At 36.8% G+C, this 144,179-nt stretch overlaps 1 protein-coding gene and 3 long non-coding RNA genes across 5 annotated transcripts; 2 read left to right on the forward strand and 2 right to left on the reverse strand.

Moving 5' to 3' along the window:
* The first annotated feature begins 484 nt into the window (after positions 1 to 484).
* LOC311069092 lies at positions 485 to 27,041 on the forward strand. The gene is made up of 3 exons (XR_014603475.1): positions 485 to 570; positions 12,422 to 12,508; positions 26,599 to 27,041. It is a non-coding gene; the product is annotated as an uncharacterized lncRNA (long non-coding RNA).
* Positions 8,701 to 27,162, reverse strand: LOC311069091. Its single transcript, XR_014603474.1, has 3 exons — positions 27,039 to 27,162; positions 13,648 to 13,938; positions 8,701 to 9,248 (listed from the first exon to the last, which is right to left on the reverse strand). It is a non-coding gene; the product is annotated as an uncharacterized lncRNA (long non-coding RNA).
* Positions 27,163 to 29,233: 2,071 nt separating this feature from the next.
* Positions 29,234 to 47,834, reverse strand: moxd1 (monooxygenase, DBH-like 1). Its single transcript, XM_084092023.1, has 12 exons — positions 47,330 to 47,834; positions 45,806 to 45,952; positions 45,336 to 45,503; positions 44,798 to 44,881; positions 40,041 to 40,220; positions 39,858 to 39,960; positions 39,260 to 39,426; positions 38,231 to 38,422; positions 37,591 to 37,650; positions 36,364 to 36,506; positions 30,979 to 31,147; positions 29,234 to 30,178 (listed from the first exon to the last, which is right to left on the reverse strand). Exons 1-12 carry the CDS (start codon positions 47,597 to 47,599, stop codon positions 30,017 to 30,019), a joined length of 1,845 nt encoding a protein of 614 aa, XP_083948149.1. The 5' UTR covers positions 47,600 to 47,834; the 3' UTR covers positions 29,234 to 30,016.
* Positions 31,671 to 84,779, forward strand: LOC311069090. 2 transcript variants are annotated; one of them, XR_014603472.1, is made up of 8 exons: positions 31,671 to 31,705; positions 38,187 to 38,362; positions 45,834 to 45,991; positions 46,406 to 46,473; positions 52,694 to 52,796; positions 53,633 to 53,717; positions 55,386 to 55,431; positions 83,541 to 84,779. It is a non-coding gene; the product is annotated as an uncharacterized lncRNA (long non-coding RNA). The 2 variants fall into 2 exon arrangements; XR_014603473.1 differs by having other exon boundaries at positions 84,620 to 84,779.
* Positions 84,780 to 144,179: the final 59,400 nt, after the last annotated feature.

Raw genomic sequence — 144,179 nt, forward strand, 5'->3', positions numbered from 1 at the left:
ATTTGCTTTTGCATATTTAGCCTTGAAAAGAAATTTGTAGTTTGCACTCATTATTATTTCCTTGTGTAAAAAAAGACAAAAATATGGCACCATCATGTATAAGAACACACAAATAAACAGCTCCCATACACAAGTGCTTAAATTTCATTTAACAGAAACAATTTGGTTATAGATGTCCTCGGGTTTGTGGCTTTGGAAGTTTTAGCAAGGATCAGTGAAAAAGGGCGTAATGCTGTTTTTTATGGGTAAACACTTGAAATGAAGCAGTTAGAAATCCTGTGTTATGGTTTTTTAAGTCACTTCCTGCTCAGGGTTTCCTCTGTCTGGCTGGTGAGGTGGTGGTTGTGGTAAAGGGATGCCCTCGTTTGCTTGGTTGTTGTGTAGCAGAGGTTTTTGCGGCCACATTCCTGTGGGATTCAGTGGAGCATTCCTCATGGGATTTGCCTGACGTTCCTTTCGCCCATGCATCTTTCACTTCTCCTCTAGTTACATCATCAGTTCCCCTCTCTGCCCATCCTATGTGTGATGACGCCATAGTTGATGCCTTGTGGTCAGTCAGCAAATATGATGGTAAGTTGAGTATTTTAAATGGTATTTAATGAGACTGAATGAAAAAATAGCTATTTTATATGTGATAGAAAAACATTTCTACAGAAGTGACTATTACAGGTTCAACAGGTTCACATGTGTTGAAGATTCAGGCCTCAGTGAGGTATGCTAACCTTATGTTGATAGAAACGCCAAAAATGATCCATATTTTTCCACCACAATGCTTCTGTGGAATTGACCATATGGAAGGCATAAAATCCACACTTAACACCTCTGCTGCACAAACATTTTCCAGTGTAACATTAATCATAATTCAGCACATTCAAGCACATTTTTGTCAACAGAGTGGGTGACTGTAACTGTAATGATTTGAATATTGCAAGCAGAAGACAATCAACTTAAGCATCATAAATCAGGATTATTGATTATTACAAGGTTATCGTCTCAATCCGCACATTTGATTACTCCTGCTTGATTACTGCTGAAAAAGTTTAATGTAAAGACATAAATTAGAGTGGCTGCATCATATATTTCAAAGTATAAAGCCTCATCATTAAAAGGCTCAAAAAGCTATAAGTACTGAACCATAAAATAAACTCTAAGAAAGATTGTTTAGCCCCCAATCTGCCGCCTCATCTAAAGCTGCTGCCTCTATAATTGGCTTCTGGCTGGCCGTTAAAAGAATGTTCCGCACTTTGAAACTTCAAACTGACCCTCCCTCAGCCTCAGTTTAAATACCACATGTGGCAGACACGGCAAACAGAGTTAATGGTGGTTACGGGCTGTAGTTTTGGCCCTTTGAAATGGTGCGGCTGGGTCAGACTGAACTGATTCAAAGTCCAGACTGGCCCGAGCCCACCGTACAACATCACGTCTCGAAATGAAAAACCACACCGCTCATTAGATCATTTAAGGTATTCTGAGAGCAAAAAATGTGGAAATTGGGTCCCTCAGAAAGGGCTGGTTGATTTATGAGACAAGTAAAGGGGCATGATGGGGTGGGTTGGCTTGTGCGAGTTTGTGAAAAAGGCTATCGAGTATTGAGTGTTGTTTTGTTTGAAATTTAAAGAATGGAATGTGGTGGGAAACAGTGGTTGATTTGTTGAAAGGTTTGATCTGAGAGAGGAAGCTGGGATATGCACAGACCAGTTAAGTTTCATCCGCGCCACAAGCCCATTTTTGAAGGCGTCTAATGTTACCAGCAACTAAATGAAAAATTAGGTCAAAACTTGAGAAAATCTGAGACCCCCCCCCCCTTTATAGCCCGTTTGACAGTAGCCAATACACTTAACAGTGCCAAATAAGTTTTGTTTCTGGAGGTTTTGGACTAAAGTAACCATGTCATGTTTGTATTTAGATCAGTTGTTACTGAGCAGTGTAGGGAATAACTCACTAAAAGTAGGGACACAAGAACTCTATGAACTACATTTGTCAGTATCATGAGTGGTTCCGCTGTTTTCAAAATGATGTAACTTTTCCAGTAACAAGCCATTTCGCAGTAAGTCAAAACTACATTGACTACACATGCAGCATTGGAAAGTCTAATTTATTCTAGTGAATTGATACATCCCAACGGCCCCCTTTGGAATAAGCGTTGGACTGTCCTATTCATTTTAGTCAATTGGTTCGTCCTAAACGGTTCTCTCTTATGTTGAGTTGGAAAGTCAGATTCATTCTAGTGATTCAGTTTGTTTGGATGATTCATTTTAAACAAAAAGTTTTAAAACTATTCACTGACCTCTGCATCATTTTATGTGTTTTTTTATAGTGGAATATTTAGTGTTTCTGTTCATTATTTTGATCATTATTTTGTTCAAAATAGGCTCTGATTAAATTAACTGGTATTTATGTTTAATAAGACAATAAACCCTTATATAGCTTCTGTGTATTTAGTTTGGCTCCTTTTTTCAAAGGGGTATTTCAAACTATCTTGGCAAACACTGATGTCAAAACACTTTAACTTTTTGTATGGTGAAAAAAATGTGAGTTCTTGGAAGAAATAACACGATGGTCAGTAAATATTTAAGGTATTCTTTAGACTAGAACAGAAAATCAAGGAAAGGGCTGTGGTCTTATGTGTCTCGTTGTACGATTTACAGCAGTGCTGTTCACCAATCAGTGATATGGCCGCCTGACTGACTTTACTCAGTTTATTGAGTCCTCTCTTCTCCTGGAATTCAGATCGTGGTTTGAACGCTGTCACGACAAAGAACAAAGATCCAAATATAGGCCCCTGAACAGCCCATTCCCCTAGACATACACCAACATTACTGCTTTACCAGACAACGCCAAGGTATGCATCTCCTCCTCCCCCCACAGAGCAGTTAACCTTCTATAGATGTGGCTCCATATTTTCAATCTCTCAGAGAGATCGGCTGTTTGCAGAAGCCTCGCCAAACCTCACACAAATAGGATAGCTTTGTTCCTATGTGGCGTCTGAAGCGGTGTGTATTTAGACACCCGTAATGAGACTAGAAAGGTCAAAACAGACTGAGATCTGTGAGTGACAGATGCTCTGACAACAAGAGAAATTTGTACCAGTAAACTCTGTACATTTATAGGCTGTTTCCCGGTCTTCGGTCTTCTAAATTGGACCAGAGTGCAAAGAGTGCAAAGTTTATGGAAAGTAAGACTTAAAGACTCACTGTATAAACAGGCGAAATAAACTTAAAATAATTAATTTGTATGTTTAACTGTTCTTGATTTAAATATAGTGGCCCTAAAAACGTGTAGCCACACTTGTGTATAAATTGTGTTGTGAAGTATTGTTACAATTTAAAATATCAGCTTTCTATTTATATATATATATATATATATATATATATATATATATATAAAGAAGTTATTTATTTCTGTGATGGCAAAGCTGAATTTTCAGCAGCCATTACTCCAGTCTTCAGGGTCACATGATTCTTCAGAAATCATTTAAATATGCGGATTTGGTGCTCAAGAAACATTTCTTATTATTATAAATGTTGAAAACAGTTGTGCTGCTTAATATTTTTGTGTAAAGCATGATACATTCACGTTTCTTTGATGAATAGAAAGTTCAAAAGAACAGCATTTAATTTTTTGTGCTGAATAAATGCTGAATTAAAGTATTAATTTCTTTAAAAAAATGCTTTCTGCTATTTTGATATTTTATATTTAGTGCAGTGATAGTGGTAAGTCATTTTGATTAAAGTACATACAGTATACAGCATCCATTTTTCTCTCTTAGCTGTTATATAATTGCTCTTTGTGGAGCTTCACTTAGATGTGTAACGTTGGCCTTGTAGAGTGCGTTCAGAGAGCGAAGGGTGGATGTCTGCGGCAGCGGCCATGAAAAGCTCTGATTCATGTGACCAGTACAGGACAGAGCTTCAGTGCCAACACAAGCAATACAGGAATGTTACCCCAAAACAGGGAGAAAATAGCAGACTGGTGACACACAACACACACAAAAACACATAGCCCTCAGCCACAAACTCAGGTCTGATGCATCCGTACCTGACATTTAAATCAACAAACAATGAAGGTCCAACACCGTATGGGACAACACCACATCAGCCAAAGAACATGCAAAACAGCTAAGTTAGCAACATATCACAACCTGTTGAACACAGCATATACAAACACACACATTTGTTGTCTTTTAAAGTCTCTTTGCCCAAAATGGAGATTAGCAAAACAGTACAGTCATACAGGTAACGGTAACATGGAGGATGAGAGGGGTTTTCCAGTACCTTTTTCCCACTCATCCACTAAAAAGATTGAATAACAGACATGGTATGAGTCAGAGCAGTGCAGAGATGAGGTGAAAGAGTGAAAGTGTCTGCTCATTCGGTGAGGAATCTATCACTGCTAGCTTACTGTCCGCTACTGTGCACTCGCCCACTAATCCTCACAAACATGACCGTTTAAATGCGCTACGCCCTGCCGTTCAACAACCGGGTCCTGTCTTCCACAGCATTTTGCTGATGATTCATGGCTCATCTGCATCATTCAGCTGTTTGTGTAAAGGAATGTTCCAGGTTCAGCACAGGTTAATGTCTATCCACACATGCTAAATGCTAATGCGCTTAATTATCACACACAATTTGTTAAGCCAAGTTCAAACAAGTTTTGCCTGATGTTGGTCATATTTTTTTATTTAAATGTGGTCCCAGAAAATAATGTTTTTTAGTAAAATTTAAATTATCCCATAATTTACTCACCATCAAGCCATCCTAGGTGTATATGACTTTCTTTCAGCCAAACACATCTGAGTTAGATCTGAGTTAGCCTATATTAAAAAATATCCTGGCTCTTCCAAGCTTTATAATGGGAGTGAATTCCATATTTATTATTTATTTATTTATTGATGGATATTTCTATGAATATTTATATAGTTATTTAAATATATCCATATTTATAACTTTATTAACTATAATGACTTGCTTCTGGTAACGGCCATTCGCGAGTCGAGTTATGGCCAAAGAGTGACCGCATGACGTATTGACGAATGCAGCGGATAGTGCAAAACAAAACACTGGTCACTAGGGGTGTGACGAGACTCTTATCTCACGAGACGAGACACGAGATTGGGTTCACGAGACGAGATTTTTGCGCAATATTTTCTAGAAATCCTCAATGGCAAACTTCATGACGGGAAAATAGTCTGCAGGTGCATTTTTAAATGTTTTAACTAATGGTCACAAATTATAAGTTTAAAACGAGAATTTTTAAAGAGAAATATCGGAGGAGCTTGAGTTTGTTGCCCGGCCGTGTTTGTTTTAAACTGGGAGAGGTGTCTACTCTCACCTAAGCTTACGCTTTTCCTACATCCTACGTCATACGTCAGGTCAGAGGTCATGCACTCTTCTGCCGGAACTCGACTCTCATACAGCCTTTACAGGAAGCCAGTGATTATAGTTTATAAAGTAATAAATATGGATATTTTTCTTACAAAAAAGCATCATTTCGCTTCAGAAGGTCTTCATTAACCTCATGGAGCCGTATGAATTACGTTTATGATGAATGGATTTTGGGCTCAGTTACTATACTACTCAGTTACTAACTCAGGCACTTATCTGAGGTGCCCTTAAAGGTGCTCTGTCTAAGGCTGCGTTCACACTGCAGGGCTTAATGCTCAATTCCAATTTTTTGAAAAAATTAGATTTTTTTGCAAGGCCGTTCACATTTCCAATTAAATGCGACCTTTTGTGATCTCCTGTGTGAACGTGAAATGACCCAGAAGTGACCCGCATGCGCAGAAGAGTACTCAACGGTCAACGACGTCACTTGTTGTTTGCGGAAGTAGCTAAACTTCAACTAACTGTGATTCTCACACACACACACACACACACACGAGTGCGCGCAGCGACCGTTACACAAGAGCCAGACAGCAGGCGCTGACCTATCTAATATCAGCACAAATAAGTTAACATAACGTTAGTCATATATAATGATGGTGGCCGTGGGCTTTTATTTATTTTTTTAATTAACAGGCTCGTCGAGGTCGACCCGTTCGGCAGATTTACCTCAGCTCGACGAATATGCAGTCCGTTTTCAAACCGACGACTACTTCAACGCAGAATTATGACGTTTTTCGCGTATCAATGACGTGCGGGTCGGATACATGCGACCTGGCCGTTCAGACTGAAGTCGCATTTCAAAAGATCGGATATGTATCGGATTTGGGACCACATACCCAAGTGGCCTGGGTCGCATTTGAAAAGATCGGATCTGTGTCGTTCAGACTGTCATGAAAAGATCAGATACAGGTCGCATAGGGGCAAAAAAATCGGAATTGGGTCGTTTTTAGCCTGCAGTGTGAACGTAGCCTAAGTGATGTTGGGTGATGTCACTTCTTGTTGACGTTCAAAGTATTGTCAAACAAAACGGAGGCTAGCTCGACCCTCCCCCCTCCTCATCCCAGGGGACAGATAGAGATGTTTGCTGTATGTGGCAAAAAATGCTTTGGCCTAAAAAATGTGTGACATCGCTTACAGAACCTTTAAGCATTTTATTTTAGCTGTAATGATGTTTAAATCATCTTTTTAGTGGTTGTACTGTACACATAATTCTTCTGGCTATATTTTCGAAACACTGTGTAAAGTAAATATACACAACATAATCTGTTCCACATAATTATTCACTTGGGCTTTACATGCTAGTGCACTTGCTTATTAATTTTTAGCCAGGTTTGCTCTGTCCTGTTTAATCGAGACAGACATAATAAAATGCCTAGAGGCTCAGTGGTTAACTTTATACACAATCAAACCAGACTTAGTGTGTTACAGAATGGGGTTGCTTTGAAATTCCAAGTTATGAAAATACAGGATATGCACAAAAAATCTTTGTCTTTATTTTAGCTGTATTGCTTGCTTGTGGTGAATCCCTCATTGGAAAGGCATCTTATTCAGCTCGGGCCGTCTTTGTGCTTAACTTTCCCTTAAAAGGCAATTCATGTGGGTTCATGGGCAGGATTCTTATGAAACATGCTCCCATGGCAAAGATCACTGTACTGTACAAAATAAGACACAGTATTATCTGCACATGAGATTATCAAACGAAAACAGGATGTAGGTGATGTCAGTAAACAACATGAGAACAAGTTCCTTGAGACTTCGATCATTATGCTTGCTGCTATAGCTTGCAAATCATGTTAGTGAATTTTTTTTAAAAGCAGGCCACAGAGGTGCCCAAAAAAGAGACGTTTTCCAGACAACTGTCGAGTCTTGACCTACTAACAACACGTCCAATCTAGCACGCCACCCTGCCAGATGTCGAGCCTACAGTCTCTGTTTTTCTTCTGTTTTCTTTCAATGTCTTCAGTCATCTATAACTATTCGCATGCCACCTTCAGACATTGAGTTGCAGAGTAGGTCACGATCACTCAGTCTTCTAGGCTCCAAAAAGTAACCCTTTTTCTCTCTCTCTTTTAAGTTCTCAAATTTGCCCAGGTGTTAAGTTCATTTGGCATTCAATAGACTGAAAAAAGAGAGACGGAAACTTGACTTCCTTTCATTTACCCAAACAGTCATTATCTGTCTTTAATAAGCCCGGCATTGGCTGTTTGCTTTCGGGTGATTTAACAGGAATACCATTTTCTCTCTCTTTCTCTTTGTAATTTGGCAGGCACTCCTAACTGGTTTCCTGAAAACGCTTTGAGTACTGTTTGTCAAATCTACCTTTTTTTATTTCATTATGTGCCAAGGTAAATGTTTCATTCATAGGGAGTGTGACTTAACTGTTTTTCTTTACCATTTTTTTTCCAAAACAGGTGTTTCATAGCGTGATACGCTGCTATCCTTCCCAATTTTACCGCGTATGATCCAGATATATCAAAGGAACCTGGTATGTTTTTTTTTTCCCCCAATGAATATTTAGTTCAAAACATTGCATTCACCCTGTAAATTCATGTGGCTTTGCCTTTCCTGAAGGAGCTGTCAGAGTCTGACAGCCTAAAAAGACCTACAGGTGTTACGGCCTATTTACTTAATGGTCACAGACAGAATCTGAATAACATTCACTTCTCACTTCAAATGTTTGCAGGTATTTGAATGGTAAAGGATTTATGTGTGTGTGTGTGTTTTAAACACATGATAATAATATTAATAATAATAATAATAATATAAATATCAATCTTATAAAATTTCATCATCATTATTTTTTATAAAAAAAATTTAATAATATAATAACAATAATAGTAAATACTATTCATAAATGGTATTCATTATTATTAATATTATTTTATTATTATTACTAACTCACTGAAAACTTAATGAGCTTATTCATTATTGAAATGTCATCTGACCATCAAATTATATATAATATATTATATAATAATATAATATAATATAATATAATATAATATAATATAATATAATATAATATAATATAATAGTATATTTGGAATATTATATAAAATATAAGTTTATTTTTCAAATGATATCTGTTTCAGAACAAAAAAATAAAATAGAAGAATTCAGAATCAACAGTCTTCATATGATAAGTGCTCTTTTTGGCTTAAAGGATGTGTGTGCCCATATCAGACAGCTACACTCTGTTATTGAAGCGTTGCCTTTTATTAGGAAGTGTAACTGTGTTGTAAAGATACTGACACTTATAGAGGATATAACGCAGTTAATGAGAGTGGCTGTGTAAACAACCCTTGATGTCGTTGTTCATAAAACATTATCATGTTTATTCAGTAATGGAAGAACTAGACCTTGTAAAACATTAAAATGTACTGTACAGAGTATAGCCATTGTGAGAAAAAGCACACATGATAAATTACACGTTACATCTACAGTACACAGAACCCTCGTTTTAGTGACATCATGCGATTGCAATGGCTTTCTGTTTACATCATGCATAATTATGACAATACATCAATAAATCTCAGTTATATTACACCATTAATGGTTTTAAACGATGACAACATGCTCTAAAATTGATGTCAGCATACATCCGAAACGTTGCACTCCCACACTCCCACACTCAGAGGAACCCTGGACACCTCCCGAATCTTTCTCAGACTGAAAATCACCAGAGCAAGAAAAACCGACACCTGTTTAGTCTACGCATGCAGCTGACCCAAATCTGATGCAGATGCTGGTTCAGATGAGGAACTTTATTAGCTGATGCTGCACATTTGGCCTGCTGAAGTCTAATCTGAGCTCCACCTCACTGCTGCTGAATCAGACGAGATGTGATAGGCCCAAATTCCAGTCCTGTAGAAAGAGAAGACAGGCTCAATTGTGTGTCTTAAGGGTGTAACCGGGTGAAAGTCTTAATGTAGTGTGGTCTCTCAGCCTTGACTGATCATGAGCATTTTAAAAAACAGTACAGCACATGTTCAGCAAAATAACAAACACCCAGAGATCGGCCCTGAACCTTGAGTTTTCTGAGTCATTTGTCCAAGTATGCTGGGAAAAGATTTTTCATAGTCTTTTTAATATTTTTGTTTGAAATGCCCCTCATTCCATCACCTCTCAGATCTTCCTGGCAACATCTGATCAACTCCATCTCATTCTTACCCTCAAACTTCTAAAGTCAAAACAGGAAAGATGAGTTATGAAAGAATCTGGGATCAAAACGATTTAGGTGCGGTCACATTAGAGAAATTTCAAAGGCAAAAAAGATAAATCTGCTGTCAGTATGTAGCAATGTATTAAGAACTGCTCACACAGAAGTCAATTTCAAACCAGGCAGGTCTCTGTAGGCCAGCGCTGCGAATTTGAAACTCGAAAAACAACGCAAAAATCTTAGTGGAGAAATGTTTAGACCTCATACAAAATTCCCAATCGATTTTTGCACATGTAAAATTTGCCAGACAAACAGTAATTGTGACTGCACCTCTTAAATTTACATTTACTGTGTGGTTTAGGCTAAGATGGCCACATGATAAGCTCTTGTTCTACTATGAACTTTGGGATTTGTACTTGTGTTTGTTGGCTATCAAATTAAGTGAAATGTGAGATGTCACCATATAGGGCTCTATAATTGAGTAATTAGATAATTATAGATGCTAATTCTAGAATGAACTCCCCCATCAGCTCTAAATGTGTGCCATAAATTATAGGTTTTTATGTCCTAATTTAGTTCTGGAGGATGTATTTTTGACTCTAAAATAGATGTGGACAATACATGTGTCACGGTCATGTTTAGTGTCATTGTCTTGTTCAGTTTCTAGTCTTGGATTTCATTGCCATTTGACTGTGTTCTAGTTCTTCATTAGTTTTCCACTGCTCTTTGTGATTTTTTTCTTCTTCCTGGAACAGAAAAGTTTTTAATAAATTGTGCCTCAAGGGAGTCAAACTTTCCACCTAATGAGTAATGAAGTGTCATCACATTCAGTGAGATGAGGAAGTAGAGAGATCTTGAACACATTGCATTTGACCCGGGGTTTTGGAGGGCAGTCATGTTTGGTGGTCACAGGTGTGTTTCCCGCTCACAGTCAAACAAAGCTGATAAATTCCACTGACACTCACATTGCTGTGAGTTTTGACCTAAACAAAACTCATCGATTCTCTCTCGTAAATGTTTGTTAAAAGCCCACAGAAGAGTCATGCTTATTTGATTTGATTTTTGCAATGTGAAAAAACATTGCTTGCCTTATTATTATGTAAAAAAGCGGTCACACTTTAGATTAGGGTCTAATTCTCACTATTAACTAACTATAAACTACTACTTTTGCCTCAATAAACTCCTAATTATGATTTATTTATAGTTAGTAAGGTCATTGTTAAGTTTAGGTATTGGGTAGGATTAGGAATGTAGAATATGGTCATGCAGATTAAGGCATTAATGTGTGCTTAATAAGTTCTAATAAACAGCCAATATCTTAGTAATATGCAAGCTAATAAGCAACTAGTTAATAGTGAGACTTGGACCCTAAACTAAAGTGTTACCAAAAAACTTTTTTATTGGGTGTCCTTAACTACTATGTACTTACATCAAAACATAGGTACATATTTACGTGGGATATGGGTAAGGTTAAGGGCAGGTTTAGTGGTATGTTTAGGTTTAAGGGTCAGTCAAAAAAAAAAATAATTTTTTTTTTATAAATCATCATCATTAGTAATAATTATAATTAAATGAAAATAAGCATTTTTTAATTATTTGTATTTATTGTCTACTGAGTCATAAGCGAATCTCATTTATACAGCTTGGGTATGATTACTTGCGTTTCTTTTCCAGCAAAACCCAGGGACAAAGGAAAGGATTATATAAATGGGGTGGATTACATGGCCTGTTTGGAATCTGGCCCTATCTGGCTGATGTGTCTGGCAGACACCCATTTGGACCCAGAGTCATATTGTCTGTGTCAGTGAAGGAGCCCCTGAGAGCAGCACTGTCTGTCTGGGCATGACTCATTCTAAACCATGTGCTTGAACCTTCACTAAACCCACGACATGGGAAAGTCACTGGTCTGCAATCATCACCCCCCTGAGTTCCCCCAACAGTCTCAACAAAATCTATCATTGTAGCTCCTCTTTTTCTCTCTGAGACTGTGGACGGAATCTCCAGTGAAGGTCTCGGAGAGAAAGTAATGTGAAAGTGGATGTCACAACACATCCTGCTGAGCTCTAGAGCTGTAGTATGATTTAAAAAACGTTTTTTTTTTCGTCTCAGGGCCCCACAATAGAGTTTTTGACCTATGGCACTTAGGTGAGAGTTACGTAAAATGTGCGTGTACTGAGAGCTTGTGAAAAGCAGGTCTGTTTCTAATTAGAATCGCCCATGGTTCAATCAAAATGTCTGTGTGCTTGCGTGCCTATATGTGTAATGCTGCTAAAAGCCGGATATTTATACTCTGGAAAAGCTCAAAATTACGTGAAGGTTTAGGGTTGGATTTGAAGGTTTAGGCCAGGGCACAGTTTGTCTTGTTCTTGATAGCTGGTGGCTGCTTGTTCAGCAGATTTGTCATTACTGGAGAATCATAATGAAAAAATCATTATGTGTTAAAAAACTGGTAGAAAATGAGAAATATATCAGTTATTGACCTCCAGTTTAATATCAGATCATTGATTTGTTCATTGCTTTGCTCCTTGTTCTGTTAGAGTAATTGTCTTTGTAAGCGAAACATTTAGTTCACGTGTTCATTTGTTTGTAACATAAGATTGGCAGTGTGTACAGATGAAGGGTTTACACATGGTTGACTGTGTGTTGCTGGGCATTGACTTGATTATGCGATTGTACAATGATGTACGGTGTCCTGTTGCTCCCGATTGGTTAGTATCCACACTGAGGGCCTATTCACTGGCCCCAGCCCCAGAATTCCCCTGTGTACAGGCATTCCAACACCTGTTGCTTTCAAACATTCTGGAAAGTTGATAAAACCTCTAGGCTAGTTTTTTAAAGGATGGAAAATAAGATGCTATGTTTTCCCTTGATCCTATAGGTCCGTTTGAGAGTGACGTTCCCATGTGATTGCTGGATATATCATCAAGGATGATCAGAACCTTTGAGACAAACGCCTAAGTGTAAGGTGAAGTAAAATTGATCAGTGCTGTAAATTAGTTGTATGCACAATAATGTATATGCACAAAATTCTGTTTAATTAATCAGATTAATCACAATTAATTGCATCAATACATCAGTAATTTTGGAAGATGAAGATAATTCATAGTAAAACTTTGAATAGACATTACAAAAAGCGGTTTTAGAAGTCAATCAGTGGTTACTGTTAACTTGTTTTTGTTAATTGAAATAAAGCTGAAATAAAATATAAATATTAGATGAAAAACTTAAACTAGAAAATGTCGCCTTGCAATCTAACTGAAATAAGTTTGTTGAAATGCTAAAATAACAAAAACTAACAGTAAAAAATAAAATACATTTTTATGTAAAAATAAAATCTTAAACTAAAATAACTGAAAATACAAAAATAAAAGAATAAATCCTATATGTAAATAACACAAATAATGGTTGCACTTTATTTTACAGTATGTGCACTTTACTACAATAAGCACATAGTATGTTCATGTGAAACAGGACTGTAAAATAAAGTATATATGACAAAACAAAATAACACTGATGTATAAATTAATTTTTATATTATTTTATTGTTGATGTTTTAATTATATATATATATATATATATATAATATATAATTATATATAAATAAAATGAATTGTAAATAATGCTTATTTGACATTTTACACTAACTTTCTCTATGAGCTCTACAGTAAAAAATGCACACATCTGTACCTGTAGGTCTCCAATTCCTAATTCAACATTTTATCAGAATATTTAGTCTTGACATTTTGGCGAGATGGGTTTTACTCTTTCTCATGTTTGGTCCTGATGACGTCTGAAGTGATGCTAGTACACTGCATGTATGTTTGCTCTACACACTCATTCTCACAGCTCCCTGTTGACTTCTCTCACCATAAACTCACACACTCATACAGCCCTCTATCCATAGGCCAGACTCAGAAAGAGAAAGAACGACAGAAAGAGAGAGAAGAGTGAGAAGGAAGAGCAATAAAAGACTTAAGCCGGATTTCATGCTCTTCTTTCATGATGCAAATCATGCTCTTTAGAACATTTTAACTTACATTGTATCCTACATTACTTAATGATGAAGCAGTACTTGTTTCTTAAGCCAGCATGTAGATCACTCACTATTGCAGGAGTTAGGACTCGATGCTGCACAATTTACATTTTGTTGTAATGGCGATCCACCTCGGCTTAGTTCCATACTGTAGCATCTCCTGATTTTTTAAGACACGTCTGGAATCCCTATATCCTTTCCGTCCTTTTCATATCTGGTACCTCAGGGTCTCTTATTCTGAGTAAGCACTGGGCCATGGTCCTCACTCCTGTCAGAGGGAAGCAGAGGAACCGTTCGGTGGGAGCTGGCAGCGTGTCAGGCGGCACTGTTTCCAGCTGCTGTTCCTGAAGAAAAACGAGACTCTGGAAATAAAACCAGACAGACCCAAGTGCCTTAATAACTCACAGCAGGGCCTACTGGGAAAAAAAATAACAGAAAAAAAAGATATAGAAGGGAGATGGAGACGGAGGCAAGGCCTATTATGTAAAGGAAAATAGCAAGCAGTGTTTATGTTTCAATATTTGAAAACACATTTTGCAGGATCTTGGTGTGTTATAGCCTTTTCATTTTACCAGCCAACAAATTCGTTTTAACATTTGACATGATGTAAAGACAATAATGTCATAGCTTGATTGAGTCAAGTTTAAATAAAAAGCTAAAGAAAGAGCCTTTGGCACGCCACTCTGCCAGTTGCTTCTAATTTGCACAGGTACTGTACCTTTTTTCCTATGTATGTCATTTCTTTAATTGCACATGCTAACAGAAGGACTTTAGCACACATGGGCAGCTATATTACTTGAATACTGTAGCAGATGAAGTTAAAGGGATAGTTCACCCAGAAATTTTATCATCATTTATTCACTCTCATGTTGTTGTAGTCCATGCTACTCGTACACTGTTACACTTCTGAAGTCCAACGATACTTTATGTGAGAAACAGACCAGATTCAGTCAGTGAGTCCAATCCAATATGTGTATGAATCATTCAGACTGGTTTTGTGAACTGAATCAACTGATTAATTGAAAAGATGTTTAGAAGTCTTTAGAAATCTGTTCTGGAATCAGATATCACTATTTCTCATATGAACTCACCAAGGAGAGCTAGATTTCATGAGACATGAAATACAGTGTAATGGTCATATTAACCACTGTTATGATAGTTTTATGGTTCTTTTTTAATTTTGGAACTTTAAACACTTTATTTTAAGGTGATGTAGTTACACATTACTACATGCTTACTATAGTAATAACAGTAAATTATGCATAATTACAAGTAACTAACCCTAAACCAAACCCTAACTCCATAACTTAAGTACATGTAGTTAATTAAGTCCACACAACTACCACTTTAACGCTTCAAAAAGTTCATAAAGAGATCGTGAAACTAATCCATATGAATTGAGCTGTTAAGTCCAAATTTTCTGATGAGACTTGATTGCTTTATATGATGAACAGATTGAATTTAAGCTTTTATTCACACATAAACATTGATATAAGCGAACATAAACAGAAGCTCAACCGAACCTGCTTTGACAAACCTCATTGGTTCTCGCATGTCAAGCGAACATGCTTGAATTTCCATTTCCCACAACTGATGTGTTTGTTGATGAATGTTTATATGTGAATAAAAGCCTAAATTCAATCTGTTCATCATATAAAGTGACTGTGTCTCTTTATAAAATTTGTACTAAACCTCTTAATTCATATGAATTAGTTTTACGAATCGTCAAAGTGGTAGTTGCATAGACTGTCAATGGAGAAACAGAAATGTTTGAATTTCATTAAAAATATCTTCGTTTGTGTTCCGAAACTGAACAAAAGCCTTACGGGTAATTAATGACAGAATTTAGATTTTTGGGTAAACTTACCCTTTATTTTTTGCAGAGAACCACTGCAAATAACATAGACTATAGCATTTACTTTTACAGTAAAGGTAAAAGTTTATTCTCTTACGACCCTAAAAATGATTGTGCGCGTTTACATGAGAAAAATGTGCAGGCATATCTTAGATCTAGTCTGTGTGGTTTGCATGACCTGTTTGGGTGTCAGTAGTAGAGTTTCGCTCGTGCTACGGCACGATATGTTTGTGCAGGTGTGGAACGGCCCATAGGAGGAATTTCCTGCCTTATGGGAAGCTTAGAGCTGTGTGCCGTATGGCTAGACTGCTTTAACGACCCAGCACTCCTCACACACCCCTCACTGAGCACCTCCACACCATTCACTCAACACTTTCTCACCTTCAACACAGGTTAAAGATCACCGATGAAACTTTTAGACTACCTCTGTGATCTGTAAACAGTGACTGTAAATCTGTCCTTACATTCAAATTCAAATTGTAATTCTGCACCCTGTTTGCTACCTCAGCAAAACGTTACCCTTTTTTAAATACAAAAATGCACAATTCTTTTTTTTTTTTTAAATGAATGCACAGAAGTGTTTTATCTTCAGGTTGACATCCATAGTCTTTAAAACAGATGAGAGCAAGAACGGAAGACAAGAGAGTGAACTCGGCAGGGGAGGTCGAAGCAGACTAATAAAAATAAAGAAGAGATTCCTCAGTCAGTCAGCTGAATCTAAACAGCTATTTTTAGAGTCCCAAGACCCAGAGGCATCAGCTGTCTATGAATGAACAGTTCTTGCTCACATCCGTTACATCACTAACCTGACCCGAAACCATCGGCCCACACAGGAGATGCACAACAGATGTCTGCTTCTGTCTGCTCCTGTTTCAGTAGCCTGCAGCAAAATCCCCATATAATGATTAATATATCTAGGTCGCGATTTTACACATGGCTTATAATAATAACAGGGAACTGTTGCTTTGGTTTTACCTTGAAACCACATTGGGTAAAAATCATACGTCCTAACATTGCTTGCGGAAGTACTAATGCATTTTGCGTATGTGCGATTGCGTCAGTTGGTCACCTAGCCTAGTAGCAGTATGTGTTTTAGTACGAATGTAAACCTGTGTGTGGTATGATGACGCAGAGGAAAGATCGAAAGTGAGCAGGAAGGCTACATGATGTGTGTGTGAGAATGTGCATATGTCTATGGTTTATCAATAGTGATGCCAACAAGAGAAACGTCAGACAGATTACAGTTACTTTATATAAAAGTAGGCCGAACCACTGTTGTTTTTACCACTGTACTGCACTTTTAGTTACTTATTTCCTCTAAGCAATTCACAAGTTACTAAGCAACAGTTCCAAGAACATGCTGGAGGTCTTGAGGCCTCTTCAGCCACACACGACGGCGGTGGGTGGCGGCCGGAAATAACCACCAAAGTAGTCGCCTCGCTCACACACTTGCAAATGCAAGGACACGGGCAGTCCGCAGTGCAGATGTTGGGTCTTCTTGAACTGTCTGTGTACCGATACATTTCCGCTGTGCTGTTATTAGCAACGCGGCCATTACAAAGACACGGTTTGTGTGGGTTGCGTCACGGTTATTCTGCTCTGTGTCAAGAGTTCACGCCAGGCGTTCAGCTCACTTTAAACACATTTAGATTCTCATGATGCAATGACACAAGTATTTTTGTGAGCTCAAGTAGGTCAGATTCAGAGGGTGACCAGATAGCACTCTGAACTTATGTCCCTTGCCGTTGTAATGTGATGATGTTATTCTATTGTATTGTGATGGTTGTCTTTGGTTTGGCACTTGCTATAATATTTATAAGTATGTAAGTATATAACTAGTGAGTATATATACAGTGGGGAGAACAAGTATTTGATACACTGCCGATTTTGCAGGTTTTCCCACTTACAAAGCATGTAGAAGTCTGTCATTTTTATCATAGGTACTCTTCAACTGTGAGAGACGGAATCTAAAACAAAAATCCAGAAAATCACATTGTATGATTTTTAAGTAATTAATTTGCATTTTATTGCATGACATATTTGATCACCTACCAACCAGTAAGAATTCCGGCTCTCACAGACCTGTTAGTTTTTGTGCATTATAAGGTGTGTACCGTCCCAGAGTCCAAACCCACCAGCCGTAATCTCTGTGGCTCACCCGTAATCTTCTGTAAAGCTGCAGACCTGAATTTTTTTGTTTTTCCACTGATTCTTTGTGTGTGACTGTATCTACCTCCATGTTGAAGTCATTGTTTCAAAGGTGCACACCTGGCGTAGAGGTCAGCAGAAAACTTGGGAAATACCCTCTCTGCGTCCTCTGAGGCTTGTGCATTTCAGATTTATATCTCAGTGCCAGGGGATCAAGATAAAAAGGCGGCTTGAAGTCAGGTCTGGGTCTCATTCGTTTCGAGTTTAATAACTGGAGCCCTGGGAAGTATGAAAACAGTTATGGCGTTAGTTCACTCATTCGCCCAGCCTATAGTCTGATCCCTGAGATCGTAAACCACAGCACATTACTGAAACACACAACTTTCATCGGGGAACTCCTGCAGCTCTCACCTCATTCAGCCATGTTACAGAATCTCTGTTTTCTCCAGTTTCAGACATGCTGTGAACATTTTTCAAAATCCACTTCAAAACAAATCCAAGATGCTTAAGTTTATAGTTTAGTGCCAAATCGCTCAGCTAACCATTAAAAAACTCCAAGGCCTGGCTAAGTCTGACAAACAACTTACAGACAAGGACAGAGTTGTTGCTGCCAGGTCAAATAACTTGCGTAGACTTGTTGTCATGTAAAGGCCTGTTCACACCAAATGCGAGACGAATCGCATATGGGAAAGTTGCATTGACACCAGGAATAAATATTCTTTTGGACCAAATTAAAAAGTATGTTTTCTATAATATGAATTTGATCCGGATATACTACATCCGCCATGTTGTCATGTGACCTTTAGCGTTAGTTATGTTCACTGTCATTCAACTCCTCCCATGGCCTCATGGAATGGTTAAGTGTCCATTGGATGCACACTTCAGAATCTCACTGGAAGTAGAAGGTCATTTGGGTACTTTAGGCCTAATGTTTTATGAATAATGTGAATTCAGATTCATATTACTCATATAACTATTACTTATTGAGATACTTTTGCTGTTTTTTATATTTTGAATGCATTTTCTATTTTTTATTTAGTATCTTAGTTAAAGATTTACTAATTTTGTTGAGTGTTTCTTAATTTTGAATTGTATTTACATTTTATTTTGTTACTTTAGTACATCAAGTTAAACTAAATTAAGATGACAAATGTTGCTTTGGCATCTAGCTGAAATAAAATGAAACTTTAGTTGTAGTTCACTATAATAACCTTGCTTTTTGCCTCTATATAGTAGGGAAGTATACATATGTAACAACAGTGATAGGATGCACATCAAGTAAGCTGATTTTGATTAAAAAGTATATTAAAAAGTAGAACTGAAATAAGGTGATATGTGTTTTAGGAAATGCACAGGGTGGAAAATGTTGGATAAACTCTCCCCCAGTCTGATAGCGCTGGAGGATGTTTTTGACATGATAAATTCCTTTTTTTGTGTGGCATTTTGGCAGAATAGGATAAAAATCCTCTCAGTAAATGGCAGGACTGTTTACGCTACAGCGGGTGCTGTTTGCCCTGAAAGCGGACATTCCGACTATGGGAGTGTGATTTACGGCCTCCCTGTATGGACACTGTACCTCTGCTCTCTCTGATAGGCAGAAAAGAGAAAAACAATCTTTTATGAACCATTTTAATCTCTTAAAAACATGTTTTCTCCCACACTTTCATTTCCAAAGATAAGCGTGAACTCAATAACTGTGCGACCTCTTGACCCCGAGTTTACCTGACTAAAACAGATGGGAGTACATTACATAGCCAGATGAAAAACAAGTAGCTTAGACATTTTTGTGAAGTTTTTCTTCATAAATCAAGGGGCTTAATTGATCATTCTCTTTGTGAAATGAAACCCAGCCGAGGCTCTCCCCTGATTAGTGTATACGTGCTGTTTCAAACGTCTTTGGCGCGGTGCTGAATGGAAAGCTTGGGAAATGGGATAATTCTTCGTAGCACACACAGTACCAGCAATGACAAAAAAAAGCCCTGCATTCTTTAATCATAGATCCTACATAGATGTAGTGTCCGTTCCAAGTATTAGCCCTACTTAATGCAGTTCAAATAAAGCAAACAGGCTGCTTCCAGAACGCACAGACACACACACCCTGCTATTATTGTGGCAGATCTCAAGAGGGGGTGAAGTCATTGTAATTGTTTAGGCTGCCAAAGATGAACTGAGGAAGAGAGGTATGTGACGTGAAGGCATATATCATGGGTGAAGTTTAAAACAGGCCTTGCATCAGAGCAACTCTGTTTAGATATCATTCAATAGCTATTCATTGCTCCAGACACCTTGAATAGCAACAGTTCCATCGCCAGATGACTGGGTTTATTTCAAAGGCGCAGAGAAGCAATACATCTTACATATGAATTGAAGTCATTTACAGAAAATAAACTAGGAAGTCATACTCTATAAGTAATCAGGATTAGGAAAGATTTAACATTCCAGAATAACATTCCAGAATTCCAGACACACACACACACACACACACACACGCACACGCACACGCACACACACACACGTCTGGTTCACTATCTTTGTGGGGACTCTCCATAGACTTAATGGTTTTTATACTGTACAAACTGTATATTCTATCCCCCTACACTAACCCTACCCCTAAACCTACCCATCACAGAAAACTTTCTGCATTTTTACATTTTCAAAAAAATATAATTTAGTATGTTTATTAACCCATTTCCCCACAATGGAGGTGATCTCAGGTTTTACTATCCTTGTGGGGACATTTGGTTCCCACAATGTAATATAAACCAAAGGCACACACACACACACACACACACACACACACACACACACACACACACACACACACACACACACACACACAAAACATGGTATTTTTATACCAGATTTACAAATGAGGACGTCCCCAAATGGATGTTTTTGGAGATTTTGTCAGGTTTTGGTCACTTCTGGATACAAATTTGTCCCCAAAATATAGTTAAGTAGGTACACACATGCACACACACACGCACACATAGACGTAATGATTTTTACACTGTACAAACTATATATTCTATTCCCTAACCCTAAACCTACCCATCACAGAAAACTTTCTGCATTTTTACATTTTAAAAAAACATCACTTAGTATGATTTATAAGCTCATGGGGATCAAAAAATATCCCCACAAGGATAAGGATTTCGGATATTGCACACAAGGACAAGCATATTACATTTTGTCCCGATAACATACACTATGGGTTTACCAGGACAAACACTTTTGCTTTTGCACTCGTTACTTGCCATTGATTTTTTTTTCTTAACAATTTATGGATTTTCAGAAATACAGGCTTAATAATCAAGCAGCAGCATGCCAGAAACACCCACAGATTAGCTGAATGTGTTTAATAGTGAAAGGGTGAGAGGCTAGCTGTTCAGAAAACCACACTTTTCTTAGAAATTATGCGTTTTTTATGCAGATTTTTTACGCCAAGATGTATGTGTGTATAAATGATATGTTCACCTTGGATAACTCTTGGTTTCTCTCCAGCATCCAGAGTCTATCCATCAGTGAATGACCTGCATTAGGGGCCCTCTAATCATTTTCTCGTGTCCAAGATTTAAAGGAGATTTTATTCAAAATATGAGGGCATTAAAGGTTAGAAAACACTGTTTCTGAGGACCTACTTTTTGCTTTAAAATGTTGACTAGTGTTATTTTTTACTCTCACTGCGTCATTGTTTCAGAGAAATGTAAAGTAATAATACCAAAATGTTACCCGTGCCGCGCACACAACATCCGTGAGAGCTCTGAAATGTGAAATTGGTCCCTTACCACACAGATTTCACCTTCAGAGCTGTTAAAAGCAAGCCGCCATATTCACTGAAGCTAAACTTGAACTTCTGAAATTAAAAGCAAACATTTTCCTAACTAACTTCAGAAACTCGCTAAAGTCTATTTCTAATTTTACTTCATAAGGTTCACAGGATTAACTGTGACAGCTAGACAAACTCCTATAGCACATACTGTATTGAAAAATGTCAAAGAAAATAAACAAGTCCTGCATGCTGCAGGACAAACAACCCCAGAATTCCAGAGCGATCTGGTGTACTGTGTGGTCAGTGAACGGTTACAAAGAGCCCCTGTGTCTGAGAGGGTGGTGAAACGGGGCCTTACGAACATTCCAGCGGACATAAGAAGGCTTCTCTCTCTACGGCCGTTCGAGCGGCTGTTTTCGTAAGCTACTTTAGAATGTTTGCGCAACTGCTGTTGACCACTTTATTAAAAATATCTTTTGATGCTGAAGCTATGTCCAGCAGTGGGGTCGGCTCAAACCGGTTTGCGAGGAGAAACAACGTTTTGTGGGCGAATGAACGAAGCGTCTGTCAATAGGCCCGGCTCGCGACTACGGTTTGAGCTCAGGGAGCATTTTTTTTGCAATCCGTCCCTGTTTGCCCAGGATGTAAGTGAGACGTACAGTGTTCGCACACACTCACCTGTCGAACTCAGGCTTTATGCCACCTCACTTCCTCAAACACGCATTTGTGATCTTTCTAGCCCACGTGTGTTTCTGTTAATCTGTCTGGACAGAGTTAAGACAGATGGGAAAAAAAAACACAAAACGGAAACGGAGTAGCCTGCGTGAGATCGGAGGCGTTACATGACGAAAGTAACAGTATGCTGAGAGTCAATAAATGCTGTGCTGTGGGGGAATCTGTGAGTGAGTGTGAGAGAGTTTGCCTATCTGGGAAATGTGAATATGTGTTATTAGAACAGGGCTCTTTAGAAAGCTCAGGGGTCACAAAGCAGCTTTATGGTCTGTTTTTATTGACTCATTTTATATATTAGTTGTAATTAAATAGGCCTACTATTGGAGTATGTTTTACAAGACAATCTCAGTTTTTATACTTAAAATTTTCACGTTTAATTCAATGTGTTACCTTGTGTTTCTTTGTAATTGTTTGTGATATCTATAAGTGAAAATAGTTTTGACACCAAATGTTTTGGTGTTTATATCATGCTAGCTATTTTTTTACACAAAAATCGTATATATAACATAAATTAAGTGCATTCCTGTTGCTCAAAGAGTAAAGTGTGGAGCTAGCAATGTCAGGGAATGCAAAAACTGAATATACCACTGTAACTGTATATACCTTGAATGCAGTGTAAGCCGCTTTGGATAAAAGCGTCTACTAAACATAAATGTAAGGGAATTAAAAACTTTTTTATGGGATTTTCTTTTTATTTGGAACTTGATGGATGCAAAACAAAACAGTATAAATGATGGTATGAGTATAATAGCTAAGGTATAGTATAATAGGTACAGCGGATGTTCTACCAGACGTGCCACAAAAAAATGACATACACTGAACAGTGCTGTATTCATGTCTTTTTGTTTGGAATTGGGTGTTGTGCTTGATAAAAGGTGACTGATACATGTGAGAGGGACAGAACAACTTCCTTCTGTCTGGCTTCAGTGTAGTCAGGTCTTTGACCCTTGACCTCTGATCCCTTAGTCTGTCCGTTGAACTACCTATAATCCATATTACTACCCTTACAGGCCTAGAAGACACAGGACATGATTAAAGGCATATAATAGAACAGAATAGACCTTATTCAGAGCATGACAGGTATGAAAGTTAGGCTGTGAGGAATAGATTGTTTTCATTGGCATCTGCTGGAAAAAGCTGTATAAAACTGCCAGACCACTTATCATTTTCTACAGCTCATGTTGCCTGGAGTTTTATGTCTACTGAAGTTTCTTGGAAAGATATTTTTGGAGTGTTTCCTCAGCAGAACAATCCAAAAACACAGTAAAATAACAGTACAACCCAAAGATGGCGCTGCTATGAATAAGGTCTATAGAATAGAATTAGAAAGGTAAAAAAGCTTTTACAAGACCCTGTTTGTGTCTAACTGTATGTACATGTCAAAAGACAAAGGATACACTGCATAAATGTGAACTACAGTACTTTTATGATGCTTTTATAATAGCCCTTTTTGGAGCCAATCCACTTTTATTATGGAAGAGAGCAGCAGACAGTTTACAGAACTTCTTCAGTTGTATTCCATGGATGAAATAAAGTATTTGGAACGACATCAGGGTGAATAAACGATGACGGCATTTTCATTTTTGGGTGAACTGTCTCTTTAAAGCGTATCCGTCACAGCGGTGCTGTGTCTGGGCTAATGTTGGTTAGTGGAAGCTCCAGATAGAGGCAGTTCTTACCATGATGGAGAACAGGAAAAGGAAAAGTGGTATTTGTTAATGTATTTGTAGGAGTTGAACTCAGGGCAGTTGAGTCCTGGGTCTGAAAGCGATATTGTCTGGAAGTGGAAAGAAAGCTGATTTTGACAACAGCTCAGCAGCGCTCTGTTTTGAGTTTCCACCATGCGATTTTAACAACAAACAGTGTCTGCTGACATGGTAACATGGGCCGTAATGGTTTACTCTGGCAAAGCTGATGTCACTCACTTGGCAGTGTGGATGCTATTTACATCACTCATTTCGATCCATTTTTCTGTTTGTTTTGACGCAATTTGCCATGATTTCTTGGCACCATGTGGCACCATCCAGCCAGTTGGACACGAAATACACAAGTCATTTGACTCCCTAATCCAAGAAAAATTTCAACGCCGAGTCCTCCAAACAAGATACAATAAAACGATGCCATCCAACGTGTTTTTTCTGGACAGGACTCCAGCCAGAAGGGAAAAGGACAGGTGGAAGGAAATGTTTGCCGTCAGTCGTGTGCGTCACTAGCATTGGCACCTCAAATGTTCCACATTCCTTGCAGACCTGAGAGGAATCCTGAACATCCCGAGGCCATGTTGCCAGACTCAAAAACACGGTGGAGTAGACTAACCCTCATCGTAAACTTAACTCAAAGCTCCAGTCCTTCATGCATCGGGACTTGAAGCAAGAAGTGAATTGTAGTTTACAGTGCTCAAATATGCTCTTTCGTGAGCAAACACACAACATCTGCACACACGGAGCTGCTACAACATGGACGACGCCATCGCTCCAAAGTAAAGTTTGCATTCCGCGGAGGTTTTGATGAATTTGACAGAATGTGTTGTGGAAGAGCCCCTTGAATCCGCCCGTAAGCAAATCCTAGCCTGGAACCGTTTTAATGGGCAGGGGAGGAATGTACATTTCTAACAAGAGTTGTAGCTTTTTGGTTTGCAGTTATTTCCTTTCCCTCCGGATAAAGATAAATACAGAAATGTATTTCCCGTGAGCTGGCACAGTGTCTAAAAATATTGCTGGCAGAACACTCTGGTACATTTTGCCCGGCTCTGAGCGGGATTTTGACAGGAATCGAAGACAAATGACACTGGATTCGAGTTCTACTCTGAAGTACACCGTGAAAAAAAACTATATTATTTATATTGTATATTAATTTTATTGTATTATTCAGTGCAAACCAGCTATCTAGCTTGTTATTTTTTTCAGCTGAGCCCTTTATCGGAAACAGTTTGGTTTTAGGCCTGTTGAAGGATATTTAGGTCATGGTCCCAGACTACAGTACTCTGGTTACATGAATGGTGACCTCAAACTCCTAATGAGGAAACTGAGATTGGGAGACAAACTGGGTTTCACCTCAGCGACAGCAGTTTGGAGCATGTGCTGTGCCTCAAAGCTCCTATTTCCGAAGTCATATAATATTTAGATAAATCTAATCATGTGTTCTGAGCTTTAGGATGTTGAATGGATGTGACATTTATTTAAAGCAAATAGTCTTAGTCAGTTGTCCTTCAGGGATGAATTCCAGTAATGCTTTGACTATTTTGTAACATACTGTAATTGAACCTTAAAGTGACATATGGAATATTTTTATCTGGTTATTCTGAGTTTCAGTGCCATTACGAATTACTGTCAGAATAAAAAAGTACATGAGCAAGGACAGAATGTACTTAAGGAGCAGATGGGTTTTGTCATTTACAAGCATACTTTAGCAAAGGGCTTTGAATGGAACAAAAAAAAAAAAAAAACTACTGAAATGGCACTTGAAAAACTAGCTAACTAATAAAAGGCAGACTTATTCAGTGTGTCTGTCACTTCAGAATCTGATATTTAAATCAACTCGCCAGTACTACCATGGGGGATTTATATGGACATTTGCCATGTAGGTAACATGGTTTTCGTATTCTTGTCAGTATCTTATAAATACCATGGCACATTCATTTCTGTACCATGGTATATGTCAGATTACCATGTTTTCCCATCTGATAGTACTGCCACAGCACTCTATTGTTAGCTAATAAAAAAGAATGGTATCATATTTATATACCATTGTATTCACATGTTAAAATAGATGTCCAAACTATGGTATCATGTCCAAAAAAACACTGTGGAACTTTTTTGTAAGTTTTATAATCAATTAAAATGTAGAATACTTTTACTATGATAAAATTCACTAAAAAATTCCAGGAAAAAAATGGAAAAATCAGGCAACTTTTTAATATTCTCCAAATCAGACCAAAATAAAAACATCTCTGTGTTTAAACATCCCTATGACAAAAATCGAACCATAAGTAATTTCCATCCCTGGCAAACACTGCACTCTGCTGGCTCTTATTGGTATTAACATTATCTGAAATATTGTGAAGCTACACAGAATGTCCACACAAGTCACCTCAGGTTTTCGTTCTCTTATATAATTTAAAAAATATGAATAATTTATCACTAATAACGTCAACAACATCAATATTACAAAACGTCTTCAGGCCAAACAGTTGGCAGAGATTTATATAAAGCCTAACAACTCTTGACTTAAGTCAAAATGGAAACAAAATCAACAGGAAGTTGCCTTGGCACGACAGGATGTGTTAGCTTTCTCATTACCCTGCCATATTCTCAACTCTCTGTGATGTTCCATTACAAGAATCTAAACCTCAGTTAAAGTTCAGTTCAGACTGGAAGACGACTACCAAACATGACTTTTTCAACTAAGTCTCTCTACTTTAAATAAACCAGTTCAACCCACAATATAAACAATAACTCAACCACAAATACATGTTTAAAAATCTGTCTTTTAATCCTTGTTTCTTTACAAAATTAGATTTTGGACACCATCTAAGCATCTGTGGTTCCTGTGATGTGGCTAAACGGATGAAGATCAGTCTTCCCACACCAAAGCCTGGAAAGTCTCAGTCACAAAACCTCTTTTCACGGCTCCAGTTGACAAGAAGAAGTGTAGCCCCAAACCAAAGGTTATTGTCCTTGTATTACATCAGTGACTTCCTCTCCTAAACTCAACTATGACCGCTACCTCCTAAAACGGCCCGTCAACTATTAAGACCCATAATGCCTGACTTCTGTTTTCCATATTATAATAGGAGTAAACATTCATAAAAGACATGAGTCTTTAGAAGAGAAAGAAAAGTAGTGAGATCATACTTCCTCTCCCTTTTCAGTCTTAGCTTGACAACTCAACTAGCACATCATTAGTGCCATTGGTCTAAGCGTCTTCTGAAACAGTAAACAAGTAACAAATCTTACCGCTCTTGAAGAACATCTTGGGAGTTAGGAATGAGAGACTGAGGGAAGGAAACCGTTCTGTGGCATTCTCGAGCACACATTGGCACATTTTTTGCCGTGTTGGTGTGTGTGAGAGAGCCCGAAGGCCTTAACAAGAGATGTTCCGTGCTGTACCAGGGACTCCCAGGCGCTAACAGTGGGCTTACAGTACCCTGCTGTAACAGAGGATAAATCTAGAACAATCACATCCCTTCAGCTTCAAATTTAAGGACTGTAAAATACATCCCGACTAGTTCCTGAAGAGTCCGTTTGAATCTAATCATTGCTAACTGACATTTCCTGATCTTGTACCATTCTGCTACATAAAAGTAACAATTGTGTCACTTTATTTCCTTACTGATAAATTAGGTTTTTTTTTGCGCTTAAGACTTAAATTTAGACCTGTGCAGCAAGCAAAGATATCGTTCGGAATGGGAAAACTTGCTTTTGTGTCCTTTTTAAAGGGATAGTTCATCCAAAAATGAAAATCATCTACTCGCCATTGTCATTCCAAACCCTACAGTCAATGTTCCACACCTGTTTGACTTTCTTTGATCTGCAGAAAAAAGATATTTTGAAAAATGTGGGGGTACAAACAACACTTAACCCTATTTAATTTCATTGTATGGACAAAAAACACTGAAACATTCCTCAAAATATATTTATGTCCCACAGAAGAAAGAGAGTCATACAGGTTTAGGATTGAGGGTGATTGAATGATGAATATATCAGTCATAGGTATACAGTATAACTGATTATATCTGGATTATGTAATCAGATTCCTAAATGTAATACATGTAATTGGACTATATTAGCAATCTGACAGTTACTTTTTATTGATTACATCATTACTTTATATTCACAAAATGGCAGTAAATTATTCATAATTCAATGATTTTCCCTAATTCCCCTAATTTTATCTTTTACAATTTTTTCTTTAAAAAAAAGGCCTATTATACAGTATGTTCGGAAAGTCTTCCAGTTTTGCGGAATTGAACACTCAAAAACAGCAGAGGTGGACAGTATAAAACAATCAAAGTATCAAACGATCACGGGACAAATCCCGGGACACATTATCCGTGTATTTTCCGGAATCTCTGTGTGAAAGGGGCTTCAGGCTAACATATTCATACTATAAGCCAAAAAACTTTAAATAGGGCACTATTTCAGGGAACAGACATTTGGGTGTCCGAAACCATTGTGGATGTTATAGAGTGCACTTATTCAATCTCACATTAAATCCACAATAAATTTGATATTGATATGAGGGTAGGTAGGCAGGCATAGATTCAGAGGCATACAGTAAGGTACTGTAAGTATTACATACAACAATGCAACAATAATAAAACAATGCATTGACATTTAGGCTACTTTTTACTTTTGATACTTAAGTACTTTTAAAAACAAGTACTTCTGTACTTTTACTTAAGTAAAAATCGGTCTTTACAACTTTTACTTGTAATGGAGTAATATTTGACCAGTATCTGTACTTTCACTGAAGTAAGGAAGTTGTGTAGACTACTTTGTTCACCTCTGAAAACAGCCACTAGTAAGGCAGCTACTGTATATTTACATGGAAAATTGAGAGGACACACATTATAAACAAATAAAATATTGTCTAGTAAGAGTTTTATTTAGATTTTTTATATTAAAATATTTTTCTTTATTTTAATTTTTTTTAAAGATGATTAGCTTTTCATCAGTTTATGAACCTCCTGCCATTCCTACACAAACCCCAGTTTGAGAAAGCCTGACATATTTAATGCACTTCACATTGTTGATAAAGAGTGGAATAACTTTTTCTCTTTGCATTTTTAAATGAATATGCTACAAGATTATTCTATTAAAATCAATTTGATAAATGAGTTGTCAAAAGTAATCAAAAAGTAATCAGATTAATTACCTAAAATATATAATGTAACAGATTACATATATATACATATATACATAAATATATATATATATATATAGGACATTCATTTCTCCTTTTGTTTTATACAGAGGAATACTTTTCATTTTCAGATGAACTAAACCTTAAAAGCAAACAAGCAAGCAAACTAAATTTAATAATGCAAATTTTTTTAAATAAATAAACATGTTAACCTAAAATACATTTGTAATATAAAATGGAGTGTCATTTCATTAAAAACTCCAGCTACAAATAAAGTCTCTAAATATTTACAAGAAATAAACATTTATTGCTTAAAAGACATAGACAGCATATAAAAATGTAATGGTTTTGAATATAATGCCAGTATTCATTTATGAAACACACATTTAGCTTATAATGAGAGGAACACAGTTCGCAGAGCTCTGGACTGAACGCTTTTACATGTGTTATTTTTTAGGCAGCTTTCACTTTTAATAAAACTACCAGTGTGAATGAGATGAATGTATTAAAAAATATACACCACTTCTGAAGAGTTCTGCATGACAAGTACTTTTAACTGCTTTCATTGCATACAATGAAAGTCAATGGGGTCCAAAACAATTTTAGACCTCACTGGCTTTTTATGGACCAAAAAAACTAAAAAATATTTTTTTTGTGTGTTCCCACAGAAGAATGTTAGTCATACAGAGTTGGAACAACATGAGAGTGAGTAAATGATATTTTAATTTTTGGGTGAACTATCCCTTTAACTCATAAGACACGGGATGTGGTGACATTTTGAAGATTTATGCAAGTCATTTGTTAGAAAGGCTTTCAAAACCGCAGTGTACTAACCAAAGGAGATTCCACGAGAAGGGTGAATGATGCCTACATGAATACAGCACAGTTGTGGTCAGTGTTAGTGATAAACTTGATTTAGGTTAAGTAAGAATGTATCACACAGTGCAATTACTCTATACTGTCTGCAAGGTGTAAATCTTGAGCTTCACTTTTGCTGGAAAACAGTAGGCCCAGTGGATACCAACAGTATGTGTGTTTATGAGTACATGGGATGAGATGACAGCAGACATTAGAGGTGAAAGCAGGTCTGCAGTATGAGCAAGAGACAAGCAGTGAGGAGCAGAGCGAGGGAACTTTCACAGTGAATTTCTGAGACGTTCCTACAGGTCACGACTGCAGCAGACGTCTGCTCTAACTTTAGCTCCGGAGGAGAGACGATCATCCCTTGAATCTGTTAGAGACAGAGAAAACATCTTGAATCAACCTCTTGAAAATACTGACCACTTGAAAAAACATTGATATGGACACTACTGTTCAGATTTTTGGGGTCTTTTATGCTCACCAAGGTTGCATAATATATCATTATGAAATTTAAAGTAACAGTTTTCTATTTTGATATATTTTAAAATGTAATTTATTCCTGTGATGGCAAAGCTGAATTTTCAGCATCATTACTCCAGTCTTCAGTATCACATGATCCTTCAGAAATCATTCTAATATGATGATTTGATGCTCAAGAAACATTTCTTATTATTATCACAGTTAAAAACAGTTGTGCTGCTTCATATTTTTGTGGAAAATTTGATATTTTTTCAGGATTGTTTGATAAAAGAAAGTTTAAATAACACCATTTATTTGAAATAGAAATATTTTGTAGCAATATAAGTCTTTACTGTCACTTTTGATCAATTTACTGTATCCTTGCTACTGAAAATATACTGAAGCCAAACTTTTCAATGGTATTACCACAATAAAAAGTTGTTCACATACAGTAAAGAAACAAATAGAACGTTTAAGATCACTTGACCAGCCAAATCATAGTATTATCTGAATATCCTCCCCTGTGAACAGCATATTTAATGTGCCTTCGGTATAAAAAAACCCTGCTTCTTTTGTATTATTCGGCATCCACATCACTAGGTGTCAGTATACGTCCAAGGCGCCTTACTAGTCACATATACAAAACAATTACTGAGGGCGACTTTAAAATGAAAGAATATAAAAGAATACCGCATAACCAAAATCACTTACCGACCACTCATCCTGGCCGATCTTGGAGCAGCGGACATTCATGGGAAGTTTCCGTACAATGTTGTTGAACGCTTTCCCTCTCTTCCTTGTCCACTTATATTTGTCCATGGCCTCCGTGAAGGAGAGGTTGCTGTATTTCTTAGGGCTCTTAATCACAAATGGCCAAGTTCTTCAAAAAAGCAAAAGAGATGGTTTTGGTGTAGTGCATTTACTTAATATCATAACCATACTTAATTCTATCCACATTTGATCCCCCAAGTCTTTCCAATACATTTTTCCATACAGTTACAACAAGGAACAGGAACTGGAGCTGTCATCCAAGAGGATGCCAAAGCACATAAAAAGTATCATAAAAAGGAGTCCATATGACACACTAAATGACACAATTTAGATTATATGAAGCATCTGCTATTTACTGAAGACATCCCTAGCTCTCTTAGTGATGAGAGAAGTAGTGGTCTGATCATTTTTTAAATGAATCTTTTAATGAATCGATTGCTCTTTTGCAAAACTGAATGATTTGTTCATAGTTTAGAGCACAACAACCTACATTTCCATCCTAAATAGTACACACCACTTTTATGATACTTTTCAGGTTGTGTACTAAATTCTTCAGTTTTCATTCAGTGTGGAGTAATTGCATGGAAACAGCAACCAGCACAATTCTTTTAAATTTGTCATTTGTGTTTCAGAGAAGAAAGTCATACAGGTTTGAAACTACTTGAGGGTAAGTAAATGATGGATTTTTTTTGCCTTCCATTTTTCAGGTCAACTACTCCTTTAATTTTTAAACACCTTATGCTTGGCTTATAAGTCTATACATATCAACGCAAATATCATAGTTTATATTCATTTAATTACCTATAATCCAACTCCTTTAGCATTACTGAATTTAAAAAGAAATATTGTTTTAGGGTAATATATAATGTTTCCAACTTATGTGCTACCTGAATAAGGACTGCATCTGTGAAATTGTACTGAATATATACAGATATGATTTTTAAACATATTAATTATGGTGCTGTTTACCGTATTCCCCATATAATATACACTCACCTAAAGGATTATTAGGAACACCATACTAATACTGTGTTTGACCCCCTTTCGCCTTCAGAACTGCCTTAATTCTACGTGGCATTGATTCAACAAGGTGCTGAAAGCATTCTTTAGAAATGTTGGCCCATATTGATAGGATAGCATCTTGCAGTTGATGGAGATTTGTGGGATGCACATCCAGGGTACGAAGCTCCCGTTCCACCACATCCCAAAGATGCTCTATTGGGTTGAGATCTGGTGACTGTGGGGGCCATTTTAGTACAGTGAACTCATTGTCATGTTCAAGAAACCAATTTGAAATGATTCAAGCTTTGTGACATGGTGCATTATCCTGCTGGAGTAGCCATCAGAGGATGGGTACATGGTGGTCATAAAGGGATGGACATGGTCAGAAACAATGCTCAGGTAGGCCGTGGCATTTAAACGATGCCCAATTGGCACTAAGGGGCCTAAAGTGTGCCAAGAAAACATCCCCCACACCATTACACCACCACCACCAGCCTGCACAGTGGTAACAAGGCATGATGGATCCATGTTCTCATTCTGTTTACGCCAAATTCTGACTCTACGATCTGAATGTCTCAACAGAAATCGAGACTCATCAGACCAGGCAACATTTTTCCAGTCTTCAACTGTCCAATTTTGGTGAGCTCGTGCAAATTGTAGCCTCTTTTTCCTATTTGTAGTGGAGATGAGTGGTGCCCGGTGGGGTCTTCTGCTGTTGTAGCCCATCCGCCTCAAGGTTGTGCGTGTTGTGGCTTCACAAATGCTTTGCTGCATACCTCGGTTGTAACGAGTGGTTATTTCAGTCAAAGTTGCTCTTCTATCAGCTTGAATCAGTCGGCCCATTCTCCTCTGACCTCTAGCATCAACAAGGCATTTTCGCCCACAGGACTGCCGCATACTGGATGTTTTTCCCTTTTCACACCATTCTTTGTAAACCCTAGAAATGGTTGTGCGTGAAAATCCCAGTAACTGAGCAGATTGTGAAATACTCAGACCGGCCCGTCTGGCACCAACAACCATGCCACGCTCAAAATTGCTTAAATCACCTTTCTTTCCCATTCTGACATTCAGTTTGGAGTTCAGGAGATTGTCTTGACCAGGACCACACCCCTAAATGCATTGAAGCAACTGCCATGTGATTGGTTGATTAGATAATTGCATTAATGAGAAATTGAACAGGTGTTCCTAATAATCCTTTAGGTGAGTGTATGATGGTTTGAGTGTCATAAATGCACTCACTGATCAGAGATACGCCAGAGGGTCCACATCCCCTCAGTGAGCTTTATAGGTGTGTGTGTGTGAGAGAGAGAGTGTGAGTAGTGACCGAAAGACAGAGGGCGCTTGGGGCAGAGCTTTTGAAACTAAATCTGTTTATAGTTGCCAGGTCCATTCCCTTAATCCCCCTAATTCCAGCATCTGAGCACAATACTGCTCTGAGCCTCAGGGGGTCGAATAAACACACTCCACCAGCAGGGCCCTTCAGATGTTCCTCATTTTAGACGTACACACACACACACCCACGTCCATCCAAAACACACATTCGCCTGCTCACACACAAAATCACAAACAAACATGTGCGGACATAACAAACCACACATCTCTCTCTCCCTATACAAACTAGTGAAAGGAATCTATACAAAACATCAGCAGCTCAGCAGACGCCCACAGAGTCGAAAACACGCAGCTGCTCTGAGATGTGGACCTCCCTTAAAACTCATATACTATGTTTTTAGATTTATACCATGGTTGCGATAACATCTCGAAGAGCTATAGTTCCACCTATACAATTAGCTAAGAACCACTTATCTTTCTAGATGACTGCTGGATAGCCGCCATGTTTGAATGTGTTCCTAAACTGATGGGTTACTCAACAGTGATGTTATGATGTCCACAGATGATGTGTTTAGCATAACTGAAATTTCAGAAACATGTAAAAGAGAAGTCTTGAAGATTGATTGATTATTTATTTTTATATCAGCAATGAAAATTGCAAACTGGGTTTCGCAAGAAGGGCAAACTAGATTTGATAACATCTGTCTTTTGGCTCTCTTAGAATGAGACAAACACTTTTTACAATGACCATTCCAGATGTTCCAGTTGGTCGGACAAACAATTTGCACTTTCTGATGGAAGCAAGATGGCACATCTTCTGGTTAAGCTCTTGTACTGACATGACAGCAAGAACATTTGGATGATAAGTGAAAACATTTATCCTCACTTGATCATTTAACTACCCGGCAGGCCATCAATCAACCGCTGTTAAGCTATTACGTGACACCAGTCTTATGTGAACCAAGTTGTCATTGGAAGGTCTACCATTTCAAAGAATTGTCTCAAGTTTGTTCCATTTAAATGAACATATTGTCCTTGAACTTTCTTTCCATTGTTTTTCACCCTGTTTCTCTCTGTTTTCTTATGTTTCATAACCTACTGTAGCTTACTGCTTAGTACTAATTTTGTCATTTTAAATTTAATTTTAAAGGAGCTGTAAATGTTAGCTGTTCTGGAACTTAAACCAGATTAAAAACCAAAAGTATCCACCTTATTTACGTAACACTGGGTCCAGCCATCTAAAAACTTGAAAGTACAAGACTTACGGTCCCATCCGCTTCCATTTATTTTAGCTGTACAGAACAGTCCGTTATCATGCTTGATATTGCAAACTGGTATTTGTCATCATATTATTTTAATTTCTTATTGTCATTACAGTTGCGCGTCATTTTAATGAGATGTCCCATTCGATCTCGCAATTAAATTTCGTTGTTATAGAACATATAACACAGTTGCGTAGGGGTGGGTATTTGGAGCGGAGACTTTTGCAGAGGGAATGTAAATGGATTTTAGACCTAAAATGTCTATATCCTTTGGGCATGAATGAGGAATATACTCTCAATTGTTTTCTATAAATGTTGTTTCATCATGCATTGCAATGTCTAATCGTGTGACGTGTAGGGATGATGAGAATAATCTTTTGTGATATTCAATAATGGGAATGAGTATATTTATGTTCCTATTGATGGTCAGATTTAAAAAAAAATGTTTTTTGAATAGAGGATTGTTGTGATATGTATATATAATCATGTAGACTATGTAAATATTTGTATATGGGATAAAATCAGATTACGGTATGTTACATGGATTACGGTAATAAGTGTTTAAATGACCGCAGGTGTACGCTTGGTAATACATGACACTGATGAAGGGTTGAACCCGAAAACGTTTTGCACTCTTTTTTCTTATTTTTGATTCCCTTTTGGATCTATGCACCGCAAGAAGATATCACTCATCAGTTTGGGACTAATGTTTGGCGCTACGCCTTTCCATCCTCTTCTTTATTATTGTCATCATAAACACACTGGTTTTTAATGCAAATTGTTTTACTGCACGTTGTTTTTCTTCTAGTTATTAGTGGCTAATGAATCTGAAGTCTCGCATATTCACAGAAAATAGTTTACTTCCGCGTTGTAAAATAAGGTGGATCCTCCTTACTCCGGACTGTAAAAGTATACATCAGTTTTGATGAGAACTCTTGGCCTTTCAAAGTATACTCTAAGTTGATAGCGTGCGCAAACACAGTTGTTCGACACTTGCGCTCTAGAAAGTTTCATTTTTGTCCATTTTCTGTGCTATTTCTCTCCAGAAGTTATGACTGATAACTTTGTACTTGTTTAAACTAGTTGCGAGTGTCTCTTAACTCTTGTTGTGCTTGTTAATTTTTTGTAGTTCCGTCTCATCCGTTTCTTTTTCAGAAGATACGCAACTCTAGTTAAACGATGTCTATCAAGCACACTATCAAATGGATTATACTTTGATAGGCTATGCATTCAGCTAAGTTAAGTATTCGTGTCAAAACTGAAGTATACTTTAGCCAATGAATTAGACTTTCCAAAACCCCTCCTTGAAAGATACATTGTACTTGGTGGCGAATGGAGCATGTTAGTAGTAGCATCTCTGTCCTGTCAAAGTTGTCAAAAATAACAGTAGTAAATAGCAGTAGCGCTTTTGAATATTAAAGTAACAATTGGCAATTGCTAAATAAGGCTGAATAGCTAAATGCAAAATGATTGACAGGCAGATAGCACCTTCAGTGTTCTGATTGGCTAAACACAAAAATCTAGAGTCTAGTCTCAGCCTGTCACAGGCACATGTGTGTTATTTCAGGATGCTTAATACAGTCATATCTCTCATGTAATTTGGATGTTTTTCTTGTGCAGCCTCATACTTCAGTGCCATTTACAATAAATGTTATTCATTATGAACTTAATATGTGTATATTAACCACTAACAAAGAAACCCTTTTCTAAGGTGGTTTTTCAGACTTACGTAACAGGCTCCTGAATCTCTTTGACCCCAATGAATTTGAGCTGGCCGGTGATTTCTGGTAAACTCTCACACCTGGCTAGGTTAACCCTGGGGTAGTACAGCAGATACGACAAACACATCTCATCGCGTGTACTAAGACCTCCCTGTAGAAAAAAAAGAAGACATTCCACATTACTAGGGTCAAGACCTTGAAATATTACACTGACATAATGCATCTGAATCATTGTAACAGCCAGAGGCCTGTGACAAATTATGCCCAGTACTGAGCAAAACTGAACTGACATGCACAGAGCAGCAAATATATCTTGATCTTTCTAATATGAGTCCAAAACACCAGTGATTTGGCCCTGATGTTTATGGATTGTGGACTGTCTACAGAGAAAAAGCAGCTCGGCTCAGCCTATCAGCTCACTGGCTTCATGTGTACGGGCAAACGTCAGCAGCTTGATCCATCTCCACAGACTTGCAGCTGTTTGCAGACACATTGTTTAGCCAAGAGCCTGCTGTTGAGATTCAAAGACGTGTTTCTAATAGAGCTGTTCAGTTTGTAGTCCTAAAGTCTATAGTTTTAATTTAGAGTTCTACAGTTTTTTTGTTGTTGAGTTTTACATTTTAAATCTCACACACACACACACACACACACACACACACACACACACACACACACACACACACACACACACACACACACACACACACACACACACACACACACACACACACACACACGTGTATATATGTGTGTGTGTGTCTGTGTAATTTAAGATGTAACATTAAAAAAAATATATATTTATATATATTAGGGTTCTTAAAGTTGCTTACAAGTTGATCAATTCGGACTACCGTAGTTGTGTACCTTACAACATGTAAAAGGTTGGAACAACATGAAGGTGAGTAAATTATGACAGAATTTTCATTTTTGGGTGTACTATCCCTTTAAGTTGGTGAACAAAATGATAAAGTTTCAAGTAATATTCCCCACAGACCTTTTTAAGTCATGCATCAAGAAATGCTATTTTAAAATCCCATTAGAAATTCCCAAAGGAAGCCATGGCAAATTACCGCTCGGGGTGGCCTACAAATCAGACATCTTGACTGAACAGCTCTATTACAGTATTATTAAGGTTTGCTATTATCCAGGATTAATATGATAAATAATTATGTATAAGACACACATTTATACAATTGTTAAAAAAGCAAACAAGACTTCACAAGCTTTAATCTTACCCAGGTCATGTTCATTCTGCCTTTAGTGTTGTATTTACACTCAGTGATTAGAGAATCTCCCTGGTGGCAGAAAAACAGTAAAGTTAATGCACGGTTAGTAAAAACATTTGCTTATCTGTTATGCTCACTGTTGGGTGTTAGCCAAACAGAATAGGCAATTAAAATTAAAATCTCGCTGATCACAGAACAGAACAGGTCACAACTCACATATGAATCACCTCTTGCCTGTAGGCCCTTTTAAATAGACACCAGTCTTACAGATGCACAATGTGCGCTGTTTACATGTTGAATTTATTACACCACTCTTAGGTAATACAAAGTGTTTGAAAATGGACACTGGAGCAAATAATGATAATCGCTCTATTCTTTTCTACTACAATACTACCAATCCCTCAGCTATAAACTCTAAATCCTGAGAACAGTGTAAAGAATTTAGTCGGAGTAAATGTCATATTTAATTTGACCCAGACGAGACTGTGGGAGATAAAAGCACAGTACCACAGAACCTATTTTTTTGGTTTTCCAAAAATGAGTAAAGCAAACTGTGAGGTTCACTGTATTTGGTGATTAATGCAACACATCAATTTCACCCTCAGATGGAGCAATGAGGATTATGAAACTGAAATGGATTATGACTGACAGGCAGGATGATCCTCTCCTGGCTGAGCGGCTGGAACTCCTGGAAGTTGAAATCAAACTGATCATCTGAGGCAAGTGGCTGGAGCTCGACCTGCTGGCGGAAGTGTCTGGTTCTGATAGCCCGTCCTGCCAGGTGAGCATGGAGCAGAACTGCAAACACATGAACTCCACTGGGCATCTCACTGTCTAATGACTTACAGGAAGAGAGACACGTTATACTTTTTTTTTTTTTTTGGGTCTGGGTTTTGAGAAACTTGCACTAACATTAAAAAAAGTTTGGAACTAATAAGACATTTTTTTGTTTGTTTTTAAAGAAAATGAAAGCTTCTGTTCAGCAATTGAATTGTTAAAAAAACAAACATTTGAAATAATTGTTTTCTGTTTTTATACACTACCTTCAAAAGTTAATTATTCAAGAAGGACGCATTAAATTGATCAAAAGTGACAGTAAAGATTTTCGTAATGATACAAACTATTACTATTTCAAATAAATTATGTTCTTAATCTAAACTTTTTGTTCATCAAAGAATCTTGAAAAATGTATCACAGTTTCTAAAAAAAGCTGTTTTCAACATTGATAATAATAAGAAATGTTACTTGAGCAGCAAATCAGAATATTAGATTGATTTCTGAAGGATCATGTGACACTGAAGACTGGAGTAATGATGCTGAAAATTCAGCTTTGCCATCACAGGAATAAATTATATTATATATTACAATGGAAAACAGTTATTTTAAATTGTAATAATATTTCACAATATTTCTATTTTTATTGTATTTTTGACCAAATAAATGCAGCCTTGGTAAAATACTTTTACAACAGCATTGATTTATATAAATAGTCATTTGTAATAATATAAGTCTTTACTGTAATTTAATGCATCCTGGTGAATAAGAATATTGATGTCTTTCAAAAACACTCTTTCATAGTGATTCCATATGTATGAATGGTAGTGTAGCTATCAAATATCATCTCACAGAGTGTAAATGGAGTGTAACCACTATAATTCCTGTGTTTTTGCGGTCTCACCTCCTGGAGACACTCCTGTGTGCAGTGTCCTTCTGTAATATAATCCTGCATACCTGGGGGCAGCATGTGGTAGAGACTGACCCACACTCCTGTCTCTATGACCCCAGCATCATAGCGCCTCAGGCTGGGGCTGTAGTACAGACGCAGGCCTGAACTGTCCACTATCCCTGTGGAGAGACCAAAACTCTGAGCTCTTTGCGGCTTAACCAACCTGATCTCATGGGAAAACATAACTATGCCTATGTTACGAGGCGGCGATTTCGTATGAATTGGTGTGACGAGAATCGTACAAAAACTTGATTGTTCGAAAAAAGAGTAAGCATGAAAGTATCCCCCCCCCTTAGCCACCAATCTCATTTCACGATGAGATTGTGTTGGCTCGACCCTTACAGAAAAGCTCATTATTGATTGGCTGAACATCATTCTAGTATACCATGGAGACTATATTGATTATTTCATCCACAAATACATCAAATATAATAACCGACACAAAATGTGACAGAAAATAACTGTAATGTTTAGTCATGTCATAGGTCTCTAATTGAGGCGGGTTTGGCCTTAAACTGTTAGGGTATTAAATAAAAATAACATATGGTACCTCTTTGTAAAGATGGGTTATCAAAGTGAATCTCCATCTGTACATAGACTGGGTCTATTGAGGTTCCTATAGACATTCCAACATGTGGAGGATAGGTGAAGCCCTGCAATATATACAATAATTTTCATTAAATATCTGAAACTCTCATTATTTCAAATGAATATGAACTTATGAAATGATCACCTCTCCGCCAATAGCCCAGGCGAACAGGACGGTTTCGCAGGTGAAGAAGGAGTCTGGCATATTTGGATGGTAGCATTCATGTCCTCTGTTGATCTCACTCTTGTTCAGATTGCTGTCGCACTGGTAGAGCAGAATGTGATGAACTAGATTCTCATGACCTTTCTGAATCAATGGCTCTATCTGAAAACACCAAACAAAGAGAGTGGAATATGAATAGCAGGGTTGTGCGCCACTCAGAATTGAATTGAGAATGCCTTTTGAATTTCATTTCTGTATTTTGAACTGAGGTAGCAAACAGGGTGCAGAATTGTTTGAATTTGAATTTAAGGAATTAAAATGGTATTAAATTCAAATAGCCCTCTCACTTAGCAGTACAGAAAAACCTTATTATTAAGGACTAATGGAGTATAAAATGTATTTATTTGTTTATTATTAGTGCATTTATATCATTATAGATTGAACCTGAAAATTATATTATAAATGTCAATATGTATGACATAATTAGCTCAAGTCAATATTTATATTTTGTTTCAACATTTTGTTTTCATTCAGTACATTTGACTTCCGATTACACCAATTCAAATTCCAGTTCAACAATCCTGTTAATGGGTGTGGCAATTTCAAACAGTTCCAAAGGGAACAAATTGTACATACATTTTGAAAATAACCCAATCCTTTAATATTTATTATTGTTCACAGGTTTGGGGTTTGTGAGATTTTCTTGTTTTGTTTTTAAAAGAACTCTCTCATGCTCACTCACACTGCATTTATTTGTTCAAAAATACAGCAAAAACCGTACTCTTGTGAAATATTATTACAATTTAAAATGACTGTTTATTTTAATATATTTTAAAACGTAATTAATTCCTGTGATGGTAAAGCTGAATTTATTTTCAGAACTTTGTAAATGTCACTTTTTATTTAATTTTTATTGTCCTTGTGAAAAAAATTTGTAAATCCTAAATAAGAACACTTTCCACTACACATGCTGTCCAGAGCTTTGATAAAGGGATCAGCCATAAAGATTTTTTAAAAGTAGGTTATCTTTTTAAAACACTCTATTTTTTGATCCTCTACAAGAAAACTGTGTGTGTGTGTGTGTGTGTGTACTGTATGTGTGTGTGTGTGTGTGTGTGTGTGTGTGTGTGTGGATTCTTGAGCTAAAACTAGCTCGGATATCTTTGGAATAGGAAGTGGGGGATTTTAGAATTATTTTTCTCCTCACAGTGGGCTTCTTCTGTCGGAACTGGAATTCTAAATAAAAGCATTTCCAACAGAGTGAACTGTGTCCTCTATCCCAGGGGCCTCTGCCTGAAGCAATGGGACCCAGGGCCAAACAGTGGCTGGATAAATATTCAAACATTCCTTTATTTCCCTTCCACCTCCTCTTTTTTACCCATGGGGAGCCTTTTTGTTTTTTGAGATCCCAAAATGAAATGAACATGTAACATTTTGTATAGTAGTATTACATTGTATCAAACTGATAACAGCATGTATCTAACTAATCCATCCAGTGTTGGGTGTAACTCATTACAAGTAACTTGAGTTAAGTAATCAGATTACTTTTTCAAGTAATTAGTAAAGTAATGCATTACTTTTTTAATTTACAACAAAATATCTAAGTTGCTTTTTTAAATAAGTAATGCTTACTTTTTCCACATGTATTGAAGTGAGGAGGTGTTGTGTGCACTCTGTAAACATGATGGTTATTTTAGTTCTAGACTAAATGTAAATATGCATTTACTCATCTCACTTGCACGAAAACATTCAGTATTCCTCAAAATGAATAAAAACAGTGAAATGCAATCTCAGAATTTTACGCAAAACTTTTATAATTAACTATATTAAATTACACAAATATACTTTATGTAATTAATCTCACTTTATTAACCAATGTCTTTGCTGCTGACCTTCAGTGATCTAATTCAACCATACTAATAAGCAAAAATGACTTTAGATTTAGAAATAAGAGTGTTGAACTCCCTTCTCCTGTCTTCAGATGAAAGGTTTGTTTTAAGTTGCTATGAAAGATGCATTTTTTTTGTATAGGTAACAAAACTGTGTTTTGTCATTAAGAACACACTAACATATGGTATATGTAACATACTAACATAACATAACTTCGCGTGCAATCATTAAAAAATGTTGCATCAGGGAATTCTGATAAAATGCTCATCACAGAGCCCAGAAAATGAGCTGGATGACAAACATTTGTGACAATTACTACAAGCACATATCTAATTTAAATATGGGTGGCCAGTTGTGATTTTATTATTAGTAAATTATCTGCAATATGCCTGCAAAGCGTGCATGCAATCTGTTAGACTACACAAGCAAATTAACTACCCTTTATTTGGGATCTTACTGTATAAAGTACACCCTCATCAGGCATCAAACAGCATGAGGCTTATGAATAAGGACAGTGACAATATAGCCTGAATATAGACAGTGAGAGCATAGAGTCTGGAAAATCTGCTCCTGTTTGACAGTTAAACATCTGCTCTTTGAAATTGAGCAGGAACAGAGCAAGAAACATTCAGACACTGCTGTGGTTATATGAGGCAGCTGGCATCAGACTAACACAGTCTGGAGCTTCACAAATACCAGACTAGTGTATGTAGAAAGGAGAGGATGAAGAGGGGTCTCAATAATTATTCACTTGTTGGTTTTAACTGATATGTGTTCAGTTGATGTTAATGAAAGGTTAATTTGAGGCTAAATGTAATATCATGGTCCATTTACAGTACATGTACCCAAGTAAAATGACAAACTTTATTTTACAGTACGCTCCAGAAGTATTTTAGTCATTTACAATTGCTTGATTTAGGCCACAACTAAAGTCTGCATGCCACTGACTAGTGAATGCAAGTGTGCATTTGTCTGTATGTTTCATCATCTTGTAAAACATGGACTACTCAAGTCTATTCACTGTATAGAGGCTTTGTATCCATCATGCTGAACATTGCAGAAAACTAAATGGCTTACATTCATACTGCGTGCTGCTCACATCTGCATGTGCGGCGCTTATGTTTTTGCTAAAAAACGTGGAGCTGTAGCCATAGTGATGAATTCATAGAGATGAATGCACGCCTGTCTTTCCACAGATGAATTTTACATAGGCACGAACTGGTGACTACAACAGTTAAATTAAATTAAAGGTTGGTGCATCTGAAAAATTAGCCTGAAAGGATGAAGCTTAATTTTAGTAGTTTATCATATGATTAAAGTACCTATTCTGCCTTTAATTAAGTAAAACTTGAAAAGCTTAGTTATGGGAAGACTCTTTCATCTGGGTCAGAGAGTATAATTTCAGTAACATGTCTGATCTACAAATAGCAGCTGCAAAAGACAATAATAAGCAGGTGAGACATAAAATAGAAGCGAGGGAGACAGAAAGAGATGGAAACCGATTGGATGGTGACAACATAGCAAAATAAACTGATGTAAAAACAACCAATATGAGGTAAAACATACCATGTTTTGAAACATGCATGTGGAATCTAATTTATGTACAAATGGTTAAGCTATTGAGTAGCATGACAGTGGTTGTCATGAGAAATCTGAGTGTTTGGTATTGTAATGGATATGACAATGTTGATATATTTGGTATTGGCGGAATAGATCTGCTACGCTGCTGCTATTGCTTCTCCAGAGCAAGTACGGGACCTGCTACTGCCAATACTTACACAGACACACTGCTGTGAGCAAGTTAGACATGTTGCTGCTGCACAATAGAGCATACATGAATTACCCGTAGCAGATCCATACAGATGGAGCTGGGGAAGGTGGAGGGTTTCTGAAAGTGCGCTGCAACTGCTACAGCAAACACTGACCAAGTATTTTAAAAGTTGAGTAGCGAGCTCATTGGCTGCTGATGCAAGAGGAACCAATCAGCGGTGCCCTATAGAGAATAATGTGATTCCTAGCAGATTGAGTTAAAGGAGCATTTCACCTGTGGGAACATTAATCTTTATTGAAAGTGGGTCACATATGTAGTCGAAATGTAAAATAAATTTCGAATTTGGTGCCTTCTTGACCGAGGAAAGACAGAAAGCAACTATTGCTAGATATTGCTTTTAGTTTCTACAAGTGAAGTCCCATCCACTGATCTGTAATAGGTCTGTAGCATGAGTGGGTCCCACCCCCTGGAAAAATGAGGAACGAGTGTTTGTAATCTCAACCCCTCTGCAAAGATATGGGACTTCCTGCTTAGAATGACGCAAAATTAAGATTTTTACATCATTATAAGCAGGAACTGCAACACTGAAATCCGTATTTCTCCCGTCTCAGGGGAAAATGAGGGAATAATGCACGACCATTCAAAAATATGACTGGGTTTCTAATGATACAAAGCTTAATGCAAATGGGTGAAGTGTTCCTTTAAGGATATCAGCTATTACTGTAAATCAGTAAAGATTGTCAAGTCTGATCCTCTCTGTCATACAGTATACTGTACAGCATTGGATCCGATTCAGTCTAGTGAATCAGTTCATCCTAAATGGTCCTCTCTTAAATGTTTCATGTTGTCATATTTAGTGTAAATTTACCTGTTGAAGTTTGATACTTTCAACGTAAAACTCCACATTATTATGATGCCAGTAAAATAAATGGCACTGATTAAATTGTAGAAATTGTACAAGGCTATAATTTAGCTAAACATGCATCTCTGGAATAGCTATCTCATCTCTGGATTAAAACATGACTTAAATTAATTCAAGTGTTTTAAACATGATTTCATTAAGATGGGCATTACTCACTCTGATTACATGATGTTTCTTCTTCAGCTCTGGAAATCTATAGATCTGACACCAGTATGTTGTATCCTTATGAGGCACATGAACCTGCAATATTGAAAAATGTTTACAAAATTCCCAAAACAGTTAAACATAGCCGTTAGATGGCAACAACCAGCAATATTCCATTGTGGACTGGAGAGTGTGGACTTCCAGCTTTTTATTAATCCCATTTCCTATTTCTTTTTTCCTATTCAATGCTGAGCATTTGTTATGAGGTTGTAAATATGTACACTCTTATAAAATCTGGCATTTGGCAGTATACCACAGGCATAAAAGGAGCCTTGTTTTCGTAGAAAATACCCAATCAGCAGGCAAAAGGGTCTGTATTTTAAAAGGATTCATATGTAACCACAAAACCTTGACATTTAGGACCTTGATTTTTAACTATGCACAAATAGACAAAACAGTTGGCATAATAACACTGCCTTAGGCTAAGCTGTTCTATGTCACTCTTAGCTCATCAAACGCTCCAGCAGTCTGCTGCACGCACTTTCCTCACCTTCTCGTTCTGAAGGTCAAAGAAAGCTGTTCCTGCTGGGATGCTGGAGCTGCTTCCAGGGTTGAGTAATCGCAGACTCTTTCTGCCTCTGTTCATCCCATGGTAGACTGGTCCTGACACTCCCACGTCCTCCTCATGGAACGCCCAGATCACTCTCACTGTACTGCCCTGCTCAGTGACAAATTATGGGTAATCGTAAGCTTACTGTAAGTGCAATAGGCTTTTTATATAAGTAATAATTTGACAACATTTTAGGGAATTGAGTTTATTGAACTCCTCAATAAAACACCATACTATTGTTTTCCCTTGAACAAAAGGCTATGTTCTGACATAATTACAAATGAGAGCGCAGTTACAAAGCTTTGGTTTGGTGCACGCTCCAAAAATTGGATAAAGAGACCCTGACACTGAAAGCTGTTTCTTTTTAGACTTATGGAGCCAAATGTAATGATGCATGTAGTCAAACCTACCGTAATGACTTTGTCATTGTCATCACAGGTCTGGAGGTTTCTGCTGAAAGCCAGGACAGTATGTGTGCCATTCTCTCTGCCGTACAGAAGCTGGTAGCTCTGCAGTGGATCTTTGTGGACCTTTCTGTTCGAGTCTGTAAAGTAGTCCTGAGCAGAGTGAGGAGAAACCAAGTTAGTCCATCTCAGGTTTGCATCTTTTAAGTCTGAACCTGTTTTGATGGAGTATTGGGATCATGTGAGTAAATCCTATTGGTTTTGTTCTGCATGCGTTCACATTTGATAACCTTTGATCAAAATGTTTGGTCAGCTGCACTCACAAATGCTCTATTTTTGTCCAATGCATTCAGACAGAACTACGGCTAAGTTTTGGAACAAAAACAGTCATGACTCATGCTTGCAAAACTAAAACTTCAATGTATTGGTATAAAAGAGTCTTCAATAAACAATGCTGATGAATGTGCTGAACACTAATCATAAACATCTTGGATTATTCTATACATCATACAGTTAGACACAGCTGGATGGGGATTATAATGTGCAGAATATGGACAGCTGGGGTGGATGCATTCAAATATTGCCCTGTTTTTTTTATTTGAAAAGGTACAGTGTCTGTGCAAGTACTGTCTGATTAAAATCCAGGTCACAACCGGACAGCTGATTATAGTCAGGTCAGTGGGTTACTGTCGATGATCTCATTGCAACAGATTTCAGAACAGAAACAAACTATTACTGCAGATTTAAATGTTCAGACAGTGGTCTTTAATGTTGCTCACACTCTTGAAAAGTATGTAATTTTATAAACTCTATGTTTAAGTGAAATGTAAATGTCACTGACAGAAACTATATAATATAGTTTTTGCGACCACTACCAATACAGATGATCTGACAATGACATGCAGAACAGATGATTATTTTTTGTTTTATTTCTGCTTTACAATACTAAACAATAAAAAAAAACTATATTAATTAATAATAATAATATGTATGCAACTGTATCTATGTAAAGTTGTTTTGTGATCCAAATCAGTGCAGATGAATTTTGATCTATGTTTTGGCGTATGTCTATTACTACTAAGTTTAAAATGCTCATAACAGGTGGCTTGTTTGAATTGATGTAAAAAGTATGCAAAAATGATGCATCGCCAGTTACTTCGCCAGTCGTGTGACCAATGTTGTTTCCTATTGAATGCACAGTGGCATTATGGGATGGTAAAACAAATGAAAGTAAAAATAAAAATAAACTTTTTTTTGTGTTTCTTTCATTTTTACATATCATTGTTGTATAAGTTAAATGGATGGGAGCAAATATGTTGTTAATGATTTTTCCCCCCATCACAGATCCATAAAAAGTGATACAATTACAAAAGACTTAAATCATTTCAGTAACCTGCTTAAAACTGAAATAATAATAATCAATCCAGCACAACATTTACAGAGGTCAAAATGCAAGCAGGCTCATTTTAAACTGTGAGCTGTGTATAATCAGAGAGGCATTCACACCCAAAGGTGCGTGCACACACTTACCATCAGATATGAACTTCCGTTGAGCACACCACCTATCACGATATCAGACGAAGACATCGCTCCGGTCGGTGACAAACCGAATCCTATATATCCTCTCGTTTCCACTTCTACTTCAAAAGTTATCGTGGACTCGTCAAATCCCCACTTAATGTTGTATCTCCCATCCGCATCTAGGGCAGCTGAATGAACGAAACGTGTCCCTTGTGAGCATGTCGAGCAGAAGAGTGAAGTTAAGAAAACCAGAGCGCAAAGAGGCTGATTTTCAGACATATCGAGCTGAATCACAAACAACACTGACGGCACTCAAGGACGCTTTTTATCCATAGAGCAGTTTATGGAAATATGCAACTTCCGAGGGCAAGAGTGTTTGTTTGCTTTGGTGCATTGGAGGCGAACGATCCTTTCAAGCGCTGGCAGCCTCCCACCGCTGAACTGTTGGAACTTGTGTGATTTCCCTTTGATGTGGAAAGACATGTAGAGCTGAACACTGTGTCTACGAGCGCGCGACGCGACGCAAGTCAAGCTGCCATTATAATCAACGGCGTGATTACAATACACTATTAAACTGAAGTTCAAGTACTGAGTGAAGAATCACTTGAATGTCGGTGACTTGGTTTGGACTTGTGTTGGTTAGGCTATTTTTCTCTGTTATGTATCTTCAAATGTAGGCTAATTATAACAAAACTGATAACCTAATTAATTTCTTCATCAGTAAGTGGAAAAGGTAGCCTTGAGCCCATCAACACTTCGGAATGCATACTTCCTTAATATTTAGTATGCAAAAAGCAGTACATCAAATGAGTAGGTAGTGTGCAGTGTAGGCTACTGTCTAAATCATGAGAACAATACCTGGATGACCTCTGCTGCAGTGGTTCTCAACCAGGGGCCCGGGGCCCACTAGGGGGCCTAAGCAAACTTCAGAGTCATCCTGAAGAATACTTCATTTAAAAAAGACAAGGCAAAAACAACAAAATCTATACTTCTTATTTAAATTTACCCTCTTAACTGTTTTTTATTTTTTTTATTTTGAGGAACCAGGATCACTGTCTAGAAAAAACATAAGCACCATATTAAAAGTATTTCTAGACTTTGAAAAGTCATGTAAATTAGTAAAATCTTATATCCCATTTGTTTGGGAATTATTATAATGAATATGTCAACCTCTAAAATATTTTATCACGTTAAATTTTGTGAGTGAAAAAATATTTTTTTTCTCTCTCCAGTAGATCATGAAAAACTGGAAAAATCTCGGGGCCTTTCAATATTGTTGTGGGCAATGTCAAAAAGGTTAACGCATCTACGCATCCAGTGACATTCTGAAGTGTGCCAGCGAATGTAAGATTATAAAAGTTAAAAGTCTCATTTACAAATAGGCTAATTAAGCAATACCACACAATGTTGTTGTTCTGAATAGCAGCATTGTTGTGTAGACACAAGATATTTATTATTACTGCACAATTGTGTGTGTGTGAGTACAGTTTATTGCAGAACAACTCATTATGTCGGTGTGAAATAAACAGTTATGGAAATGTAGGAATTAAAGTTGAAGCTCCAATTTCCACCCGAAAAAGTCTGTAGGTGCCTACTTCACTCAGAGAAGCTGTCAATCATGACGCCCCCCCCCCCGTTTTTATAGCATCACATAACTTATAAAAAAAAAAAAAAAAAACTTATTTAAAAAAACAAACAAACAAACAAACACTTGAACTTATATCAGTGTGATAAAAACTACATCAAATGACAGAAACCATCTTTGTAAAAAACTATTAATTATTAAAAATTAAAAATTATTTGATTGTATACTTTGTTTCACGTCCCATTAGATTACATGGAGAGGGCGTGGTTTTTGAGCTATACTGCATCCAGCCACCTGGGGGCGATCGAAACGTTTTGGCTTCACTTTTCTTTCTTTCTTTCTTTCTTTCTTTCTTTCTTTCTTTCTTTCTTTCTTTCTTTCTTTCTTTCTTTAAAAAAATCTTTCTTTCTTTCTTTCTTTCTTTCTTTCTTTCTTTCTTTCTTTCTTTCTTTCTTTCTTTTCAGGACTTGAGTGGCACACTTGGGTAAACATGTCGGTTGTCCATTATAAATATTTATGCGTGAAGACAACTGGGAACTGCACATCTTTGAATTATTGATTGAAATTCATAATAAAAGATTCTTCAGCAGAGCAAGGGAAAACATCATATTTATACAGACATATCTTCGTCTGAGAAAAACAAGTGACTCATCTTTCTGTAGTTTAATTACTGTACCTTGTAATTTTTTGTGCTAGAGTAGAAGACAAGTTAGACAACTATATGAGTTTTGGCAATTTGTCATCTAGCAGGTTCTGTGTCTGTTTGGATAATGCAAAATCATGATCTTAAAGACCTCTGCATCTCTAGACGTTCGAAGTTAAAAAATAAGTAATATTATTGACTCTAAAAGGATTTGGAGATCTTTGTTTTAGCCTACCTGTGAAAAAGTTCCAATAATTGTAATCATACAATTTCATCTAGCCTTGATTGTGTGGCAACACAAGCTATTTCTATTCTATTCTATTCTATTCTATTCTATTCTATTCTATTCTATTCTATTCTATTCTATTCTTCTAGGGGTTTAAATTCTAAGGGTTTAAATGTGTGACAGATGACTGCCATCTAGTGGTGACAATGCATACAAGAGTACGCTTGTAAAAAGAATGTCAGTCATATTCATCCTTCAAATCATCCATCGAGTGATGACAAAATAGACGTGTGCTGTTTTAGACAAATTATTGAAATCTGAATCTTAGAAAGACAAAATACAAAGTATGGATTACTTTATTAAATAGAATCATAGGCTGGGCATTGTTTAGGGCATTTTAATAGATGTAAATTGCCGTTGACATCAATTCATGGACAGAAAAGTGGTAAGTTTGTGTATGTTATGTATGTATGTTATATGTATGTTAGCTCAGTGGCTTTGGATGTTTGGATGTCTTGGAAACAGATCGAGATGGTTAAAAAAAAACAAATTATTTTTCTATAATGGCTAACTCTGGTTGTTTAAGAATGCTGTCTTGGAAACAGATCGAAATGATCGAAAAACTAACGATATTTCTATCGGCATAATATATTTAAGGAAACTATTTTTTGGAAACACCTGAGGCTTGTTTGTTATGATCCTCTGATTAATTCCATAATAATTTTCCACGGACATTTACAATATCTACTTTGTAGTTTCATATGACGACACTAGAGGACAGTAGAGTACAACGATTAGCTGAATGGCATCAACAACATCAACACTGTGGTAACCGGTGGTAACCTGTACTTTCGTCCCAGTGGCATGACTTCAACTCCCAACGACGTGTTCAGGATCCAACAAAATTTCCTACGTGCTGGCTCAACTCTTCCTTAAATATATCCTTCAGAAATCGTCGTCGTTGTTGTCGTCGTTTTAATCAGAATTTGAGATTTGAGCATTAAACATCAGTATTATTTACTTAATGCTGCGCAAGTATATTTAGATCTTTTTGTCAGCTCGGCTTCCTGAATTCACACCAAAAACCAAATAGACCCTTAAGTTTTTAGATGCATTTATAAATTTAAGAGTTGAAATTGTTGTTTTTAATGGCTATTTAGGCTAAATAGCCATTAAAAACAACAATTTAGGATTCAAAAGGTATTATTGATGCTATTGATGATATTATCATGGGAGGTTTTGTTAACAAGATGTGCTATCATACTAATTAAGTGGTTTTAATGTGCTAACAAAGGTTTCGAGTCTTGGTATGTAGCCTATAAGTGTTAATTCCAATAAGGTATAGTGTTTGGATCTTGGAATGAAGCGTGAAATTGCGTTTCTTTTGGAAATGTAGAATACTCCTCCACCAAAGTTTCAAAGTTGTTAACAAACAACTTTCCTTAATTTCCTCATCGAGAAGCCTGATGCAGCATTAGAAAAACCTTTTAAAAAAAGTGTTACTCTTCTCTTCAGGTGATGCAACTTTCCTCTCTGGAGGCCTCCAACAGCGTTTTGAGAGTTTCTTCATGATTGACTCATATTCTTAGATATTAGGCCAAAAGACATTACTATATTTGCGCAGCTATTTTATATAGACACTGTAAGTACTTTATGTCAAATGGGTGCTTTCAGTCGCATATAATATGCAGCATAATTGACTTCAGAAGCCTGTGCGGAGTTAAACTGCTGATAATGGCTTCTGACTACTCAGCTGAACTTTCAGCATATATCACATTGAAGAAATTTAGCCTTCACTAGAAGCAGCTGCCCTGACCGAGATTAGCACACTGTCACACGCACATGGACGCAAGCTGGCCCATCCTTGTAAAATGAGCGTGTGGAATGCAATTTTTCAATAAGGAAAATAATGAAAGTAAAATATTACATTTTGCATTAAACTCTGAAATCTGCCCATATTTCAAAATTAGTTTTTTTTTTCCAGATAGGGTGAATTTATATTTTTAAAATATGTAATGCATATAATATTTTTTTATTCTATTTTTAATTCTAAATCTATCTATCTATCTATCTATCTATCTATCTATCTATCTATCTATCTATCTATCTATCTATCTATCTATCTATCTATCTATCTATCTAAATTTATAATATTATTTTAAATGCTATAAAAATGCATTCTCACAGAAAATATATAACACTGTATATGGAACAGTAATACATATATAGTGGTACATAATACCTATGTTGGATATTTACTTTCTTTTGTTAAAATTTTGTACACACACACACTTTATACTTAATATAAAAACTGCAATTTGTATCTCCGTACTCGTATATTTAACAAGCTGTAGGTCAAATAACTTTAACTGTACAATTAAATAAGATTTCAAATATTTGAATTTAGATATAGATTTCAAGTATATTCTCATACCTATGGCGAGGTTCAATAGATACTGAGATTGAAAAAGTTCCTCCCCTCAACTCTCACACTTGTGTTTTCACTGATGCACATCACACACATACAGCAGCACCTCATGTAGTGCTGACTCACAGACAGACCCACTGCGAACGGTTCAAAAGGTCTCTGAGGGCAGCCGAGCCTCTCTAAACATGCCTCCTGTCCCTGTGTCTTTCCATTCTGATGGATCTTTCTGTCTGGTTTTGACTCAGTCTCACACTCGCTGCTCTCTTAGTCTCTCCTCTTGCTCTGTTTCTGTCTCCCTGATACTTTCCAGTCTGTCTGCATTACTGTTGTCCTCCTAGTGTCTCTCTCTCTCTCTCTCTCTCTCTCTCTCTCTCTCTCTCTCTCTCTCTCTCTTTCTCACCCCCTCTGATTAACCCTAGGCCCCCGCTGAGATGACTGCCAGACGGAGCCATTTAATTTTCACTCGGATCCTTTTCATTTCTCTCCTCCAGGCATATCCCTCCATCACCTCAGAGTGGATAAAATACGAGCAGCTTTCAGGGGACACTCTCTCTGCGAGAGGAGACTCGGTCGTACAGCTTTCGTGCATGAAATGTGAGTTAAACTTTTGAATTTTTGTTGTCTCTTATATGGTGTCACCATGAACTACTGTTGTTTTAATGTTCAACAATCAACTTCATTTACCATCTGTTTCTCCACGTATAATTGGAAATACCTGTGCATGCATTTCAATCTCGTGTACCCCATGAGACTCCCCTAAAAGTGTGTGATGTTAACAAAAGAAGAGGGACAAAAGGAGTAAACTGTTATTTATGTAATGCTAAAGAAACATTCGGTAATAAAATGTAAAAAAAAAGAAACAATTTTCCATCTGTGCAGTTTTTCATTTGGGCCGCTCGCGCTCACACACTGAAACATCTAAACAATGGCTTTCTGGCAGGTTAGATTGGGCTGCTCAGTGAGTGTGTATAAATGCTTAGTATAGTACATCTTATGCTGGGAGGTTTTATGACTGTGTCCACCTAGCAAGATTACCCAGGCCTAAAATAATGGGGTTTGCATTTCACACAGTGTTAAACTGGCAGAAGTCCTGCAAATTGCCAGTACGGTTACCTATGTTTTGAGAATGAGAAAAACATTGTTATTTGATTATATTGTGCCTTTGAAAAGTAAATGTTTATGTGCATTACATACAAATATGCTTTTGGCCATTGGACTGAAAGCATGAGCAGAGTCCTGCATGTCCTTCAAGTAGCACACAGAGGAGGTCACAGTCAGCTGCTGTGCATCACTCCAGTGGTTGGGTTAAGTGCCATGTTCAAGCTCAACACTAGCAGACGGACCGCAATATGCTTCTGTCTGTTCGTTTACTCCCGTAACCTTTTGCCAGTCCCGGAAACTAACAATTTTCTGTTGATTTCCCCACCTAGAGATCCACTAACCACATAGCGCATCAACATCTTACCACAACAACTATCAAAAACCTATGAAGCTTGTTTCCGACACAGAAAAAAGGTAATTGCGACTTGTGAGATATATCCATAGAAAAAAAAAACTGTTAAAAAGGAGATTTTTTTCTCTTCCATCTAGATAAAATCTGAATATGAAAAAACCCTGATTTTTGCTGGCAGTCTGAACATGGCCATGAGTGATATTAAGCTGTGATCTGATTTCTGTACAATTAAAATGTACTAGTGCAAAATGCCCGTGCAAAATCAGTTTTTAAGTGTGTTTTTAGTAATTGTTGGTTTGGTGTGTTTGAGTGCACATTGTTACAATTACACAGCAAAGGTTCAGTGACATTTTTATTTGTGCATGGTAGAAAGCACAACGTGAACTCCGAGAAAACGCTATGCTTGAGGAAACATTTTGTGAATAGGCTACTACAAATGATGCCTGTGAAAGAGACTGTGAACACATTGAAAAAGATATGTTTAGTTGGTGAATAGCATTTACACAGTAGCGATAACGTTAAGAGCACCAGAATGAAATATAATATTCAGAAGTAAACAGCATGGCTGACTTACAGATTCAGTTTACATCCACAAATGAATAAGCGCGTTGATTCAGGGAGCAGTGCAAAGTGCCCGTGCAAAATCAGTTTTTGTGAGCTGATCGCTGAACAAAAAAGTTCAGGAGATATGTCTTAGCGATGGCTGATTTCAACAGTTTCAATATGATAAAAAATAACTTTTATATTGATTCAATGGATTAATTGCATTTTGGGAAAAAAAGTGTCATGAATTTATTGCATTTTTGGGAAAAAATAATCCGTTTTTATAATAAATCTTTGAAAATCAAAATCTGGATTTGAATTTTTTATGTTATTATAACCTAAAGATGCTGTGTGAAAGTTTGAAACAGGAAATAGTGGTTTTCATCTTGCCACTTTCTTGGTAAAGAAAACACATTTTTACTCAAATTAATCAAAATGGATTTATCACGTTCTGGAACCAAACTATACTATTCAGAAGTAAACAGTGTAGCTGACTGAGTGTTTATGTCAGAATGTTTATTTTTTAAACCACAACCTTCTTGGGGCTTCTTTGACCTATACAACCCTCTAATGTCAGAATGTTTATTTTTAAACCACAACCTTCTAAAAATGATATATTTAACGATATCTTTTGCTTTTCTCATCCAAACAACGTCAAACTTGGCACTGCACTTACTCGTGCCCGTAGCGAGACATCTGGCGAGTTTGAAATCCATCGGACTAACGGTTCGAGAGATATGCGAGTAACAGACACACACACACACACACACACACACACACACACACACACACACACACACACACACACACACACACACACACACACACACACAGACAGACAGACACACAGACAGACAGACGTTTCCGTAATTTATAGATAGATAATAAAAACAGCTTTTGTTATGTTAAGTTTGAAAGTGCATGATTTTAAACAGGTTGTAGGCTACTATTAATTTCTATATGAATATTTGTACAACCTTTTTTAATGAGGAAAAAACACCTGATGCACCTTTGAAGTTTTAACTTATTTAGCGAAAGCTAAAGATTTAGTTTATACTGGAAGGATAACTTATGTTTACTTACTATATTCTTTTTTAAACTGCTCTGATGTTTTGTATGTATTTTGTAAGTTCATGTAGGTTTACTAGGATAAAATTGTTAACAATGAACTCTGTCTCCCTCTGCAGGCACATTGTAACACTACAAGCTACACTACAAGCTACACAATAGCAGGTGAGAGAGCACAACAGCTGGAGAGGGAAGGAACATTAACACCCATACGCAAAGCTGTTACTATAGGTGTTCCCAGCTTTCTCCGTTTAGAGATAATTATGTAATTGCTGTTAACGTTGAGTCAACATCAGCACATTTTTTCATTCCATCCTCTTTGACACCTTCTTTCTGTAGCCTTTAGCTTGTTAATTTTGTCACTGATTGTTAGTATTCAGCTTAAGTGACTGAGAAAGGAATTTACAGTAGGCCTACAACACGCGTATGAGACATACAGACATGTGCATAAATCAAATCTGAACCATTTCCAAATGAATGTCCACTGTGACCTAGAAGACCACTGTGCTACCTTAATCGAAAAATAAACTCCAAGTGAGAATTAGCCTTCAGGTGCTAATTACAGTCCTTCAGCTGCCCGCTGTCTCCTCTGAGGAGCTGCGAGCACGAGCTGAGTGAAAGAATAAATGCTTTCATAGTCTGCACTTTCCTACAGGAGACTACAAAGACAGCACAATTGGTGGCTTTCACATTATTTCGCTAGTATGGTTAGGCAGCAAAGTGGCCATTAAGCGTGACTGATTCACATAACATTCGGTGAAGTTGTTTCGAAATGGTCGCTATTCAGCTAAACCCGTTGTTCTATACCGTGAAAATAAACGGCACTTTATTATCTTAAATATTTAAGGGAACGGCAGCATTAAAGTGAGAAACCTTTGTCTTGGGGCAATTCATCTGAGTTACTGCGATAGGCCTACTTTTTCTAATCCTGAAGGCTGATATGAAATATTAATCGCTGCCTTTGAATATAGGCCTATGTCCTAACATTTACAAATGCTTATTTGTGGAGAGTTTTGATGCGGATCAATTGTCTGAATGCCTCAAAAGCATTAAGTCAGATTATGAATAAATAAGAAGCAGAACTGATAAGGCGTCATTGCGCTAAAGGAGGGGCAAGAGTTCATGTGTCTAATTCTAGACTTCAAAGAGCGTGTTGCTTTTTTCATGTGTAGACATTCTTTCAAGAAATTAGGTCGAGTTTTCTCAGTGATTTAGAAATTAAGAGGGTGCCTCTTTGAAATATAATCACAGAGGAGAGCATGTAGAAACACATAACTTGCATTGGTTTTTGCTCTTTCATTTGCATATTAGGCCTACAGCGTTAACTAATTTGGGCTATATGACTCTAAAAACAAAGTAAAAACCAGAAATGCGCTCAATAATAATAGTAATAATTAATAATATTTGATGCCTTCTGTTTAGATTAATAAATTATTCAATAATAAATTAATATAGCCTATTAAATGATTATATTTAATGATTATTATTATAGCTTTTTTATAGCTTTATAAAAAATATCATTCTAGAAGAAAATTTCAGATGGCACTTAGAGGCTTTTGCATCTGAACTCTTCATATTGTCTCTATAAAACACAGAATGAAAACCATGAATGTGCTCCATAATAATAATAATAATAATAATAAACAAAAATATTTATTGTAAAGCTTGAAAAAATGTGCAACCCCCCCCCCCCCCAGTAAAACCAGGAATAAGCTAAATAATGATAATAATATTAATATATATTTTTTATTATAGTGAATATTTGAAATTATATTCAGTATGAATATATTCATTTTTTATATATACAATAATGACAATTAATTTTTGTACAGAATATAGATATATGTTAAATTTAATAAATCAATTGGAGATACAAATGATTACTGAGGTTAAAATGGTTATTTGTTGCACATCTATGAGTTTCTATTCAGCTTGTACCATTGTCCTCCCACATCTACCCAGAAGCCAAACCTTCTGCCTTTTATTACTAGTCATTCGCTGTAGACCTCATTGTGAGTGATGCTCTTGGCAGGCACTAAGTTGTAGAAATGTGCTGCTAGGCCGACGCTGGTGTTTTCGAGGTGTGTGTGTGTGGGAGGAGATAAGTTATGCGGGAGAAGTCGTTGTTTAGCACGGTGAATCGCTCCACAGAGATCTATAGCAGCATGATGAGGAGATGAAATTAAGGTCAGCAACACCACAACTTTTCCTGTCACAGGAAAGATGCAGTGAATGGGTGGGGGAGAAAACGACTTAAACTGTCCCTGGTTGTCTGCGTGGGAATCTGATTTCTGGAGTCATTAATTTTGTTCTGTAGCCATTAAAACAGCTCAGTTATGAAGGGTTGAAGATGATGCATTATGTCCTGATACCTGGAATGTTCTCAATGCCATAGCAGAAATTAACTGAATATTTGCATTTTTTTTTTTTTCAATTACCTTTCGTACTTGTGCAAAGAAAGCTGCTGCCATTTACTATTTAAAAAATCATGAATAACCTATCATTTAATAACTGTCTCCACTTGACCATGAATGTCTGTCGATATGTCTGGTCCAGAGTTTCTTTCTTCTCTTATGTACACCCACAGCCTCATCAGAAAGACTCAAGAGCCCATTTATTGACACTAAATGCATCAAACAAATATAAATGAAATCCCGATGAGATGTGAAAATGAAAAATCATTTGAGAGAAGCTGAGTAAAGAAACCGACTTCTGTCTTTATATAACTATCTTCAAGTGTCATCCACATAAAATCCACATTTTGTATATATGGAACTGGATACAGTAAGCCATTACTGACAACAATGTTGATAAGTTAGGTGCTTCTGCAAACTATGAATTTAGAGTGCATTTAATAAACATATTACAATGTAAACCCCAATAAGTTGGCAGAACTCAAAAAATTGCGGTAATCATTTACATCAAGTTTTTTTTAAGTTAACAAACATTACATTTTTAATCTGTACTACACAGCATATAAAGAGACTAAGGGTGCATCTCAATCAGCTCCCTAGATTGTAAATAAGTATATTGTGTACACTACACATTGAAGGCTCTTTTTCTGGCGACATGGCAATGTACAACGTCACTACTGGTATTTATGAATCTTTCTTAGTTGTGTATGTTATTTGAAAGTACATTATAATAAATAGTTTGACTGCTACATATGCAACATTTCAGCCCTAAATTAATTATAAATGTTTGCTTATGTGCATTACCTGTTTAGCAATGTGTGTTTATGACGAAATATAGGCTAATTAATAATCTATCATGCCATTTTTTTTTTTACTATGGAAGTCAATGATGCCACACAACTGTTTGGTTACAAACATTCTTCAAAGTATCTTCCTTTGTATTTCTTTGTACACAGAACAAAGACATTTATACAGGTTTGGAACAAGTTGACGGTGAGTAAATTATGACAGAATTAAATTTTTTGGGTATACTATCCCTTTCATTCAAAGGGAAGACTAGTTTATTTTTTCCTTACCCCATTGGAAGATATTAGTTATTTTTTAAGCATTTTATTTTTTAATTTTTTCAGAAAACAAAATGTTATGTAATTTTGCTTCTCAAGTAAATGTAGCCTATCTTGATTTAAGAATGTTTAGATATTGTACGGGAAAACAACACAAAAATACAGAGTAATATATAATAATATATATATATATATTTTTTTTTTTTTTGCAGTGTATTTGCTTACTGTCACCCAACAAAGTCAAATGTGTTTAGTTGCATAAGTCTTACCTTATCTAACTCTGCTCGAAAAATGAGAAAATTCTAGGTTCCAAATATCACTGTGTTGGTGATACACCATCCTTGGTGATGCAGCAACACTTTTCAACGCAAAACCTTTCATAAAGGTTTCATAACCCCGGGTAAAAAGCGGTGCTAACCCCGCATTTAAATTACGTGTGAAATGATGATAACCCAGGGTGAAGCGCAGTGTGAAAAGTCCTTTAGATTACATAGTCTTTTCTCATTACATAGTAATGGATCATAATAATGAATCAGGTGCAGAGTGTCCCTACATTGCAAAAAGTATATGACTACAGAAAATAGTTGTTTTAGGTGCTCTGAGAAAAAAAAAATCACGTCTCTCAGGTAGTTTTTTTATTAGAACTCCTTCTGAGAATCAACATATCAAGTTGAAGTGAACACAAGACAGTCAGTATACCATATCCACTATCCGAGCTGTACTGCAGTAGCTGGAGAGAACTATGTTATCCTTCAGCAGGTTTTCTATAGGGACCGGCTATAGTCAGTTTATGACAGGGCTCTCAGGTTCAGCAAAACCAACATGTCTGGCATGAGTACATTTTTCCTTTCTTTTACTTAAGCTTATTTCATCTCTCTCTCTCTCTCTCTCTCTCTCTTTCCTCTTCTTCTTTCCCCCTGAAACTGTCAACCCGGTGTGGTCCAAAAGTGTTCTGAGAAGCCACTCAGGGTTTGATTGCCCTCAGCAGGGACAGTGTGCCGTAGCTTATCTGTCTGTTAACTGACAGGGAGAGAAGCCCCAGTAACAGATATCAGCTCCGTTACACCAAAGGAGCCCCAGGGGACACTGGTCGGTCAGTTCGACACGTAGACCAGCCTCTCTGACACTATCCTGTGGAGACACTGCATTGTTTAATATCATCAGACCTGTTTTGAGAACAGATGAAGATGGTGAATTTGACCAGTGGGTAACTGACTTCATTTGCCTAATTTGATCAGAAATTACATCATACTTATGAGTTTACTTCTACAGTATGTGAAGAAAAACAGACCAAAATGTAATTTTGCAAGCTTAAAGCACATCTGTCAAACTTCTGTGACAGGAACATAGGGGCAAAAATAGAGTAAAACATAATATGCTACGGCTGTAATTTTTCTTCCTATGACTTTTCTTCCTCCACAACGTGTTACATTTTTCTTCTTTTTTTTTTTTTTTCTTGAGGCAATTTATCAAGAACAAGAGTTTCTTTCGTGTTTTGGTGGCATCAAAGCATTGGTGAGGGTTGATTCATAGTGATGTCCCAGCATGCAACTGTCAGTCTGAGGGGTTCTCTGCTGAGAGATCCCCTTGACTGGCCATCTGAATCCACAGGAACATGTGCTGCCCGCTCTAGCCAACTTGACAGATAGCTGGGGTTTTCCATGCTAGAAGTCCTAATGTCTGGAGATGAGGTTAAACCTTCCACTGCCATGAAGATAATTTCAATATTTATTTATTATATTATTTGACTGCATATAGTATAATGCCACACACCATATGAGGGAAATGATTTATGTGAACAGATGTTGTGGAGTGTGGATGATAGTGTGTGTATTTGATTTTGAAGGTCAATGTTTTTCTACCTTTATTGTATATGTTTCCTAAGGCCCAAAGAAGACTATAAACCAATGTGCTGCTTTTAACTTTATTATCAAATATTAAATGTAGTAAAATATAGTATTTTTAGATGCTATCTTTCAATTAGTCTTTTTTTTTAACAAAAAATGTATTTATACTGTGAAGCAGGAGTTGGATTGCAAGTGTTATGTGATGTTTAGAGACGAAATATTGCAATTCACTTTGTAGATTTTTGCTCTGCCAATGGAAATAGCAAAAAAAAAAAAAAAAATCAACTGTTATGCATCACTAAGCAACACATTGTACTGACTCATGTACAGAGTCATAAAAACAGTGGTTGCATCCGAATGTGCAGACCGTATAGGTGAACATGATTTCACCAAGTGCAACATGTTCCTGAATCAACATCTTTGTTGAGACTGGATCAACATTTCAATTAACCAATCAGATTTGAGGGTCAAGTTTACAGTTAGTCAAGTTTAGACTTACAACCAGGGTTAGGTGCTTCTACAGTGTTATTCCGCTATATTGATCCAGGAACTTGTCTTTCTTGGTAATATCCATAGAGGTAATATCACAGTAACCCTGAAGTGTGCATCCAATGGATACTTTACTATCCCATGAGGCAACTCAGATGATTTGTTAATTGCAGTGAATAAGCAAGCATGCAGGCATGGTGTTTTTGAATAAATCAGTTGAGTGAATGATTCAAATGACTTACTTGCATTGTTCCTGCATGAATTGCTGTTTTAAAATGAATAATTTGAATGAATAATTTAATTATTTTTCCCATAAAAACAGTCATTTGTCACCATCTACTGATGTAATATATGTAACCTGCAGAAAGAGTTACTGAAATATCCCTTCAACGAATGCACTGCAACTTAGTATGAGATTCACATACATATTTAGTGTACTGTTGGTTCAAACTCATCCTGAAGACACCAAAATGTTTTTGGAAATGCCTATTACAGATTTTGAAATGACACAGACCAATGTCATATTCTATTTTCCTCCTCAAGTGGCTGGATTAGATTAGATTTTCAACAACAACAAAAAAACAGGTAAAAGAGAGTGATAGAAATAGAGAGAGAGAGAGAGAGAGGAGATGACCAAACCTGACATGTGAGTCATTTACATTCTGTTTCCGCTCGGGCCGCTGAGATGAAAATTAACTCCAACACCGAATTAATAAGACTCCAGTTAAGTCTGAGTGGCAGTCTGTTCTCCGGTAGCATGCGGCATTTAGGATCTATTTTATGCCCATGGCTGGACACCTTTATCAGCCATTACGCAGCCCAAATGTGCACCTCAGAAGGGCAGGGGGCTTGATGTAGGGTATTTTAGTTGTTTCCTGTGGGAAAATGGGAAAACAGCACGAATGAGATAAAGAGACTGTGCTTTAGCTTGCTAGGAGTTGAATTCTAAAGTAACCGACGATTAAATAGACTTACTGGAAAAATGTGCCTTTTCATTTTTGTAAAACTCTAAAAACTCACCTACTGTATACATACAATGCATTGCAGTTTTCAGCTGAAACTAATGGCAATCAAACACCATTAAATTGTATTCCTTTTCACACAAATTATAATTACATGGGCAGATTACTGATTAATTACTTATTTTGTGTAGTTCAAAGCACATTTCTACATCATGGCCTAAAATTGCATAGTACAGGATTTGTAAATGTAGCAAAGTTAAAGGTTCAGGGAAGAAAAAGGCAGGAACCAGCAAACGAACAACTTAACTTTATCACAAAATAAAACGAAAGTAAAGCGGCAGCCCCTCATGGACGATTGCCGGATATAAACAACAAAACACAACATAAATAGTCCAGGCCTTGTCATTCCTCCTTTTGTCCTTCCGGATCTCCTTTGGTGATCCTTCTCCTCCGTTCCCACAGCTCTCGGCCCCGCCCTTCTTGCCACAGTAAACCAATACATTTTGATGTTTGCGCCACATATCCAGCTCCATATGTATGACTTTTCTGGCTCACCTGGTACATTGTATATTAGTTTTTATCACGATAAAAGAGCTCAAAGACTTGTAAGCAAGCTAAAATGGAATGGTTGCTTCAGTAAATGCGTTTTATCTCACGTTTGATTTTGTTCACACTATCGGTTAGATTTAGGTTAGTGTTTATTGTACTTTATTTTCAGATACAACAGAGCATTAACCTTTTACTGCCGCTCACTTGGACATTTCATCTCCAAACTGTTGCAATACATACTACAACCAACATAATAAAACAATGCCAGATCCACGTTTATCTGGTTTCTAATAAAACTGAATGCATTTTAGAGGCACTCATTGGACATTTCACTTTGAAAGTGTCATGAGTGGGTGAACCTGTGCCTACATACTGTAAAAAGGTTTTGGATCAACCACATGGTCACAATGGCGAATATACTTGCTCCCCCACGCACACTTATGTTGACCCAGTGTCATCTTGGGCTGTCAGAGGAGCCGTGGAATATGTGAGGTCTTTATGACATCATTAATCACTGTCAACCACACACAGCAGCAGAACCATATCAATACCGCACAGAACAGCTTATCTGTGTTTGTCTTTACCTCTGTCTGCTGCAACATACTGCCATCACATGTTGGAGACAGTCAAAAGAAGATTATATAATTTTCTGTTTGATTGACGTAGCATTTGGCAATGCAGTAGCATTGTAATGGAAGTGTATAGAAAAGCTTGTTCAGATTGTATTGTGGGCAACAGAAAAGAATCTTTTCCGTCGATTATTCAAATGAGATCTGACATAAAAATCTTACATAAGTAAAGAGAATGGAAAGCAAAACTCGATATGTGTGGGAAGGCTGATTTCCTTTGAAGACTGCAAACCAACTATGCAAACAGCCTTTGGATAGCACTAGCTTTCATTTTAGCCATTAAAAGTTTGACAATTTCTGTAAGCTGAAGTAAGACACACCATCACCTTCCTCGGAAACAGATGGGGAGGTTTTGTGGCTTCAACACTACACAGAAAGGTAAAGTGCAGAAGTGGATTTTTTACAGCTCATGTTTATGCATGAACAAGCATTAGATTTCATCCACCAAGTCATATTCTGCTGTAAAAAAATGAACAGGTCTAAAGATCTTAGAGTTTAAAAGTTAAAACCCCTGAGATGAGTCTTACCTCCAGTGGCCTGAAAGATTTGGGGAAATCAGTCTGGCTGAATGATTGTGAGGCTGGAAAAAAAACCTCTCAGTACATCTGATTTACATTATATCCCATTATCTCTGGTTGTCCACTCAGCAGATATATTTCATTACTGAGATCTCCTTTATAACACAAGAGGGGTATATCAACCAAAAACGAAGATTCAAAGCCAGCTGAGAATCATTTTGAAATTATTGGACCCATTGCAGACATTTAAGCGGTGTGATGTTTTCATTTAAGCATCATTAACACAGCATTATTCTAAAGTTAAGCTCTATGCAGATCTAATAGAGCAAAATAATTGTGCCCTTTATCCGGGTTTTCACACCTTTAAAGGACTGCAGAATATGATGATCTCTTCGCAAAGGACCCCCTCCCCAAAATATAAAGACCCATATTGTGTGAGAAATCTACTAAATGCGAGACTTGCTTTTTCCTAAAGTTAGAATGACTTTTACATTGTCATTGTACTAAAGGACATTGTAGTATTAAATAAATTAGGCCTAATATATATATATATGTATTTTTATTTTTTGCTTTCCAATATTTATTTATATACACACAGGCACACATCTTTTGCAGGATGACATTTATAATACTGTTTTTAATGAATTTAAGTTTTTTTTTTATTTTTTAATCCAGATAACATTTTACATTATTATCAGTAATACCATATAAATAGTCAAATGATGCAAAATCCTGTTAAACATATTGTGCTAAAGAAATTAAATCTACATCATAAGTTAACACATTACACTGACAGCCCTAAAAATAATTAGCCCTAAAAATTCTCTTTATTTCCCATGAGCCCCCCTGTACCACAGCTTGAAAACCCTTAAGCAAGGATGTACATCCTGATTTTCCTGAGTTAGATGAGTTCCTGGGTCAACACATTCTGTTGATCCTGGAACAACATTCCTGTCTGAAAATGTAATCCTAACCATATCCCTACCCTTAAACCGTATGGAATTATTATTGTGCCAATAATAATGAACGTAGCTTTTCAAGAAACTAATGAAAATATAAATTGAAACTAAATAAAATATCTTTGAAACTGAAAAAGAATAAATCACAGGCAATTTGTTTTACTTTGTTTTTAATACACTGCATGTTTTGCTAACTATTTCTCATATTTCAATCGCTGATCTGAACTTACAAATGCACTTCCAGAGTTTTCATTTACGCTTCTGAAGTTTTCATTTACACTGCCTGAGTTTTCGTTCGCTGTTCTGACACATTTCTCTCATGGGGGCGGGGCTAGTAGCAGTGTGTTCTCATTGGCTACTGAGTTTTTGAGTGACAGCTTCTTGACCTGGAAGTGAAGACGTCAGTGGTGTGTTTATGTGTGGATTTGAGCGTCTGTGCTCAGGTTTCCAGTTCTTTTCTCAATATTGCGATTGCGATATAATAAACAAATGGTTTCATGAGTCAACTTGCTTGGTTCTCAAGGAAAATAAATGAACACACAGATTAGTAATAATCTGCCTAAAGAAAAAAGTTATTTAGTCAAGAGCAGTGAGTGGCTACTGTGTACTGTCCCTTTAAGACCTGCCGCTGCTGTCAGAGACACGGATCTCACACGCGCCTCACAAGTCATCACAACTCTTCACGTTCATCATAAGACTACTCTTATGTTATGAAGATACTCGACAAAAAGACATTTTGAAACAATTTTGTGTGTTATTGTTCGTTCAAGCTCGAAAGAGAACTGTATTCTGGCATGCTGTTTTGTGCGCACGCACGATATTAGCGCGAGTCTTATTAGTGTGTGTCACAGTCAGGACATTCACAGGCAGCGCGTTCATTTTGGCATACTTGTGTGTTCGTTCTACCATGAAAGAGAACTTGATACTGGCGCGCGTCTATCTGTGGCTCGTGTCGTGTGTATGTGTGTGTGTCAGGAGGACATTCACTGACAGCGTGTTCTTTTTTTGTCTTATAACTCATGAATGGTTTAAAAGCATTTGCATGAATAGCGGGATCATGTAACACTAGCCAAAGGATGCCAAAAATAAACAGATGCTGCGTTAATTGAGCTAATTTGTTTATTTAATATAAAATCGCAGCATTTTGCGTCATATAATCGCGTAGGCTTGACATCGCGATTGCGATACGATTAATCGTGCAGCACTACTTTCCTTACAATCTTAATTCGTGTTTATCTGAAGAAAGAAAGTAAAATGCATCTGGGACAGCTTGAGGGTGAGTAAAATAAGTGAGAATTTTATTTTTGGGTGAACACCCAAAAATAATTTTATTTTTGGGTGAATTTTATTTTTGGGTGAACTTTTATTTTTGGGTGAACCCTTAACATTCATATTCTGTTGGTATGCTAATCCAAGATCAGCATAGATTAATAAGAATAAAGTGCAACCTCTTGTGTACTTGTGAACTGTGTTTGTTTTAATCTAGAGGAAATTAAAATATTTGCTAGTTTATATTAAAATAAAATAAATCAGGTGTCTGAAGATCAAGATCCCAGTCATTCAAAGGTGATGTGTCTGAACAAAGTAAGATTATTGTCTGATAGGGACAGTGGATCTCTGGTACTATCACTCCATCAGCATCACTCTGTGTCAGCATCATAATTTTGTTTATGGAAAAGCTGCTCCACTTCCTGGAAAATGAGAGAGGAAATGTATTATAATCTAACAATACAAAATGCTTTGAACTCCCACATACAGTAAAAAGTTGCAGACTTAAAATATTTATTATATATATATTTAAGGGATTTTACAGTACTAAATATTTACCTCGGAGTCATGCAACATTTATCATCTGTAATACTGTTGTGTAACCAGTAGATGGCTGTATAGCCCTATATATAAACATATGGCTGTGTATTCCTTAGTTGCTGGATGTTTTCAGTCATAATTACTTGCATGTATTAAGTTTTTAATTTTGACATATTTATTATTAAAGACTATTAAAGATTAAACATTTTTCTCAGAAATGTTCATTTGAAGTGCACTTTTTTTCATTATTGTCAAATATGGACACAGAAAAAGCATTTTGTTACTCATACTAGCTACATATAATAGCTTTATCAGTCATCTTTATCACAAAGTAATCATAATAAACATTGCGACCAGGGCGATACTTCAAAAATAATTGAGTGTTTACATATTACGAACAGAGACGTGGTCTGTGGTCAAGTCGTGTCTCTCCTCTTTCAAAAAACTCTGCATCGCAAATTAATCAGCAATTGAGAAATTCAGGTTTAAATAGCTTTATTGGCATGGTAAAAAAGGCTTTACATTGCCAAAGTTGAATCAGGCAGTGATTGACAGCGCTCTGGTCCAATGGCATCAGTCATTGACTGATACAGTACTTTTTACTGTAGGCTACAGTACAGATACTGTACAGTACTCTAGCCCAATGTTCGTATGGGGTGGCTGGGGGGAAATATGATCTAATCGAGGCAAATATGATCTAATCGAAGACTGTAACCGAATGTAGATAAACAAGTCATGTAACGTTAGCCTAATGATTCGGCTAACAGTTAACATTAAATCAAGACACAGCTGTATAATGTTATGGGCTCAGCCTCTCACTAAGCTCTAAAATGCCTCACCACCTGAAAAAAGCCATTAGCCTACTGTATTATAAATAGTAGCCTATTAGTATAGTATTAATAAAAAACAAAAAAACAGACTTACCACGAGTAGGCTAACGTTATCCAGTATCCTGATAGCAACGATGACTAATGATGATATAATTCGTCTGTACTATTCCTTCTATAAGAAATCATCTCAACAATATAGTGTAGCAGCAAATAAATACAGATATAAACTTAATATCACTCAAATTAAATAGAAAGCTGCGATTACCACAGACAGTACAGACGCTCACATCCACACATAAACACACCACTGATGTCTTCACTTCCAGGTCAAGAGGCTGTCACTCAAAAACTCAGTAGCCAATGAGAACACACTGCTACTAGCCCCGCCCCCACGAGAGAAATGTGTCAGAACGGCGAACGAAAACTCAGACAGCGTCAACGAAAACTTCAGAAGCGTAAATGAAAACTCATGGAAGTGCATTTGTAAGTTCAGATCAGCGATTGAAATATGAGAAATAGTTAGCAAAACATGCAGTGTATTAAAAACGAAGTAAACAAAATTGCCTGTGATTTATTCTTTTTCAGTTTCAAAGATATTTTATTCAGTTTCAATTTAAATTTTCATTAGTTTCTTGAAAAGCTACGTTCATTATTATTGGCACAAGAAAAACTCCATAAAACCCAACCCTACACATAAGATATCCCTAAAATCTTAGGGAAATGATAGGTAAATAACACTGATGTAGAATCACCTAACCCTGGTTGTAAGCCTAAACAAAGATGTTGATTCAGGAACATGTTGCACTTGGTGAAATCATATTCTGCAAGGATAGGGGCTAGTAATATTAATTTCTATAGCATATATAATACAAGAAATGCAACTCAAAGTGTTTTACAATAAAGAAAACGTAATAAAGCTATAAATGACAAAACCAATTGGGATGACAAAAGATAATTTTTTGTGTTGATGACAGATTGTTGCCATTTCATAAAGAGATGTCAAATAAGAATTTTTGACTTTCAATCAGACCTTTTAAAACAATTTGGCCCTGTAATGGCATCTAATTTTTACACTGAAACTGAGATCCTCTGAGTCAATTGTGATCAATGGCATAGCTGTGTTCTAAACCATTTTTGTTAATGCTGCAATCTATTTTCATTTATTTCCAATTTGTCCAGAGCTCTCATCAACTTAATTAATGTCAACAGGAAACAAATGCATATTTTTGCTGAGCCGCGTGATCTACAGTTCTGCCCACATGATTCATGACTACTCTGAACACACATATACAACCATGTGTTCTTACACATTCACACGGCTGGTGGGCAAAAGAGTTTAACTTTGCCTCAGCAGTGAGCAGAGGTTGCAGAGGGAGTGTGAAAAGTTCGTTTAGATTCATCAAGAAAAAAGAAAAATCCAGTACAAACTATAAAGCTGCACACGCTCCTCGGGGACCTGTATCTTACTCCTGATTTACATAAAGGTCCGTGCATCAAAAGTAGCGGATGCCCTTTTTAAAATATTAATGCACAGCTAGTTTCTCTCTCCCTCATTGCTTTGTAGCACCTTCTATCAAAGGCTGTGAGGGAGAGGGAGAGGAAAGAGAATACTGTGTGTGTGTATGTGTGTGTGTTTCTGTCTGTTTGGGTACGTCTGTGTTTAGTGTTCTTTCAGTTTTGGCCCATTTTCCGTCGTCATTTTCGCTGGCCGGCTTGGCAACTTCACAGTGCGCATTTCATTGTCACTCAGACAGCAGCCATTTCGCTTATCTTTCTGGAAGAAAATGAAACAGTCTAGTCTGGTTTAAAATGGAGTTAATGTAAGCATGAATGTATTGGACAGGTTGTTGTTATGTACCGTATAGCAACGGGGGTGAAGATGTCGGTTGTCTACATAAGCTGCGAAAAATGCAGCCAGTGCAGTTTCATAGAGCCCTCCGTCTGAGAGAGTTGATGAGTCACTGCGCTTCCTCACTTCCAGAAAGTTTGAGTTGTTTTGACCCAGAGGCTTCACAGCAGGAAAAAAAAAAAAAGAATAAATATTTGATTGCCATTAAAGGAACAGTTAGTTAAAATGGGGGAAAAGGTTATTATTTACTCACCCCCCGTGTCCTTCCAAACCCGCATGACTTTCTTTCCTCTGTGGAACATAAAAGGTGAATTTATGAGGAAAGTCTTGGCCACTTTTGTTAATGAAAGCTGCAAAATAACAAAAACACCATAACAGGCCAGACAGAATGACAGCGCTAAAATGAAAAAGAAAATCTAAACCTTTTCACTTGAGGTCTGTGTTTTTTAAACATGTCATGCACAGAATGCTGCAAAAGTCGCAAGCGCACAACATGTCCGTCTAGTGCTTGTTTGCAGAAACGAATTTTGTGTGCATGGACCCTAAAAGTATCATAAAAGTGGTCCATATATTACCAATTACATTTTTTGAGCTGGATCTTTTTAATCAATAAATTGATCCAGTTCACAATATAGGATTAGTTTAACTTTCAACAGAGGTTTGAAAGAAAGTGGACAGATGCAGAAATGATGATACTATTCTTCAAAAAATCGCATTTTGCATTCCACAGAAGAAAGTCAGGCTTGTAATGACATGAGGGGAGTAAATGATGACAGAAATTTCATTTTAGGTGATCTATCCCTTTTAAAGTCGACATTAAACGGAAGCTGCGATAGTATTTTCTTCCTTATTCTCGAGGAAGAAAAAGTGTCGGGCGGGACTTGATTTTGTCCATCGGGAATTGATTGCATTGTTGGATCAGTGTGGTTTGCTATTGCTGTGATGTCATGTGATTGACAGGTTTCCCAGCACTCACGCCAGTAAAAACGCCATCTGAGAAGAGATGTAGTTGCAAGAGAGAGGGAAAGTTGTATTTGATTAAAGATTACAAGGGCACATGCATTAAAAAATAGTAACGTGCACGGATAAATCCTTTATAATACATACTGCGATGTTCCAAAAACAAGAATTGTCGATTTTGATTTCATGGTGACTAAACTGCCCAACTGTAAACAAGCTCTCAGACAGTAACTCTTCTTTATTTATGTTCTGTGCAGCATATTATCAACATGTGTCTTGTTATAAATCTTTCTTTTTGCTTTGCTTAGTTTTCACGCATAACCTTCACATTTCTTTGGGTACAGAATAAATAAAGAGAGGCTTTGTTTTCTGCAGTGGAGGTAAAACAAGTTCAATTTGCGTTTTTTTGATAGGACACTGCTCTTGATGTTCAATCTCTTGCACACACAGACAATAAAACACAGAAGACACACTCACAGACACAGCTGTTTCAATATCCTTAGGCTTTAAAGACATGAGAGGATTTGTGTTTGTGGGCAAGTACTGTTGTGTCCTTACACATCATACGTGATTGTTATTTTCGGTGTATGCTCAGAGGGAATAGCAATAAATCAAATTAAAAAGTAATTTCTCCCCAGTGGTCCTCCCCAAAGTCATTTCTGCTTCATTTTTCATCACATTACCTTAGTCATTTATCATGTTTTATTGTAGTCTGTGCAATGGTCTGATCAGAGAAATATTAAACAAAGGTGTGTATGGAGGTCTACCTCATTAAATTGAGTAATTTTGTTACTCGATTATTTTTCTGAATTGGCCTATTTCCAAAAATGGCTAACAATATTACTGAGCACACAAAACCCTGTGAATCTTCCCAAATGTTACCCGCTCTGTGCAAATCTCACAGACATTGATTGTGCTTCCTCGTTCATTTATTTTCTACTCTATAAATACAACAGTACTCAATAATCATATTTTGCTCCATGCGACTGTAAAGTCACATAACCCGGTTTAATATCCCACCGTAATTAGTTAAGCTCCCCTCCATCTGCTTCTAATCAAAAACAGGGGCTGTTTCACATAACTGCTATGAAACATGCAGCAAAAGCTTGTTTACTGAGCCTTCAACATGATTCTCAAAGCTAGCTCTCAAAACGTCACTCTTTTATACGAGTACTCTTGTAGACAAGTGTAGAAACAAACCACAAAGCTGTTTATGAAGTGTAACTCACTCTGATGACGGGACTAGTGCTTATACTCCTGTGTCGCATCATAACCTCCCCGTATAATCTACATGCCCATAAATGAAGACGTCCCTATAGTACGATACTGCACTCAAGGGACTGGAACTAAATAGGGCAGTTTGTAGATGACTTAAGCCAGATTTATTCTTTCAGTTTAGAATAGCATACTTGGCTAGCTATTAATCTACTGGTGAAAGGAGAGAGAATCAGTACAGATGCAACAACGTTTGTTCGGTAAAAAGTTTAATGCATTAACAATATGCAGTGACATTCTTCCATAGGCCTGTGTCCTACTCCAGTGGTCAGCTCCTACAATGGGCACTCATTGGCCCTTGTCTATGCTGTTCATGAACCGCACTGCTTCAGCAAGTTTAGGTAATGTAATCTTTGATTGATTTTCCTCCCTCTTTTCAATAAAGTTTTAGCTGTGCTTCGAGGCGCAAACGGCAAGATGAAAAACTTTGCCTTGGCCACCTGCCTAATTACCTGTGTGCTCACCAGGTGATTTTTGTTTGTTTGTTTGTTTTAGGGTTTGACAGTTAATTTCACGATATACAGCTTTTAATTAAATAATTCTGAAGTTTACACCCAGTGTATTTGGAGATGGTGGGATTTATCGTCCTCCACCAGTGTTTAAGGTTGCGTTTCCTTAAGCTGGCTCTAAACGATACGCATTAAACAAAAAGTTTCTCTGTAACCGTACCTCACCGATCAGGGAGGATGTTCCGATCCAAGTGCATTGGACACGCTCACATGTGCAAGACCTTGAGCAGCACTCAGACTTGTGCCAGACTGGAATCTATTTCCACAACCAGAAGGTTCCAAAGCCCTTGGGAGGAGCAGCAAACCCAAGCCTGTGCTGCTAGCTGCAGTCTGCTTCCCAGCCAGTCCCCCTGAGGCTCCTAATCATAGCTGCAAACCCAGGAATCAGGGTCAGTGAATGCAAAGCAGAATTTAACCGAACGAAACCCACAGCACCCCGGCAATCACATTCATTGCAGACTGACTCCTTTCTTTGCTGAGAGTCCCAGTATGCCTTGTTATAGGCCCAGTCTGCTTTGCATATATTTATGTAAACATAAAACCACTGTTGCGTTTGGGGAGACACAGCGATATTGTAAGAAATGGAGATTTAGATGTCTCTCCATTCATCCACTGATGCAGACACATGTCCCATCCAATCGGAAGATGTCAACATATTTAAAGAATAAAATGCTGCCGTACAGATGTTTTTATTTTTTTATTTCTTTGATCACAAAATGTCTGTTGCATATAACATTGACAAACACTTGAGTTTGTGTAATCAGAGAGTTTTGCTGGCTCTGTGATTACCAACAGTGCTTGGTGCCCGAGTTCATTATAACCCTGTCTCCTGCTCATTCTGATGTCAATTAAAAAGGCTTTTTTATACGTCTTTCCTCATCAATCAACATAGGGATTACATTAGCGTTCAGTCCATGCCATGCAACTCCATTCCAGATGATTTCCTCCCAATCTATCATGACAGGATCCACCAAGGTTTCCACTTTAAAGCTTTGGGTATTGGATGCAATTTACAACATTTCCTGCTGGGACACAGGCCCTTCCTGGGACTTCATGAGGAAGCAATTAGATACAAACTGATGTAAATATAGCCATAACAATGACTTAGGCTTGAAGGTATTGCTTTGAGGGAAGAAGGTAAACACAGTTGAATTAGATTAGGGTTATTAGGGCCTACCTTGATTTTAAAGAGGGAAATAATTAAATAAAACAAAACACAAAGGAAGCCGTCATTCATCGAACTTGTCATCTAAGTTAATAATCAGCTTGTTCAAATTTGCATTGCATTGGTTAAAGCTTTCTAGTGGTCACTGTAAAACTTGATAGTGAAATCGAGTACTAACAAAAAGTTTTTTTTCCTTTTATTTCCTCAAAGAAGACGGAAAAAACGTTGATAATTAAGGCAACATGCTAGCCAGAATGTCACTTAATATATGTAAATAGCCTGTCTTGTTAAATGTTGCTAAAATAATTTGTTGCTAAATTAAATTAATATATAAAATGTTTATAAATACATACAAATGAACTTTCTTGTTAACCTAAATGTTATTTTCTTCAAATTATGCTTTTTTTTTTTTTTTTAATGAATGGATACGTTGAAATATTGAGGATCTTTTCATCAAAACACTGAAAAAAAGAGAAAAAAGAATAAAAATTAACACTGCCGGAGGAGGAAACGATGGAGAAGTGCAGTTGCTCGAACACGTGTTTGCTTTAACACTCGGTGTGTGCCGTTTCATTGAAGTTTTTGTGGAGTGCTTGGGGGAAACTTTCATTTGCAAAAAATTAGATCAAAACTCATCAGATCAATCAGCCACATCGAGCAACACAAGAACCCTGCTGTGGACGCAATGTCATGCACTAATGTCCTAAATGGCCACCAGCGCACGATGACACACAAACACCAGCTCACCCCATAGAGTGTTTTTCTCCCAGGCAGAGACTACATTTGAGTGACTACACTCAGGACAACCTATAGCCTCGTGGAGTGACAAGTTTAGTCAGACTTTTTCCAGAACAATGGGAGCTCGACACTCAACAGCCCAATGTACCATTCTACTAATTTACCGTGTCCATGGCAACCAAGTGTTATTGCGCAGCAGGTTACAACTAAAAATATGTGGTACAGCTGAAAGCTCTTGGGATGAAAATGTGTAAAGAATAAGTAGAGCAACAATGAAAAAGGAAAAAGGACACTGTGAGGTTAAAGTCTGCTTTTTCTACAACATAGACCTTCACCCTCTATCACAAGTACAAATCAATTCATGCCCTGAACTCAACCCAGGGTTTACTGATTCCAGTGAGAGTAAATGAGGTCATGGTCATGATATCTCTTTTTTTTGTAATTGTATGCCCTATTACTTTGCCAATGTTTCTGGATGCTAGGATATACTTCAGTATAATTGTTTATAGACCAAACCAAATTTTTCAATTTTATTTTAAACAGCTGTATTATAAAAAAACATGTGATATAAATGAACACAATTAATAATGCCCCCTAACATAGCCTATGTAAATTCCTATATAAGTTGTTTTCCTATTATTAGAGCAATTCAAGTTTCAATGTTGTTTGTATATCTATGTGGTGTTTTTAATATGCTTTAAGACAGACCATGTGCAAATTCATAAGTCAACACCATTGCTGAATATTTTCTCCTTAAAACTGCAGTGAACCAATGTGTGATCGTCAACGAGTGAATCTCTGAGCTGGTGTGAGTGGAGGTGGAGATAATTTGCATATTCATAGAACCACGTATACCAAATGAGGCAAGGGTGTAGAGTTACATTCAAGCTATTTTAAGGCAAGGAAAAAACGTTTAAATATGTCATTTTGGTAATCAATGATGAGTTTTAAAGGGGTCATCGGATGCCCTTTTTCCACAAGTTGGTATGATTCTTTAGGGTCTTCATGTAAAGTTTGTAACATACTTCCTAATTCCTCAATGGTTGCGTAAAACAACACCCTTTTTACCTCCTCAAAAACAGCTCTGTTCACAGCAACCCGTTTCAGTGCATGTCTCTTTAAATAATAATGAGCAACTGTTAATTGAAATATGCTAATTCGGGACAGTCTGTCAGTGGTCGTGGGCGGAGCATGAGCACTATGACATCATATAGCTCAAAAAATCCAAACAGCTTGATTATTGAGAGTGTTTAGGCTTTTTGAGGATTAAAAAAAAAAAGGAGTGAATGGATTTTTTTCATTGTATGGTGGTTGTGTCCACACACTGCAAAGACACGTTTATACGTTTAACACCATATAAACGTGAATTTTGCATCCGAAGACCACTTTAAGGGATAGATTTATTGACTACAGGGGGACTTTAATAAAATCAAAATAAGGGACTGACAGCCTTAATTTTAACTGCAAAATGCCCTATATAAAATACACGTGTTGCCCATTAATATAGAGCTAATGGACATATCCTGTCATTGCGAGCTGGGAGAGGGTGAGAATGCCACGTTTAACATAGCTCAGAGGAAGCTATCCTGTGGTGAAGATGTGCATATCTGCACATTGCCTCACTCATACCTTTAATGTGTGTTGTACCCTTGGGCCACTTGTGTGAAATTTGACTTAATGAGAACATATTGTCGCGAAGAGATACAGGAGTAAATTCCACTTGACTTTTTAAACTCGGGTGAACTCCAGGTAACCTCTAGAAGTTGAACGCATATGAAGAGACATTTTTCACAACTTTGTGAAAATTCTGGCTGTCAGAAACCAGAAAGTCTCAAGAAGATGTAAACCTCACACTTGACAATACAAACATCTAACTTCAAGGTGGTATTTTATGGATGTTTTTGAGGGTCAATTACATGAAGCATTTTTTACCCTCAAACTACTTAAGGCTGAAAGAGAGAATGAGAAAGACTCGAAGTGAGTGAGACAAACCACACATGCCTCTCCATAAAAGAGTAAAAACTTCCTGTTACCCTGACATTTGAAGGGCCTGCTCCCTCAGAGGATTTAACTGATACCTATTTTCTGTCAGAGTCTCACCAGAAAGAGTAACTGAGCACCCCCCGCCCAACCCGCATCTATATTTAGAGCTCGCTCCCCACAGTAAAACACACATGCCAGAATCACACGTTATTAGCAACAGCCTCCTGCTGTTTAGCTCTCTATGACTAGCAGATTGGATGTTTACGAGAAGTACCCACTCATTAGCAAGTGATGGAGTGGAGGGTTAGATGTGCAACTTTGCACTCAACTTCAAGATTCTGTCAGATGCTGCAACATGTTTTTTTTTTTTTTTTTAAGTAAATCCGAGACAACCTAATTAATCATACCCACTTTTGTCAGCTTTAGAGCATGGCATATGACAGCGCTGGTTGTTAAAGTTAATACAGGGGAGACTGTCTTGGGCTAGTTGTTAGATGGAGAAGCTGTCGCAGTAACTACGGTTTTGAGCTTGTTTTCTCTGTTAGTTTTAAATTAAATTAAAATATTCATATTTCAAGATGGGACATGTTGTCACATTGATATGTGGGCGCAAGTGCTTTATGTTTTAATTTTACACAATTCATAATTTTGAATCAGAAATGATGGAATGACAGATTTAATCTTCAGTAGAAGGTGTTTGTAGACCAGCTTTTGTGCATGCTATGAATTTTTGCGTATGCTAAATTGACTTTACCTTTTTCCCTGGCAGCCAAATAAATAATTTAGTAGCTTTTCCTTTACAGTAAAAACTTAAACGTATCAGAAACTGACTTTTAAAAATAAACCCTGGGAAACATTTATTTGAGTAAAAAGTGTGATAGTTCTGACATTTCCTTGTAACATATCAAATAAATGGATCAACCGTAATGTAAACGACTTATGTAATTTTATATCATTATAAAATGATGTTAAACTATCATTATTATTATTTGAACAAATAACAATGAGTATAAACCCCATGATTGGCACCCATGCAGCGTCCAGATTAGCTGTGACAGTGGTTCTTATCGAGACACCCCAGACAGCTCTTGGTATTATAAAAGTGATCTAAATCAAACAGATTGACAGTGAAAGCTCCTTGATTGCATTACATGATATGACCCTCTTGAGCGCATGCTGGGCTGCTATAGTGCTAATCAGATGCTACACAGTTTAGTCCTTGTAGCTGAACTGTTAACAAATAAAATCCTTTTTCTGTCAGGCACCAAGCACAAGGAATGAGGTGCTACTGTCAACATGGCCACCCTGTTTTATGGTGACAGTTAGAATTAAATTTTAAATTTTAAAAGAAATTTTGTATGATATTTTTTGCTTTGTGTTTGCATGTATGTGCCTGGATGTTTGGTTCATTTTCATAACTCTCTTTTCAAAACCTCTGTATTCCTCATACATATAATTTTTTTTTTAATGAAATGAATGTATGTTTCAATATTTTTTTACTCTGTATTAAAAAAAATCCCTATTGGCTCTATACTCGTTATGAATTTTATCAGAAAACATATCATTTTTATTTTATTTTATATATTATCATTGAAGATGTTATCATTTAAAAGACAGTTATTAAATTTCCAATAGCCACGTAACTTCGGACTCTCATCATTACAACCTAATTTTAAAATTATTTGTTTGTGATCAGAAAGGGGGGCAAACGAATGAGATACACCTTTAACAAATTGCAGGGCTGATGATGAAACTAAAAAGAAATCAATTCTAGATTTCAAAGACATTTTACCATTTGACCAAGTAAAGTCTTGTGTGTCAGGATGAAAAAAAACTCCAAGGATCTGTGAGGGAGAGAGAAGAACATATTGATAAAACATTATTAGAATTATTATTCATATTGTGACCTTGATTGCTTCTAGGAGGAAATCTGTGTGTTATCTAAACATTCATTAAAATCACTGCCTAAAATTAGAAAGGAACCCGAGTATTTATTATGCAATTCTGTCAATTTACAAGTAATTTGATAGAATAATATTTTGTTAGCAGAGAGGAATTACAGCCATAGATTGTAAATAATAAAAGATGAGTTATCTTGCTTTAGCGACATAATTATCCATCTGCCTTCACTTGAAGTTATTACCTCCAGAATTTGCCCCTTAAATTTGTGCAAAAGATTTGAAACCCCTGCAGAGTGATTAGAACCATGGCTACAATAAATACAATTTCCCCATTGATTCTTCCAGAATTTAACATCCAACTTCTGAAGAAATATTTAATCAGTTTTGCAGCTTTTACAAAATAAAAAAATAGCTTTCCTCTTTACCACATCACGCATACCTCTTACATTTAAGGACATAACAGAGAATGACTTAAACTTGAAATCCATAACAAGTAGAAAAAGACAAAAAGAAAGGATAAAGTATGTACCAACGACTGAAGAAACTGTATGGAAACTTTACTTGGAAACTTGGAAGGAATGATATACAACCAACTGAGGTCATAACAAACAAAATGACCTATAATAATCATGAACTTATCACTTCTTAAATATGATATAATAAAAAATTCTTTATAAAGAAAATGCCAAAAAAGAACTGGCAAAATGTGCAAAGATATTAATCAGTACTAACAAAAATCAAAACATATAAGACTTAACAAGAGTCAAGTCTAGAAATAAGCATTGAAGATTGGAACATTGATAAATCAGTCTCTGGCCAAATATGAGGCACTAATTTACCAGGGTAATCAGCTAAAACAAAATAGCTGAATACCACCTCAACCCGGAGAGAACAGAAGAATGCATACTACTTCACATTGGCGAAATCAAATCTCTTCCCGTCAATAAGAGCAAATGATCCACGGAAAGAAGCCTTTTCCCCTTCATCTCGGGCCTTCTTGACCAAGGGCCAAAGTTTTTCTCTTGCCACCCTGTCCTCTGGGGACAAGGCCTCAGTGAGTCGCAGCTTGTTGTCGCGGAGGACCTTACAACCTCTGGCAGCTTGCCAGACAGCATCTCGGTAACGACGGAGAGCAAACAGGATAAATATAGATCTGTATGTACCATCATGGGCGATACCCACTGCATCCTACATCCTCTCACTGATGCCAGGTACCACCTTGCCAAGGATATTGATTACCACATGACGGCCATCCTCTCCATCCTTTTCCTGTACCCCGTGCAGCTTCAGCGTCCACCTCCAACTGTACCGATTGCAATCTCCAACCTCTTCTTTCAAAGTTGTGTTCACCTGTTTAAGATCCTGGATCTCAGCAGACACGACTTTCAATGCCTCCTTGTGGGTAGTCACCTCAGTAACAAGCTGATGTACGGTCAAAGACAAACTTTCAATTTGCTTTGCAGTAACGGCAGTTGTCTTGTCAATTGTTGAAATTTTTGGGAACATCTCATCGCGAAATTCGCGAATGGCCACCAAAATTTCAGCGGATGTGTCATAACACTCACTGTACTCGCGCTTAGACTTTTTCAGACTGGGCTTTATGGGGTTGTCAGGAAGAGGAGTAGCAAGGAGATCACAAAGTTTGGGTTGAGAGTCAAACCATTTGTTCGTTGTCTCTTCCATCTTCGATGCGCTTTGGTTCTCGGATGAAAAGGTAGCTTCCAGGGTAATGTTACATGCACTTAGAACAGGATCCATCTTTGACTATAAATGGAGCTTGTTTGTTTTCTTCTGCCCATAAATTCACCTCAAAGTGAGAGATTAATCACAAATCTCATTTATTTGTTCATTCATATAAAACATGTGAGCTATGTTGGTTGTAATATCATCCAGCCTAAAACTTTCCCGACGACACTTCATAAACACCTCCTATCTTGCCGCCATCTTGGCTGAACCACCCATGGACATAATAAATACATAGACGCCCCATTGGCCGCTGGATCGTACGTCAACGGCGCCGCCATATTGCGGAGGGCAACTTTCCTATATCTCTCATAACGGGAATTGAGAAAAATGCCTGCTTCGTGTGCTGCTTGAGACTGTACAAATCGTCTTACTTTGTGAATTACAGTACCTTCCACAAGTAAGACTGAACATTTGTTTCTGGCTGTATTTGGTCATTATATAATTAGTAATAGTAATGTTAGTTTGCGTTAATAGTATACGTTATAGTAATAGTAACGTTAATAGTAATGTTAGTGGTTAGAGTCAGTCAGATTAAAATAGCTAGCGATGTCGCTAGTTAACTTAGCTGTGAAAGTTGAGACATGAGTTGACATGATTTATATTATAGTTTTAGCTTATATTATATTTTATATTATAAAGTAAATTTCCTGAAAATCTAAATATTCATCTATATTTTCTTAAAACCGACTTTTATGACAAGTACTCGTTTCGGGTTAGGCGACTGACATATTGTGAATATTACTGTAACGTTAGTTAACAGTTAGTTAGTTAGATAGTTGGCTAGATCACTTTTCTCACACACTGAAGGTTTCCCAAAGACAAAGAGTTGAGGAGACAGTGGGAAGTAAGCCATACTCTCTGTCACCAGATACACAGAAGGTCTTAATTGTGCATGCCTTGAAGGAACTGCATGAGCGTGGAATAAGAATGATATGTGTCACAATGGATGGACATGCCTCTAATATTAGCATGTACACCCAACTTGGGTGCCAGTTATAGGCAAACTCTCTTGTGCCCTTAAAAACCTTTTTCGCACATCCAGTGACTGGTGGTGAGAAGGTGTTTGTGATGATGGATGCTTGCCACATGTTGAAGCTGGCTCGAAATATGTTGCAGGCTTACAGTCCAATAACCAGCAGCACTGGTCAGTTCAAGTCAAAGATAGACTGCATGCAGCCAACAAGGTAACAGGCAAGCACGTGCGTTTTGATTCCCAGAAGATGAAGGTGTCTTTGGCTGCACAGACACTAAGTCGCTCAGTCGCTGTAGCTCTGCGCACATTGAGAGACCTTGGCTATTCACAGTTTAAACACTGTGAAGCAATGGCTGAATTCATATGCAAAAATGGTGATGAATCAAATGCTTTCTCTTAATGCAAACATTTGCTTTTAGATGATTGACAGGCTATTTGACATAATGAACAGCCGCAATCCACGTGCCAAAGGGTTCAAAAGTCCCCTGGGCTCTTGGAATTGGAGTGATAGAGTGGAGTTCTTGTTGAGAGCCAGGAAATATTTGATCAGTTTGGTGATGAAAGATGGCACAACCTTTCATCAATCAAAGAGGTTATTTAAAATGGTCAAGCTTCTGTTCAAAAGTTCATGACATCATAAGTTCATATGATGCTCTTGTTCCCTTATTCTGATCTTTTCACTGTCTCTTTTTGTTTCTATTGGAATTCTTCTGTTCAGTATTTTTTCAGTTCTTTCAGGTGGCAAATTATGTATGCACTATGTTCATATTTTTAAGCCTTTCCCGTTCTGTTCTAAAATTGTTCTTAGTTGGCTTAAAGGAGTAGTTCACTTTAAAATGAAAATTCTGTCATCATATACTCACCCTCATGTTGTTTCAAACCTGTATGAATTTCCTTCTTCTGCTGAACACAAAGGAAGATATTTAGAAGAATATCAGTAACCAGGCAGTTTTTGGGTCCCATTGACTTCCATAGAAGGAAAAAAATATACTATGGAAGTCAATGGGACCCAAAAACTGCCTGGTTACTGACATTCTTCTAAATATCTTCCTTTGTGTTCAGCAGAAGAAAGAAATTCATACAGGTTTGAAACAACATGAGGGTGAGTATATGATGACAGAATTTTCATTTTAAAGTGAACTACTCCTTTAATTCCCTAGAGGTAAATCATTTACTTAAAGGTTCCTAACCCTGACACTAATTTATACTCTTAAAGGGATGGTTCGGAGTAATTTCAACCTAGGGTTCTTTACACCATGACCTCGAGCCAAACACCCCCCCAGAAGCTTTTTTTCCCTTGGTCGAACATTATTAAAGTTAGAGCTTATTTAGAGATATCAACCGAATGGCTTAGTGCAGGCGCTAATGGATCCCAGTTTGTATCTCGTAAATTACCCCACTAATAATGCTCGGAATGGTACCAAACTTCTATAGTACAAATAGGTTGTGTACTCATAAAACGAGGCATTGGAAAGTTTGTAAGTACATCAGGAGTTTATTTAAATAACACTTGCCTGATGGCTTATGCTACCGCTAACCCGGACGTCGAGGTCACTTCCGTGGTTTGGGAAAAGCCCGTACTGCATGGCATCCAACATTACAATGTAATTGAAGAATATACATTTTTTAACATTAGGATTAAAAAAAAATATATAACAACTTTTAATTTAAGTGAACTTAAACAATCTTCACATAAACCTATAATAAATGTTTACCTTTGCCCTTCCTGTCTAACAGGTAGGACATATATAGAAACTGAATAAAGTTATCAAACAGTCTGCATGGCTTAAATTATAAATTAAATATAGATGAATCCTTATTAAAGCTACAAAAGTTCTTTAGTCAATAGCGTAATTGAGTAATTTTCTCTGGTCCTTTTGTTCTGTGATTAACTTTACTGACAGAAAGCTTTATTGGCTGCTGTCCCTTTAAAACCAGCCGCTGCTGCACATGCGCCTCATTCTCTCACAACTCCAATTTTATGCTATTATGTTATGAGGATACTTGACAAAACAGACATTTTGGCTGTCTGCGCGCACAATACTAGCGTGTCTTTCTCTCTCTCTGTGTGTGTGTCACATAGACAGGACATCCACAGGCAGCACGTTTAAAAGCATTTGCATGAATAAGAGCAGGATCATATAATGTAACACTACCCAAAAGATGACAAAAAATAACGGATGCTGCGTATTGCGTTAAATATTTTAACTGTACAAAATATTTTAACTGTACACAAAAACTGTACAAAAATGAATCGCATGCGTTAACGCATTAATGTTGAAAGCCCTAGATGTAGATGAATATATATATAAAATAGTTTTTTAAGCCACGTACACAGATAGGCTAATCAACAATTATACCACTCAAGTCAGTCAAAAGAGACAACACTGCATGTCAACAAATCATCTGCACAAAAACGCAAGCATTTAACAGTGGATGTCAAATTTATGAGGGAAAGTACTACACATAGTTAATTGCTGTCTGCCTTTTACTGTCGATTTGTGGCTGTCAGACTGCATATGAGATTTTACGGCACTGATTCCCATTAGCTACCCAACTTAAATACATTTTTACAAATGCTGCAAAATCCTTCTTTATTTTGACCACCAACGGACTGCAACCATGTCCTAAATTGTTTGTCTCCCAGCCACTTCTGCTGGAATTTGCACTTTCCCATTTTTCTGGTCTAGTTTTATTCCTGTTGTTCCTGCTTTTCAAAATGACCCACGTCACCTCCGCATCACGGCAATTTTTCTCTGGCCGGAAGCAATTACCAAACTGGTTCCGCGTGTTTATCACATTAACGTACATATTTTACGACAGCAAATAAAAATTATTAATTATGAAGGCTATGTTCAAATAAATTGATAATATAAAATTTTCTTCAAAACTATCTACATTTTTAATGCCTGTAGGATTAAAATTTAATGCTTTTTAATGCCATTTAAGGCCTTAATTTTCGCAAAATCCATTTAATGACTTTTAATGCTTTTTAATGCCCCACGGAAACCCTGATTTCATATACATCTTGGATGGCCTTAGGGTGAATTATCAGCGAATTTTCATGTTTATGTGTGTATGTGTGTGTTTGTGTTTGGTTTTTAGGGGGATGGAATAACAATCCTACTGCAGGACAGTTCCAGGGCATTTTCCGGCATCTCATGGTCCGGTGCGGTGTCTCTCCAAGCACATCAGGGAATGTGGCACCACAGGATGAGACCGTGTCACAGATCGAAATGTCATCTCTAGCAGTAGATGAATCTGAGGAGCTTCCATCCCCTTTTGCAAACGTTTCTGCACTTGTGTGTGACCATAGCTACCTGCCAACCCGCTTTGGTAGCCTTGTGGACAATGCCCTTGTGTACAGTACATTTCAGGTTTTGTGGTGCGTCAGATTTTGAGAACGCTTTCCTGTGATGTATGCCATGCTAGCTTGGTGGCAGATGCTGTACCTGCGTCTTTTGATCAGAACTACCACTTGCTTTCACTGAAAAACAATGGAGGGCTGATGATTCCCTCTGAAGGTACGGTGAAGGTGGTCAGATCAGCAGAGCGGTTTATTCGCCAGTCATCCTCTGGGAAACCGGTCAGAGTGTCTTTGATCAATCAGTTTGTCAGAGCTGAGATTGGTTCAGAAGATGTATTTTTTCTCAAGGAGCACATACAGGAAACACAGTTTGGAATTGACAACCATAATTTTTCTCTCTTATCATTAGTTGTGAGTCTTTCACAAACTGAGGATGCACCACATTGCCAAACTTAAAGGAACACACTGACTTTTTGGGGCTTTAGCTTATTCACCGTATCACCCAGAGATAGATAAGTCCACATACCCTTCTCATCTCCGTGCGTGCCATAACTTTGTCTGACGCACCCACCACTAGCCTAGCTTAGCACAAATACTGGAGGTAAACGGCTACATCTAGCCTACTGCTTCCAATAAGTGACAAAATAACGCCAACATTTTCCTATTTACATGTTGTGATTTGTATAGTCACAGCGTGTACAAATAACAAGGTCACATGAGACACAGCCATCTTCTAACCATATACGACTATATTCTCAGAAGATTCTTTTCTATGTACACCAGTACTAAATATCACAAATATTTAGTACTGGCAAACTCTGAACATCACTGTATTTACTCTCAGTGGTAAAATGCTTGTCTATATTTTCATTTACAGGGATTGCGAGGCAACTTGAAAACATTTGCAAGTTGAAAGACTGAAAAATTACGGAAATGGAAGAGAAGCATTAAAAACCAAATTTACTGGACTGCATCATCTTCAACCACTGGACCAGAAAGATTGGCTAAATGGAGATCGATTCTGAACCATGTCAGGAACATACACATACATGAGTGTCACGGAGCAAACCCGTGATCATGAATGGACTGTGGGGGGGGGGGGGGGGGGGGTTTCCAAATGTTCCTGTAAAGCAAGGTTTATAATTGTTAATTCATTGTTTTGCATCATAGTTGCATGTTCTTGTTACTGTGTAATTTAATTATGGATGTTGTTTAATATGCATTAGGTGGTTGGAAGTACATATGTTAGAAAGTAAAACTTACCTGTAGAATGGTACATTCCAGGGTGTGGCCTAGACTATAAATGGCTGCCAGAAAGCATGGTGCAGGAGGGTCAGGTTGGTTGTGTGAAGTGGAAGCAAATCCATAGAAACTTGTTCCAGAAAGTTTGTTAACCAAACGATACAACTGCTGTTGTGGCTACCTTCCCACAAAAACTTGTAAATATTTATGTTATTTTTGTAGTTTTTCTTTTTCTTTGTTTTTTTTTGTTTTTGCCGTTGGATTTGCACTGTCTTCACAATAAATTCACCTTAATTGGGATTTCCTGTCGCATTGGTCTTATTATGCCTCTGATCGCGAGGGCGATCGCTAACAATGAGGATCCAAACTTTCTTGCTTGTCTACATCCTCAAAAGAGAAGTAGAGACAGAAACAAGTGGCTTGTTGTCGGTATGATACTGTGAAAAAGTATTCTTTTTTTGCAACACGCCATTTACCAAAAAAGGGACTGTCAGTATAAGTATAAATAACCTAAAATTATTAGTTGTAAGTAATGCATTTTTTAAAATCCTTTTTATAGGAACTCGAGCATTCTTCAAGCTGCAGATAGTCATGACAAACAAGTGGATTATGAAGGACGTCACCAAACTGAGTCTGCATCACCAGACTTCATCTTTGGAGTCGTTTCATAGTGTCATTCTACGGTTTGCCCCAAAAAATGTGGTGTTCCCATTTCTTGGAATGTTGTGCAGGTGAAGTAATTGCTGTTAAAATAACTTTACATCAGTATAGGGTGTTTTCCTGAATTGTGTCTGTGCACTTGCAGACTATACCTGGCTGCATTTCATTAGGTTGATATAAAAACGTGACATAAAATTTTCAAACACTATTCAGTACAATTCCACATAGCCATAAGGTTCCATAGTCGGCTCGATAAATACTGTATGCGTTCTGAAGAGAATGCACGTTTAAACAAACAGGCTCCAGTCCAGGATGCTCAGTCATACATCTGGGAGTCGCATCCGTCTTTTCAACTTTATTGCCATCAAATTCGTAACATGAATGCATGTCATAACAGCAAGATGACAGTGAGATTAATTATAACTATGTTAAGCATCAGCTCATTTGCATTTAAAGGGACACACACTAAAATTGCGTGTTTTTGCTCCCCCCAAAAAGTGGTAATTTTAACATGCTGTAAAAAATGATCTGTCGGGGATTTTTAGCTAAAACTTCACATACACACTCTGGGGACATCAGAGAATTATTTTAAATCTTGTAAAAGGGGGCATAATAGGTATATTAAATTATATATAAGCACAAATTAAACGATATTTAATGAGCTATATTTGAGTTGTTATTTTGTGTATTATACCACATTTTTAACAACATTTTACAATTCCAACAAGCAAAACATGGTTATATTACATCTAAATGTTTACATGTTTACTGATTGTGAGTCTGTGGCATACTTCATCCCTTTAAATTCAGTAGCTAAACTGCTAAAGCATCTCCTTGATAAGCATCAGGGCATCTTCATCACACACTGTGGAACCATAGGACAGGCACTAATTCTCCCTACCTGTGAAGCTCAGGACACACCTCATGCGTTTGTGGGTAGATTAAGCGAATCCTTGAGCTCAGCGTGAGGTAACAGTGGGTACATAATAAAATACTGCACCGCTAACAATTTGCTTTACAGCGTTAACATTATATGCTTGATCCCTGTGACATATTGTTTGGATTCACCATATGAAGGCGTCTCCTCATTGGAATTTTGGGTTTAAAATGTCCCCCAGTGCTTGCCCTGGGGTTGTGCTGACCAGCAGGTGACTTCTGTTTCTCAGAGGTTTAACTGTCTTCCCTCTCGAGTCAAAACAGCTACTTAACTCAATAACCTCTCTGGCTGTGAGGAATTGTAAGGAGATTCAGTCTGCCTTTGCTAGGCTCAAAAGGAGGCTTAGCAAAGCTGCATTTCTTATTGTTTGAGCCTGAATGTGACAAATGAAATCTTAAAAAGTAGAAATTGTGTTTGAGCCATGATGTAATTATGTCTCTCTAGACTAGAGTAAGCATGGCTGAAGTAATTTGATCTGGGAATTTGTGTTATATTAGTTTAAAGAAAATATTTTTCTGTCATGGTCGTGTTTTAATGCTTATTACATCAGCTTAACAATATTCTCGTTTTCCAGGAAACCTAATTTGACAAGGGAGGTCCAGGGTGACATAATCTAACCCTTGACCTGTTTTCTGATATTCTAAGACACGAATTCAGGCTGTATTCCAACTAAACAATGACTTCCTCCTCCAAGATAAAACAAAAGGATTCTGCAGAATCATTCACAATCTTAGCCACAATGTCACGTTTCATTGTAAGAGGTCAAACAGTGGATTATTGAAAAGTTACTATGAGATTCAATCAATACCGCCTCAAATGGAAAAATCTATCAGAATTGCAATGATGATGTCCATGTCAATAAGCCCAAAAGCACCTTTTGGTTATCTCAGTTAACAGCACCACATAAACCCTGCTCTGGGATCAGACTCAAACCCCTTTCACTATCATGCAGTCTACCTTACCACTCAGTCTCTAATCCTCACTCTGTGCCTCGATACTCAAGAAGTAGTTGCAGTTGATGATCAGTTAAGCACTTAGCAGCAGTGCTGGGCGAGCTACCCTAACCAAGCTACAAAACAAGGAAGCTATTTCACTGAAATAAGATAAGATACTTCATGATTTGCTCATGGAAACCTCTAAAATGCATCAAAAAGCAATTTTACCAGTTAACAAAGAACTGATTCTGGATCCAGTTGTTAAAGAGCATCTTGCATGTAAAAAAAAAATCTAAATGAATATATAACCGTGTATGAAAATACCATATGAAAAGATAATGCAGGATTTAAAATGTTTTAAAACGACATAAGGACACCAATTTAGTAGATAAAGTGAGCGTTTCTTTGCCTGCTCGTAGGCCTACAAACCGCTTTTTTTCAACATCGCGTCATTTTACGTCACACGAGGGAGACGTGTGCTGTGCTCTGCCGCAGCTCAGTGCAGAGTAGGTTGGTATTCAGTAAGAGCGGTCATGAGTCAGTGTGTTTTCAGTAGTTTTTGTATTACAATTTATCATCGTCATGGTAAATTTTTGTGTTTGTGGAGCTTGCAAAAACTCCAGCCTGACAGGACATCGAGTCCACCGGTTTCCTAACAAGAAAAAGGACGGTGCTATCTTTCGTGCCTGGGTGCGGTTTGTGCAGGTGAAGAGACGGGATTTCTCTTCCGCGTCGGCTTCGGAAAACGCGGTCGTGTGTAGCATTCACTTCAGATCGGAGGATTATCGTCCCGGCGATATGATGGAGTTCGACATGGGATACCGAAGTAAGAACCGGGTGAGACTCAGAGCTGGTGCGGTTCCTTCAGTGCACGCATCTTCGGGTTCTCCCGCCGGATATAGGCGCGAGCACAACATCAACTGGCAAACGCAATGTAAGCGGAACGACACTGAGCTAGTCGTTGTTGTGTTTGTGTGGACCGTTTATCAGTTTGGACCAGTGCAGCGCGAGCCTGATCAAGCAACACTGTAACTGCGAGATCCAGTAAATAAAGCATTTGAATTCGCCACAGAAGTAATAACACCGCTGCGAGATCTAGTGAGAAATATTCACATTTCTCCGTTATTAACGGATCAAACAGCGCTGACGTGGAAACCAGGAATAAACATTGTGCAATGAATGAACCAACTATCCAGTGTCCACAGATCAGCAACATTCACCATGGCTTTACTGTAGTAACACTAACTGCAACCATGGAAGTTTGGCATTTTCCACTAAGGCCCAGTATGCATCCACCTCCCTGCAACACTGACTTTCCTCAGCTGTAAACATTGCCTCGCATTTCCCACACAAGCACCTATGGAACAAAAAATGTATCAGGAATAAATGTCTCTCGATGAGAAACCGCTAAGTTATATCACGTAACGTTAGTCTGGGCGGATATTAATGAGCATGACAAACGCCTGATCAAAGCTTAGTTTCTGTTATTGTAAGTTCCAATATGTTCTGTCTAACATTAATCCTGGCCTGTCCCTGCTCTCTTGGCAGCCTAGCAGGCTCATAATTGTATGGCTGTGGTCCGTCAACAATTTCCTCAGCGTCCGAAATGTCATTGCAATCCATTTTTCCCTGTTGTTTGAATCGACCGCTCTCCCTCGTGCTACGTCACGACTCTCGCCCGTCACGCCCATTTTCAGATGCGGAAGTAAAATTTTCTCACAAAAACGACTCCAGAAGCCACTGTAGTGTATTTATAATTTTTTTTAAAAGAAAATCTAGTTCCTACATTATTTTTCTATACATTGACTTGTTGGGTCTTCTAACCTGCAAGATGCTCTTTAAGGAGAAAGTACCAATTTAATACCAAGCAAATAATCAGTTTTGAGGGTAATGCAAATGTAACATAATATTATTCAAATAAGAAGTCGAGTAATTATTTTACCTTTTGAATTTACACTAGGCCCATACCTAGTTTAAATAAGTAGCCTACCACACATTATATTTCTGATTATAGGTTATTATAGAGAAATAGACCTCTATATTATTTATATAACTGTTAGTTCTAGACTGGTAAGGGACAGAGGGAGAAATCGAGTGACGGTTCATTCTACTTCGACGTTGTATGGAACTATTTTCGCTAGTGGAGCAAAAACAGTGGTAATATCACGTCTAAAATGTAAGTTACTCAATATTTATTTCTTGCTCATTGAACTGTTGCAAATACGCTGGTGGTCTGGACTTAATTTACTATCATATGCTATTAGTAGTAACAACAGTGATCGTGTAGTCACCGCAATGAAGTCCTCGCAGAAACAAATGCAAGAAAGAGCACATAGAACATAAACATATTGTACCACAGATATCTTTACAAAACAGTAGAAAAAGAGGGTAGTTCTTTAGTATGAACAAGAATGAGCTAAATTGACATATGCTTCACTCTGCTAACAATAAGATTTCATTCGGTGAGTCTTCTCAGAAAGACCTGAGATGGTTGGCAGTGATGCTTTGATAGGTGTGTGACATACATTTACCTCAACATACTCTTGGAAAAAGGTGAATTCTTTCTGTGGCTTTGAATCGAGCCACCTGTTCATAGGTGTCATGTATCCTATCTCTCGTTCTCTCGCCAGGATGGAGGTCAGATGCTGTTGCATGGCATGAGCAATTCCACCTTGTCATGTTGAGTACTGTCAGCTGGCAGCTTGTCTTTGCTTATGTGTGAAGCTTTGGGTGCACATAGAGTCTGGCATTAGCCATAGCTGCTCTTGATATAGTTTTCAATGACTTTCATCGGGTCATGGCCTCCTAAACATCTCATGCAGTTGAATTACTGTTATATCTCTCATGAGGCTTGAAATGGCTCTTTTGCATTATTTAGGCATTATTGTGGAGTCCCCTAGGGCTCAATCCCTGCATATCCCATTCAGTTTATGCTCCCACTAGGCCAAATAATAACAGCAATGTGAATATGCTTATTGGAAATAAACCCAATTGACCTCTTAGATCATTAATGGTAGACTTTTGACTATCAACATATTAAATCTTCTTTGCAGCTTATTTTGGCCAAGAACTGGCCACTTAGTCAGGATAAGGTTGTTTCTGACAGATATGCAAACCCAGAAATCACAAATATATATATATTTTTTTTATATTTTAATTTTGATATTTATTTTATGTAAAATCATTGACATCACAGTAGGCTGGCATGGAATTAATGGCACATAAGACTCATTTGCCATTTTCTCTACAAATAGCTTTGTTATTGAAAAGCAACTTGATTTTGAATGTATGTAGGCCAGCAATAGCCTAGAAATCTGGACGCACCCTATAGCGGCAGCAAATTTTATTTTGCAGCCAGGGTGGTCTAGCAACTCTCCGTTGGCTTTCGAGCTGGAAAAAACAAAATCTAGTCAGGCCAATCACATCGTGTATAGAGTCGGCGGCCGGGCTTAACATAATGACGACAGAGTTGCGACTGTTCCCTGCTACTTGAAAATAAAGAATGGCTGCTGCTGTTGGCGAACAGCAGGCTTTCGAATTGGCTTTGGCCGCGACTCTGGAGGACTTGGAGTTAAGCTTTTCTTTGAGAAAAGAACAAAGAACGGCACTTAAGTCATTCTTAAAAAAGGAAGATGTGTGTGTAGTTTTGCCGACCAGATACGGCAAAAGTTTAATCTATCATCTAGCTCCGCTGTGCCAATGGTGAGTTCCCAGACCCAACATCTTGATGTGGGTCTGGCTTGCCAGGCTAGGCCAGCAATTCACTTCTGGGAATGTGTAAGGGAAGTCTTGTTTGAAACATTACAAAATGTGAACAAAAAATAACATGATGACATTTATAATTATACACTACCATTTAAAAAAATCTGTTTTTGAAAGAAGTTATGCTCACCAAGGCACATTTATTTGATCAAAAATATTTATCAAAAACGGGACAAAAGCATGCACATCACTGGCAAAAATGCTCAAGTTGTGTGCTCGAAAAAACAAAAAACAAAACAAAACAAAAAAACTGAAAAAAAGTCGGCACACCAAAGTACAGCATTTATTTGAAATGGAAATTTATAGGCTAAATTTATTTACAGTCACTTTTCATGGTTAAATTTCTTGTTTAGTTAAATTTAATCTGCCACTTCAGTGTGAATATCAGTAGTGAAGAAATTCTAAAAAACTATAGGTCTGTTCTAATCAGCTCATATATCTCAATATATAATTTATCAGAGTAATTCAGATTTTCAAAGCATGACATTTTTTACATGTTGTAGTCTTGTGCTTGCATTTACTGGAAAAATAACCCATGTCTGTGAAATGATAGTATGCTGTCTGTCTTGTACTGACACCCTGTGTAGCCTTGTTGGTCATCATATGACAGGAAATGAGAGCAGAAAAAAAGACTGGATAGAGATGGATCCTGACAGACATGACACTGACAGGAGGCACTAGACTGCTCTATCAGGTCCAACAAATGATGGAACAGACACATCGGGAACTTTAAAAGTGATGTTGTCATCCATTAAAGCAACTAAATTGTTTACAAGTTACCTCAGAAACGTGCAACTATTCCAGTGGCTGAGTTTGAAGAAACTGTTCAGTCTTAAACAGCAGTTATAGCTACATTAGTTTATGAGGTCATTACTGCAGATGTCTCATGTCCTGTCCAGTCTTCTGCAGATGGTGTTCATCTTGAGCATCTCCACTATGGCGTGTTCACATTTGGCCCCTGCTTCATAACCACAACCAGTATCCTCTGCCATTATCGACAGACAGCAGGATGTCTTAATCTCCTGCTATGCAGTGAGTGCTGTCTCTGGCAGTGATGAAGACCAGGCGGCCGCCCCTGGCAGCCCATCATAGCCCTGTTTCGGGCCTGGCTGTGTGTAAACCTCACACCCCTGGGCAGCGCTGAACTTCTGACCCACGCTTGTCCTGGAGAGGTCTGTCAGTGCTGCTTTAATCCTTTAATCCCTTCACAAAGAATCATTCAAAACAAAAAGTACCCAAAACTACAACATACATTTATCAATCCTTAAAGTAACAAATCTATCTATCTATCTATCTATCTATCTATCTATCTATCTATCTATCTATCTATCTATCTATCTATCTATCTATCGAAAAGACTAGCAATAGCAAGCTAGCTTTAAAAGCATAAGATCCCCCCCTCCCTTCAGAGCGTCTCCAAAACCATGCCTCCTTCAAAACACAGCAGGGAGCAAACAAAAGTGTGACGAGAGACGGCGTTAAACTACTTCATGTCTCAAAGCACATAACATTACAATAATAATGACTATAAACAACTTAAAGAGCACTGACCTGTATCACCTGACTGCTGCAGATTCATTTCGGCGTTGATAGTGTTTCCATTAAATAGCATAAATTCAAGTTACGAACCGCTCTGAGTATAATGTCACAGGTTTCAATCTCTTCCAAATGACAGTATTTATGGCGTGAATGCAGCATAAACTCATTGTTTTGGCTCAGGAGGAACTGTAGAAGGTGGCTGCTGTGTCGGTTGCGGTGCTCGGTGACTGACGTTTGTCTAACACTACATAGCATGAAATGCGCTGAAATGCGCTGATGACATGTGATTTCTGTCTGAGCAGGGTGCTTGAAGGTATGGGAATACCAACCCGATCTCATGGCAATTCGTACGAAATTTACGAGGTGGCTAATTCGTATGAATTCATATGATCTCACTCGTTAGAATTCGTATGATTCGTATGAATTTGTACGAATGACCTACCCCTGACCCCGCCCCTAAACCTAGCCATCACGTGGGTTTAGACAAATCGTACGAATTTGTACGAGTGAGGTTGTAGGAATTCATATGAATTAGCCACCTTTTAATCACTCGTACGAATTCGTATGAATTGGTCGTGAGATAACGTTGGAATGTATATACGTTGACAGGCAGGTAAGACATCATATATAATCAATTATTGAATGAACATTTTATGGTTTCTACACCTTCCACAGATGATATATAGTAAATTAATTTAGACCACTTAACTTAGTGATTGCTATCAGGATGTGAAGGGACTTTCAACCAGCATAACAAAAAATGTTTCTGGAACAAATCACCTACCCTGCCTTTAAATGTATGTATCCATACTATATACAGTTTATAAAAATGTAATGTAAACTATACATTGTACAGTATGTAACATTTTTGGAAGAAAAAATTATGAATTACCATGTAACTTTCAGTTTAAATCTATATAATTTTAACATAAATTAATGTAATTTTTACCTTTATGATTTTGTAAGTGAAAATATGTACCAAAATTTTTGTGATGAATAACATAATTCATTTAAATTGATTTGTTTTATCTTAATGTAGTCTTCACTTATGCACATTGTTACTGTTTATCACATTTTCTTTCTTTCTTTCTTTCTTGCATTAAATATGGTCTTAGTTTTTGATACTGAAAATTAGCTGCAATTACATGGGCGAATGTGGCAGAAGTGAGTGAACTTTCTTTAACTGCAGTTTACTGCCATCTGTTCATGTGTCTGTCACCAGCTGACTGCATGTTGTGGCCACTGAGCTGAGAGAGATATGAGAGGGGAGCAGCACTAGTGCAAGTCATCAGCTACAACCCCCCCCCCCCACCCCCACCCACACACACACACACACACACACACACACACACACACACTGAAGAAAAACCATTTCAATTTCAATGCTAACTAATTCAAATTCAATGCTAACTAAAATAACTTGTGTTGCTTTTGTTTTGTTGTGTTGGCTCTGTTCTCACAGGAGGAGCAAAAGAATGTAAGCTCATATGAAACGGCATAATATAGTTCCTGCATAATATGTGTTTATATCCGTTTGTGTCAACATTGAGAAAATAGCTATTTTCATTTTCAATTGAAATTTGCCATGTGTATAGTGGAGAAAAGGAGTGTTTTTCTTTCTTGCTTACCAATGTCATATTTATTTAGTCTTCTTTCTGAGGCTGGGAGGCAGAAAAAGAGATTATGGTTGTTCCTCCGAGGATCGCTCCTCCTGCCAAACTTCCTTTCGTTGCTTTTGCTCCACTGCCATAACAAGCCACTGATTGGACTGTCAGAGATATTTTCATGCATCTTAATTTGCAAATTAGAGCATCTTCATTTGACGCCTACAGCCATCAGCAAACAGATGTAGGGTAATCTTTTAATCAACAATACGTACATATTTTGTTGTGTCCTTACAAATTCTGAGCGAACATATTGAGAATGAGATATCCATGTTTGTGAATATATCAGCATTTTTAAACCAAACAGAATGTTTATTGAGCTGTCACTGCCATATTTTGTAAACTGATCAAAAGACATGCAACTCAAGAACAACAAATTTTTGAAAATTCTCAAAACATTATAGACTTTGTGACTATTGATCGATGCTCGTAATGTTTTTGAATAGTGTGTGCAGCTTCATGCTCATTTAAGCATGAAAAATGAATCTCTATGTATCGTGCTTGTTGAGAGTGTTGGGAATAAAGCTATGCTTTTCTCAAGATATCTTAGTTACAATGGATTTCTTTACTAATATTTAATCATGTTTGTGTATAAAGACAAAAACTGAATTAAAGGTAAACAAGACTTTCTTAATTCATGCACACAAACTTTGCAATATGCAGCTGTACATGCCATATCCAATTAATAAAATATGCTGTGTACTCCCAACAGCCTAAAGGGTATGAAACTTTGCTAAAGAGAATTTCATTTAGCCAGAAGCTCGTTTGCTGTTATTCTATCCATTATTATACTAATTTGCAATTATGACTCACTGAAAAATGTGCATACTTATTTAAATGGAAAGAGCTTTCTACTCACTCCTTCAGGCTGCTAAACCTATTCTTGTTTTAATCACAGTGTATACATCAAAGTTGAAGTCACACATCTAAAGCGAGACATTATTTAAATTTATTAGTGTGTCCTCACAAAGAACAGTGTTCAAAAGAAGTGTTTGATGTCCAAATTGAATATAAATTCCATTCTCTATAGATAATTGCTGGGGAAGATGAAGAAAGTAATTTCAAGTTAGCATTGAAAGTGATTCATCATTAAAATCCAGTGAATGGAGACTAAGGATAACAGACAAACTCACTGACTTATAGGGCACAAAAAGTTGACTAAGGGCATAAAGTGTCACAGCTTAGCACAGATTCATGTAGTTCCTCTGGCTCACAAAACTAAGACGTTAAAGAGCTGATAAATGTGAGCTCAGGGGACATAGTTGATTAAAATCTCCCCTATTTCAATAGTAATCTCTTTCAAGCTCTTTCATGACTTTGTCCTGACCAAGGCGTTCTGTCCTGACCCAATGAAGCTGATATAATCACAGCAACGGGTCCTATCCTTAACTGCTGAAAAAAAAAAAGATGAATAAATTATGTATATAAAGGAATTAACTGTCCATGTTACCAAAAAATAAATAAATAATATATCTATATATATATATATATATATATATATATATATATATATATATATATATATATATATATATATAATAATATACACACACACACTAGTAAATAATCTATATATTTAAAGCTAACTCTTCCATCAGAAACAGAAAAGAAATATTTACTTGACCTCTGGATGAACTCTGGCATGTTACGCAATGTTACAAAGTGTGTTGTTTGTTGATTTGAAATGCATGAGGGATGCTTTGGTGGTGCCAATGGCAATAATCTGTCGCGTTCTCTTTTGCGTGTGTTCAAAGGCTTTCGTCAGATGAGCCATGGGGTACTGTCTGAGACGCTTTTATATCTACTGATTTTTACGCTTTGGAGATGAAAGGTCTTCATTAGAGGAAAAACTAAATGATTAGTATAATTATAGAGACAGTTTCCCAACAGAAAAGGGAAAGCAAAAGAGAATATGTGCTGTTGATGGCGATTATGCAGTCTTAAACTACAGAAAGTCGATGTACGGAGATATAGGTGTGAAATTTGTCTTCCGAAAGAACTCTATGAATAATTAAATTTGCTTATGTTTACAACCCACACATCAAGCTTATCTTGCTTATCTGTACCGTGTGTTTATCTGGAAAAACATTTAATTAAAGCCATATATTGCTTGTAGAAAACCATAATTATCATGCAAAGTGCTGTTTTAACTTACCTCAAAAGTATACTTTAAAAAAGCCCTTGACACAGCAATGCGTATTTGTACCGCAAGCATTACAATCTTCATTTCCTATGTAATAATCTCGGTAGTTTCAAGGCTGGGGTCATAGAGAGTTCTGCCAAAATTCTGTTTCCCGGATTAAAAGCAAAAATACCATGGCTTAAATTAACACACTCCCTTTAAATGCTTCTAAACGGATGCCAGGCTTACCACATCTTCATTTCTGCCTTGAATCATTTTAACATACATCTGACCCAGTTGGGTAGCAGAAAGAAAATAGCATAATCCCCCTCCCCCCTTTATTATCTCAGGAGATAAAGTGTTATGCTCAAGGATCTTTCTGCAGATACATTATATGCTTTCCCCCTCAATAACACCTCTCCGGTGTTTCAATTATGAACATGTCCACTCCTGGTTGTTTAGAAGGGAAATATGATTTCACATTACTGAGTGGACTGGGCATATCCATTGATATCTAGCATTTTCATAAAGAGAACACTGTCACAGAGGCATTCATGGTTTCTGTTCCAACTTTGTGTTTTATGCACTACTCAGACATTCATCCTTAATTAGCACCATTCCTTTTCCGCCTAAAAATGCTGACTGAATGAAAAGATTGACCTACTTGTAGCCTGACTGATTAAATTACCTCAGATTTACATTTTTTACCAAACAAGCACCAGCCATTCAGGTCACGCTCACGAAGATATTCCTCATTAAGCAATACACTCATCTCGTATTTATTACAAATATTATGTCTTATCTATACTCCAACCTAACACAAATAGTTATTGTACAAAAACAGGCATTAATCTCTCTCACTCGCCCCTTTCAGATCTCACGTCATCTCTGAGCCCTCCTATTGCTTTCAGAGAGGCTTCTGAGGAGCGGAAGTGATTAAGAACAGAGCGCCACTCCAACTGCTATTCTCAGTCTTTCTATCAGTAATAACGGAAAAGGCTAACACATAAAGAGTGCTTTCCAGATGGCGGCTATTCTCTGGATATTTAAAGTGGATTTGTGCTATAAATGAATGTTTTTGGCAGGTACACCACTGTATGCTGTAAATTACTAGCAAATAAAATGAAGCATGCCATATTCCAAAAGGCAAACTGACGTAAATGTTTGGAATTGTACATTTTTAATGCAAATTTATTTGATTTAATTTTCTTGTATACATTGCAAGTGGTGTGTGTGTGTGGAAGAAATTTAATGTTCTATTATGTTTGCACTTAATTATATTCATAGAATCTTAGAAATATGATGGTAATTAGATTAATGTGGTGTCGATACATATTCTTATTAATATATGTATGTGTATGTCCTTGTATATGACCGGACAAAAGTTAATGTGACTGAATGTATGACCGAGACAGAGAGTCTCCATTCAAGGGTGTAATATGATTAAATATGATAGACAAATCTAAACAATGTGTTAGCTATGGCTAAGATGTATCTTGATGTAGCCTCGGGAAAACAACCTTGGGGGAGGAACAACTATAAAGAATGAAGGATACCCCCCACTCGTAGTCACACTCTGCAGGCACTTTGTAATGACTATATGACTGCTGACCTCTCCTTGCAAGGGAATAAATAATTGTTAAAAACAATTGATCCACGTTTGTCTCTTATTCAGTGATGTAAAATTGTTTGCCACTACAATTTGGCGTAGTCGGCAGGATATTTAGTCGGTGCTATTAGTACACTTCTTTTAAACAAAAAATAAGAAAGTATAATTTCAGTCAACTTTTTATGTATTTCTCAGAAATATACTTAAAATTACACTTAAGTACTTGACTTATACTGACAGAAAAGTAGTATATGGCCTATACTTATACTTAATTCTAAAAGGCTTGTAGTTGTTTACTCTTTTCAATGAGTAGTCTATTCACATATATTTCAAATAGTTTAACATACTTTTTCATAAACTTGCATGTTTTGGCATCCAATATGGCATACAGATTTGTTTGAAAATATTGATTTTATATTGCTCCTGATTCTGAGTACTAGGGGTGTAACGGTTCATAAAATTCACGGTTCGGTTCGATATGACACAGTGTTGTCACGGTTCGGTACGTTTGCGATACAGCAAAAAGAAAAAAATGCCAGAGAAATTTCCTTTCATTTCCTTAAGTTGCTAGTATAATGCTAAATCAGATATGTGTACTATAACAAATTTCAATAGTAGACTACATTGGGTTTAATGAGATCTATTACTATACTGTTTGTGTCAGAGGTTCTGGGTTCTAATCCGCATTCCGCACTCGTATAATTTTTTTTCTAATCAAAACCGTATATGTTCACCGGTGGTTGTATATCAAGCAGGGACACGTTTTTGTGCAGTTTGTTTTGTGATTTAACCGGAACGAATAAAGAGTCTCCGCAACGGCGTTAAGCGATAGATTGAAGCACCGTGTGAAGAAACCGTGTGAAGACTGTGTGCAAGATACAAAAGAGAACACTGTATCCACGCCACTGATAGCAGCGGCAACAAGCGATCAGCAACTTGATTTAAAAAACACACATTTCAGCGGTAGATCACCTCTTGTTTAACAAACGAACAAAATTAATGCTCTGCTAGTTAACTGGAGATGTTTTATTTATTTGTATTGGGTACATCCGTGCCACGAGATGTTTCAAAAAGAGGTGGGGACAATATCGACCCTGGCAAAAAGTGATGGGGACATGTCCCACCCACAAATTACGCCTATGATTTGAGGGCAGCATTTTTATTCATAATGTCGAAATAATAATTCAAAAGCAAAACGATAAAAAATAATAATGAATATTTGGGAGTGGAAATGGCAGCCACCTACTGGTTACAATGGTAATTTAATGTTTTTATTTTTAAATAAGTGTGAGTCCTACATCTTGAAACTTTTAGTTTTATAAATGGGGGTAATCTTTGAAGGATGAACAAATAATGTTTTGGTCATCACATTAAAAATAACATTTAAATGATACTATTTGAGATTTGAAGTGCTGGAAAAAGATGTGCGATGTACTTGAAAGCATTTTACTATTCCTGCCATGTTTACAGTTAGTTACTCTTCATGGTTACAGTTAGTGTTACTACATTAAATCCATGAATGTTGCTGATTTGTGGACTTAAAGCCTATAACTAGTTCATTCATGGCACAATGTTTCTCCTGGTTTCCACGTCAGCACTGTCTGATGTAATAGAGATCTACGGTTAATAACAGAGAAATCTGAATGAATCTCACTAGATCTCGCAGCGATGTTATTACTTCTGTGGCGAATTCCAATGTTTTTTTTTACTGGATTTCTTAGCGCTGTGTAGTAACAGTGTCGCTTGATCAAGATCGGCTCGTGCTGCATTGACACTGGTCCAAACTGATAAACGTGTGAAGCATTACGTTATCAATATACATTTCATTACGTTTGCCATTTGATGTTGGGAATTCTGGTCGTACTGGCAGAAAAAATGTACCAAACGGTTCAATACGAATACATGTATCGTTACACCCCTACTGAGTACATGATTTTTTTTTTTTTTTTTTTTTTTAGTCCTCTGGTAGAGTGTACATAGGAATTTACTTCAAATCTACTTAACTCTTTCTCCACCACTGATGGAATTTTTCCATCATTTATGACACAATTCGATTCCCCACCATTAACAGAAATTTACGGCAATACATGTTTTCTCTGTTATACGGTAGCGGGCGTTATTACATATCTTACAAAAGAGTACAGAATCTCCAGTTTAAAACACAGCAAAAGAAGAAGCAGAAACAAGTGATATGAGCATCGCTTACTGAAACTACCTTGTGAAACAACACAGTGCTGGTTCTTTTTAGTGAATCAAAAACATACAGCACAAACCAGTGCGCTTCAATCCTCGAACCATAAGAATAATTCTCATGAGTCGGTTCTTTACTTTTGCAAATGAAAAACAGTTTTACTCTAAAGCCATGTTTCAACAGTCTCCGATATTTACATTTGATTGTTGAACATATGATTGTTGAATTTCGCCCCTAGTGGCAGTCTCTCAGAGCTTTACATTGGCCGTGAATTAGTTAGCCTCTGTATATCCACCATGGTCAAATCAATGAGTAGTTAATATATGAAAATATTCACACAAAACAAATGATTGCCAAAATATCTAAAAGAAAAAACACAGTTAGTAATTTTCAACATTATTCTGGACATAATTATTCACAACATCCCATTATACATACACACACACATATATACATATGTATTGCTTGACGAATATAGTGAAAAGGCGGCTTAACTGTGAGACTTATAAGTGCAGTTATTGACTGTTTTGTTATATGGCATGTAGATGCACAATATGCATTTTGTCAGTAGTATTTAACTACAGTCTATGCAAACACACCTTTTTGTTTAAAAATATTAATTGTTATCATTTAATGGACTTATTATGCTCCTACTTTTTAAAGAAACACCAGTAGGGCTGCACAATATATCGAAAAAGTATCATTATCGCGATAATAGTATATGCGATATCCGTATCGCAGAGAGGTGTGATAAACTGCATTTATTTTATGTGCCAAGCATTTGTGTGATGCATGCATGCATAGGTTGTTTATCCAAATTTGACCAATCAAATGTGGCCTAACTATCTTTATACCCGCCTCCCCAGTAGGTGCTATTATGCTATTGGCTAGATCGGGCCCAAAGGGGAACCTAGTGGCTCAGAGCAGAGAGTGGAAAATAAAAACTAATGGCAGGAGTAGAGACAAGTGAGGAAAATGACAACAGCGAAGAACCTGTTTCTAAAGAGAACTGTACGCCTGAAATATGGCAATATTTTGGCTTCAATAGAGAAGACATGTCATAAATGCAGTTACTATGAAAGGGGCCGTCCACATATCGCGTCTAAAAACGCATGGAAAGCGCGGCCGCGCCGCTATCTCCTTCTTTCCACAAGTGCTTGCGTCTGTCGTTGCTATGCAACCATGACCTGCATGAGTTTGCAGAATTCTGAAAAGTTGAGATGTTCTCATCTCGTCGCGGCATAGGCGTGCCTGGAAAAATGTGCTTCCATGTTGCGCGCAAAAAACGCGATATGTGAACATAAGTGACGGTGTCAAGTGCCAAGTAACAATAACAGAGTCTCACAGACAACCATTAATCAAAGTGTTCCATGTGTAATGTTAACCCTTTATGAAAAAAACTGAGATATTCTTCTGAAGATCAGAAGAATATCTATTAGCCTACCTGTTTATTTTAGTATGATCATTACATATATAAATGATACAAAAAAAAACATTACATTTCTCTAGGGAAATGTAATATCGCAAGAAATATCGTTATCGCAATACTCAACAACAATATCGCATATCGCATATTTTCCCAGTATCGTGCAGCCCTAGACACCAGTGGCAGCCATGGCTCATCTGGTGTCCTTGGCAAGATAACAATTTCAAAGGTCAAGATGCATTTGGTCATGTAGAATGAAGTAGAACATTTTAAATGTTATCACACAGTGAGAGTTTCACCCTTTTGCTCGTCTGGACAGATATACTGGCACTAAGCACAAAAACACTTTGCATAAGCAAATGTGCGCTTATCACAGAGACATTTGGAGTACAGAGGCTGAAGTGAGATTGGGTTCACAGCTGACGATCGTCCTGAGAGACTCCTCACACTGATCCACCAGGAGAATAATTAGTCGAGCAGAGAGAGTGTACAATTGACTGAAGCAAAATTATTTCATTAGCTGTACTGAACCCCTTCATTGTCCCCGTAGACTACACCTGAATTGAGGAGACACAGAGAGTCAGTGGGAGAGAAAATCAAGTTGCTAAGCTGTCTGTCCGACTGACTGGAATTTAAAGGCATTCAGTCTAATTCCATACTGCCGGTATCAAAAGGCATTGGCAAAGGTACAGCCTGATTAATGATTCTCGCCCTGTCAGGAGTTGCAAGGTCTGTCCTTCAGAATCAGGAAAGCACAACCTAATATGTTTGTTCAGCTTGAGTACAATGTAAAGAGGCGCTGGCTGTATTGCTATTGCTATAAACATGATGCTTTTACCTTCAGGGTTTAAAGGACAGGTTCACCGATTTTCAACCAGCTTTGGATTGTTTGTTACAATGTGGATATATGTAAATGAACAATGTGTACTCTTTCTCTATGTTACCTGCACCCGGATATCCCTGTTTATTTTGCAGCAACAGTCTGCTGGCTTTTGTTAAAACTATAGATCAAACTTCTGCATTTTTCTTTTCCCTCTTACGGGCAGTCGGATCGACAGAAGGCTGATGCCAAATTCAAGTTAGTAGTTTTTGGCAAAAGGGAACGCCACAGCCCCTTTCCTAGTCACGTACAGTAGCACCAATTTTTAAAAAAGTTAGCGTTTCTACTGCATATACAGTCAAGTTTTATTAAAAGCCCATCTTGCCATTGGTGAATTCCCTCTTTGAAGGGGTCATGACATGAGAAATCAAATTTGCATTGATCTATTGACATATAAGAGATCTTTGTACCACAAAACATCCTGCAAGTATAGCTTAAAACGTCCTCCTCATTATAAACAAGCATTTGTTTTATTTATTATCAAGCTCAAGCTCAGCGGTCAGGTGCTATACAGCGGTCACGTGGTACAAGTAGGAGCTCTCAGAAAATTCCCATCTTACAAGCTGTAATTACATGCTCTAAAAGAACAGGAATGCTTTTTAGAAGCTGAAATCTTGTAATTACGGTAATTACAAGATGGCGTGAACGCACCTTTATACTTCATCACACCATGGGCCCCGGCCATTGGCGTCAAAAGCAAATCAAACCCATTATAATCACTGACGTGGTCTACACTGATATAGATGCGCGTTCAGTTTCTGGCATATTCCACGTGCTTGAGTCAACAGCACAGAAGACTGAAATAATGTTCACTTTTTCGAGTTTAAACAGCTCGTTTGTGTCTCTTTACAGACTTCAAAATGATTTTATAATGCTTCGTCTGTAAATTACAGTTTTATGTTTTCCTTTTATGAAATAAGTCTTAAAGGAGCCATCCCTAAATAATTGATCATTTCCGACAGCGGTTTTTCCACGTTTTTTTTTTTTTGCACGAAGAATTGTAACATTATAAGTAAACTTCAAGAATCATATTAAAATAATAAAAATTCCATGTCATGACCCCTCTAATAGGAAAGCACCACGTGCTGTGCTGAATAATTAAGAGACAGCGTCTTCTTATAGGATAAGAGCACACAGTCTCATGAATAATTTTGAAACACCGACGTATCATCGAAGTACTATAGTACATTACCACGTCACAACATGTGACGTCGACACAATGTAGATTTTAAACCCGGAAGACTAAAATAGCTCACAAAATTAACCACTTTTATCCTAGAATTACAATTAATTGGTGCTAACATTATCTTCTATGATATGCAACAAATACATCTCAGAAAATGTTGTTTTGTGTTTCATGACCGTTTAAAGGGATACTCCACTTTAAAATAAAAATTCTGTCATCATATACTCACCCTCATGTTGTTTCAAACCTGTATGAATTTCTTTCTTCTGCTGAACAGAAAGGAAGATATTTAGAAGAATGTCAGTAACCAGACAGTTTTTGGTACCATTGACTTCCATAGTAGGAAAAAAATATACTATGGAAGTCAATGGTACCAAAAACTGTCTGGTTACTGACATTCTTCTAAATATCTTCCTTTCTGTTCAGCAGAAGAAAGAAATTCATACAGGTTTGAAATAACATGAGGGTGAGTAAATGATGACAGAATTTTCATTTTAAAGTGGAGTATCCCTTTAAGGAGCAAATACTCTGGTTAACATTGAAAATAATATTACTTTTTTAATTAAATGTCTTGCAGAAATTACATCTCATTACTAAATAAATAAAATACAAAATAAAATAAGTGTGTTGTGGTAACATTGTGCAACTAACACATTTAAACAATTCATCATAACTCATAATTCATCCTATCTCATAATTCATCCTATTCATAGGATGTAAAATAAAATGTAAAAATAACTAAATACATAATCCATCCATTATAAATAAATACACATACGCAAACATGTTGAATGATAGGGTTAAATGTTATGGGTATCACAAGAATTTTGTTTCAAAAGTACAACTGGTCACACTATGATTCAGTTGTAAATCAGAAAAGACAAGTACACACACAAAGCATAAACTTTGTTTGCATCATTGGGGCGTCAGTGCATTAAACAAAAGCTCTGTCCATTGGAGCTCTATGGCCTCAGTTTTTAAGTTATTTGTATGGAACAGGCAGAGCATTGTTGATTTTCCCTCTCTTCCTTTCAAGTTCTCTGTCAGTGTTTAACTGTCTGGACACTCAGTTGGGAAAACGGATCTTAATTCTTATTCAGAGTGGAATGACAGCTTAGAAGTTCAGAAGGTATACTTTAGTACTCCCAAGACAGCACTTTCTCAGGCTTAACTTTATTACAGAACATTTCAAGTATATCATTTTCCCCTTGGCAAGCTCCGTGGAGGTTCTAGGACTCCTCTCTAATGTCAAGGATTCCCACCAGGCCGTTCAACTCAAGATGACACACAATAATTCATTTTCAGACATTTAAAGACAAAGGCATAAATATTCACTGCAATGCATTCTAAACAGATCACTGGAGGAATCACCTGACTGTTTGACTCTATCAATGCAAATCTATCCATTGATCTATTCTTGTATCTATTATCCCCACTCACATTAGTGTCACGTGGGCACTTATTTGCAGCACACCATGTGGGATCACCAAAACAAACCACCCAGAAAAAAAAAAAAAAAAACTTGAATGGCCTGCACAAATTAAATATGTAATTTTAGCTCTGCTTATGCTGCTTCAGATGCACTCTTCGCTTGACAAAACTGCTATTTATTTTTTGGTTGTAATGACATCTTTGGATGCAACCCAAACAGATGATTTCATTAGACGACAAAGTAAACTGATTTTACAAATGATATTTTTGTTTGAGTATTGCTGCTTTGTCTTTATTTGGTTTTCAACTAAGCATTTAAATATTTTCCCTGTCATGTTGCAGTCATTGCAAGATGCATTTTTATTGCTTAATGTATGGACATTAAAAATAGACCAGCTTTCTCATGTAAACTCATTTAATCCTGTAATAGAGTAAAATCTTACTATAATTGTTCCCTACCAGTTTTCACACTCCTTTTTCTTTATACGGGGAGCAGCTGGCATTAGTCCACTTTACCAACAGCTTTATCTTAATCCTTTATCCTAATTTTCCTGCCTATGTTGAGGCTCTTGGACCATATTCAGACTCTGTCTGCACTAGGGGCATCATATTGTGGATGGCCGAGTGTTTTGATCCATCTTTCTGTCTTTAAATAGATACATAGGTTGGTCTGTGGTCACATCAGATGACGTCTGAACATAATTCCTGTATGGAAATGTTCGAACAGGGCACAGACATGGATGCTCAACTTTTAGCTACCAATAATATCATTTTAGTGTTGGTTTCATTGTCAGCCAGTTTTTCACCTGATCACTCTGTCATTGCTGATTACTCAGTTGATTTAGATTTTGCTGAAATGTTTTCTTTAACGTTTTAAAACAAAATAAGTTTCAGTTATAAAATAGGATGTAAAACAGTCAAGTCTTTAAAAAGCTTGTGCACTTCATAACTTCTGTTCTTATGCACAGAAAATGTTATATAAATAAATCATATAATATAATGCGTGTACACTACCGTTCAAAAATTTGGGGTCGGTAAGATTGTTTTCTCTTTGATATATTTTAAAATGATTTTTTTTCTTCCTGTGATGGCTAAGGTGAATTTTCAGCATCATTACTCCAATTTTCAGCATCATTACTCCAGTCTTCAGTGTCATGCGATCCATCAGAAATCATTCTAATAGGCTGATTTGTTGCTCAAGAAACATTTCTTGTTCTTGTCAGTGTTGAAATTAGTTGCTCAATATATTTGTGATACATTTTTTTCAGGATTGTTTGATGAATAAAACTTTCAAAAGCACAGCATTTATTTGAAATGGAAACCTTTTGTAAAATTATAATGCATTTACTGTCCTGTTTGATCAGTTTAATGCATCCTTGCTGAATAAAAGTATTAATTTCTTTAAAAAGAATCGTATTGACCCAAAACTTTTGGAGAGTTGTGTATATATGCATACTGTTAAGACCCAATGTGGCATGCTGAATCAGCACACAACTATTAAGACATAAATACCACTAATGGGCTGCCTGTCTGCAGTGATTTAAACCATGACCGCAAGGTGAACAGTGCTTCACCCTGTAGCTAAACACACACAGTCGGTTGATCATCAGATGGCCTTCGGGTCTGCTTGCATGAGTCCCCTCGCTGTCACTCAGCATCCCTCTGCAGGATGATGGGAAGACACTTCCAGCTCTGTCAGTCACCAGCTGACACATACCCATCTGACTGAGGCATTCTGATTAAAGATGATTTTCACCTCCAGATCTTGACATAAACATAGTCTGGCAATGAAGTGAAGTGTGTCATTTTTTTCTGATGTGTTAGTGTAATACATTCTATCCTTGTTTAACGTGCAAATACAACTTTAAAGGGTTAGTTCACCCAAAAATGAAAATTCTGTTTTACTCACCCTCATGTTGTTCCAACCCCGTAAGACTTTCGTTCATCTTCAGAACACAAATTAAGATAAATTGATTAAATCTGAGAGCTGGATCACTCCTCAATATAGGCTTCTATGGGATCGAAACTTGCCGGCCCAGAAAAGTTAGTAAAGTGACTACAGTGGCTCACCCTTAAGTTTATCAAGCGACGAGAATACTTTTTGTGCGCATAAAACAAACAAAAATAACGACTTTATTCAACTGTTCATTTTCTTCTGTGTGGGCCTGAGTGAATTCACGTAGTGTAACAGCGCAGCGCTTCTGGGTTGTACGTCACCACGTAGGCTCACGTATCACACACATGACCAGCGTCGGCCAATAGTGAGCCTACGTTCTGACGTACAACAAAGAAGCGCTTCGCTGTTACACTACGTGAATTCACTCAGGCCCACACAGAAGAAAATGAATAGTTGAATAAAGTTGTTATTTTTGTTTGTTTTTTTGCGCACAAAAGGTATTCTCGTCGCTTGATAAACTTATGGTTGAGCCACTGTAGTCACTTGGACTATTTTAACGATGCCTTTACTAACGTTTCTGGGCCAGCAAGTTTCGATCCCTAGAAGCCTGTGAAGGAGTGAGACAGCTCTCAGATTTCATCAAAAATATCTTAATTTGTGTTCCAAAGATGAACAAAAGTCTTACAGGGTTGGAACAACATGAGGGTGAGTAATTACTGACAGAATTTTCATTTTTGGGTGAACTAACCCTTTAAGTAAGTCATTCGCAGGTTGACTTCATGAAAAGTCTAAATGCTGCAGCTCTGTGGCACTCTCAAAATATTGCTCTTTTTTTTGCTTGAGCTGTCATATTTATCAACCAAACTACCTGTATGTGTGTGTCTATACAGTTGTGGTCAGAATTATTGACATCCCTGGTAAATATGATCAAGAATGGCTGTAAAAATAAATCTGCATTGTTTATCCTTTTGATCTTTCATTCAAACAGTTCCCAAAAATCTCACCTTTCATTGAAGTAAAATAATTGAAAGTGGGGGAAAAATCACATTATGAAATAAATACTTTTCTCCCAAAAACGTTGGCCATAATTATTGGCACCCTTTAAATACTTTTGCAACCTTCTTTTGCCAAGATAACAGCTCTGAGTCTTCTCCTATAATGCCTGATGAGTTTGGAGAACACCTGACAAGAGATCAGAGACCATTCCTCCATACAGAATCTCTCCAGATCCTTCAGATTCCCAGATCCATGTTGGTGCTTTTTCTCTTCAGTTCACTCTACTCATTTTCTATAGGGTTCATGTCAGGGGACTGGGACGGTCATGGCAGACACTTCATTTTGTGCTCAGTCACACATTTTTGTGTTGATTTTGATGTTTGTTTTAGATCGTTGTCCTGATGGAAAATCCAACCACAGCCCATTATAAGATTTCTAGCACAGGCTGTCAGGTTTAGATCTTTTTTATCTGTTGGTATTTACGATAGAATCCATGATACCAGGGATCTGAACAAGATGTCCAGGACCTCCAGCAAAAAAATAGGCCCACAACATTAAAGATCCACCAGTATATTTAACCGAGGGCATTGGGAACTTTTCATCCCTGTTTTTGCTGCCAAAAATTTGCTGCCAAAAAGCTCTTTTTTGTTTGTTTCATCTGACCAGAATCCAGTCCCTTTTGAAGTTCCAGTCGTGTCTGACAACTCAATAAGCTGGAGTTTGTTTTTGGATGAGCGAGGAGGATTTTTATTCAAACCCTCTCAAACAACATGTGGTGATGTAGTTGTTGGTGGATTTTTATTTTTATTTTTAGGCTTTCTGACCCCAAGAGTCAAGACTCAACTAATCTCTGCAATTCTCCATCTGTGATCCCTGGAGAGTCTTTGGCCACTCAAACTCTCATCACTGTGCATTATGGTGATATAGACACACGTCCTCTTCCAGGCAGATTCGTAACATCTTTAGTTGATTGGAACTTCTTAATTATTTCCCTGATGGTGGAAATGGGAATTTTCAATGCTTTAGCTATTTTCTTACAGCCACTTTCTATTTTGTGAAGCTCAACAATCTTTTGCTGCATATCAGAACTATATTCTTTGGTTTTGTGAATTTGGAATCTGGCCTTTGTGTTTGTTCCTAGTCACCCTGGTGTGTTATTTATATATATATATATATATATATATATATATATATATATATATATATATATATATATATATAATAAATATATATTTATGGGAATATACTTCAGAGATATTTTATAAAAAATTCTAGGGGTGCCAATAATTGTGGTCAATGGGTTTTGGAAAAAAACAAACATTTATTTCATAATGACCCCCCCCCCATTTCAAATTAATTAAAAAAAAAAAAGTCTTATTTTATTATATTTTAAAATGTAATTTATTATAAATTTTACATTAACTATTAACAACAACATTAACAACTATTTGCATATTAAAGATTGTTTTCCATTTTGAAATTCAGTTTATTCCTGTGAGGGCAAATTTTAACTTTCAGCATTTTCAGTCTTCAGTGTCGGCCCTCAGAAATCCAGTCTAATATGGCATCGCACTACTGTTGATATACAGTCACCTAAAGGATTATTAGGAACACCATACTAATACTGTGTTTGACCCCCTTTCGCCTTCAGAACTGCCTTAATTCTACGTGGCATTGATTCAACAAGGTGCTGAAAGCATTCTTTAGAAATGTTGGCCCATATTGATAGGATAGCATCTTGCAGTTGATGGAGATTTGTGGGATGCACATCCAGGGCACGAAGCTCCCGTTCCACCACATCCTAAAGATGCTCTATTGGGTTGAGATCTGGTGACTGTGGGGGCCATTTTAGTACAGTAAACTCATTGTCATGTTCAAGAAACCAATTTGAAATGATTCGAGCTTTGTGACATGGTGCATTATCCTGCTGGAAGTAGCCATCAGAGGATGGGTACATGGTGGTCATAAATTGATGGACATGGTCAGAAACAATGCTCAGGTAGGCCGTGGCATTTAAACGATGCCCAATTGGCACTAAGGGGCCTAAAGTGTGCGAAGAAAACATCCCCCATTACACCACCACCACCAGCCTGCACAGTGGTAACAAGGCATGATGGATCCATGTTCTCATTCTGTTTACGCCAAATTCTGACTCTACCATCTGAATGTCTCAACAGAAATCGAGACTCATCAGACCAGGCAACATTTTTCCAGTCTTCAACTGTCCAATTTTGGTGAGCTTGTGCAAATTGTAGCCTCTTTTTCCTATTTGTAGTGGAGATGAGTGGTACCCGGTGGGGTCTTCTGCTGTTGTAGCCCATCCGCCTCAAAGTTGTGCATGTTGTGGCTTCACAAATGCTTTGCTGCATACCTTGGTTGTAACGAGTGGTTATTTCAGTCAACAGTCAGTCAGTTGCTCTTCTATCAGCTTGAATCAGTCGGCCCATTCTCCTCTGACCTCTAGCATCAACAAGGCATTTTCGCCCACAGGACTGCCGCATACTGGATGTTTTTCCCTTTTCACACCATTCTTTGTAAACCCTAGAAATGGTTGTGCGTGAAAATCCCAGTAACTGAGCAGATTGTGAAATACTCAGACCGGCCCGTCTGGCACCAACAACCATGCCACGCTCAAAATTGCTTAAATCACCTTTCTTTCCCATTCTGACATTCAGTTTGGAGTTCAGGAGATTGTCTTGACCAGGACCACACCCCTAAATGCATTGAAGCAACTGCCATGTGATTGGTTGATTAGATAATTGCATTAATGAGAAATTGAACAGGTGTTCCTAATAATCCTTTAGGTATGTGTAAATGGGAATAATAATGAATAACTTCATGTATTATAGACCACCTTGCATAAAAACTGTAATAAAAATATTTCTCACAAAATTATAATTCAGAACATGACGTCTTGTATAAATTCTCCTTTTTTATATCTAAAGAGCACTTCAAAAGACTAAACCTCATTTCAAATCAGTGAAGAAACCTGATGCAGGTAATGGCCCTATTGTGCTCCTTTTGTTGTGAAATGGGAACATTCTTCACAATCAGCCATAAAACCGTCCCGGTGGGGCAATTATTTGGAACACTGAGCATGCAAATGCTCGGCAGGACATACTTGCCTTACAGAAACCCTATTGCTATCACCGGGGTAGATTTAGACTAATCTCATGTACCACTACTTCGACTGCCACAGCTTTGAACAAATGTCAAATTAGTCAGTCAGCCAGACAGTTAGGACTCTTTTTTTTTTTGTAACTTGCACAGTACTCGGATGGAAAGTAAAACCATTATGCAATGAGGATGTAGAACTGCCATGTAATTCAGTGTGAGAGAGAGTTGCCATAGTGACCCGCTCTATTTCGTACACATGGATGCGTACAACATTCATGTTGTTATTTATAAATGTACAAATTGTGAGGCCTTGGGTGTCTCTTTAGCTGCTCATAATCCCGAGGTTGAAACATGTCATGGTTTCGCGATTTAACTAGTAGAAATCTTCGTTCCCGCTCAGATCAGAGAGCGAGTCTGTGTGCTGTGGGCTAACTCTCACATGGCCTGCAAAAACAGCTGTCGAAATGTGAAAAAGCACTAATCAGAATTACAGCTTCATCTGCTCTGTAATTTCCCTGTGACAGTGGAACGGGAATATTTCATCCGTCTCCCTTATTATCTTTTTGCCTCGAATCCGACACACAGTTTGTTCTCTTTCGATGCTTGAGAGAGTCAGGGGAGGGTGACGTGTAGCCACATCATGTTCCCATGTTCAATAGAGACATCAACTTTCTCTCTTTCACCTTACACCCTCATTCTTTCCTCCCTCACTCGCCCACCCCCATCTTTTTGTTGCTTTTTCTTGTGAAGTTGGCACACTTCAAAGCTCAAGGATTGACAGGGACGCAGACTAAAAGCTCCCATTCATCTAGCGGGTGGAATTAGGTTGCAGTCTCTCTCAAGCACTACTTCAGAAAGCAGCTCTCATCTCTTTAAATATCTGGCCTCTGCATGACATCCTGGAATGAGAGAAAGAGAACTAAAACTTCCTGCTAGGAGAAGCTGGTTAAAGACACAAAAAAATGGGTGTGAGGGGGGAGTCTTATGTGTGGGAATTGCTTAGATATTCCCCTGCAAATTTGTAAATGGGGTGATGAATGTCAACAGAGATTCTTCTTTTGAGAGGCTGGGATGTGTAGGAATGTGAATAAAGAGAAAGGAAGATGTACAAAAACAAAATAAATGAGAAAGGGAAAGACACACAAAGTGACAGATGCAAACCAGAGGTTGAATAAGTTTTGGAGGGGAATATTAGAGAATTTATTATAGTATAGAATTGAACGAATTTTGGTTTTAAAAGGGGTATTTCACTCAGTAATGAAATTTCTCTCATTATTTACTCACCCTCATGAAATTACAAACCAGTATTACTTTCAAAAGAAGAAAAATGTGTTTTTTTATTTTTTCTATGAGAAAAAGTCATAGAGGTTAGGAATGACATGAGGGTGAGTATTGGAGTATGTGATGAGTACTGTATATGATGATATAATTTTTGTTTTAAGGTGAATTTATGAATTAATTAATCTTTTTGTAAAAAATACTTGGAAAAAGGCAATTTCATTGCCAAATGATGAAATAATGTAAATAATAAATTATTTTAAAACAATTATTGCAAAAGTTACACTTTAAATGTTGGATTCATTAGAATACCTACTCATAAGAGTCATTAATTCAGGAGTCGGACCAAATAGTTAAAGTATGTTTTTGAGTCACTAAATCCGACTCGTAATTTGTTCTGTCATCTCACTGCATGGTCGGGCTGTCTGTTTAGCGCTAAATATACTCTGCTGTAGTATTTTAGTGTTGTGTAATTTGTTTCATCTGCATCAGTGGAGGGAACCGTTAAAGGAACAGAATGTCATTCTGCTCTAGCTACATGGTTAAGCTCAATAGTGAGAACTCAAGTGCATGCTTGGATTCCCACCGGTTCAGTAAGCATTTCAGGCAGGTGTCCTACAGGCTGTATTCAAACCCATGGGAAGGCGTTCATAGATATTACACAGTCATTTGAAGACGCAGTGAGATGTGCCATCTCTGCCATTTTCTTTCTGGCATGCTCGAGTTTGGCAACTTCCTGGTTGCCAGTCCATTGGGCTTCATTGAAACAAACACACACACACACACACACACACACACACACACACACACACACACACACACACACACACACACACACACACACACACACACACACACACACACACACACACACACACAGTATAATGTTTGCACACCTTGGCCAGTTACCAGTCACTAGCCCCTTGGTAGCACATCCCGAGGGCCAAGGACAGCAGAGCGGACAGCTGTCTCACAGTTTCATACCTTTTATGAAGTTCCCCCTTGAAAATCAATTGAGTGTGTCAAAACACTGATAACTTGGTGATTATTTGTTTCTATAATTATTCGAACAGAACCAAATGTGGGCAGGGTTTAAAAATGAAGAGTCAAAACTAAATGTAAAGCCCCTTTAGATGCAACTGCTTTCCATTATATATATATATATATATATATATATATATATATATATATATATAAATAAATACATAAATAAATAATAATAATAATAACAATAATAATAATAATAATAATAATAATAATAATAATAATATATATATATATATATATATATACATATATATATTAACTTGAAATCACGTTGTGTGCATTTTAATTAAAGTTTGGCAATAGTTCGATTTTTAATCATATAAGCTTCACAAACTCACCATCATAATGTAATTTTAGATCATTATTGCTATTAAAAATGTCAACCCTGTGCTTGTTGGATAATCAGAATAATGTTTTTTTTTCTTTTTATTTGCTAGAATTCATTATTCTTTTTGAAGTCAGAATTCATCAAGATTCAGATTTTTCTCCTTTTTTCGCAATGAAAGGAAAACAGACATGCTCAAGGCAAACTAACATTTATCTTTAAGACTTTTCTCTGACAAGGCATATGACTTTACACGTTGTTGGGTAAGATCATCCTCATAAACGCATTCAATGCTTCAAATCTCACTTACCCCTAAATATAAAACTGAAATAAGTATGGCTGTTTGAAATATTACTTCCCAAGATGCCATAAATCTAAATAGAGATAAATAATATTTCATACCATATTTCATTTGTTGTCTACATTTAGTGTTAGCATTGCATTAGCTTGTCAGCTAACCAGGTATTATTCATACCCTTGTATTTAATTTTAGCACCCATGCACCTGCCCTTGGTGCAACATATGCATTGTATCCAAAAGACAAATGGTAGTCTTAGTTTGGGATGGGGAAGTGTTATTGCAAAAGGAGTGGGGAGTGGAATTTCTCAACAGAGATTAAAGATGAAGCCCAATGAGCCTGAAGACAATCAGGGTGTTGTGACGGGTGTGCAACCGTGTACTACGAACTGCAATTGCAGCGACAATTACCAGGGCCTGATTACAGGACTAATTGGACACAACAGGGTAATTGTTACCACCAAACCGTTGTTTGAGTGAGTGACAGTAATTGAAACGCAGTGTTGGGTAGCTGCAGAGTTTAAAGTTGAGACAAGAGTCCTGAGGAGTGTTAGCGTGTGTGTGTGTTTGGTTGTAAACTTTTATAAAGATACAGAGTACAGAGTGAGTTGTCAGTTGTTATGGATGGTTATAAATGTTGTGATGTGAAGTTTTTGTGATGTCTAGTTCACAATTCAGTGGCCTTTGAACAGCTGTTGATTGTCTGCTGTGTGATGAGTCCACTCTATCACAAGAGACTTCAAAACCTCACAAACGATTTCAAAGCTGTCACACACACTCACAGTAAAAGCTGACAGGCTGTGTGTAGTGTTCTGCTCCTGTCAGACTTTGACTGTGGGCCCTGAGGTAAAAACAAGAAGTTCATGAAACTTCTAAATTTATTTGAATAGTATATCAGTCATGCAGCTGACACAGCATTGAGTCACATTGGAATTGCTACTAGAGCGAGTCCAATTTCCCATATAGTATTTGCCCTAATACTGTATATCAAAAAATAAATGTCCCTGTGGATTATTTTTGTTGTGCGGGAAGTAACCGATTCATTTTGATCTGGGTTCTATTGAACATTTTCTGCTGTAGCCCTAGTTCTTCTGACCAGCAGTGAGGACACTGACCCAAAAGGTAATCTCAGGACAAATGAACAACCCAGTTAATTCTGGTGAACTCTTTCTTGCTCTGTATCTTCATTAAGTCAGCTGGAGTTTTTACTCACATTGTGTACACACAGGTACATTTATTTTCTCAATTTTTGATTCATTTACTCTCGTCTTATCCCAATACTATGACTTTGTTCCTTCTGTAGAACATGCACAAAAAAATACATTTTAAATAATGTGCTGGTTGCTCTTTCCATAATGGTGAGTAAGGACTGGAGCTTTGCAAAGCTTGAAATCTCAAAAACACCTTAAAACTAAAGGTTAAACCCGAGAACAGGATCAGTTTGATTTGTGAATGAATCATTTGATTCAATAAAAAGATCTGATTCACAAGAATGATTTGTTTGTGAATCAGGCATCACTACTTATCACTTTGAACTTAAACATGTCAAGAGCCAAGGCAAGATTTTTAATAAATAACTGTTTTTTTTTTCTTTTTTCTCAAACAGCGCTATAATATAACTTCAGAAGACTTGGAATATACTGTAGTGCATGAGCCATATGGACCACATTTTTGGACTTGACAGGCACAGTCTTCATTTATTTTCATTTAATTAAATCAGCAGAAGTTGTCCTTTTTCCATTATGCAAAACTAAAAATTAAAGATATATTGGTCTTAATATATGTGTTCAGTGTGCAGGCAACTTCTGCTGATTTGGCTACAAAAATTATTTTGCTCCACTCACCTGAGAACATACTGGTCTTCTTTTTAAAATTCATACAGTATAACTTCCCTTAAAGGGGAACTTGGCAACTATTTCAACTTAATAAAACCGTTTAGAAATCATTTGGATGGTTAAATAACCTGTTCTGGTGAAAATGGTGACTTTCCCCACTCCCCCCAGCGTTCCCAGGGGGAAAACCAACCTTGCAACATGGGGAGTAATGTAATTACCCACCTCGTTAGCTCCACACATAGCTCCACACGATAAAGTTGGCCGGCTCCGATAATAACAAATGCACATGAGCAGAGGTAGAAAGGGGGAGGAGGGTGCCGCAAGTGAGTTTTTTTTACGACAGTGTTGTGAAATAAACACGCTCCACAGCTGTAGGGGGAGATCATTAAGAAAACAACAAAAGTGAAAATCAGCGAAGAAACAGCTAGAGTTGCCAAGTTCCCCTTTAAACTTTTTAATTCATTAAAAAAAGTGGGAACGATATTCAAGGAATTCATCTTTTGTTTTACACGAAAGAAAGTAATATGGTTTGGAACAACATAAGAGGAAACCTTTTCAAAATTCATATTTCGCCATTATTTTGAATTCTAATTAAGGGCCGGGAGATACTTAATTTTCTGTGTCCATCTAGCTCTCAAGTACAGTTTTGGTGTTTTGGCGCGCACTACCTAGTGGACCTCTGTTTTCGAGCATTCAAATCACCCGTGCAAGTCTGCACAAACACAAAAATCAGGCTGCTCGGGGAAGTACACTTTCGGCTTAAGCCGTTTTCCTCATGGAGGCCACATTGTAGATGATTTCAGGTTCCGTGTGGGCCACAGGCTACAGGCAAAATCATGCACAGTCACAGTGAAGTCTAGTTTTCCTGATATGTCTTCAGGTTATGTCACTTTGTAACCGGGGCCCTTCAGATGTCTCAATGCATATGTGACTAAAATGACTAGAATAGGAGAATCAGAGCTCTGAGACTGTTAAAAAGGAGATTCATTCCTCAGATGTAATCTGTTTCTCCAGGATCAAAGACTCAGGCAAGGCCCTGCTTCTCAGACTCATGAGGGCATTTTTGAGCCTGCTCTGTAGCTTAGAGAGAGATTACGCTGGATTTAGCACTGATCTCCCTCTCTCCCTATGCAAAACAACAAATCTCTGGCAGCTCCAGGGGTTGGGGAAGGGGGTGCACGCTCTATTGTGGCTGGCTTATGGCAGGTATGCAAGACTGGGACCCAATGTGACGAGCTTTGGAGCTCAGCTTTAAGGGCACTTTTCTTCTGGACAGTCTGTCTGTGATATCCAGATTGCTTTCTTAAGCCTCACGGTAACAATAGGCACTGAAATCAGGAAATGCATTCCTCCTTCCTTTTACTCTAAAGGGAGATTTGGATTTGTGGATTTGTCCATAATTACGAGGGTGGATAGTAACAAAGACTTTGAAGGGAGAACATCATCTTACTGCTGTAGCTCTATTATCAAGGGAGAAAACTCTACGCTTATATCTTAACTGATTCCAGCTAATTCGGGTACTGAATTGCACATAAAACCTCAGCGTAGGGGTCAGTGGAGGAGCCTGGTATGAGTAATGTCTTTGTTGAGAATAACTGGATGGAATTTGTGCTCCTAATTTAGAGAAACAAGAAACTCCTTTTGCACACGATACTTCAGACTCTAAAGGTCACCTATCCAGGGACGTAGCTGGGTTTGGGCAATTAGTCATGTTTATTACTCTGAAAGACAATGGGATCTCCGTAAAGAATTTTGCGGAAATGGGTTTGGAGTGTGCATCGCGAGATTTATCATTTTATTTTGCATGGTTTTTCTTTTCTTTGTCCTCAGGTAGACATTTATCTTCATAAGTATTTCCTTAGTTGGCACTTTTTTTTTATTTACAGCTGATACGCTTTATTTGTGTTGACACGGGGCAGTTCTGACAAACAGCAGTTAGCTTGTGGTATAGCAAGCCATAACCTATAATATATTAAGCATATTATGGGAGGCTCTCTGTGAACGGAGCCAAGAAAGTCATTATATCACACTCGGAAAGAACATTCAGGCTGATTATGATTTTGACATTATCAAGGGAAGCTTCTGGTTCGTAGAGAACAACAGTACAAAGGATTGTGGGATCGTGTGGATGTTAATTATTCAAAAACTTTTCATTGACTGATTATCTATTTTAAAGTCTTATATCAGCCAACTAGCAAAAGCAAAAAGGTCAAATCTAAAAGTCTACAAGTGGGCACACCTGATTATTTTACTTTTTATGATTTAAAATTAAATTCAAAAACTTAACCTTGCAAATACAGCTGAAAAAACAACAACAACAACACACTTTACACAATGTAATGACATCCCACAGCAGACCACAATGAATTACTTTGGCCAGAGGACAGACTGAGTATTCAAAGGAAGGTAATGGAGAATATGAATGCGCAATTTGATTTATTCCAAGATTAATGGTTTTGATGAAGTGTTTCATTTAGTTTATCTTTGTAAATAACAGCTGATTTTATGTTATTGCTAGAGTGTGGAATTGTAGTGGGTGTAAGCTTCTGATTAGCGATAAAAACCATTACGGACAGCACACAGTGGAACAACAATATGGAGGCATCCCGAGTATGAAGAATCAATTATTATGAATCTTGTTTCTAGATTGAGTTTTTAATAAAATGAATCTGTTTCCCATGCTCCTTGCTGTTGAAAAATCGATCATAGTAGTGCAAGTGCCAGTTTGTATCTAATTAATTCTATTGATTGGCTGAGAGCATCATGGGTATTTTGACAGGCAGGCAAAGCACTTAAGATTTTTAAGGAATAAAGAATGTCATATTCTGTATAAGAATCAAAAGAAATAGATTCAGACAGAAACGCAAGCATGACTGGATCAGAACACTTTAATATTTGTGGCTTCAAAAAATGACTGTGCATCTTTGATTTCCTGCTTGCATATTCTGTATTCCCTTCCCAAGTCTAATTAGTGAAACGAACATAATATTTGTGTAGAAATACGTCTGGGATATCAAAGTATGGGTACTGTGTCCCATAAACTCAGATTTGCAAGCGTGCGTTTATGTGCCGCATGTCTCTCAAGTCATCTGTTTGTTGCTTTTGAGCAAGAAAATAACAAACCTCAAATACAGAGAAATAGTGGTCTGACTACTAGAGTTTCATGTCTGAAAACTTTAAATACCTATAGGTTATTGAATGATCAAAATGTTTGGTTTTGGTGTCAGAAATGAGGCCAAAGAATATCGTTTAGCTTAGGGATGCACGATATATCAGCCACCATATCGGTATCGGCAGACATGTGTTCATTTTTAATGTTATCGTTATCGGCCCGATAAGAACATTTGGCCGATATTGGCTGTCATATAAGATACATAGAATTATAATGAGAACATTATAATTGTGTGCTTGGGACATGGCTTTTAATTGTGCGACTTTTGTTTTTTGTAATCAGGCTCTCAAAAATTATATAAAAATTTGGATTTAGATTTATAGGCCAATATATCGGTTATCACCTTTCAAATATAAAGAATTCTCGGTTATCGGTACTGGCCAAAATTTTCATATCATTGCCTCTCTAATTTAGCTTGATTACATGATTCATATGTTGATACAAATGAGACACAAAATTAAATCAAACCTGTCTCTGCACTAGCCTGGTTATAATGTTTTAAACACATTTTTTTCAGTTTGTTTTTCAGCCATGACTTTTTTAATGCAATGCCAATTATATCAACATTTTGCAAGACAAATTGCCTGTATATGGGTCAGGAGAAATGTTTAAATGCACTTATGTTTTTACACTTAATTGTACTAAATTGAGAAGCCCTATACTCATCCATCTTATTTCTAATATAAAAATGGCCCTTTTTAACTGGATTCCTGTATCAGCCGCTTCCAGTTATTATAGCTTGATATAATATAGCTTATAGCTGTTATACTGCTTGATAACTGGTATTTGTTGTAATATTATTTAAAGTTATTTTTGTGATCATAAACGGATAGGTTCTTGGCTCAAATAGATTTACACTTACTAGTTATTTACCTATAGCTGTGATTGAATCAGAAGTCTCGGAATGAATCTGAATATCTTCCGCATTGGATAATCTGACATAATTTTGTCTTTTTCATTGTGGATCTAGTCAAAAGGCCATCATGTTGAGTGGCAGCAAGACGAATGACAAAGATTAGAAAACACTTTACCTTTGCTAATCATTGTGATTGTCTTCCTAATGGAGACATTTAAGATGGCATTCTCGAAGCCAGACCTGCGTTAGTCTTTAGGCCTGCTGATAACATTATCAAAGCAAGCTATGGACTGAACAAATACATTAACGCTGCCAACACATTTAACACAAGACTTTAGTCTGAGGATGATTAGCTATGAACGAGAGTATGATAAGGCTCTTTTTATTTTGTCTGGTGATTGAGCTGTGATATGCGCATTTATGGGATGGAACAATTATTGGCCAATCAGACCGAGCTGATGAGATAAAGTGATTTCATTGTTGTTTCCATAAATCAAGCAGACTAATTAGGCTCTTTGGTTACAGGCTGAAACGTATAGCTTTTAAATTTGCCGGAGAATAAAACATTACCAAACCAGCAGGACGCCACCAGTGCGTGAAGTCACCCGTCCAATTGAAACACGCTTTGATTTGCAAGTTGTCATGCTGACTTTGTAGGAAAGCTCTAAAGCATCACAGCATCACAATTAAAAAGCATCTGCTCTTGCAACAACAAAGGCTGTCAAAGCTTTTACAACAAACTGTGAATCGCTCATTAATCACTTGTACAGGATGTTCAGATTGCTTTTTGTGATCAGACTTTTTTTGGGAATTTTTTTAAAATTTAAAAACAAAACGTTTATCTGTCTGTCACGTTGAAGATTTAAATGGGTCAAATCATTCTTTTTTTTTTTTTTTGTTGCCCTGAGGTGCACTTATGAAACTGTACTGAAAAAAATTAAAAAGTTTTTCCACAAGCATTTTGCACCCTCTCTCTGGCCCTTAGAATTAAAATATTGCTGTTTTGCCTTGAAGACACAACACGTTTGGATCTGATTGAGAAACTTACCCTATAATACTCAGGCTGTGGGTTTTCTTTCAGGTTTTAACAATTATGTGTTGACATCAGAAAATTACGTTAGTCCAGAACAAGCCATAGCTTTGTTTCAATAATGGAATTCTGAAAGTTACAGTATTATTAATTAATCTCTGTTATCTCATAAGATATGCCCTGTTTTTATTGTCCCATTCATTTAGCTATATTTTTTACATTAATTACATTTCGCTGTGCTTACCTGACATGCACTTCATTACTGGAAATAAAAGTTGTGTTCAGCCATTCCAATTTGAATTTGTTCTCCTAACCCATTACACAGCTTGATGTGTTATTGGTGTTATATATGCATGAAACCGGCTGATTTTTATTGAATGTGAAAAGCCTTTTGTCAGTCCTGCTGCTGTAATTTACCCGCTGTAGAAATATCATCCTTTGGCAGTCTCTTGGTGATCTCTGGCTCTAAAACACTGAATAGATAAGACACAAACTACACTTTTTCATGGAGCTGGCAGAGATGATCCAGGTGTTTATTTTAGGGTGAATAATTTATGTAACATTTGTCAATGGGAAAGGAAGGAAGTTCCCAGCATGCATCTCTCTCCTGCAGAGCTATTCCTGCGCCCTGTTCTGACTAAAACACAGCTGGGTAATAATAACCGTGCTCTTTCATAACCATACTACACACACACACACACACACAGATTGGATTCATGTTTGTTCGTAGGGCTGCACGATTAGGGGAAAAAATCGAATTGCGATTTAAAAAAAATAAACAAAGGACATATATATATATATATATATATATATATATATATATATATATATATATATATATATATATATATATATATATATATATTTTTTTTTTTTATTTTTTTTTTTTATTTGTTGATTTTTTTATATATATATATTTTTATATTATTATTATTATTATTATTATTTTTATTACATTTATCTCACCTAAATGTTTGCTCACTTGAATTTTGTTGCTCAAGAGTTTACACAACACAAGGAAGCTTGATTTCAATATTTGAATTAAGTTTAAAAAGTAGCACAAATAAATACAATATATATAAAGTTACAAATGAAATAAAGAGAAAAAGTTTTTGGGGTAAGTCTAACACTAGTATTAAGAATGTAAAAAGTAATCAAATGTAAAATAACACTGGATAGTCTTTTAGTCCTGTATAAATTAAATATATAGGCTATTAATCCTGATTCCTTACAATTTAAGCTATCTTTTGTTGTTTTATCAACATTAATGACAGACACTGCTGCTGTCACTTTAAGATCACGGATCCACTATACTGTTATGTTTTCTTTATCAACTGCTTAAGACATAACCGACTGTGTTTACGAGGATACTTACATATTTCATAATCGCACTAAGCCAAATCGCGATTTCGGTTTAATTTCGATTAATCGTGCAGCCCTATTTGTTCGGCAAAGATTTTTAGGCATAATCTTTAACTTTGAAGTTTAATTCAGTGAAAACTGCTGAAAGAAATTACTCTTTCTTAAAAAAACTATTTATATCCAATAGCAATATATATATATATATATATATATATATATATATATATATATATATATATATATATATATATATATATATATATATATATATATATATATATTACTGTTACAATTTTACAATTTTACTGTTTTCACTCTAATTTTGATTAAATAAATGCAGCCTTGGTGAGCATAAGAGACTTCTTTTAAAAACATTACAAATGTTTAATGTTTCCAAAATATATATTATTTTAATATATTTAATTAATTACAAAATATTTTTATTATTATTATTATTATTATTATATAATTATTATAGTAATTGTATATATGTATTTTAATAATGAAATATACATATATAAAACATTTTACACATAATTATTATAAGTCTGGGAAGTTTCTTTCTACCTTATGCACATATAATCTTTATCTTATTTTAAAGAAAAGTGTGTTTTTGTTTCTTGATATCTAAGGTAAGTATGAATCTTCTCATTATTAAATGATAAATCAAGAGGTCTTGTCAAATAAAGTTTCTTCTTTTTCTTGACACACACACACGCTCTCACACACACACACACATGCATGCACGCACGCACGCACGCACGCACGCACGCACGCACGCACGCACGCACGCACGCACACACACACACACACACACACTTTTCTGAACAAAAATGTGTCAAGCTGCTTCCGTGTTGCAGAATTGTGTTGTGCCTCAGCTGAGATTTTTTTTTTATCATTATTTTTTTGTAATCTACAGGTCTGATGAAATGCATTACATAAAAAATTGTCTTTGGCACATATTCATCGCTCGTGCGATAGCTTTGAGCACAGAGCCAGCAGAATAATTTTGGTGAAAAGCAGAATTTGATGAAAGGTTTAACTGGCTTTACTGAATTCACAGCCCTCTTTGCACAGTGCTAAATCTCATCTATTCAGCCCTGACACATATCTTTCATTATAGTCGAAGTGAGACTTCAGACAAATATCTGTTTGCTTTGCATCAGCTGAGGAATAATGCAATGTTTACTGTAGGATTGGGGGATTTCATTTGCTTTTTCATCCTTCAAACCAATGTAACGTGCTTGACTGATGTTCAGACAATTATTAAACATGAAATTGTGGTTACTCAGAAGCACATTATTAATAATGACTAATTGCTCTCAGCTTTACTTGTACTTGGGTGAATGCATTTGTAGCATTTGTGAATAGGTGAGGTGTGGTCACATGTCGGTTTGTGTCCTTTCTCCTTCCTAACTCTCCTCCTTATAAATGTTAATATATAGCAAGTAAAGGTTATATGCAGATAGATGCTAACGTGCCTTTCGAATAACTTTGGAGTCCCTTAATTTGTATTATCTTGTGTACAAATAGTGTAACTAATTAAATAAGCACACACAATGGTTTTCCATGTTTTAGGGGGACAGTCCATAGACATAATGATATTTATAATGTACAAACTGGTTACATTTTGTTCTCATAACATAGGGTTTTATGTACACACACACACACATACACACACACACACACACACACACACACACACACACACACACACACACACACACACAGGGCCGGCCCTGACCAATTTGCTGCCCTAGGCAAGATTTTACCTGGTGCCCCATGCATCACAGCCCATTTCACCCCGTCATTGTGTTCATGATTATTTAGCCTATATATACAGTATATATATACAGTATATATATATATATATAAATATATATATATATATATATATACATATATATATATATATATATATATATACACACACACACATTACAGACTAAACACAAATACCAAGAGCATTACATCTAGCATTCAAGTCAAGTCCCCATTATCTTTTATAGTGCATTTTACAATACAGATTTAATGTGAACTTTGCTATTTTTAATAAACCTGTAAATAAATATCATTACTAATTTTGGCAAATAAATTTTAAAAATGCCATATACAGTACAGGCCAAAAGTTTGGAAACATTACTATTTTTAATGTTTTTGAAAGAAGTTTCTTCTGCTCATCAAGCCTGCATTTATTTGATCAAAAATACAGAAAAAAATGCAATATTGTGATATATTATTACAATTTAAAATAATTGGTTTTCAATTTATTATACTTTAAATTATCATTTATTTCTGTGATGCAAAGCTGAATTTTCAGGATCATTACTTCAGTCTATCACATGATCCTTTAGAAATCATTCTAATATGATGATTCATTATCAAAGTTGGAAACAGTTATGCTGCTTAATATTTTTTCATAACCTGTGATACTTTTTTTTAGGATACTTTGATGAATAAAAAGTAAAAAAAAAAAAAAAAGAAAAAAAAAGAAAAGAAAATGTTTTAAAAATATAAATATTTTGTAACAACAATATACACTACTGGTCAGTAAGTTGGGGTCAGTAATTTTTTAAAATAAATCAATACTTTTATTCAGCAAGGATGTGTTAAATTGATAAAAAAAAGTGATAGTAAAGAAGATTTATATTATTAGAAAATATTTTTTTATTTTGAATAAATGCAGTTCTTTTTAACCTTTTATTCATCAAATATATTAGGCAGCAGAACTGTTTCCAACACTCATAATGAATCAGAATATTAGAATGATTTCTAAAGGATCATTTTATTTACTGGATGTCACGTGTGACACTGAAGACTGGAGTAATGATCCTGAAAATTCAGCTTTGCATCACAGAAATAAATGATAATTTAAAGTATAATAAATTGAAAACCAATTATTTTAAATTGTAATAATATATCACAATATTAATTTTTTTTTTCTATATTTCTGATCAAATAAATGAATGCAGGCTTGATGAGCAGAAGAAACTTCTTACAAAAACACAACTGTAGAGTCTAAAACATAAATAAAAAAGTGATAATAAAAAATGCGTCTTAAAACTGACATGATTGTTACAAAATCACAGTCTGGGGCCTCTGGAGAACTCAGAACAACTGCTAACATTAAGTTTAAGGTAAAAATAACTGCCATGAAATTATAGTATCTTACTCCTATGCAATTAGATAAACTGTTCATTCACTACATCACTTTACCTCTGTCTTTATTCCCTTTTATCCTCTTCTCTTCATTTTGGCACTGTATCTATCGCAGACTATAATGCTCTTTTATAATGTGTCATGTAAATTCGGCCATCCGTCACAATCAGGAAACTTTCACCGTGTCTAGAACTGGCGCGAGCTGCCAGGCCCGTTTCTACGAGCCTGAGTGTGTTAAGCGCCCTCAAACAAAAGCAATGCTGTCTACATTGGATGCGGCGTCGCGCACGCTACACAACAAATTACCAACAAACTGATCGCGCGCGCGCTCTGTTTCTGACGCACTTCAAGCACTCGCTGGGCGGGGGAAGATTGATGTGTCGGAGTTTTTTTGTTTTATTTGGTAGTATTTCGAATTAATGGTTTTAAAATAGTATTATAAAAAAATAATAATAATAAGTTTAAAAAAAAGTTTTAAAAAAATCCACTCGTTCACTCATTCTGGCGCCCCTATGGATGAGTGGCGCCCCTAGCATTTGCCTATTCCGCCTATGCCGCGGGCCGGCCCTGTGTGTGTGTGTGTGTGTGCAGAAAAAACTTCTTTTTATTTTATTTTTATTTTTATTTACTTTTTATTCATCAAAGTATCCTAAAAAAGTATCACAGGTTATGAAAAAATATTAAGCAGCATAACTGTTTCCAACTTTGATTATGAATCATCATATTAGAATGATTTCTAAAGGATCATGTGATAGACTGAAGTAATGATCCTGAAAATTCAGCTTTGCATCACAGAAATAAATGATAATTTAAAGTATAATAAATTGAAAACCAATTATTTTAAATTGTAATAATATATCACAATATTGCATTTTTTCTGTATTTTTGATCAAATAAATGCAGGCTTGATGAGCAGAAGAAACTTCTTTCAAAAACATTAAAAATAGTAATGTTTCCAAACTTTTGGCCTGTACTGTATATGGCATTTTTAAAATGTATTTGCCAAAATTAGTAATGATATTTATTTACAGGTTTATTAAAAATAGCAAAGTTCACATTAAATCTGTATTGTAAAATGCACTATAAAAGATAATGGGGACTTGACTTGAATGCTAGATGTAATGCTCTTGGTATTTGTGTTTAGGCTGTAATGTGTGTGTGTGTGTGTATATATATATATATATATATATATGTACTGTATATATATATATATATATATATATATATATATATATATATATATATAGGCTAAATAATCATGAACACAATGACGGGGTGAAATGGGCTGTGATGCATGGGGCACCAGGTAAAATCTTGCCTAGGGCAGCAAATTGGTCAGGGCCGGCCCTACACACACACACACACACACACACACACACACACACACACACACACACACACACACACACACACACACACACACACACACACACACACACACACTACTGTACAAAAGTTTTGGTTTGGTAAGATTTTTAAAGTCTCTTGTACTCACCAAGGCTGCATTTTTGCAATGAAAAACATACAGTGGAAAAACAGTAGCTAATAGTGGTAAATATTACAGTGTAAAACAAGTCTTTTCTTTACCTTAATATATTTTACAATGCAATTTATTAATCAGAATTTTCAGCATTATTTCTGCAGTTTTCAGTGTCACATGATCCTCCAGAAATCATTCTAATATGCTAATTTGGTGCTCATTTCAAGAAACATTTCTTACAAACATTATCATCAATGTTGAAAACGGTTGTGCTGCTTAACATTTTGGTGGTATATATTGGTGTGTGTGTGTATATATATATATATATATATATATATATATATATATATATATATATATAAACAGAATTTTCATTAATTTTAACATTTTATTTTACATGTTGGATATGGCACCATAAGTTAAACCTAAAATAATGAAACCATAATAATGTCAAAGAGGTAAATGCATTAAATTTGTTAGCAGTTTGTCAATAGCAATAGAAGTTAATGGTAAATATTACAGAAGTATGTGGTGCCTCACCACCAATAAAAATAAGCACATTGACATATAGATAGGACAGTCAAATTAAATGGTTAAAAAAGAATCACCCTGAATGGTTAAAGTTGGCTGTTAAAGATCTGTCTACTCAAGGGTTAATATCTGTGTGGATATCATGTGTAAAACATCTTCCACGACGCGACAGCTGTGTAGCACAGACATTTACTGACGTTTGACAGAGAGTTCAGTTTCATCTTCAGCTTATGCGGTCTGACTCTTATTATCCTTAATCTCAACCACAACTGCTGCTGTCACTCTTGAGGAATCCAAACCGTGAGAGTGAAACGAGAAGAGACTGTCGGTGCGTGCGAGAGCGTGTGTGTAGAAGGAAATGACTTTGTTTTGCTAAAACAGCAAGTCATATAATGCACTGGTCCCGTGTGTAGGGTTTGGTGTTTTGTATTCTTGGGGTGTCAAAGGTCAAATCTGTCTGTAATACTTGGCATTCGTCTCCCTCGTCACGTCATGGGGAAGTTCAGCTGTGAGACTCGGAGATAGACAGAGAACGCATTTACATCAGCAGCAGACTGTGCATTTTAGGACATTAATCTTTCTCAAGTCTCGAGTTCCTGTTGATGCCTCAGGGCGACTCTTGTCATCGCTAGTGAGTTGTCAAAAGTGCGTCTCTCTCATTTCTCAGTCAAAGTAGGAGCGGTTTCAATGTACCATAGAGGTTGAATGAGTAAAAACACACTCTATTTAGATGTCAGTGGAGTTGTGACAGTTTGAAAACGGATCTTGATCAATTAAAAAGGAGCATTTCATAATTTAAAGTTCCAATAAAAGTTTTAGGAGCAAGAGACAATATAGATAAACTTTTCTTAAGTGTCGCATATTAAACTAAAAATGCTGACATATACTATAAATTGCAAATTGCTAAAATATACTGTAAATTGCAAACCCTTGTGAAAATATCTAGTCAATATCCAGTCTTGATATTGGGCAATCTGGCCTAATGGTTAGAGTCAGACTGGTAACCCGATTCTCGGTAGGCTACCGACACGAAAATGTAAGTGGGGGAGTGAATGAACAGCACTCTCTTCACCCTCAATACCCAACACTGAGGTGCCCTTACAGCAAGGCATCAATCCCCCAATCGCTCCCCGGTTTGCTGTGTGTGTGTGTTCACTACTCACTGCTCCTAATGTATGTGTGCACTAACTTGGATGGGTTAAATGCAGAGGGCAAATTCTGAGTATGGGTTATAGTACTTGGCCTTCCAGTCACTTTCAGTCTTTATCTTAAAAGTTTTTTGGTTACACTTTATTTTAAGGTGTCTTTGTTTGTGTTATTATACATTTAAGTACTGAGTAATAGTAACTAACTACATGTACTTACTATAGGGTTAGGATTAGGGTTGGGTTTTAGGGTTAGTTATAGAGATGCACCGATCGACCGACCAAGGACCGCAATCGGTCAATTTTCCGCATGATCGGCCCAGACCGGTAAACGGCCGGTCAGTCTCTCGTTTTGTCTTTTTCTCCACTGAGATAACGTTTTTAGCAACAAAAACGAAGCTTTTGAAAACGCTCTCAAATATGCATACATTTGAAAACACAGTTTTCACAGTGTGGACTGTGAAAACAGAGGTATTTAGAAACTATGGCGTAAGTTTAGTTATGTGACGCATATTGAACCTATAGATATTCATGTTTATACCGGTATTGTACCTGTTATGTGCAATTCACTTTTATGCAGTTGTTAAAATGTTACTTTGCACTCTCTTTATATCACAGTCCTGCAAAGATGACACAACATTCACTCGCATGTGCTGTCCTGTGGCAAACCATGAGAGCAGTTGCGTTTTAGACCAAACATATAATTTTGAGTGAGAGAGACCTGGGCGCATTGGTGAATGATGAGATATTTTGCTAAATAAAATTATCCTGCCTGAAGAATTGCGAGATAACTTGATTATGTCTTCTTCTGTCTGGATCATCTCAGTGAGCTTTTATGAGTTTTTATGAATAAGGTGAATTTAGCGTTTTCCGACGTTTCAGAGTGGATGATAAACTTTTGGAAAACGCCTGAAAACGCTAATGTGGACGGAGAGCGCTTTGAAACGAAAACTAAGTTTTCAAATCTATCCGGATTAATGTAGACATAGCCTCAGTCTTAAGTAGCTTGTGAGTCACAAGTACCAAAATGATTGGCTTACTACGCTTAAATGGTCAAATACACAAAAATATATCAAAATGTCCGTCTTGGTGAGTATTCAGTTAAACACAGTCAGTTTTGGAACCTAATTAGTAAAGAAAGATAATGCAAGTTACGTAACAGTATATTGGATTTGTGCATAAACAATTAAAGGGGTCGTATAATGGTACATGCACTTTTACAAGTTGATTGTACTGAAATGTGTGTTGGCAGTGCCTGTACACAACCATCATAAAATAATAAAAATCCATCCAGTGTTTTTTTTTTAAATCTCCTTATATGTTTCCCCTCATCAAATCAAGCCGTTCGACCTAGTGACGTCACGCGGTCGGACGCCCCTCCCACGATTGTTGATTGACAGCAGCGTTTCAACACAGACCCGCCCTCGCTCGTGAGCGAGCTGTCTGTCATCATAGTCCGCGCGTCATTGTTGATACGCTGGAGCACTGTCTATGAGCAGAATGGCGTCTAAGCGATTGTGGTGTTCTGTTCTTGGGTGCAATAAGGAACACAGCAGTCATTTTGATGTTCCTAAATCCGAACCGCTAAAGACGCAGTGGCTGAGTTTTGTTTTCGAAGGGAATATTCCCCACGATCAACGTCAATGCTTTCATGTTTGCGCGAATCATTTCACACACCAGACTGCTTTACAAACGAGGTCAGTATAAAGCTGGTTTTGCTAAGAAGCTGCTCCTGAAAAAAGGATCGGTACCAACTATTCGTGTTCCTGCTGCACCTCCAAAAGAAGAAGTGAGTGTAACGTTTTATTAACCTTTATATTAATATTTATATTAATCTTTGCAAATCGCTAGCACGCTTCACGATGAATGCGGCTATTTTTACACTCAGGGTACATTACGGCATGTTTTCTATGTACGACGTTCTCAATATAATTCATAATCCCACGTTTATAATGAACAACGCGTTATGGTTATTGTGTTATTATTTCAAACGCAGTACGCACAGAACAGAGGGGCGGGGTGAGCAAAGCTCATTATCATTTAAAGACACATGCACTTAAACGGCGTGCTGAAAACAGAGTTGTTTTTGACCAGGTAAAATGAGTGTTTTCTTACAATACTAATGAGAATTTTAAATTAAAGTATATTACAAACTTTTAATTTAGACCCTAAAGAATCATATTAGCTTGTACAAAAATGGCATTATATGACCCCTTTAAAGTGTCTGTCATGTTACTCAAAGAACAAAAGACAAAGAAAATCACTCTCTGCTCTTGACTGAATGACTGTCGTAACTAATTGTAAGCTTTAATCTGTATTTCATTTTTACAATGAAGACTATCCAGTGTTGTTTTACATTTGATTACTTTAATTTCTGTAGTATTTCTAACCTGAATACACTGTACCCACCTGAAAAACTTAAAGCTGTTTTTATTTAATATCTCTCTTTATTCTATTGCATTTATTTGTGCTGTTGTTTGAAATTTGTTTATTTGTTCTTATTTTATTTCTGTCTTTGTACTTGTTTTTTTATGAAAATAAAAGAAGAAAAGATTTTTGTTTGTATATGCTGTCAATTATAGTTCTTTGAAAGAAAATAATCGGAATCGGCAGAAATCAGTATCGGCAGGTCACACTTACAAAAAAATCGGAATATGGCAAGAAAATTGCAATCGGTTCATTTCTAGTAGTTAGTTGCATGTATTTATGCAGGATTTATGGTTAATACTAGTAACTACATGTAACATTTAACAAGGACACTGTAAAATTGTGTTAGCAGTTTTTTTTTTGATAAAAAAAAAATAGAAAATGTTTTTTTTTCTCGTCCTCACCAAGGACACCTTTGTTTATCCACATCCACTTTCCTGTCCAGCAAAGTGCCCGTTTTACTCTATGAATACTGCTAATGCTAATCAGAGAATACACCTCGCTAGGTAATCTTCCATACTAAATATTCATAACATCGCTGAGAGGCTTATAACATTGATTTGGGTTTGCACAGTTCCACACAATTTAAGCAAAGACCTGATTGGAATGTCAAAATGCTCCTTCTCCATTACCGAAGTCTTGTCTTACCCAAGCAGAACTGATCTGAGCCTCCTGACTGATTGTATTGCTTGTGGTAAACATGCTATGCTCCTCCATGTGCTTCAAATTGTCTTTTGGTTGATGAGGATATTTGCTTTTTTGTGCTCACTAGTTCTCTTTAATTGTAATTTGATGGAGACAATTGTGATCTATATTGCATACTGTAGGCTATTATAAATTCCAATCTACAATATTGAAACATATAGTGTGTATATGTACACATACCTCAATATTACAGTATTGCCTTTAAAACTGCTCTAAAAATGTGTTTGTGTGTTATTGGTTAGAGAATAAAACATTAAATTGACAATCAATCAAATCACTTAAAACTTATTACTGTAGTTAGTAATGCATTAAAAACCGGACAAACTACATAGCTAAAGGGCAACAGCTTATATATTTTACATAGAATATATCTAGGATATAAGCTATATTTCTAGTCTTACTGTGCACGTGGGTACAGTCAATTTGAAATCTCTTTTGCTAAAAAAACCCCAAAACATATTACTACAGTAAAACAATATTCACATTATGCAGTTTTAATCCCTTGAGGCTACTGTAATATTGCAAGTACATTTTTTTCAATATTGGTGCCTGGTGAACAGTATTAAATACGGTTACTGAGACCAACACTGAGACTATTTGGAAGTCAATTGCAGGAATTTCAACTGAGATGAAATGATGATGCAACTTTAACAACACAAATGCAATGCTGCATGTTGCTAAAATGACTGGAGACTACATGCTAGCTAGTCAGAATCATAAGATTTTACTCATTTAAAAAAAAAAAGTGTGTAGGCTACATGAAAAAAGATCTACTGTAAGTGGCTTGTAGTTTTAGGGAAAGTGAGATCTGTCAGAAAGTAGAGAACGTTGGCTGTCTTCAGAACATTTTTTTATTTTATTTTTTGCATTAGTTGCAATGAATTTTACCAGAAATCACCAACTCTAATTGAAAATGAATGACATAAGCCTTGCTGCATGCTTTTACTGTCTGAAGGCCCGTTCACCCCAAGAATAACTATAATGATAATTCTATTAGTGTCTATGCAGCGGATGATGTCGTTCTGTTTATTCTAAGTGCGCGCCCTAGTTATGTTCTCTGCCACTTTAAATGCTCGAGCTCTTTAAAGCAAGATGGATTCTGATTGGCTGTCAATGTTTTTAAAGTTCATCAGCTGGAAAGTAATTCCAACGATATCGTTTATCTGTGCCGTTATTGCTATAGTTGTGGTGTGGACTCTGCCATTCTTTTATATTTAGAACGATTTTTAGAACTAAATCTTTATCATTATAGTTATCACCTTTTTTTATGAACGGGCCTTAATTCTGTATTTTATCATCAGCACCATACTTTACTAAATCTACAATGGTATATTTTAAAAGTAGGTCTAGTTTCATTTAATTATTGTTTCGTTATTATTAGTTTCAATTTAGGTTTAAATTCGTATTTTATTTTTGACCACTCTGATGTGTCAGCGATGTAATCAGAATTTCCAAAACATCAGGATAGTTGAGTTATGGATAATGAAGGTCAGCTAAAAAACTGTTTATAACCTGTTTATAATCTGTACTGGTGTGAAATGGTCCTTATATGTGACAATGAGGCCACCTACAAGTCTTTATTAAGAAAAGTAATTAATAACACAAAGATAAATTTATCTTTTTTTAATTTAGGGCTTTAACTAAAACAGCTTATTGGAAGAAGATGAGACAATAGCTTTTCAGACAATAAATAAACTTTTTTTTAGGCTACGCGTCACACCAAAACATTTAGTTTGAACTGGACTATGATTTGATCTTGGAAAATTCAGAATGTTCTGATTGTAAAATAAACTGGAATGGCATTTGTTTTGGTTTCTTAGAAGGTCAAATAAATATTTTATCTTCGGCTATGCAGATTTGTCGATTTATTGATGGACAACAACAGCGATAACCTCAGGATAGTTTTAATGATCGTAAAGGTCAGCTAATGCTCCACTTACCAGCCACCTGCACTGCTGTGCAAATGACCTCAACTTGAACCATAGACATTCAATAGGATTATTATTATTATTATTTTTTTTTTTTTTTTGGTAGAAAACCATGAAATTACTTGGTATTTTGGGATACGTATTTGGTAATATGTTAAAGTGAAACTCAGCTGTGAACTGATGTGAGTTTTGTGAACACTTATTTTCTTCTTCTTTATATGAAACAATTCAGGTAAAATTCTACTCAAACTGCACAGCTAAAGGCTAAATCAATGGAAAATGGTTGAAATCAAGCAGAGTCTGTTGTATGAGTTGAATCTGTTGGAATGTTAATGTCATAGTAAATCACTTCATGTCATTTTAGGATTGCTATTAACCAAAAAGCCAAATATGCAGTGATGTTTAATTTAGCAAATATTGCAATACTAGTAAATTAAGTGACAACTTCAGTCTTTATTCAAAGTCTTTATTTCTATCCTTTATTTGTTGTTAATAACTGTCCTGTCACAATTATTGATTAATCATCTGATCACAATTATTTGACATAACAGCAATCATTGTTTTAGAAGAAACAATTATTAATTTGGAAGATAAAAAATACTGCACTATCAATCTTAATGTACAGATTATTTTTGTTATGCACCTCATTACTTGTGTATACACAACAATATCTGATGAAATTTCATGATACTTTTCCTAACTTTCCATTTTTGAATCCTATGAAAACACTTAAAGGTCAATTCTTTGCATGCTAAAAATTCCTTTTTTTTTCCCAACAAGTAATGTTTCAGTCAATCAATCAACATTGGAACAAAAGAACCGCATACACTGCAAAACTCAAGCTTGTTTAATTGAAGGTATTGATCAAGCAATTAGTTTTCTTGTTATAGATAATGAGGGAATAATGTAGATATAATTGTGGCCACTACGTCTTGTTTCAAATCAATGCATAGATCAGTCACTGCGTCCTGAGGCCAACTTGATTACATGACTGCACCATTTTGTTTTGTTTTGTTTATGTAATAACGACCTGAATATTGCAATGCGAAGACAACTGGAATGATTGTCAGTATGCCATTGCCTGTGACGTTTTCACAAAGTTTCATGCATTTTGACCACAGAAACTCAATAACAAGTTCTGTTTTATAGCACAGCACTTTTTGCAGTGTTGGATCGCAGATCATTAGAACAGCTAAAACTGCATTTCATTTGATGAAAACGGGAAAACTTTTGTACTGATATGCGTCACTCTTATTGGTTTATTGATATTTGTTTTACCGACTTGCTGACCAACAAAATGTACACATAAACTCATCTCTGTTTCAGATTCAGCCTGCAAATGCTTGTTCACTGTTGAGGTTTTGATCTCCTGCAGATGTTTCAGCTTATATCTCAGCGGTTTTCTGAGACTCAAAACGGAAGATATAACATGCATGATGAAAAACAAATGCACAGTTTCACCACACTGTCCAGCTTTACAATTGATTTGAAAGATATAAAACTAGATTGGTAGGCATGCAGTGAACTCCTCGCCACACTAACTCTGGTCCACTGAGAAGAGTCACCTGAGTAATATTAATGTAGCTTTGGCATTTAACCCTCTATTGGACATAATCCATTTCTAAAATGACGTGAAGAAAATTTTAAATACAATAATAATGTTCAACCAAATTTTTTTTTTTTTTTTTTTAATTTTAGTAATGACATCCCCTTCGGCCAATAAAATTAAAATCTCTTTGCCTTGTGCTTGACATTTTTGGCAACAAGGAAGTGAAGGAGACATTAGCACATGTTAGGTTACATGCTATCAAGGCACCATAGTAATGTCCAAATGTGTTTTCTAAAGTTTTTGGTCATTTTCAATGGATATTTTGTAAGAACAAAAACTCCAAGATCAAAAAAAATCAGTGCGCCATGTATAAATGACAATTGATTTTAGGGTATAGGCCTACATATTTTCTGTGTAGCTGGCACTTTTGTTCAGTACTGTCAGGCAGTATAATTTCTCTCACACAGAAAATTTCATTTCATCCACGATACATATTGTCAGAAGTTCTGTGAAATTCCGCATTATACAGTAAATTTAGTTTTTATGACTGGATTCAGAGATTCTGTCCACGTTTTCCTCATTGCAGAAATCATAGGGCCCTAGATGTATAAAACTAATTTTGGAAAATTATTTTCATAATTAGTCCTATATAGAGGGTTAATTCAACACATGCTGCACCTGCTTGCTTAGAACTTTGACAGAGCTTGCCGATAATGACAGCATTAATAACCGAGAACATTATAATTTGCTTCAAAATATGCTAGAGAAGTAGCCTAAATGTGAGCCATGGTGCTAATATTATGTTATAACCACTAGCAACACATTGTTCCATAATTTCCTGGATTCTTCCCACTATTGTTAAAAGTGCTGCACAAAATGATTACTGTTTGTCAACCATTCCTACTGTGTTATCAGTTGAATGGTCTTAATGGCAGATTAAAACAGTGTAGCTGCTGATTTCAAACTCAGTTATGAATTTGAATAGGTTAAAGAAATCCTTTGAAACTTTTTAAAGAAAACCTGCTCCACACACAAGGGGTCATAGTTTTCCCTCTTCTTTGTGAACTCTGTGGATAGACTCGAGGATTGTGTGAGTGCATTTCTCTACATAGAGCTACATGCACACAAACGCTTCTCTTTATTTCTCTCTCACTCAGTCTGTTACTTTTTTGTTTCTGGATGAACATATTGTCAACTGGTCATTATAATAATCAGGGCGTGTATCATCCTTTAGGAGTTTATTTTGTGTAAATGCATAAATAAGTATTTAAATATATGCTTAAATATGTATTTATTTAAAGTTGATGGATAAATACATAGCCTACAAATAAGTATATATGAATAAATAACTGAATATATGTTTAAATATTTATTTATAGTTTTTTGTTTAATGTTTGTTGTTGAAATTATTTTAATATGTGTGAAGAAATAGATATCAAATCAGAGACATGAAATCTAGTCAACGTGATGGTCAAATTTGAGTAGCGATCATTTTACAAAAATCGTGGACTGTCGCAATTGACCAATCAGAATCAAGTTTTCAAGAGAGCCATGCAGTAAACGGAGATCATGTGCCAATGTACCTCTTTCTTTTTGTCTCAGGTAAGCCTTTTTCTGCCTTATGGACTGACTGACACTTGTTTCTTTTAGACATATGAGAATATTTGCTCTACTAGCTGATTATATCAGCAGTCTTGCAAACAATTTGTAGATGGGCTTTTAGATTAGTTGTGACTTATATCTGTCTGTCAGTGTACAAACATTATCTCTGTCGCTGCATGTCATTTATTCCTTCATCTCATCCCAATTTTATCTGTTGCAACAGACCTGCAGATGAAATAGCTTAGGATTTCTCATTCCTTTCTTCATCGCTGGAACAGAGAAGTCTCATGAATTTTCAAGTTGTATATCCTTTCCTCTAGTAGTGTGCACATATCAATCTAACCCAGAATGCCCCATGCTGTTTGCCATTGAGATGCTTCATGGTGGTGGGATTTTAATGTGTTGCATGTAACAGTCACGGCAACAAAACAGTGGGTCAGTATGGGTTATAGATCCAGTGGTGGTCCAAAGAGTCTGCATGGCTGTGCAACTAATAGCAACCGCTATCCTACTGTAATTCAGCTTGGGTGAAGGAAATATGGATGAGAAAGAGATCCATTTGACAATTATACGACCCACCATAGGAGTGTGGCTCTCTGGAGAACCACATTCTCTTTAGTTTCTTCCTCGTATTTTTCAGCCATGATGAATAGATCAATCTGCTCTCTCTCATAGAGCTGAGATAATGACAAATGCAGAAGAGGGCTAAAAGCCGACAGTTCTGGGCCACTAATGACGCATTATATAATTTGATTGGGAAGCTGTGTGGGGTTAGGAAAAAGAAAAGAATCTGCAGAAAACAGTTCATTTTGTGTCACACGGTTGCGCTTAAACATCATGATGTTCTGATGATATTGACTACTGTTTTCATGTTTGAGGCACAAGAGACTTCTTAATTAACCTTGTTTTTCTTTTAAGTTCATCTGACATATAGTCAAAACCATGTAGGTAGATATGTATTCAGTAGATATGATTGGTATCCATTAGTAATGTTATATTTTTCTGTTTGGAGGTAATATGACCCCAGATTCTTTTTAATTATTTTTTTTTATATATTTTTATTACAGCCTCTAAGAATATAAACTCAAAACATAAGTGTTATCAAGTTAAAAAACAAACAAAAAAAACTTGAATTAAACCAAAATTAAAACTATTAAAAATATTCTGTTAATTGAAATAAAGTATAAATATATAAAATAAAATATTAATATTAATTGAAACACATAAACTAAACGAAAATGAGAAATGTTGTTTTGGCAATACACTGAAATAAGATGAAATCACTTACGTTATTAACTAAAAGTACTAACAATTAAACAAATTAAAATGAAAATAAAAAGATAAATCTAATTCAAAATATGAACTAAAATAAAAACTAAAATAACTCTGTTTTTTAAGACAAAATTACTTAATTTTATTAATTTTATTTGTATTTGTAGATAATACACTGTAAAACCCAACAAGTTAACTCAACTCAAACCGATTGAGGAAACTGATTGCGGCAAACCATTTAAGTTTAAAAATAAATACATATGAGTATTGTGAACTTATATATTTGTTGGGTTTTACAGTGTAAGAAAAAAAGAAAAAATCTGATACTTCAATGTTAGTTGAGATGGAACTGTGTTGATTGGATTTGGAAACATGCACAGATAATGAAGAATAAGATATATAACATGCGTTTAGAAAGAATATACAGTGAATTTCAGTGAAGTATGTTTTTGAGCAATTACGATGGTCTCTGAGACCCCAAAGAGAACCAGAAGATAAAATCATAAATATTGTTCAAGTGACACATTTCTTTTGTTTTCTGTCATTTTTTAGCTATCTCTATTCTGTTTCCTCACTGTCAGTTCTGTCTCCTACCCTTGTTCGAATTATGAGAGCCTGGCGGTATCTCTTGACGGCCCTAATGAAAATAGATGAGTGGATAAAATATATCGGACTGGACATGTGACAGTCCATTGTCTCTTCCCGTCACTGAGCAACGGCGCGTTCCATAGCTCACCTCTCAGGAAATGAAGTCGTCGCAGCTAACACCAAGCGTAATGACAGCAGACAGAGGGGAGCTCTCTCACTTTAGTTCTGCTTTTTATTTCCATTGAATAATGAGCTGATGGAGGGAACTGACAGAGAGAGGGAGGGTTGAGAGGAATGATCCTCAACGTGCTCAGATTTAATCCATTTCCAGAAATATTCTTTGTGCGTTTCAGATGCTTATGCGGTACGGTTAACTGTGGTTTCGATGCAAATTTCACTGTTATTATTAAAGTTCGGGTGACACTTGAAACTTTACAGCTCATTTTCCAGAATAAACAAATTAACTGCAAATAAATAAGGAAGACTGGAGATTTGTTTTTGTCAATTTCTGTCTTTCCAATTTTTGGGCATGAACCTAATATTAAATGGCCTATTATTAGCTTTTCAGCAAACAATAAAACAATTATAAATATTAAAATCATATACCCATATTCTATATTAAATGTATTTTAAGAAACCGTAAAAAAAAAAGAAAAGCCTATAGTGATTATCATTTTCAACAGGGTGTTGAGTTATTTATTGTTTGTCTTACTGTATTTATTGTATTTTATTATATTGTACTATGTCTGTAATTTCTGTATTTTACCTCCATTTCCTGTTTTGTAGTGTATGGATGTGAGAAAAGCTCATTATAAAAATAAGATGTATTATTATTCTTATTTATACCATTATTATACATTTTTATTTTATAACAAATTCATTACATTTAAATTAAACTTGCGCTGTCCTGACATTTATGTGGAAAAACCCTTGTTCTGAATCTTTTACACCAATTACACATGGACTTTGATTTATATATGTGCTCTATTCAATGTGTTCTTCTATTTTTGAAGATGAAATTTCCAAAGCAATTTTGCACAAGAAACTTGCACTTAAAAACCAAATCAATTCTGTAGTGGAATGAGTTATGCATTCAATACCCAAAACAATGCAGCACCCAGCATGTTCAAGCCACACTTCCACTACAGTAGTGTCAGTTGGAAAAACAGTCTGATTATTTTTCACGCCTGGAGCCAAGAGAACCAGTCAAATAATATCTTTCCTCTCTCCAAAACAAGACCTTTCAACCCACTAGGATCTATGCAGCTATCCAAGTGGGTCAGAGGTCACAGCATGTAAAAATAGTAGCTTGACATCCATCCTCCCTGATTTATAATGCATGTCAATATACAGAGCAGTTACTGAACACAGACTGCACAACACTGAGCACCGGCGGCATTGGCTCAGTGTATTCAGTTGGCCACAGTCCATCATCTGTGAGAAATAAAAGTCTCAAACAAGTCCAGCACTAGAGGCAGATGGACGTGACATGACTATTAATGATTTTGCTTTTGTTTTAAGGGTGTTAATGATTACTGGCACAAAACTAATGGTGTAAATGTTAATTAAACATGGCTGACCACAAAGTGACCAGAGGGTTGTGAAGTGCTGAATCAAATTACGTTTATGGCGTACTTAAATGAACTATCCAAATGCATTTCATATCAATAAACATTTCTGAGTAACTGAGGCAATCTGGGTGTATGCAACATGCCAAGTGCAGTGAAAATCCACTGTATTAGGCTGTCATTTAATGTTCTCACTCACTGTAAATGTGACTTGCTTCATCATCATTTGTAATCATTTTGACCCAAAAACACATTTTGAGTTACTTGCACTGAATGGAAAGGAAATATCTCTGCCTTAAAATGATATAATTATGTTTCTACTCCAACTGTTGTTGAGATAACATTTTATTGTGACTGTCATAACTTCAAGGTAAAAGCTTCTAAAGATTCCAAACCATTTTTTTGACAGTTAGGTGATTTATACAATTATACATGAACTTATTAAAGATATTAGTGGTTAAAATATTATATGCATTTATACATTTAGGAATACAATAATTAATAAATGGAGCAATTCCAATACGGTCCTCACACCATCAGTGCTCGGGCCCTAATTATCAATATTCTTGTCTCTAAAATTCTTTTTTTTTTCTTCTTAAGAATTAATGAGCTATGGATAGTACATGCCTTTCTGAGGGTAATATATTGTCAGGTGTAGCTGTTTTATTAGCGTCTTTTCATGCACTTCATGTGTGATTACATGAGAGATATACATTTCAGTATACATTACAGTAAGTTGTAGGCTACTGTATTTGTTAATATACTGTAGTTTACTAGTTACAGTATGAAAAAATAACATGAATGAACATTAACGAAAAACAAGATCAGTTCAACTTCTTACACATGTCATGCTGCTGTTTAAACTAACGCAACTAGTCAAATGACATTCAGCTTTAAAATGAATTTGATGTTATTTTAAATCTGATACTTTTTTTTATCAAAAACAGTAGGCCTACTGTAAAACACAAAACATGTTTTGCTTATGATCGCTTGCACGGGCGGCTCATTGAGAATTGACAGTGCATCAAGCCTATTCTGCCCTCGTAAAAGTGTTCCCCTTCTTCAACTAGGCAGACAGATGACTCCTTCCACAAGAAAGTTGAACTGAAGCATGGATTTATTAACACCACCACTTCAAATGCAAGTGGAACAGAGTAAAACTGAAATACAGAAAAAGGGAAAAATAATTTTCTAAAGACTGTACATTAATATTGTAACAGTTCGCTTAAGGTATAACTGAACATAATATACACAATAATAATCTAGATGCATGTAACATCGTACTGAAAAAGTCTCTCTTAATATCAATTTTATCCTAAAATTACCAGCACTAATTCCAAACAAAAGATGAAAAACAAGCTTCTCGTAAATGCATTAATGCTTACAGACAAAGCTTCTATAAATGATTGCAAAGATGATGAAGAGATTGAGCTGCTTTAACCGTGTGACTATCAGCGTCAACTGAGTAAACAAGATGGCTGCAATTAAGGTCAGAGGTTACTCTCTCTGACAACATCAAAAACATACATGGACTAGCACCACCTAATGGCTCTAAAAATAAACTACGCTAAGAACAGTACACTCCCCGTCTGGTATCTGTAAGATGCCATCATTAAACATAATTAAGCTTGTCTATTCAGTCTCAGCAGACAACAGTAAGACAACATCTGATATAGGTCGCAGAAACACCTTAGATGATTCCTCTTTGACCACCTTGACCTCAACTTTCCTCACTCTCCCATCTCTCCCAGGAAATGTCTTCAATACCATTCCCATGGGCCAGTCATTCCTTTTGGCTTGACTGTTTTTCAGTAGCACAACATCTCCCACTTGAAGATTGGAGCTCTCATTCTGCCATTTTCTACGGCCTTGTAAGGTTGCGAGATATTCCTTTCTCCAGCCATGCCAGAATGTATTGGCCAAGCTTTGGACTTGCCTCCACTGATGACTGAAGAGGTCCTTTTCACCAAATTCACCTGATGGAGAAGGAACTACAGAAGTCTTTTGAGTGAGTAGAGTTGCTGGGGTCAGAAAGAATGGAGCGTCTGGATCTGTAGATACAGGTACCAGGGAACAAGCATTTACTATGGCTGTGACTTCAGCCATGAAGGTTGTCAAAACCTCATGGGGCAACTTTGATGGTCCAAGACCTTGTAGCATGGATTCAAGAGTCCGCCTTGAGACTCCGATCATATGTTCCCAACTTCCACCCATGTGAGATGAGTGAGGAGGGTTGAACACCCAAGTACATCTATTGTCGCTCAGATACTCTTGTAACTTTCTGTCTTCTGTGACTGACTCCATCTTCAACTCCTTGCATGCTCCAACAAAGTTGGTGCCACAGTCTGACCGCAACTGCTTTGCTGGACCTCGAACAGCGAAGAATCTGCGGAGAGCATTTATAAAGCTGGAGCTATCCATTGACTCTATGACTTCGATATGTATGGCCCTAGTGCTCATACATGTAAACAGCACTGCCCAGCATTTGGAGTTTGCTTGTCCTCCTCTAGTTCGACATGAGGTGACCATCCAAGGCCCGAAAACATCCAACCTTACAAAGGAGAATGGAGGGTCCATACTGAGCCGTAGGTCAGACATCTTCTGAGTCAAAATCTTTCCCAGCAGTCTGCGACACTGAACACATTGAAAGATCATACTACTGATGCGTCTCTTACCACCTATGATCCAGAAACCAGCCTCTCTCACTGCACCCTCAGTGAAGATGCGTCCCTGATGTTCGACCTGTTTATGATAATGTTGAATGAGTAGTGATGTGATGTGACAACGACCAGGGAGAATTAGAGGACACACTTCATCTCTCCCAAGGTTTGCTTCTGAAAGGCATCCGCCAACCCTGAGTACGCTAAAACTGTCAATGTAGGGGGATAGTTTAAAGAGAGGGCTTTGATTGGAAATCGCTGTACCTGCTTGAAGGCATTTCAATTCCTCTGAGAAGGCTTCTGTTTGCACGCTGTGGATGATAACAGACTTGGCCTTTTCTAGATCTTGAAGTGAGCAGGGCATGTCACATGCAGTATATGCCAGCCCCTGCAAGTACTCTTGTTACTATCCTGCTTGAAGCAGTGGGTTATGTGCACAAGTCTTGCAATTGCATGAGTCAGTGATCGCCAGCTTGAGAACCTTTCAAACAGTTTGGGGTTTAACTCCTTTCTTGAAGTATGTGTAGCACAAGAAGTGACTTGGGGATGTACTTCAACTTCTGGGTCTATCATACTGAAGAGACCCATGTGAGTTTCAGGCTGTGTTGTTTTAGTCAAAAATGTTGGACCAGTCAACCACATGCTACGGGGAAGGTCAGCTGCGAAACTGATCTTGTGGCATGGTCGGCAGGGTTTTGATCGGTAGGTACATATTTCCACTGCTCAGGGCGTGTAGATTTCCGTATCCTTTGCACACTGTTGTTGACATACACATAGAATTTCCTGGATTCATTACAAATGTAGCCTAAGACGACCTTACTGTCAGAATAGAATGTTACAGCATCCAGCTTGGTGTCAATCTCATCTTCACTGGTTTCAGCTATTTCCACAGCTAGAACAGCTGCACACAGCTCAAGTCTGGGGACAGAAATCTCAGGTCGCAGGGCAAATTTAGCCTTACCAAACATGAAGCCAACTTCTACATTGCCGCTCATATTTGTAACCCTGATGTAAGCAACAGCTGCAA

Source organism: Abramis brama (assembly GCF_963993115.1).
Source record: "Abramis brama genome assembly, chromosome: 18".
In the NCBI taxonomy this organism is placed as follows: Eukaryota; Metazoa; Chordata; class Actinopteri; order Cypriniformes; family Leuciscidae; genus Abramis; species Abramis brama.

What these genes read in the sequence shown, in the direction of transcription:
- moxd1 (XM_084092023.1), bottom strand. Translation starts at nt 47,599, where the DNA reads ATGTCTGAAAATCAGCCTCTTTGCGCTCTGGTTTTCTTAACTTCACTC. An exon ending in ACGGAAGTTCATATCTGATG is followed by an intron (nt 45,953 to 47,329) that starts GTAAGTGTGTGC and finishes CACTCTGCTCAG; the next exon opens with GACTACTTTACAGACTCGAA. An exon ending in GAGATTCAGGAGCCTGTTAC is followed by an intron (nt 31,148 to 36,363) that starts GTAAGTCTGAAA and finishes GCTTTTTTGAAG; the next exon opens with AACTTGGCCATTTGTGATTA.